The 144,179-nt window shown below is 38.9% G+C and overlaps 1 protein-coding gene, 4 non-coding genes and 1 pseudogene across 10 annotated transcripts; 3 read left to right on the top strand and 3 right to left on the bottom strand.

Moving 5' to 3' along the window:
- Positions 1-34,181: 34,181 nt before the first annotated feature.
- LOC110293384 (large ribosomal subunit protein uL6 pseudogene) lies at positions 34,182-34,750 on the bottom strand (annotated as a pseudogene).
- Positions 34,751-43,806: 9,056 nt separating this feature from the next.
- Tut4 (terminal uridylyl transferase 4) lies at positions 43,807-143,560 on the top strand. 6 transcript variants are annotated; one of them, XM_085839109.1, is made up of 30 exons: positions 43,807-43,899; positions 61,934-62,805; positions 67,147-67,310; positions 72,054-72,170; positions 77,373-77,550; positions 79,562-79,650; positions 81,951-82,002; positions 85,697-85,766; positions 88,572-88,698; positions 91,036-91,155; positions 91,357-91,569; positions 95,200-95,374; positions 96,032-96,726; positions 100,521-100,671; positions 103,545-103,631; positions 106,471-106,574; positions 110,808-110,865; positions 110,956-111,059; positions 113,366-113,455; positions 114,911-115,024; positions 125,935-126,012; positions 126,189-126,366; positions 126,585-126,632; positions 126,717-126,799; positions 131,719-131,834; positions 133,082-133,254; positions 134,524-134,624; positions 138,604-139,051; positions 140,762-140,914; positions 142,113-143,560. In XM_085839109.1, the coding sequence occupies exons 2-30, from the start codon at positions 62,025-62,027 to the stop codon at positions 142,178-142,180; spliced, it is 4,935 nt and encodes a 1,644-aa protein (XP_085695235.1). In that variant the 5' UTR covers positions 43,807-43,899; positions 61,934-62,024; the 3' UTR covers positions 142,181-143,560. The 6 variants fall into 6 exon arrangements, with proteins under 6 accessions (XP_085695235.1, XP_021015379.1, XP_029332661.1 ...); XM_021159720.3 differs by having other exon boundaries at positions 142,110-143,560; XM_029476801.2 differs by having other exon boundaries at positions 133,070-133,254.
- On the top strand, positions 58,428-58,555 carry LOC115031040 (small nucleolar RNA SNORA40). Its single transcript, XR_003836618.1, has one exon. It is a non-coding gene; the product is annotated as a small nucleolar RNA SNORA40 (small nucleolar RNA).
- On the top strand, positions 80,854-80,956 carry LOC115031071 (U6 spliceosomal RNA). The gene has a single exon (XR_003836636.1). It is a non-coding gene; the product is annotated as a U6 spliceosomal RNA (small nuclear RNA).
- Positions 105,160-105,266, bottom strand: LOC115030934 (U6 spliceosomal RNA). The gene has a single exon (XR_003836533.1). It is a non-coding gene; the product is annotated as a U6 spliceosomal RNA (small nuclear RNA).
- LOC115030913 (U6 spliceosomal RNA) lies at positions 121,411-121,517 on the bottom strand. The gene has a single exon (XR_003836514.1). It is a non-coding gene; the product is annotated as a U6 spliceosomal RNA (small nuclear RNA).
- Positions 143,561-144,179: the final 619 nt, after the last annotated feature.

Here is a 144,179-nt window from a genome sequence, read left to right as displayed (position 1 = left end):
TTAGATTTAGACCAATCAGAGAACATTAATGTTTCTAGATACAATCATAGAATAAAAAGCACTTTATCATTTGCCAAACACATTAATCACGATTGTAGAGAACCCTCCAGGAAAAAAACCATTTATCAGCTTTTTTACCCTGAAACTAAGAGGCTGTAGACTTTCTTTTTTTCCTATAATGAACAGTTTTTCCAGCAGGGGCCCTCCTGCTGTGTATCTGTTTCCTGGTTGAAGCATGTGGCTGCTCTCGGCTTTGCAGATAAAGTTTTTTAGCCATCTTTATTATCCAACATAAAACATAGAACATTCATTCATACAGACTGGACACAAACATACATGAATTGAACATGTGAACAGATTGGTGCACCTGATATTAGACAAAGACACAAAAGGGGCAGAGTACTTCTGCTGTAAAGCCCAGAGAGAACAAAGCATGGCACCCCTGAAATTTCTCTCTGCTTTTTGGGACATTTTCCTCCCACATGATGTAGTTTTTAACTGCGGCCATCCGCCTGATTATTAATTTCCTTTTAATAAACCCTTTCTTTTCTCACGCCTAAAAATGTAGCTTCTGGGAGCTACGGCTAACTGCCTGTTAAGTTACTAGTCCCTGATAAACCTCACTGCCGAACCTAAGTGAATTAGCACTCAGGTTTAACGCTGTTTCAACTTAGCCCATACCGAACTTCTCTAGTATGAATTTCCTTTAATTATTTTCTTCTTCTATGGAGCCCCAAACCAGTAGTGCTTCTTCCAAATGTCCTCTGCCGTTTCTCAGTCCCTGTTTGGGCGACGGATCTGTTGTGTCCAGCCAGCGGCTCACATGCCTGGGTTCTAGTCTGGAAAGGCATCTTGGAAACCTGGAAGAGAAGAGTGGGGGCTAGGCTGATCAAGGTTCGATTTTAATGCCAGCAAACACACTTTATAAAGAAGAGGGGAGGCCCATTCCTAGCCATGCTAAGTTCTTTTGAAGTAGATAGGTCAGCCTTCTAGTGGGAACTCAGGAAGATAACAGTTCGGTGCTAACTCCAGAAAATCTCCAGAGAACCGGTTTGGCCTCAGGCAGGTAGTAGTACATCAAAGGAGAGGGATGAGAAGCAGCACAGCAGGTGGCTCCGCTTAAGCAGGGATGGTCACAGTCAGCCTTGCTAGGCTGGAAGGAGGTAACAATCAGGTATTTATAATCTTCCTCTACTATCCATTCTGTATTCCCTTCACACTCAGCTAGCTCCTCATCAGGTCTTGGTTCTTTCCTGGATAAGTGACCCTCACTTTCACTCCTGAAAAGTCTGTGTCCTTTGTCATCTTGCTTAGATTAAGTAGTTGTAGTTTCCCACTGACTTTAATCACAGGAATAGCAGCACCAAAAGATGCTCTGAAAGATCTCTTCCACTCCAGACATAATTGTTCTTATGCCTATTGTGGAAAAGCAGTCCGATTTCCCCTTGGATCTGGATCAATCACCCCTCCTAACAGTTATTCCTTTTCTTAGCCTATTGATTTAAGGGCACTAGAAGCCCAAAGAGGCCAGGGTGATGTCTGAACTTCCAGTTCAATGGAATGTTGTGGCTCCTAACAGGAGGACTTCCCAGTCTGGAACCAAACCTTCTAGGCCAGCAGAACTTAAGTCATTGAAACAGAAAGCAAAAAATATTCCTAGTGAGTTACTAAGTGTGGAAGCATTTCCTTTTCCACCCCTTGATTACTGGACAGGTGGATCCTAGCTATGAGAGAAAACATACCATATAAGATGATGATTCAAAGTATACACTGTGTTTTGGAGACCCTTGCTCTAGCCCTCTAGGCTTCAGCCATTTAATTGGCACTGTAACTTTGTCTTCCAAGGGCTATTCCAACTTTCTAACAGGCCAGCTGCTTCAGAATGATGGAGAACATGTAATATCAGTAAATTTCATGATTATGGGCACTTCTCTTGCTATGAAGTGAGTTCCTTGGTCAGAAGCAATACTGTGTGAAATACTATGATGATGGATAACTCATTCTGTAAGTCCATGGGTGGTAGTTTTGGTGAAAACATGATGTGCAGGAAAAGCAAATTCATAACCAGAATACGTATCTACTTCCATAAGGACAAAGCATTGTCCTTTCAATGAAGTCAATCTACTCCCAGGTGCCATATCTGGGGCCCAGGGTTTGTTTCTTTCTTTTTTTTTTTGATCAGGGGAGGGGAAGGAAAGAAGGGGTTTCTCCCCCACTTCTCTGTGCCTCTGGGAAAGACAGGGTTTGTTTCTTTCGTTTGCAGATCTTGCACTCAGGTCAGCCTTGGTGAGTGCAAGTCCATGTTGACTCCACGCATAACACCCATCTCTGCCACCATGGCCACTTTGTATATGGGCCCACTGGGCAATGACAGGGATGGCTGAGGAGTGGGCCAGCCTATCTACTTGATTATTGAACTCTTCCTCAGGTAAAGTCACCTTTTAATGAGCATTTACATGAGACACAAGCATCTTCACATTCTTGCCTGTTTGGAAAGACCTGTTCTTATATTTCTTCTCCAGATGTCTTTCTCACCAATTTTTCAACCATGTTCTTTCCAAGTCCCTGACCATCCAGCAGATCTATTGGCTACAGCCTATGAGTCAGTGAACAATCACACATCTGTCCATTTTTCCTTCCAAACAAAATGAATGACCATATGAACTGTCTGAGGTTTGCCCACTGTTAAGATTTCCTGTCTCTAATGTCTTTCAGGGTTCTTCCAGAAAGAGCTTTTGGATGGTGCCTGTATAACGTGCAAAGCCATCAGTAAACCAGGCTCTGGCCTTCTCTTCCTCAGTCAACCGATCATAGGGAACAGTCCATGAGGCTCTAAGTGTGTGCTTGTTAGCAGATGGCAGTGTAACAGGAGTAGAAGCCATAGGCATTTAGGCAACTTCTTCATGTAATTTGCTTGTACCTTCAGCACCTGCTCTGACCTGATCACATAAATGATATACCATTTATATTTGCTAATAGATGTGCACATCCTACTTTATAGCTTGGTGGGTCAGGTAACACCCAGATCATAACCAGTTCAGGTTGCATAGTAACTTGATGGTCCATTGTCAAATGTTCAGTTTGTTTCCACTAAGGCCCAATAGCAGCCCAAAAGCTGTCTCTCAAAGGGAAAATAGTTTTCTGCAAATGGTAGAGGATGGCTCCAAATACCCACAGATCTCTTCTGTAATTCAGGTCCCACTCAAGCTAGCAGCTTTCCAAGTCATTTGGAATATAGGCTGAAGAAACACACCCAAGTGAGGAATGTGCCCTCTCTAGAATCCAAATAGGCCTACTACTTGTGCTTCTTCCTTGGTGGTGTGAGGGGCCTGTTACAATAACTTACCTTTCACCTTAGAAGGAATATCTCTGCATGCCCCACCACATTGGACTTACAAGAATATTAATGATGTAGAGGGCCTTAGAAGGCTCTAGAAATCTGGTTGGGTTTATTTCCCACTCTCTGATGTGTATGTGCATTACCAGTAAGCCCAAAGTGGTTGCCACCTCCTGCTCACTTAATCTAATTAGCATAATGTCATCAATATAGGAACCAACATGATATTTTTGTGGAAGAAACAATCAAGATCTCTCTCTCTCTCTCTCTCTTTCTCTCTCTTTGGTTTTTCGAGACAGGATTTCTCTGTATAGCCCTGGCTGTCCTGGAACTCACTCTGTAAACCAGGCTGGCCTTGAACTCAGAAATCCACCTGCCTCTGCCTCCCAAGTGCTGGGATTGAAGGCATGTGCCACCATTGCCCGGCTCAAGACCTCTTTGAATTAAGTTATAACAGAGCAGGAGAGTTAATATATCCTTAAGTTAAAACTGTAAAGGTATATTTCTGGCCTTGCCAACTGAAGGCATGTTACTTCTGGTGGTCTTTATTACAGGTATTGAGAAAAAGACATTTGATAGATGTGTGTTAATCTTCTCAAGTAAGGATACCACATCTGGTACAGCAGCTGCTCAGAGTCACTACTTGATTGGATTCTTGATAGTCAACTGTCATTCTCCACAATCCATCTGTCTTCTGCACTGGCCAGACAGGAGAGTTAAAGGGAGATGTGGTGGGGACCACCATCCCTGCATCTTTCAAATCCTTCATGTTGGCACTAGTTTCTGCAATTCCTGCAGGGATATGATACTGTTTTTGATTTATAATTTTCTTTGGCAGAGACAACTCTAAAGGCTTTCATCTAGTCTTTCCAACCATAATACCCCTCACTCCACAGGTCAGGGAACCATTGTGAGAATTCTGCCAACTTCTAAGTATATCTATCTCAATTATACATTCTAGAACTGGTGAAACAGCCACAAGATGAGTTAGGGGACCTAAAAATTCCATTAATCACCTGATCTCCGTAAGCCCCTACTTTAGGACCACCATGTTTCTTCCAGTCTCCTGGAATTTGTATCAATTCAGAACCAGCATTCAATAGACCCCAGAACAATGATTTTTTTCCCCCCTGTTCCCCAGTGTATCAACCACTGTGGAGACTTTGCCTTTGACTCTATGTGGGATGGGAATCCATTAAAGTGTTTGTAAACAGGGAATTGACATTTTTTCTTTATTTTTCATTTTTTATTATATTCAAAACAATATAGATTTTATACCAATCATAAAAATGATGGACATGTTACTAAATGAACATAAATAGATAAAGTCTTTTTGTTTGTTTGTTTTGTTTTGTTTTTAGTTGCGCTTAAAATCTTGGCTTTTACTGTGGTACAAAGCCAAAATAAGGACAATTTTTAGACATTGAAATTAATTGTAATAAGGCTGTACTTCAATGTCCCTCACATCACAAAAGGATTTTACCTTCATAATAGCTAAGCTAAGCGTTGTCAGTTCTTCTGCACCAAGAAATGAATTGTAGACTCGATTATTTGGATACAAATTTCCTGCTATGGTCAAAGTTATTTGACTTTAGTGATTATCATCATTCTCGGACCACAGGGAAAAGGTTACATTCATTTAAGAAATGATGTGTGTATTAAGGTTGTCTATCCATGAAGTCATTCACCAACTATTTCAATGAACAATGGTTCTGCTTGGAGGGTGGCACAGACTTTAGATGAGGGTAAGATTTTGGTTCATGGGCCATGATGATTTTGAAAAGCATTCATCTTAAGGTCCTCTTTTTCAAAACCGATATAATAATTATAAATTTCTTTTTTTTTTTTTTTTTTTTTTTTTGGTTTTTCGAGACAGGGTTTCTCTGTGTAGCCCTGGCTGTCCTGGAACTCACTCTGTAGACCAGGCTGGCCTCGAACTCAGAAATCCGCCTGCCTTAATTATAAATTTCAAGCAAACATTCAGTCTCACTCTTTGTTGTTATCATACAAGGTACCTCCCAAATTAATTGTTTGTTTCTTTTGGCTGTATAAATAATTTTGAAATATGTAAGCTGTTCTGAAAACCATAGTATAATATAAAAGCATTAAATAAACAGTCCTACTAATAGAGAGGCTGAGATAGGAGAAGCATGATTTCAAGACCATTATGTGGTACACAGCAAGACACTGTCACGTACAAATAAGCAGAAAGTGTATATGGATTGTACAATATTGGACTTATTTCTCTAATTACCAAATTAAAAAGTCTACTGGATGAGAGCCAACACATTTCTAATTCCTCATATTTTTGAACTTCGATCGATTAGGATATGTTGGTAATATCAACTTTCACATTGTTATATTAAGGAAAAGTGATTGTTATTTCCTGTTATTTTTGTTGTTACAGGTGGAATTATGTTTGTGTGGGTTTGTTGGAAGTTTACTTTCTTGCTTTTTCTAGGGTGTAGTTTCACTCCTTGTCTTGGTGTTTTCCATCTATTATCCTTTGTAGAGCTGAATTTGTGGAAAGATATTGTGTAAATTTGGTTTTGTCATGGAGTATCTTGTTTTCTCCATCTATGGTAATTGAGAGTTTTGCTGGGTATAGTAGCCTGGGCTGGCATTTGTGTTCTTTTAGGGTCTGTATAACATCTGTCCAGGATCTTCTGGCTTTCATAGTCTCTGGTGTAATTCTGATAGGCCTGCCTTTATATGTTACTTGACCTTTTTCCCTTACTACTTTTAATATTCTTTCTTTGTTTGGTGTTTTGACTATTATGTGATGAGAGGAATTTCTTTTCTGGTACAGTCTATTTGGAGTTCTGTAGGCTTCTTATATGTTCATGGGCATCTCTTTCTTTAGGTTAGGGAAGTTTTCTTCTATAATTTTGTTGAAGATATTTACTGGCCCTTTAAATTGGGAATCTTTACCTTCTTCTATACCTATTATCCTTAGGTTTGATCCTGAATTTCCTGGATGTATTGGGTTAGGAGCTTTTTGCTTTTTGTGTTTTCTTTGACTATTGTGTCAATGTTTTTCTTTCTTTCTTTCTTTCTTTCTTTCTTTCTTTCTTTCTTTTTTTTTTTGTTTTTGTTTTTGTTTTTGTTTTTTGAGAGAGGGTTTCTCTGTATAGCCCTGGCTGTCCTGGAACTCACTCTGTAGACCGGGCTGGCCTCAAACTCAGAAATCCATCTGCCTCTGCCTCCCGAGTGCTGGGATTAAAGGCATGTGCCACCATGCTCGGCTGTGTCAATATTTTCTAAGGTATCTTCTGCACCTGATATTCTCTCTTCTATCTCTTGTATTCTGTTGGTGATGTTTGCATCTATGACTCCTGATCTCTTTCCTAGGTTTTCTAACTCCAGGGTTGTCTCCCTTTGTGATTTCTTTTTTTTTTTTTTTTCTTTTTTTTTTTTTGGCTTTTTCGAGACAGGGTTTCTCTGTGTAGCCCTGGCTTGTCCTGGAACTCACTTTGTAGACCAGGATGGCCTCGAACTCAGAAATCCGCCTGCCTCTGCCTCCCAAGGGCTGGGATTAAAGGCGTGCGCCACCACGCCCGGCCGCCTTTGTGATTTCTTTATTGTTTCTAGTTGCATTCTTAGATCCTGGATAGTTTGTTTCATTTCCTTTGCCTGTTTGTTTGTGTTTTCCTGTAATTCTATAAGGGATTTTTGTGTTTCCTCTTTAAGGGCTTCTAGCTGTGTTCTCCTGTATTTCTTTAAGGGAGTTATTTATGTCCTTCTTAAAGTCCTCTATCATCACCATGAGAAGTGATTTTAGATCCAAATCTTGCCTTTCCAGTGTGATGGTGTATCTAGGACTTGCTATAGTGGGAGAATTGGGTTCTGATGATGCCAAGTATCCTTGGTTTCTGTTGCTTATGTTCTTATGCTTGCCTCCCGCCATATGGTTATCTCTAGTGCTACCTGCCCTGGCTATATCTGACTGGAGCCTGTCTTTCCTGTGATCCTGATTGTGTCCGAACTCCTCAGAGTCAAGCTGTCTCTGTGATCCTGTGATTCTAGGATCCTGTGATCCTGAGATCTTGGGTGTGTTTGAGCTCCTAGGAGTCAAGCTGCCTCTAGGGACCCTGAGATCCTGGTGTGACCAAGCTCCTGGGATCCTGGGATCCTGGATCCTGGGAGTGTTAGAGTGCTCGGAAGTGGAGCTTCCTCTGTGTATTGTGGGGACTGTCTGCGGAGTTTGCACCTAAGGTCTGCTCAGGGCACCAACTCAGACAGACTGGATGGAACCCGTGCCACTGGTCTGGCGGAGTTCCTGCACGCCTGGGTCCCACTGGTCCCAGTAATTCCTGATGTTTGGGACATTTCTTCTTTTTGTGCATGCTAGTCATCACCCAGCTTGGGAAAGCATTTTTATAGGTTGAATATAAAGGCTGAAAGAAAAGAGGCAAAAACAACACTAAAAGTTTTTGAGTGAAGCAACAGGAAGTATAAAGACCCTTTAACTGAGATGAAAAACGGTGACAGAGGCAACTGATTAGGACTAGACAGTCAAGAGGTCAGTTTTGGACAAACTTAAGTTCAAGTTACATATTAGCAATGGCATGCTAGTAAATGTTTAACAGCTAGATTCTGAGAAAGAGGGATGGAGTGTATGTATGTGGATGTGGGTGTGGGTGCCTGTATGTAAGTTTACTGATAGTGAGATATGTCACACAAATAATAAAATGTACAATACTCCTTACTGAAAACTCATGTATGCCAACTCAGGTTTTGAATATTATCTTTGTTCCATTAATATAATTTAATATTTAGTAATATCTATGCTTAACAGGAGGCTTTCAAAAGTCCTTAAAAAATATAATATCTAATGTCTGAAGCTGGCTCAAGAAACCATTCTTATGTGTCATGAGGCTGGATACAGGAGTGAGGAGTTGGAAGAGACCTGAGTCAGAGCTATAAATTTGGGTGTGGACAGAATGTAGAACATTTAAAACCAGAAGACTGGAGGAAGATGAAGAGTTGATATAGACGGATAAAAGAACCAAGGGACAGACAGCTTTGGGGACTCTGGCATTGAGCCTCAGGAAGATGAAGACCAGGGAAGTGAGGAAGGACCAGAAGAGGCTGAGATTAGCCTGGGGGAGAGCAGAGCAACTCAGTAGTTAGCTCCGGGGCCAAGGAACTGACTAATCTGCTCCAGGGCGGAGAGCAATGAGCTAGTCAAATGGTGCTGATAAATCCAGGAAGATTAAGGCTGAAATCTGAACATTGGGTTTAGTAACTGGTTGGTCCTCAGCAAAGGGAATCTGGGATTAAAGGCATGTGCCACCACAGCCTAGCCTGTTTGCTTTTTGTTGTTGTTTTTTTTTGGTTTTGATTCATGACAGGGTCTCACCGTGTAGCTCTGTCTGTCTTAGAACTCACTCTGTAGACCAGGTTGATTCTGAACTCACAGAGATCAATTGTCTCTGCTCCCAAGTGCTGGGATCAAAGGTGTGTGCCACCACTCCTGGCTTCCACCACTTATACTCAAGTCAAGCTTCTCCCCTGCTTACAGGTTGTTTTTTGTTTGTTTGTTTGTTTGTTTGTTTTGTTTTGTTTTAGTCAGAGCCTAGATAGAAGCTCGCGTGATAGAGGTTTATTTACAAAGAACCTGATTTCAAACATGTAGGTAGTAGGCAGCAGGGATAATTCGGGAAACTTTCTGAGCTTAACAGGCCTTGACCTAAAATTGGTGCAGCTAGTCACTGTAAAGGAGATTCACAGCCAGCCGTGGGCCTCTTTGCAGAGACATAACCAGGGAATTAATTTCTGAGCATGCCCTCTCACCTCTCTAATCACTTTTCAAGGCTGCTCTGGCTTGAGTCTAAGTGAAAGGCAGGAAGAAGAAAAATCAATTATGTCATTAATCAGTACACTGGATAGTGTCAGGTTCCAAAGAAACCCAGGACAAACAGCTAACTGTGCTACTGGAAGCTGATTGGCTTCACTCAGTACCCATGTCTCCCCTGGGCACTTCTCACCCTGCCCCCTACCTTAAACCTCTTCATCCAGGAGGTATCTTCCCTTTTCCTTCCCCCAGCTTCTGATTCCTATAAACTTGCCATTCAACACCCATTCTCTTTGTTCCCTTGGCTCTCTATCGGTCCTCTTGGTCCTCTCTCCTCTCTCTTCTCTTACTCTCATGTTCTCTCCATTTCTCTCCCCTCTCATGGCTCTCATGCTTTGGGTTGTCCATGTTCTCATTTTCATTCAGATAGGTAGTGAGGTAGACAAATAGAAGGTACCCAGCACAAGAACCCACTCAGAAAAACAACCTTCAGCCATAGCGAGGTCAGTAGACCAGAGTAGACCAGTGCTAAAATCCTTGTCCAGGGCACATGAAACTTTGGTTCTATCCCAGCGCTACAAGTAAATGCAAGGCCAGTGTGGTATCATACACGTGTAACCCCAGCACCTGGGAGGTAGATGTGGGAGGATCAGGCGTTTTAGCTAAATATTGAGTTCAAGGACAGGCTAAGTTACAGGAGACCCTTTCTCTACCACCACTGCTGCCAAAAGAAACCACATAATGAATCTAAGTCATCTTATGCTACATATTGAGTTTGAAGCCAACTTGGGGGCCAACGAGACCTTGAATTTAAAAACCAAAATATGTATATCAGTGCATATTTGTTTGTTTATTTATTTAATTTTTAAAAATAAAAAAAAATTGTTTTTGAGACAGGGTTTCCATGTGTAACCTTTGATGTCCTGGACTCATTCTGCAGATCAGGCTGGTCTGGAACTCAAAGAGATCTGCCTGCCTCTGCCTTCCAAGTACTGGGATCAAAGGCATGCGTCACCACCATCCAGCTAGGGCGTTAATTTTTCAAATGGTGGATAGCAACCCATTAGTAGGTCATGGAATTAATTTAGTGGTTCACATTGTCCTAGAGAAAAATAAGTAGAAAATTTGGGGCTGGCAAAATGGTGCAGTAAGTAAAAGGGCTTGTAGCCAAGCCTGGCCACCAGAGTGTGAGCCCAGGTATCTACATGATAGGAAGGAAGGAAGAAAGAAAGAGAGAGAGAAAAAGAAAGAGAGAAAGAAGAGAGAGCTGACTCTCATACGTTGTCCTCTTACTTCCAAATATGCTTGCATATTCACACATATGTGTGCAAGTATGTGTACAAGTGTACAAGTGCCCTTGCGTGCGTGTGCATACACACACACACACACACACACACACACGCACACATGAAAGATGAAAGAAAAAGAAAAAATTAGTACTTTAAAGTATCATGAACGTCCCTTGTTTTTGTTTTGTGGTTTCATTTAAAAATGCTTGGAGGGCTGGTGAGATGGCTCAGTGGGTAAGAGCACCCGACTGCTCTTCTGAAGGTCCAGAGTTCAAATCCCAGCAACCACATGGTGGCTCACAACCATCCGCAACGAGATCTGGCGCCCTCTTCTGGAGTGTCTGAAGACAGCTACAGTGTACTTATATATAATAAATAAAATAAATCTTAAAAAAAAATAAATAAATAAAATAAAAATGCTTGGAACCCACTGACCTAAGACAAGAACTCTAACTGCACTTCCATCTTTTTTTTTTGGTTTTTGGTTTTTTTCGAGACAGGGTTTCTCTGTGTAGCCCTGGCTGTCCTGGAACTCACTTTGTAGACCAGGCTGGCCTCGAACTCTGAAATCCACCTGCCTCTGCCTCCCAAGTGCTGGGATTAAAGGCGTGCGCCACCACTGCCCGGCCCGTCTACTTATTTTTAAAATGTGGATAAAAACACTAGCTCCTGCCTCCTTGGATTGTAATAAAGAATAAATGAGCTGGCAGGTATGGAATGCTTGGTGTCTATAACAGCGTAAATATTCAGCAGGAGCTGCTGATATTGTATAACAACTAAAACCTCTTCACAGAGGAGAATATAAAATTTTATTTATGGTGCGGTTACTAGTACATGACATCATGCACGAACACAGATAAGGGTGGTTACTCTATCAGATCTACCAGATGGGGTAAATATTATAGCAACAGACAATCTTTGGCAAATAAAAAGGAGTGGGGCCAGTCTGGCCTTTCTTATCTTGAGGCCACGCTTAGGAGGTGGAAGCCTTACCTTCCAGCTAAAACCCCTCCCATTCCATCTTTACTGTGTGTGACCAGTGCCTGCCATCTCTCCATGCACCTGCCCCTGGAAAATTAACACAGCTCTGCCCAGAGCCCTGTGGGGAAGGACTCAGCAGGCTCAGGTTTTTTTTAATACCTAAAGCACTTAGCACCATGCCTGACACTCAGCAAATGTGGGCCAACCTGAACTGAACTGCGGAGAACTGTTGTATGCCCTTGATCAAGTCTCAGGACCAAAATTTCCTGTGAAGAAATGAGAGAAGTCACACAGAAGGCTAAAGCAAGAAGCACTTCTGGTTTTTGAAACGGGGAAGCTGAACCCCAAATAGAGGAAGGTATCTGCCCAAGTTCAAACCACAAACTAATAGACAAACTGAGGTTGTGGCTGGTCTCCGAGGCACCACAGAATACTTTCTGCAAATGGTGTGTTGCCAATCTGTTGCCAACAAACTAAAGCTATACCTAGCCACAGGGATCTAGATCTTGGAAAATAGAGTGTGGAGCTAAAAGTGGAGATTAACAACCCGCTATCATTTATATGAAACACAAAATACCTATGTGCACATGTCGTGGTTTAAATCTGAGTTGTTCCCAGCAGGTGAACGCTTCGAAATCTTGGTTCCTGGCTTGTGATGCTATTTGGAGGGCCATGGATGGTCTGTGTAAGATGGTCATTAGAGGCAGGCTTTTGTACCAGATTGTGGTTCTGACTTGATTTCTCTGTGTCCTATGTCACCTACCATGTCTTTCCTGCCATTGTGGACTGAAATCCTTCTAAAATGGTGAGCCAAAAACTTTTCCCCCCTTAGTTGCTTCTTGGGTCAGGTATTGTTGCAGTGACGAGAAGAGCAAGTAACAGCGCACAAAAGGAATATGAAAAAGGAGTAGAAAAGAGCTCACAACTAAACACATTAGGTGTCACCTGAGGTAGAGGACAGGAGAGTGGATGGGAGGGGAAGAACACGTAGATGAGGCAAGAGACTTTTAAGAGCAAAGCTCATGAACTGTGTAAGTAGATGCACACACACATGCACACGCACACGCACACGCACATGCACACACTCACATATTTTGGGGTTGGAATCATCTAATCCAGGGGCAGTGAGTCTGCTGCAAGTATAAGGCTAGCCCCAGCTTCATAGTGATTTCCAGTCTAGCCTAGACTACAAAGTAAGACCCCCCCCAAAAAAAGAAACAAAATCAATAAAATATTCAGTCATGTTACTCCTTTGTTTAAAGACTCATTAGAGATATAGTCTGTGACCAAATGGCTTGGGTAGGGTAGGACAGTGATCAATCACACTGGGATTGTAGGCTTGTGTTATATAGCACGGTTCTGTTAATTTCTGTGAGTTTTTTTTTGTTTGTTCTGTTTTTGTTTTTGTTTTTTTGGCATGTTAATTGATTCCACTTTGCCTTTATTTCTTAATCTGTAAAGTGGGGATAATAATAGCATCATATGGTTGGCAGGCCAAATAAGTGGATACTTACTAAATTAAATATTTTGTACTGCTGGTCAGAACACAGTTATTATTCATGCATCCTGGGCTCTTCACAGTTTAGATTCTAAGTAGTCTACCAGCCTCATTTCCTGACTGCTCCGTGTTTCTCATGTCCAGTAAGCCCTGCTTTCTCTTTCCCAATAGACTCCCACTTGATTGAAACAATCTTATCTTGGGTGAAGCCTTGCTTGGGCCCCTTGCCACAGACAGTACATACTTCTTTGTCCTCCCACGTCCCCTGTGTACCTATCACACTGCCTTGTACATTGCTCTTTAAATGTTTGTTTAGCACACAGTGCTTGGCATGTGGTAGGTATTCATAAATATTTTACTTAAAACTTTGTATTGACATACAGCACAGTTAAGATATCCAAAGTGTACATCCTAGGTAAACTTTTGAAAGCTAAATGTGCCATATAACCTGTTTCCAGGTCTGTGTAGGGGATCGTCCCCACACCCAGAAGTCTTCCTCATTTCACCTTCCAGCTCCTGCCACTCTGATTCTGACAATGTGGACCAGTTTACCTTTGTTCTTCATCCACTGGAGTCCTGTAGATGCACTAGATATACCCCTCCCCTCTCCCCCACCCCGCTTCTCTTACCCATTCAACATCCATTCACAGTATTGCTTATTTTTGTGTATAGTTGTAGATTACTCATTTTCACTGGATGCATACTTTTTTTTTTTTTTCCAAAGACAGGGTATCTCTGTGTAGCCCTGGCTGTCCTGGAACTCACTCTGTAGACCAGGCTGGCCTCGAACTCAGAAATCCTCCTGCCTCTACCTCCGGAGTGCTGGCATTAAAGGCGTGGGCCACCATGCCCTGCTGGATGCATACTATTAAACTGCATGAATATTCTACAGTCTGTCCACTTTGTTTATAAGCACTCTGCGTGTGTGTGTGTGTGTGTGTGTGTGTGTGTGTATGTGTGTGCGCTCGCGAGTGCATGTGTATGTATAAGGTGGATGTGTGTAGAGGTCAGACATGTCAACCTTGGATATTGTTCCTTTCGAAGCCATTCACCTTGGTTTTTTGAGACAGGGTCTTTTATGGCCTGATGCAAGCTTGCTAAGCAGTTAGTCTGGCTAGCTGGCCCATGAGCTGCAGGGGTCTGTTTGTCTGTTTCTTCAGGGATGGGAATAGAAGTATATAGCACCATGTTTAGCTTTTTACGTGGATTCTGGGGATGAGACTGAGATTCCTAGGCCCAGAAGGTGAGCACTCTACTGCATGACGTACTTCCTCAGCCCCCAGCAAAATATTTTCTTTCTTTCTGCCCCACTCCAAAGCTAGGACCTAATACATGCTAGACAAAATGCTGTACCACTGAGCTATAGCCCCAGCCCTCAAATATGTCTTAAGTCAATGAAAAATTCTGTCCATCCCACTACACTGGGAATCTCTTGAGGAAAGAGGGAAGGTTTTATTCATCTCTAAATCACCAGTACCTACAGTTGGGCCTGGTTCTTGTTGGGAGCCCAGGATTTGAGGAATGAGCTGATGTAGGATCCCCCTGAGCCTTTGTAATTAAACTGGTCATTTCCCCATCCTTGGAGGGGCCCCAGCTTCAGATCCCTGGGTGATGCAGGTGAGTTGCTAGGCAACAGCATGAGGTTGGCTCTGGGGTCACAGTGGAGAGTGTGCTGTGAGGCCAGCTTGCCAGTAATTGGAAACACTTCTCTATTCAGCAGTCTCTTAAACTGCCTCTGCTTTCTCCCCTCCAGCCCATCCCCCCTTTCAGCTGCAGGAGGGATTGTTTTAAAGCAAGCAAGCAAGCCCAGCACTCCCCCACTCCCAAACCTCCTGTTTCTGAGGGAGGAATCCAAGGTTCAAGAGCTAGAGGAACCTGTTCGAAGTCCATGTTAACAGGTACAAAGATAAACTTAGGTTTTTGTGGTTGTGACACCCAAACTCTGCCCAGAACTCTGGCTGTGGACAAGTTGAATTTGGGGTGCCCAAGAGATGCAAGTCAGATTCAGCAATGTTCACATTGCTGGTCAAATGTTCACACTCCTTGTCAAAGCTTGTGGAGAGGGTGCTCCAGCAGCACACAGATGCTCATGGGCTAGGACACCTGAAACTCCCTGGGATAAGAAATGACCTGAGAGCTCCTTCAAAGCCTGAGTTCAAAACCTGGGGCTTGGGGTTCCAACCCATGTGCTTTGATTTGGAAAGCAGCAGCACCAGGCCCCCAGAACCTGTCTGCCTGGTCTCAGGGAGCCCAGAAAGGTAGGACAGAATGGGGAGTCCTGGACCTAGACTGTAAGGACAGAGGTCTGAGATTTCAGAATAGAAGGACATGCTGAATGAGTTAGGAGATAGCCAGGGAGATAAAGGGAGCATGATCAAGTTCAAATGGATGCTGCTGTGGGTTTGAGAGTGTTTGTTAGTTTTCAAGATGGCCCTTTAGATCTTTCTACCTTTATTTAGCTGGTATTTCTTTTGAGGGCCTTTGGGCTTGTTTTGTTTCATTTTGCACATGCGTGTGTGTGTGTTCGTGCATGTTGTGTGTAGGGGACAGGACAGGATCTCATTATGTAGCCCAGGCTGGCTGGCCTCAGATATAATTTTCATGCAATTCATCCCCATGTGCTGGGATTACAGGCATGTGCAACCACACCCACGTAGAAGGTCTTATTGAACCCTGTTTACTAGGTGAAATACAACTCTTTCCAACATCCGTTCCATATTTTTGTGTGTGTGAATCGATGTACCCTGTGCTTCAACCACACTGCATTTTCTCATTCAATAGACGAAAACCTTATTTCCTTATATCCAAAGAGATGGCAGTGTATACGTGTTTCGTTGTGTACTAGTACAACAGCTAAGATACAGAACCAATCTAGATGTCTTCGGTCAGTGAATCAATAGATAAATAAAATGTGGTAGATACATACATCAGGATACTATTCGGTCATAAAAAAATGACATGCTATCTTTTGCAGAACATGGGTGCAACTGGAGGACACTATAGCAAGTGAAATAAATCAGAAACAGAAGGACTGATCCCACATGCTCTCTCTTGTATGTGGATGCTTAAAAACTCTGCGTGAGTTTAGGAAAGAGGGAGGTTGGATGTGCAATGGGCAATTCTCCTCTGTCCTTTTGTAGGAAGGTTGCTTCCCTTATCAAAAGACTAAGAAGCTCCCTGGAGCCCACTGACCGGTGCTGTGTGCTCGGTCCCTGTAGGGACCTGCCGGTTTTTTTATATCCTCTATGGTCTCTGTAAGTGCTGTCTTCTTTAGCTTAAAAGTTCTAGGAGAGCAAGGATCAGGATGGATAGCCCTGGACACTCAGTGCTTGGGACATGAAGAACTGTTCTCTCCAGCTACAAGTAAGAAATAGAATAATTAATCTGAATAATACATTCAGGGTGAATACGGGCTAATTTCTACCCAGAGACATTCAGTTTTAAAACAAAAAAGTCTTCTTTCCTGGTAGCAATTTTCTACTTTCCGCCAGTGACTTGATTTATTGAGAGACCTTTAAGTGCTGTTGAGCCGAGCAAAAGAAAAGTTGGGGAAGGCTTTTCTTGTCAGGGACACAACCCTTTCTTTCTATTATGTCAGTTTCTTTAAACAAAAAAGGATTTAAACAATCTTTTTCAATTGATTCTCTTGTAAACACTCAAAGAAAGAATGTCTATCCCACTCTGCGAATAAAGTGGAGGTCCCTTAATTGTAAAGACGTGAAATGCCTGGACTCCCCGCCTACAGAGTTTGAGTAATTGGCAATAATTTCTCCCTTCCCCTCCCCCTATTGAAAGGCAGCTCACATCTTATTAGAAGAAAACCAGATCACTAACCTGGGAACCCGAGTCCTGGAAGGAGTTTATTTTACCAGCCAGCACAAGCTTCCAGAGGGAGCAGAAGGCAGGAAGCCTGCGTTTTCTCTCTGCTCCAGTCCACCTGGTACCTGGACTGATCGCCATGCTTGTGATTGGCCTTTGCTTCCCCAGCTCCCTCGTGGGACACTTTTCAGCCTTCGAAATATCCAGGCAGATGTTTCCTGTGGAAAATATTCCCTAGGACAGCTCTCTGTTATATGGGTTTCTGGTAGAAGTATCAAAGGGTTGAGGCTGGACCCAGATGAAAAGCCTAGAAGGTATATAGTGTGCCTTTGAGGGACCTGTGATTAGAGATTTCTTTTTCTTCCTTCCTTCTTTTCTTTCCTTTTCTTTTCTTTCCTTTTCTCTTCTTTTCTTTTTGCAATTTCTTTTCATTATCAACAGCTAAACTCTTTCAGTAAACAGATTTTGGAATTTGGTTTTACCTTTTACTATCATGGTTTTTGCTTGTCTGTGTGTATGTGTGTGTGTCTGTGTGTGTATGCACATGCATGTTCATATGTGTGTAGCACATCCATGTGTGGTTGCATCTGTGTGTGTGGATCTGGAGGCTGGAGGTTAATGTCAGATGTCTGTCTTCATTGCTTTCCACCTTACATACTGCTGAACCGAGAGCTGGCCGTTCGGCGAGTCTGACTAACCAGCTTGCTCCAGGATTTCCTGTTTCTGGCTTCTGCTCATTAGGACTACAGGGAGGCTGCCATGCCCACTTACTTGAATTTTTTATGGGTTCTTGGGGTCTGAATTCTGGCCCTAAAGCTTACAGGGAAAGTGCCTCACAACTAAGCTATCGACTTGGCCTATGGTTTTGAAAAAGTACTGTAACGTCTGTGGATATCAATTTCCTGTTGTTTTGAGACTGGGTTTCATGTACCTCGGCCTGGCCTAGAATTCCTTATGTAACTGAGGTTGATCTTGAACTCTTAATCCTCCGGCCTCCAACCCTTGGGTGCTGGGATTATGGACCTGTACCACCACAACATGCTCTCAATTTCCTTTTTTTTTTTTTTTTTAAAAAACAAAATTTTTACTTTTAGTTTGCTCCTCTGAGTGCTGTGATGAGGTTGAATGGAAGTCCTAGTACAGATACTTAAGGATAAATTATAGTAATAATAATTATTATTACTGTTATGCACTTTCATCAAAGGCTCAGCTCTGTCTAGTGTCTGAGCCAATCCAGGCCATTGTAGGAGCAGACGTCCTCACCTCTAATAGCAGCTGGGTCCAAGAATTAGAATTGATTTTAGGTGTGTTAGATGTGAACTCTGACTCAATTAGTTCCACTGGCTTTCAGCTGAAACAGTCCACTGACTACACTTGTGTCATGGCCGTCAGCCTGCCTACGTCCTACTAATCCCAACTTAGGACTGGAGTGGAGAGGATCCTGCTTCTTCTGCCACTAGCCTACAGACAGCTGAGCACAGAATAATAACCCAGATCCATAACGCCTCTTCCATCAGACTCTTGTCAGAACCACTTGATGTAGGCCTAGACCCTGGTTTGTTGCCACCACAACCAGTTATCCAGAGTCATCCATCCACATCATACTCTTTGAACATTGTGCACTGGCCAGAGAAGTTCTTTATCCTTGTCCCTAGGTTGTCACTTCCCCCCTCTATTTGTAGTCTAAGAAAAAAGAAATTGACATTCGCTCCTAGGCAGTTCTATACATGGGCTCTTACTTAATGAAACCCTATGAAGTTAGTATTAGTTTTTATCTTTGTTTTACAGATAGGAAACTTTCTGAGGGGGCTGGAGATATGGCTCAGTAGATAAAAACATGGATTATGCGAGCATGAAAACCTGAGTTTGTATCCCCAGCACCCAACTCAAATAACTGAGGGCATGGCTACATGTGCCTGTAACCCCAGTGGTGGGGGTGGGAGAGCTTGTTAGGCAGCCAGCCCAGATGAAAAAGACAACAGGGCAGTAAAGAAGGATGGCTTTCAGGTGTGTGCACATGGGTACGTGCTCAACTGCATTCAAAACACACACACACAGGCACACACACAGGCACAGGCACAGGCACACACACAGGCACACGCACAGGCACACACACACACACACACCCCGTATGTCTTAGTCAGAGTTACTATTGCTATAATGAAACCAAAAGTAATCAAAAAGTAAGTTGGGGGAAGAAAGGATTTGTCTTACATTTCCACATCATAGTTCATCATTGAAGGAAGCCAGGGCAGGAACTCAAAAGGGCAGGAACCTGAAGACAGGAGCTAATGCAGAAGCTGAGGAAGATGCAGCTTGCTCCTCAGGGCTTGCTCAACCTGCTTTCTTATAGAATCCAGGACCATAGCCCAGGGGTGTACCACACACAATGGGCTGGGCCCTCTCCAGTTCTCATCAATCACTAATAAGGAAATGCCCTACAGGCTTGTCTACAGACTAACATTATGAAGGGTATTTTCTCAATCCAGGTTTCCTCCTCTCAGATGACTTTTAGCTCTTGTCAACCTGACATAAAACCAGCCAACACACCATAACCGCCTACCCACCCCAACAGGCAAAACTTCATGAAACAAAACAAAAACAAGAGAGAGAGAGAGAGAGAGAGAGACAGAGACAGAGAGAGAGAGAGAGAGAGAGAGAGAGAGACAGAGACAGAGAGAGACAGAGACAGAAAGAGAGAGAGTTAAGTAATTTTCTAGAATCACATATTGAACAAATGACAGGGTAAGATTTTTGAACCCAGATCTCTGCTGTTAAAATCCATGATATCCTTCCATGATAACCCCTGTTAAGGGCTAAGACTCTTAATTCTGGGACCTCTGTAAACACTTCCACCAGGGCTTTAGGAAGGCCCCAGGGTTCTCTTCCCTCCCAGGACCCTGAGCAGCCGCACACCTGGCTCTTTTCTCTTGCCCTCCTCTCATTTGCTGCTCTTGTTTCCATGCCTACTCTGTGAGAGGGAACTACTTTATTTACCCACTGATTCAATCATTAAGCGCAGTCAGTCACCTTGGACCTCCATAGCAACAGGCTTGGCAGGTCTGAACCTCAGGGATTCATTTTCTTCTAGTTCTTGAGACTCAAGGTGGTCAGCAGGTTTGGTTTCTTTTCTTTCTTCCTTTCTTTCTCTCTCTCTCTCTTTCTTTCTCTCTTCCTTCCTTCCTTTCCTTTCTTTCCTTCCTTTTCTTTCTTTCTCTGTCTCTGTCTGTCTGTCTCTCTCTTTCTTTTTTTTTTTTTTTAAGTTTTAGATTTTTAAATTTTATTTTGCATGTGTGAGAATCACTTGCATGCTTGGTGCCCAGAGAGGCCAGAGAGGGTGTTGGATTTCCTGGGACTGTAGTTATAGACAATTGTGAGCTGCCATGTGGGTGCTGGGAATTGAACTTCGGTCCTCTGGAAGAGCAGCCAGTGCTCTTAACCGCTGAGCCATCTCTCCAGCTTCAGGTTTGGCTTTTCCTAGGGCCTTTTTCCTGCACTGAAAATGATCTTACGGATGTATCTTTCTGTGGAACTCCGTCTGAGAGTGAGTGCTGCTGACCAATGTCTATGTCATAGATTTTCTCTATGTGTAAGGATACCATGCGACTGTATTAAAGCCTGTCCTTGATCAGCTCAAAGGCCCAGACTTCAGATGAGGTTACATTTTGAGATACTAGAGGTTAGGGTTTCAACATATGAACTTTGTTGGGGTTGGGGGTGGAGGTTTAATTCATCCTATAACGAGGTTTATAAGTAGTAAGCAACAGAAAATGACTAGCTTATTTCAGGAGAAGAATTGTAAAAGAGCCCTAAGGATCCACAGAATCACAGGGGAACTTGAAAACAGACTGGACTGAGGCAGTCAAGTCAGGAAGAACCCCAAGCCCCGCTGATACAGCCGCTGACACCGTGACCTTTCTGGATTCTCTGTGATACTCATTTTCAGAAATGTGTGCCTGCTGCTATGCCCACTGGGTTGTAAGAATGGACTCTACATGCTCCTTGCTTCTCTGGGCTATAAGTTCCTGACTTCCAGTTTGGATGGACACATCTGCTTGGAGCATTCATGCTTTCCCTGCAAGGGAAGCATCTTGTGTTTTCTGCTTTTACATTAGGTGTTCTTTTGCTTCATGAGGAATCTCTCAAAATAGTGAGGAGGCAGGAGGCAAGACGGCTCAGTGGTTAAGAACGCTGGCTGCTCTTGCAGAGTACCTGGGTTTGTTTCATTCCCTGCACCCATAAGGCATTTACAACTGTCTGTAACTTCAGAGCCAGGGGGTCTCTTTTGTTCTTCTTGGTGCATAGACGCTCAGGCAGGCAAAATATCTGTATACCTAATCTTTTTAAAATTTTATTTTAAAAATAAAAAAATAGGAGGTTCAGACATGGGCCACTGAGAATTATAAGTTATACCAAATAGATAGTTATTGCACTATAGTATCCATTACAAATATGAAGACAAACAAGATTCAGTGTTGGCCTCCACTGGTTCCAAGTCTGGTATGATGAGTTAGTGGACAACTTGAGCAGACTGTGATAATGGCCGTGACAGGGGAAAGCAGGAATTGCTGTACAATTACAGAGAAGAAGAACTTCCCAGCCTTGGTGGTGATGTGGAGGGGGTATTAGGAGAAATCAGGGGAGATATTCTATAAAGTTAATAGCTAAGACCTGAAGGAGAAAGGAGTATTCGCTATCCAGAAATTATACTCCCAACTTTTCCATCCCAACGACCTGCTTTCAAAACTGCCAAGAACAAGAGAGGGGAGAGGGAGAATGAGATCAAGAATGAGGGGGGTGGGGCAAGGACATGCTTTTAAGGAACTTACAGTTAGGCTGTTAAGATAAAAGGGCCTATAGTAGGGCTAAGAAAGTGTTCCTAGGCATAGTCAGCTAACCACCTGGACTCATTCCAAGGCACAAGATTGCCCTGGTCCAATGTCTGCAGACAGAGAACCTTGATTTTGTGCACTGCATCTCTCAGAGAAGACCTCTCTTATATTAGTAAGCTCACTAGGACTGGTACATAAACCGGAAGCCTGTTTATTAATTTGCAAAACGAAAGTATCATTGGCAAAGCCACTCTAATTTGCAAAGCAGGCTGGAACATTCACCTCAGAATACCTGTACATTTTCTTCCTTCCTTGGAGCACATGACATATGGGAAGCCCAAAATCAGAAGGTGGCATGGCAGAAGGTCTGGCATGAGAACAATAAAGAAAAGGGGGGCAGCCAGTGAGTTTGGACTCTGTGCATTCTGTCTGTTTCTCAGCCTGATGGCCCCATAGAGTCCCCTGGGAGGATGTTTGGAGTACTCATTCCTGTGACTCACTCTTTGACATTCCAGATAAGTGGGCTTATAGATAGTAAAGCCCCCAAAAGGAATCTCATTTTCAGAGCCACTGAGGCAGTTCTAGTGTGCAGTAACTGGTTGCTCTCTGGACCTTGCCAAATAGGATGTCTGCATTCACTAAGGGGTCTCGCTTGAGGACACTGTTTGGAAAGATGCCTTCGTGGCTTTTTTTTTTTCAGGACTGGATGGTTGGAAGCCCCCTCTCTTCTATTCCATCCGTGATCCACAGTGTGGCATGCTCACTTGTGATGTTGTGGTTAGATTCTCCGGCTAGCTTTGAGATGAGTCCCAGACCATCGTGACTAGAGTGTGAGTGTCGCAGACTTTCATCATTTCATAGATGGACTTTCACTTTCCTACAGATGATTAATTTCATTTAGGGGAAGATTTTTATTTCAGGGACATTTTCAGTTCTTTGAAGGTTACTCCCCCCCTACACACCCCATTTTCTATAGAATTATCCGGAGAATAATCCAAAGTTGATGGTCTTCAGATAGTGTTTAGTGGTTCAGTGGGAAGAATTACAGAAGTCTAAGCTCATTTTTTTTTTAAAGACAAGGTCTCGTGTAGCCCAGTCCAGTACTAAGCTTACCATGTAGCCTAGGCTGGACTTGATCTCTTGATCCTCTTGCCTCAGCCTCCTGAATGCCCAGGCCTGTCTCTATAACCCCAGTATTAGGAAGGTAGAGGCAGGACCCTCACGGTGTGACCCAGTCTCAAAATATCAAAAGTGAATCGAATACAAGGCAAGCTACTGGAAACCATTGGAGTTGTCACTTTTTAAACCACACAGATCCATGTTAGACAATAGTGACTGGCTGTTGTCTGTCCTGCTGAGGTGACTCACCCACCTACTGTCCTTCTCCTACCTCCTAACTCCTGTTATTTGCTTTTTAAAAACTCTGCCAACTATCCACGGTATTTATGTTTTGTTTTGCAATTAAAGTACTGTTAGTCATTAAGGCTTAGTTTTACACCTAAATAGATTCAGCACTGTCATAATATGATGAGGGAGGGAGTAGGGACAGAGTGGGGAGAGGGGGATCCCTTAGAACTTTGACGAATGAACAATCTCTCTCTCTCTCTCTCTCTCTCTCTCTCTCTCTCTCTTTCTCTCTCTCTGAGACAGGGTTTCTCTGTGTAGCCCAGGCTGTCCTGGAGCTCACTTTGTAGACCAGGCTGGCCTCGAACTCAGAAATCTGCCTGCCTCTGCCTCCCGAGTGCTGAGATTAAAGGCTTGTGCCACCAAACAATCTCTTACAATAGCTTCTTTTCTTTTCTGTTTTGTCTTTTCTTTTCTTCATCTTTCATTCTTTTATGTCTCTCTCTTTCCCTCTCACCCACTGCCCTGTGGGTGTAGAATCGTATGTGTGTAGATCAGAGGATAACTTGCAGAAATCGATTCTCTCTCCCAGCAGTGGGTTCCAGAGATTGAACTCAGGGTGTTTGCTTTGGCAGCAAAGCATCTTTACCCACTGAGGGAGATCAGCAGACCCAGCAGTTTGGTTGGTATGAATGTCTTTCTGTATATATATATATATATATATATATATATATATATATATATGGGTACTGGGGGAGGGGCATGCATGCCTGCGGAGGCCAGGAGTTGCCATTTTCTACCTTATTATTTTTTGAGATAGGGTCTCTCATAGAAACTGGAAGCCACTGATTGGTTAGACTGACTGGCAAGCAAGCTCCCAACATCCCCCTGTCCCTGTCTCCCCAATGGTGCTGGTGTTACAGGAACACAATACCGCAACCAGGTTGGTGCTGCAAATTGAACTTTCCATATAAAGGTGAAAAGAGAGAACCAACTCCACAAAGTTGTCCTCTGACCCCACACACGGGCCATAGCATACGCATGTCCCCCTCAATTAAAAAATTTTAAAGCTTATAGAGACTGAAGTATAGCTCAAGGATAGAACCCTTGCCTAATATATGAGAGACTCTGTCCCCAGCAGCACTCCCACTGTCAACAAGAACAAAAGGTAAAAATTATAAAATGGTGTATGGAGTCTGTAGCTATGCTTCAAGTTATTGAGAGAGTGAAATAACCACCCTAAATTCTAGGGCGTTTTTTCCTTCCCTGTGTATGGTATGATTGTGTGGTTGAGGACTGTGTCGGTTAGTTTTTGGTCAACTTGATACACTTAGAGTCATCTAAGAAGAGGTAATCACAATTGAGAAAATGCCCTCATCAGATTAGTTGGTAGGCAAGCCTTTGGGGCATTTTCAGGATTATTAATTGGTGTGAAAGGCTGCAGTCCACTGTGGGCAGTGTCATCCCTGGTAGGTAGTCCTGAAGTTCATAAGAAAGCAAACTGAAGGAGTCAAGAGGAGCAAGCCAGTGAGAAGCACTGTAAAATAAAATAAACCCTTTCATCCCCAAGTTGCTTTGGACATAGTGTTTATCACAGCCACAGGAAGCAAACCAACACAAAGACACTGCTGTTATTCCATAGACATTTACAGAGCAAAACCTTCCAAGCTGGAGCTGCTGTCGTTAGTGATGGATGCTCAGACATGACATGTGACATGTTCAAGGTCACACAGGGAGTTAGAGGCACAGCAAGGAAGGGAATGCAGATGTTGTAATTTCCATTCTACAGCCAGGCTAAGGAGACTGGGAACACAGTAGTAAGATGAGGCTATGTCCACTGGCACTGCCTGCTGCTGTGCCATCTACTCTTTCACTGAGAGCCTCGAAGCATTTCAGGTAGGAGCAGAGGGAAGGGATAAAGTGCATGGATGGTCTTCTCTCTCATTGAGTCCTGCCCATCCCTAAACTGGTAATTCAGTTTCTGTGTTCCCTATGAACACTTCCCCCCACAAATATATTTTATTTCATTCATTGTTACTGTGTATGTGTGTAGCTGTATTTGGATGAGTGTGGACATGCATGCATGTTCTTAGAGGACAGCTTTGTGGAGTCCCTTCTTGCCTTCCACCTTAATGTGGCTTTCAGGGAGTTTGTTTAGGCTATCAGGTTTCACAACTGTCTTTACCTGCTGAGCCATCTCACCAGCTCTTATGAAGCCTTGATATCAGAATTTTAGGTGATGCTACACTCCTTTCCATCCATCCATCCATCCATCCATCCATCCATCCATCCATGTACCCACCCACCTACCCTATCCATCCATCCACCCATCTACCCATACATACATACATCGATCCACCACATAATATCTAAAGGGCATCTTCTTTGTGAAAGATTATTAATATATATCATGTGTTCATTTTCATGGAGCTCCAGTATGGAAATAAAGGCAATTATAGTGCAGTATGACAAACAACCAATAAGATCTTCAAAAATAAATCTGGCTTTCTCTTTCTGTCCTTCTCTCCCCTCCACTCCCACTTCTCAAGACAGAGTCTCACTGTGTAGCCCTGGCAGGTCTAGAACTCACAATAGTTGGCCCGCTTCTGTCTCCAGCATGTCACATTTAAAGGTGTGTGCCACCATGCCCAGACGATCTTTCTATTTTGAAGCTTTTCTCATTTGCATTCCTTCACTGTAATGTCGATTAATTTTTAGTTAGAACGAGGTGTTAAATTCTTGCATATATGACAAAATGGCAGAGTATAAGAGAGTTAGAGTGGAACAATACAATTTGTTGCAATTAAAATTCTATAGTATACCTTAGAATTGTTTTAATCAAACTATTTCTTGAATAATATCTAAACTCAGACAAATCAGGGCAGGCAAGTTGGTTCAACAGGTAAGGGCACTTGCTACCAAGCCTGATGACCTGAAGTCAATCCCAGGGACCTACATGGGTGGAAGAAAAAACTGACTCCAGAAAACTGTCCCTGATTTCCATACAGACAATATATCATGCATTCACAACACACACACAACACAAATAAATGAATAAATGTAATAATTATTATAGTCAGACAATTCAGACTTAATCTTAAAAGCAGCTCTTTTTTTTCAAATGGCGAAAGAAGCTGGAGATTACAGAATACAATAAGAGAGAGAGAGATTAAAAATCATCCCAAATAGTCCCACAGATTAGAGATAGCATAAAACTGGTGTAAGGAAATGAGACAATAGCTCACCTCGTTCATTCATTGACACGACATGAAGTTTCATCCCCAAAATTGCATAGGGTGGTTGGCCAGGCAACAAAACCCTCTTACTGTGGTCTTCAAAAGACAGAGTACTCATGTGCCTGCTACAGTTATAATGTCCCTAGGGTGAGAAGTGGGCCATCAACTGTCCCTTTTCTTTAAGATACTGCCTACTTCATATAATTACTACAAATGACTAACAGGAACACTTGGCAGTGTTTAGAAATAATACAGAGGATGAATCACCAAAAAAAAAAGGGCTACTATTAAGACAATTTTCAAAATGAACAGACCAGAATTCTCTATCAACATGGTTAAATCTCCAAAGCAAACACTAGGCACTGGTGAGATGGCTCAGTGGGTAAAAGCACTTGCCACACAAGCCTGAAGACCCAAGTGAGATCCCTGAAACCCACATCAAGACACTGGATGTATTAGCACAAATTTGTATCCTAGCATTCCTGCTGTGAAACAGAAGGACCCAGAAGTGGGTCAGCAGGCTTGGGGTGTGCAGCATAAACAACAGAAAGATGGCCTCAGTAAGGTCAAGGAAGAGAACTGACTTTCCAAAATTTATCCTGTGATTACACACTCACTAAGGTGCAAGTGCAACACAGGCATGCATACATCATGCATGCATGTACACACTGTGCTTTCACACACATACACTATCCACACACACACACATACACACACAAATATACCATGCACAGACACGTACCATGCACACACACACGTAGTGAATATACCCACATATCCCATGTACGCATACACCATGTACACAATCTGTGCATACACATACTGTCCATACACACACACATATACCATGCACACAAACACACATACCATGGATGAGGATGCATATACATCACCCACATAAACACACTACTCACACACTCACACAGGTGGATGTCAGAGGATTACTTTCAGGAATCAGTTCTCTCCCTCTATCATGTGGGAGCCAGGATTGTGCTCAAGTTTTCTGACTGGCAGCAAGTGCCTTTGGCAGCTGAGCCATCTTGTTGACCCCAACTTCCATTCATAATGGTTCATGAGAAATGCCTCCAAGACTAAGTCACTAAGTGGTGATTCTTGAGTTCCAAGTAACTAGTGCCAATAGGGAGTCTGCCAGAATCTGGGCCACTAAATCATACCTGAAATAAAGCCTTGATTCATTCATTCAGAACTTACTAATGTAATGTTAACAGAGTCTCTGTAATACACTTTAGTTCAAATGCTGGATTATGAACCCTACGATTCAATGAAGAAAGGAAAATCAAATATTTACAGGTGTGATGAGTGACACAGTGAAGAAATGTGGGCAAGCCTGGGGTACAGCAGAGAAAAACACTAGCTGCTCTTCCAGGGGACCCATGTCGGCCTCAGAGCACCCACATCACAAGATTCAACTCTGAGTATAACTACAGTCCCAGGGTATCCAAAATTGATCTCTGGCCTCCAGTGGCATCTGCACACATGTGGCACTCACTCACACAGACACGGGCAGGCACATAGACACACAGATGCAAATAAAAATAAATATTACAGCACTCGGGAGGCAGAGGCAGGCGGATTTCTGAGTTCGAGGCCAACCTGGTCTACAAAGTGAGTTCCAGGACAGCCAAGGTTATACAGAGAAACCCTGTCTCGAAAAACCAAAAAAAAAAAAAAAAAAAAAAATTAAAGAATACTATATCTTAAAAAAAAAAAAGAAGTGTGGGTTGGTATAGAACCATGTAATTGGAAGCTATAAACTGGCTTCAGGTCAAATGAAGTTTCCTTCAGAACTAATATTTAAGCTGGGCAGTGGTGGCGCACGCCTTTAATCCCAGCACTTGGGAGGCAGAGGCAGGCGGATTTCTGAGTTTGAGGCCAGCCTGGTCTACAGAGTGAGTTCCAGGACAGCCAAGGCTATATAGAGAACACCCACGACCCCCCCCCCCCAAAAAAAAAGAAAAGAAAGAAAAGAAAAAGAAGTAATACTTAGTTGAATTGTGGAGACAAAGCAGGAGCAGGAAAAAGAGTGGGAAGGAAAAGGTGGGGGTGGGGACATTGGTGCATGTGGTGACCCAAAGGGTCTAGGGAGCCAAATTTTGTGTAGGGAACTGAAATGTGCTTACTATTGGTTGGAGCATAGACTGTGGGCTATTCGAGAGCTGAAAGCCTGCTGGAAGTCAGCTCATTTAAGACTTTATGGAGCCGGGCGTGGCGGCGCACGCCTTTAATCCCAGCACTCGGGAGGCAGAGGCAGGTGGATTTCTGAGTTCGAGGCCAGCCTGGTCTACAGAGTGAGTTCCAGGACAGCCAGGGCTATACAGAGAAACCCTGTCTCGAAAAACCAAACAAAACAAAAAACAAAAACAAAGACAAAGACTTCATGGTATACAGACCGCAGGATTCTAAGATCTTTTCTGGGCTTGACTGTGCTTAGGGAACAAGGCTAACATAGGGTCAAAACAAACCATGAAGTTCTGTAAAGCAAAGCCTCGATTAGCTCACAATTAATTGGCATAAAGACATTTTGAAAATGTCAGTGGAGCATAATCAATAGGATATCCAGAAGGAGGGGAGAGAAAGAGAAGGGAAGTGAGGAGGGGCAGGGAGAAGAGACAAGGCCACAGTGCCTCTGGAGAGGTCAGAGAACAACTTTGGGGAGTTAGTTTTTTTCCTTCTAGGGACTGAACCCAGGTCAGTTGATTTTCCCAGAAAGCGTTTTTATCTATTTATTTTGGCTGTTTTGTTGTTGTTTATTTTTCAAGACAGGGTTTCTCTGTGTGGCACTGGCTGTCCTGGAACTCTCTGTGGACCAGGAGGGCTCAAACTCAGAGATCTGCCCGCCTCTGACTTCCTAGTGCTGGGATTAAAGGTGTGGACCACCACCACCCTGACTATTCTTGGCTTTTTGAGAGAGGGTCTCTTATAGGCCCCCACTGGCCTTGCATTTTTTCATCCTTCTGTCTTCACCTCCTGAGAGATGGAATTACAGGTGTGCACCACTATGTCCAGTGCAGTATTTCTCTTCTTGTATCCCCACTGGACTTTCTCCTCACTAGAATCCTTTTTCTTTCTCTTTTTTTTTTTTTGGTCTCTCTCTCTTTCTTTCTTCCTTCCTTTCTTCCTTTCTTTCTTTCTTTCCTTCCTTCCTTCTTTCCTTCCTTCCTCACTAGAATCCTTTCTTTCTTTCTTTCTTTCTTTCTTTCTTTCTTTCTTTCTTTCTTCCTTCCTTCCTTCCTTCCTTCCTTCCTTCCTTCCTTCCTTCCTTTCTTCCTTCCTTCCTTCCTTCCTTCCTTCCTTCCTTCCTTCCTTCCTTCGTTTTTTTCATTCTTTCGTTCTTCTTTTTGTTTTTTGGTTTGGTTTTTTTTTTTTTTTTGAGACAGGCTTTTTCTCTGTATAACCTTGGCTATCCTGGAACTCACTGTATAGAGCAGGCTGGCCTTAAACTCACAGAGATCCACCTTCCTCTGCCACCTGAGTGCCAGGATTAAAGGTGTGTGCTACCAGGCCCCTCATTAGATTACTTAAGTGTAGTGACTGTGTCTTGCTCATTCTTCAACATGTATCTACCAATCACCTATTATGTGTTAGGTACCAGACTAGGTGATGCAGGTCTAAAGTTAACTGGAAGATATATATTCTTTTTGTGAGTGTTGGGGGAGATTGGCTCTCTCTCTCTCTTGGTTAGATTGAAGTTCATTCTGTAGACCAGGTTGGCCTCAAACTCAGAGATCCACCTGCCTCTGCCAGCTGAATGCTGGGATTTAAGGCCTGCACTGCCATACTGTGTTTGAGACATAATTCTTGCTCATAGAGTTTATAGTCTAGTGCAAAAGACAGAAGAGTAAATAGGAAAGAGGACCAAGTATGACCAGGAAGGTATGAAGTGACACAGGGACCCTGGGAAAGGGACAGCTATCTACATTTACCTTGGGAGCACGATGAAAGGATTCCATAAGGATGGGGTTTAGCTGAGAATTGAAGGAAAATCACAACTTGGCAAGCAATGTGGCTATGGATCTTATGGGGTAGGGGAGGAAGAGGGGGGAGGGGAGGGGAAGGGAGGGGGAGGGAGTCAGAGAGCACAAAAAAACCAAAAAAAACAAAAACGGGATGGGATGGCTGGGATGGAGAGAAATGGGGACAACAGTTAGAAAGAGGTGTTTACTGTGTTGACTACACATAGAAACCCTTATATAGGAGTCATGAAAGGAAGCAAGAAAGGAAAGAAGGAAGGAAGAGAAAGAATAAGAATGTGAAGAAGGAGGGAGGGAGGGAGGGAGGGAGGGAGGAAAGGAAGAAAGAATAGAAGCAAGTTCATTTCCTGCCTTTACAGTAGACCTCTGCCCACTGTTGGCTCAGTGGGTAAAAGTACCCATGACCACACCTAATGGCCTGACTTCAATCCCTGGGACCCATGGGGTGAAAGGAGAAAATCAGCTCAGGAAATTTGTCCTCTGAACTCTATATGCACCAGGGCCCATAGCCTACACATGCATACAAGTAAATAAAATATAACAAAAATAAAATTTAAAAAGAATGGAAGGAAGAAAAGGGATAAGAACGGAAGCAAGAGCTGGGCCTGTTGGCTTACGCCTTTAATCCTTCAAAGCCAGCCTGGTCTACATAGTGAGTTCCAGGACAGCCAGGGCTACACGGTGAGACTCTGTCTTTAAAAAAGAGAATGCAAATGGAAGGAAGGGAGGCACCATGCACACAATTTGCCATTTTAACACTTTTGGGAAAGGGACTGCAGAGATGGCTCAGTGGTCAAGAGATTGTATTCCTCTTTCAGAGGATCCAGTTTTGTTTTAAGCATCCGCATGAGTTGGTTCACAACCACTTGGAACACTGGCTCCAATGAATCCAGTGACATTTTACAGCCTTCTTGGGCACTTACACATGCATGGCCTACTTCACATAGACACAGACACATAAACAATAGTAAACATTAAAGATATTTTAGAAAGGCCAAATTTGTTTGGGCTTGCTCCCTTGTTCACTGGAGGTATTGTCATAGTAAGCAGCTACAGAGCCCACACTCTGACTTTGGTTGAGTTCTGACTTTAGCCAGTTAGCAGCTGAGTGACATTATTTCTTTGTATAAATGACAGGAACTCACAGGATGACTATGAGGCTAAAACAAAGCTAATATTTGTAAAGCTCTTGAAACAATGCATAGATCCAGGCAGTTTTGAGTGTTTGCTTTGTCATCCTTCGATTTATGAGAATATTTGTTGAGGGCCAAGTGTTGTAATAGTCACTGTGAAAATAAGACCTGAGCCGGGGGTGGTGGCACAGGTCTTAATCCAGTATTTAAGAGGCAGAAGCAGGCAGAACTCTCGGAGTCAGGGGACAGCCTGGTCTACTGAGCGAGTTCCAGAACAGCCAGGGCCACACAGAGAAACCCTGTCTCAATAAAACCAAAGGGTAGGGGGGGGGGGAGGAGATCTGGTTTTAGTCATGGAGGAGGATCATCAAAGTGACAGATTTGTAAATAAGTGATAACACTACAATCAAGTGAGGTGATAGCTGCTAAGCTCTCCAGACTCCAACAACTCAGTGACTCATTCTCTCTGAAGAAGCAAAGGGAGGCTTCAGAGGGGTGGGTGCCTTTCACCAGGTATTGACGCACATTGAATAGTTTCCGCAGAAGGAAAAAAACCAACACAAAACACAGACGGGAGGGCTTATCGGGCCAGGGAAGCACTCTGTTGCTGAGGCTCAAGGACAAAGACTAAAGTGTGTTTATAATGGGAAGATATGGCATAATGGAGTAAGGGGCCCTCTCTCTGGCTGGAGAACAGCATGTGGAACATAAACTCCCAAGCAACTCAGTGTTCAGGTTTCTTCCTGTGAATCTGCTTAAGAGTTGTGTTCTGGATAGGTGGAATTTATGGCAACATTATGTCCTAGATTTTTGTGGACATTCCCAGATTTCAAGTATTTTATCCTGTTGTAACAGTAGTAGGCTTAAAGTTGTGTTCTCCTATCCTTTTTCTTGGCATGTATGGCAATAAATACTTAGAGGAAGTCTTGGATGAGTTTAGAGAGACAACAATACTCTACGGAGAGTGTTCATTGCTGACAGGATGCAAAATAGCTGTCTGAGGTGAGAGACAGGCAAGGAGAACCCCCTGTAAAATTGTAGTTGATGTGTGTGTCTTTTGTTTAGACCAGAACAGACTAATAAGAGAAGTTTAGGGATAAATGAGAGAAAGAATGAGCCTGAAGACAAGGAAAGAACTGAGTGAGGGAGGGTGAGGGTCAGGGAGGAAGGACAGAGAATCCTGGAATGAAGAGAAGCCAAAACACACAACAGAGGCAAGGAGACACACTCAGGGAGAGGAGAAGGGAGGAGGAAAAGAGGGCAGGGAGAATCTGAGCAGAAGAGAGCACATATGGACTGGGGCAGTTAGGGCAGACAAGTAGGCAATCATGCATGGATGAGACACAAAAAGAAGCTCAAGGTTTAACTGTGGGCATCTGGAGCACCCTGGGTTGGGGTTGGGCTTGGGGTTGGGGTGGGGGTGGGGGTGGGGGTGGGGTGAAGACTGTGGAAAGGATTATGAAACCACACCAAACACAGAGCTGCAAGCCCCATCTGCTATAGTTGTCACCCTTTCAGGAACCCCCAAGAAAGCTGCCTGTATATCTGTCATGTGGTGAACGGACAAACTCTGCTTCAAGGGACCTTTTGCTGACTCTTCATATGAAGGAAGGGTCAGGAGAATGCCCTTTAATTTCTCTTTATAAGGACACAATATCAGGCCAGGCTGTGGTGGTACAAACCTATAATCCCAGCACTCCGTAGGCAGAGGCAGGTGGATCTCAGAGGTCAGCCTGATGATCTACAGAGAGAGTTCCAGGATGTCTGGGGTTACACAGAGAAAGCCTGTCTTGAAAACAAGCAAACAAACAAGCTTCAAAAGTCATAACTCATGATTCAATCATTTATCAAAAGTCCTTACCTGCTAATGCCATCTCACTGCACATTAAGCTCCGACATGGGACTTTTGCTGGGACATGAACATTTAGGCTGTGGCACATTTTTTAACACAGCCATTCTTTATTTGCTTACACTTATTTGGTTTGGTTCTATTGAGACAAGGTCTTGCTGTGTAGCCCTTGATGGTCTGGAACTCATGATTCAGCGCAGACCAGCCTGGAACTTGTGGGTATTTGCCCTCCGCCTTCCATCTGCTTCCTTGTTTTCGACACATTTGTGACTTGGCTCTATATAGATCCTGTCTTGTTTTTTTCCCAAAACATACTTGCTGGTTCTTTTTGTTCTGACTCTAAATATCATGACTTAGCTCATGTTACCCTCCTAAACATCATAGCCTGCCTGCCTCATCTTGAAGAAAATATAAGACTGGTTCAAAAATCTAACATACTCAAATAGTAATAGGACTGTGGCTGGAGTGTGGTTACTTTAAAGCCATTTTTTTTTTCAAAATACTTTTGAAAAAAAGTATGATATGGTTATATTACGTATATAAATAAAAACTAAGTTTGAAGCAAAATCACTCATCAAGTCTTCATAGGCAGCGACTGAATTACCTTTCCCTTCATTCTTTTGAAGGAAGGATATGAAATTAGTATCCCTTTAACTAAGCAGCTGCTGCTGAGATCCTGTCTGGATCAGAGAAACCTAGTCTCCATTTTCTCCCTCCAAACTGACTTTGCAGTGTCCCCTGGAATTTACTTTCCAAAGCAGAAATGTGAGCGCATGCTTCTCCGATGTAAACGTTGAATGTTTCTCAACAGTACCTGCAGGATGGCGTCCAGTCTTCCTCCTCCTTCTTCTTCCTCCTCCACCCCTCCCGCTCCCCTCCCCTCCCCTCCTCCTCCGCCTTCTTCTTCTTCTTCTTCTTCTTCTTCTTCTTCTTCTTCTTCTTCTTCTTCTTCTTCTTCTTCTTCTTCTTCTTCTTCTTCTTCTTCTCTCTCTATATAAGTCTTTTATTGTCCCCAGAGGGCCCACTTTGTACTGGTAGCCAGGATCTTGTTTCTGGAGCTGGGTATCTTAGGTCTTACCTGCCAACCTGCTGCACCATTCCCTTCCCAGGCACATAGATGCCATCCAAAAACTTTCTGATATCCTTGTTTTTAACTGTTGTGGCTTGCTGAATCAGAGCCGCTGAATTTGAAACAAGTTCAATATCATTTCCTTCAAGGATTAATTCATCCTTCTGGGCTTGGGAGAGAGAACAATCGGCACCCATCCTCATCTGCACCCTGCCATTGTATTTTTCACCCTAGAAATTTCAGATTTCATCCAAGGACCCATTCTTCTGAATAACATCGTTGTTGGGGAAGGGACTTTATCTCATAACAGAAGCCCAGTGTAACCTCCTTGATCTTGTTCTGAACATGACTGCAGATGGTTCTGACAGTGGCCAGCTCCTTTCTGTTACCCTACCATTTCCGGAGCCTCTTTTTCTTTCCAAGGAGACTCAGCTCTACATTGATGTGACTGAAGTCCCTCCACGGAGTTCCCCCTGGGGCCCTTCACGATGACTGTGCACCCCTTCTGAGTGATGTTGACATTTTCTGGAATGTTGGCAGTCTGACTGCTGAGAATTGTCTTCATTCTCGAAGTAGATGGGCAAAGAGAGCAAAGTCTAGTTTTTTTTTTTTGTTTGTTTGTTTTAAAGATTTATTTATTTTATATATATGAGTACACTGCAGCTGTCTTCAGACACACCAGAAGAGGGCATCGGATCCCATTACAGATGGTTGTGAGCTACCATGTGGTTGCTGGGAATTGAACTCAGGACCTCTGGAAGAGCAGTCAATGCTCTTAACCAGCCCGAAGTCTGTTTTTTTTTTTTTTTTAATAAGGCTCTTTGCAACTTCACCTTCCCAACTTCACTTAGCATTTCACTGTTAGCCACCATTTTCATCACTGGGACAAAATACCTGACAAAAGCAACTTAAGAAAGGATTTACTTCAGCTCACAGTTTGATGGTATTCTATCTTATAGCAGGGAGGCGTGTTGGTAGGAGTGTGCGGTGGTTAGTCCGGAAGCAAAGATACAGCAATACCTGCTCATATTTTCTCTTTGTGTTCAGTCTGGACCTTTTACCCTAGAGTTCTGCTTCCCCATAGTCAAGTGGGTCTTTCCACTCCCATTACATATTTGTGGAAAACCCTCAATATCATAGAGGTTGTTCTCATAAGATTCTAAATCCCATCAAATTGATGATCAAGATTTGATCCTTACTTCTGCTAACCTTTTTCGTTCGCCTTTACCTCAGGTTAAGTCAGACTACTTGTCATTTTAAAATTACAGCCTAGGAGTACAAGACTTAAAAGTGTATAACTCAGTGAATGCTTACATCTACATTTGTGTACAACTGTGGACCATGACTACTGATCTTCTTTTTATTTTTTCTTTAATACTAGCCAGAATAGTGAAATACTCTCTCACTGTACTTTTGACTGGCATTTCTCTGACGATTTGCTTTTCGGTGTCTTTTCCTGTGTGTACTGGCATTTGGATATCTTCTTTGGAGAAACTGTTTTAATCCTGTGTGTGAATTGACTCGTGTTGTTTCCCTGTTCTTGGGTTTAGGAGTCTTCTGTATATTGCAGTTATCTGTTCCTCTCCAGATACACAATTTGTAAATATTTTCTTTCTTTCTCTGTGTTACCTTTGTACTCTGTTGATAGTGTCTTTGCAAAAATAAGGTCTATAGGTCAGGGAGATGGCTCAGGAGGTAAAGGTGTTTACTGCTAAGCCTGACAACCTAAGTTCCATTCCCAGAATCCACATGGCAGGAGAGAAGGATTCCTGAAAGTTGTCCTTTGACCTTCATCCCTATACCGCAGCCCAAGTATGTGTATGCAAACACAGAGTTTTTTAAAATGCAAAAATAAATAAATAAATAAATAGACCTTGATCAAGGAAAAAAAAGGAACAAAAGTTAAAAGTTTATTTGTAGTTCAATCTATCTTAGTTGTTGCTCCCTGTCCCTTCCGTGTCTTAGAACTCTTCCCCTATGTTTTTGTCTAAGAGTTCTACAGTGTTAGGTCCTTTATCTAGGTCATGGATATATTTTGAGTTGGCTTTAGTATATGATCTAAGGTTGAGATCTAATTTCACTCTTTGCTTGTGGGGATCCAGTTTCTCAAGCGCTATTTTCTGGAGGAAAAAAAAAAAAAAAAAAAAGAAACCATAACCGATTCTTGGTGCATCCTTGTTGAAATCATCTGACCATATATGTGAGGGGTTATTTCTGGATAGAGGGCACGGCATTTTATAGGACATAAAGATGAATCAGAATACAGATTGTCCTAACACATTAGAGTTGGTCGCAAGGAGACGGATAGAATGGCATTGAATCTCATTTTTGTTTTAAAGGGGAAAGGAGAATAAAATCAATTTAGAGGGAAGTAAAACAGCTTGCTTAAAGGAGAGTTCATGCCAGAAGTTTACAATTTTGGACTCTCTTCCTGCCGTAGATTATCTAATTCATCATTTTTACATATGAAGAAAAAGAAGGGTGACTCTATTCTTGAAGCCAGAGTTATCAGCAGATGAACTGAAAGGAAGATATCTGGGTTGAAGAAGTAGCTTAGAGTTTGCCCAGCATACATGAAGCCCTAAGTCTGATTCCCCAGTCCTGAATGAAACTGGAGATAACTACAGATTTCTGGATGTCGAGGCAGGAGAATTAGAAGTTCAAGGTTTTCCTCAACTAGTAAGTAAGTGGGAGATCAGCTTGGGCTACACAATTCTCAATCTCATTAGAAGGAAGGAAGGAAGGAAAGAAGGAAGGAAAGAAAGAAAAGACCTCAATAGATTAAGAAGAACTTCTGTCATTGAGAACAGGTAGATTTAGGAAGGAATACATCCTCTGTTAAATGTACAAATATTCAAATAGAAGTGTAATAGCCACCTGTAAGTTGTTATTGTGTTGTTTTGCTTTTGAGACAGGGTCTCACTGTGTATCATTGGCTGGCTTGAACTCTCTATGTAGATCTGATTGATATCAAATCCATTGACACCCATCTGCCTCTGCCTGCTGAGTGCTGCGAGTAAAGATCTGCACTTTGACTACCGGGCACCATAAAATGTAAAATTATAAAATAAAAGTTTTGTTGTACAAAAATTAGTTTTGATTTGATTCTCTCCCAGGTTTATAGATTTTTTTTCCCCAAACTGACCTATAAATTTAGGATAAAGAAAGGCTCTTAAAAAAAATCAATCAATCTCTCTCTCTCTCTCCCTCTCTCTCCTTCCTTCCTTCCTTCCTCCCTCCCTCCCTTCCTTCCTTCCTTTCTTTCTTTGATTTTTATTGAGACAGGGTCTCTCTGTGTAGCCCTGGCTGTCCTGGAATTCACTCTATAGACCAGGCTGGCCTCAAACTTAGAGATTCACCTGCCTCTGTCTCCCAAGTCCTGGGATTAAAGGCATGTATCATCATCACCCAGCTAAATTTTTTAAAATTATTTTTAATTGTGTATATATTTGTGTATAAGTGTGTGGATATATGCACAAAAGTGCAGGAGTTCATGGAGTTCAATTCCCTGGTGCTGCGGTTATAGGTCACTGTAAATCACCACATGTGGGTGTTGGAAACTGAACTCAGGACTTTTCAAAAGCAATATGCATGCACTCTTAACTACTGAGCCATCTTCTCAGTTCCTAATAATCCTTTTTAAAAGGAAAATGTTTTATGGGCTGTGTGTGGTGGTGTACACCTTTAATCCCAACACTTGGGAGGCACAGGCAGGTGGATCTCTGTGAGTTTCAGGTTAGTCTGGTCTATGGAGTGAGTCCCAGGATAGCCAGAGCTTCTATAATGAAACCCTGTCTTAAAAAGCCAAAAATAAAAAACAAACCAAAATATATTTTACAAAGATTTATTTGTTTTATTTTATCAGTGAGTGTTTTGCCTGCATGTATTTATGTTCAGGGCATACGTGCTTGCTGCCCTCAGAGGTCAGGAGAAGGAGTCGGATCTCTTGGAGCTGGAGTTACAGACGATTGGGAGCCACCATATGAACGTAGGGAATCAAACTTGGGTCCTCTGGGAGAACAACCATGTTCTTAACTGTTGAGTTGTCTCTCAAGCCCCTAAAGAAAATTATTTTTATTTTAGTCCCTAAGATGTGGTCCTATATTAGCTCCATAGAACCATAATAATACTGTCTTTTAAAGATCATCTTTTTTTCCTTATGGGTTTCTGTGTGTGTGTGTGTGGTATGTAGCACGGGTGGGTGTGCCACAGTGAGGGTAGAGGTCAAAGAGTAACTTGTAGAAGTCTGTTTTCTCCTTCTATTGTGTGTTCGAGAATCAAACGCAGGTAGTCAGATGCTGGCAGCAGGCACCTGTACTGATTAAGCCATCTAGAAGGCCACTTATTTGTTTTTGAGAAAAAAATTGCCATTTTGAAAAAAAAAAAAGACTTTCTAATACTTTAAGTAAGTGAAAGGGCATAGTGTTATTTTCTGTTTCCTGTTTTTTAAGTTCCAAATCTGAGAGTTCTCTGGACAGACTCTGATGAATCAATGTAAGTGTACACATGTGCCCTGTCAAGGGCGTGTAAAATCCAAACTGAGGCAGGTGAGACCCTCAAGTTTGAGAAGAGGATTAAGAAAAAAGTTTAGTTGTTTTATATACTCTATCTTGTTTAATTTTAGGAATGCAAAGAGCCAAAGACAAATAGTCCTTTACACTGTCTTCTGGGTGAGCAGACAGACCTCAGGACCCCACCCCCACCCTTGATAAGGAAGGTCTAACCCAGGGCCTTGAGCATGTTAGGCAAAGTCATCTATCACTGAGTTATGTACACACACCCCTGCCCTGAACTTTGGTTTCATTATGGTCTTAGTAAAACTAAACAAATTTTAAACTTTGAAGATATTTTCTTGATTATAGATAACGAACAGGTCAACAAGTTTTGGGAACTTCTTGCATTTCAGAATTGTGTGCTGGGATTACAAAATAGAAGAAAACATGGTTAGGACCACTGTATTGGTGTGATGCATTCTTAAAAGATTTTTTTTTAAATGTGTGTGTGTGTGTGTGTGTGTGGCACATGAGTGTCACAGTGCATGTGTGAGGGTCAGAGGCTCTCTCCTCTCACCACATAACATGGGTCTTTAGGATCAACCAGCAGGTCTTTGTTTGGACAGACTTATCTTTTGGGTTTATCTTTCTTGCTCTGATTCTCACCAAATTGACCTTATATTCACTGATAGGGTTTATTTTATTTTAATAAGTTTTTGCTCTGGGTAGGATTTGGTTGTCCTTCAGTGGTCCACAAATTTAGAAGCTTTGCTCCCGGTAAGGCAATGTGAGACCAGATGGAACCTTTGGGGAGGAGAGGGTGGGTTTGAAAGATGCCTCACAGGTAAGAGTGCTTCCTGTGAAAGTAAGGGGACGGAGTTCAAATCTCCAAGAGCCATTTGCAAGCCAGGCAAGGTCTTAAGTGACTCTACCATTAAGGAGTAGCGAGAGCGGAAAGAGAGATCCTGGGAGCTCGCTGGACAGCCAGGTTCAGTGAGAGACCCCATCTCAAAAAATAGGGTAGGAGATTGAGGAAGACTCCCAGTGCCCTTGTCTGGCCTCTGTATGTAAGCAGGCACACAGGCAGACTGAGCAGTCCCTGCCTTTGCCCCCCAAGAATTTAATTTGAAAAAGGAGGTTGGGCCTCGTGAAAGATTAGTAGCATTAAAGGAAGTGGTTTTCTGGTAGGGCTGTTAGAAATGCCTGAGCCTAGTCCTATTCCTGGACGGAGCTAGGAAAGCCTGCTCTCTTATGTAATTTTCGGCCACCATGTGACACCATGTCTCCCCTCAGCAGAGGCCTAAACCATCATCAGATCTTGAACTTTGAACCTCAAAATTGTGAGCCAAGTAACCCCCTCCCCCAGAGATAGAGAGTAAACATGGGGACTTTGAGCATACCGGGCAAGCAGTCTGATATTGAACTACACTCCAAACCCTAAACCTCCTTTCTACATAAGTAAGCTACTTCTGGTATGTCATTTTATTAATAGAAGCTGAATAACATAGCCCCATTATCTAAGAAGATAACAGATAAAAGTATCGGTTCGCTAGGTAATTCTATTTCTCATTTTGTAGGACAGAATCAAACTTTAGCTGAAAGGAAATTCCACCTTTTAGGATGAAGCAGAGTTCCTTGCGACATCTAGACGGGAAGTCTAAATTTAAGGCCTTAACTACAACCATGGGACTGTTCCTGAAAGTATTACAGAGAGGTTCTCTGAGTATTTTCACAGAGCAGCCGGGGATTTGTAATTTTTTCAGTACTGTGTAGTTCAAAGCAAAGAACATAGAGCTGGCATTCAGGTTCTGTCTTTGATATATTTAATGAATGCTGGCATTGGTTAAACCCTGTATTTCCTCATTCTTCCTGTCAGAATGCCAGAATTATCTAGTTGTAATGATAAATAGGAGTATGCAGCCCAAGCATTCAACTCAACAAATTGTAGGCAGTGCAATACAAATACAAGTATTTGTGTTTAAGATTAGAATCTATTGGTGACAGACAGGTAAAATAATTGGGATTCAGAGATTGGAGAGAGTGTGATGTTTGTGTGATCAGATTTAGTAAAGGACACAAGAATAAAGGGGTATGGTAGTACATGCCTGTGATCCTAAGACTTGGGAGTTCAAGGTCATCCTCAGGTACATGGCTAGCTGGAGGCCAGCTTGGGCTACAAGAGATCCTGTCTTAAGCAATAACAACAACTAAATAAGAGTTGGATCTTGAAAAATAGGAAAAGGGAGTTATCTGGAGACACAGGAAGCTTTCTTGTAGACTCAATATTTTCATATTCTAGACTAAATGTTGTCTACTGAATCATAAACATGTGTTTGTCACAAAACAGGTAATCCTTGAAGGTCTAGGGACTATCTCTTCTGCTGGAGGCTCGCCCACATGGAATTTATCACATCCTCTAGTGTATTTGTATTTGTTCATATGCTCTATTTTTTTTTTTTGAGACAGGGTTTCTCTGTATAGTCACATGCTCTATTGACTACAGGTTAATAGAACTCCCTTCCTTGCTCAACAGTGAGATTTCTGAACAGCAGTCTGTGTAGTTTGTCTAGGCACTGAACTTTGCTTATACTAAGTCATCAGGAGTTCAGTTGAATTTGGTCCAAGGACTTAATATCAGTGAGGAGCATGTTGGTAATCCTTTTAAGTGTGTCTATCAGCTTTACGTTTTCATTATTCTCTTTCCAGCACTGAGGATCAGACTCAGAGCCCTTTACATGCTAGGCAAGTACTGTTACATTGAGCTGCTATACGCCCAAATCCTGGTTTTTGAGACAAGGTCTTACTTGGTAGCCCTGGCTGCTTTGTGACTCCTTTTCATATTGGCCAAAAATTCAAAAGATCCACCTACTCCCGCCTTCCTATCCCCTGCTGGGATTAATGGTGTACTCCACCACTCCACCATACAAGTCGTTTATTTATTTAAACATTTTATCAATTCTTTGTGAATTTCACATCATATGCCCTCACCCCACTCTTCTCCCCATTCCTTCATATCTGTCCTCTGCTCTTGCAACCTCCCCCAAACGCCACAAAGAAAGAAAGAAAGAAGGAAAAGAAACAAAAAAGCCAAAACAAACAAAAAAAAAATGAACATGTTACTGTGGAAGCTATAAGTCTTATTTTTAAAGAGATCAAGGCAAAGGCAGGCGGCTTTCTGAGTTGGAGGCCAGCCTGGGCTACAGAGTCTGCCTTGGACCTGGTGACCATCCCGCCCCAGCTTCCAGAACGCTGTTATTACAGCGGTCATCTACCACACCTAACTTTCGGTTTTCACTTTCATTTCCTCTTCTGTTCCTTACCTTATCTCTCTGAAGTTTGGACACATTTAAAAATGTTTCAGATGACATAACTCTGGATTTTTATTGGTTTGATAACTGCCCCAAGCTGGAAGGGTTGACTGGCAACCCTCTATCCACAGCTCCTGGGTCTGCTAGAGTCAGAGACAGGGGGAAGCGAATTGTCAGAGCATATTTTCTCCTCTGCAAATGGAAGCCATAGTATCTATTGTTACAAGATCAGTATGAAGATTAGGTTGTTAAGTGTATGAAGCCTCCTCAGCTCAATGCCTAGTAGTAAGTTGGCAATGCTTGGTCCCTTCTCACTAAGCTTGTCAGCTTTGGGGATTCTGATGGACATATCATGTGAGAGGTGTTCAGTTCTGGGATGTAGTGGGAAGTCGATGAACTCTGCAGAGACAATTGCCTCTCTGTAGCCTCTTAGCAGCTCTGGTCTGTGAGTCACGAGAAAATTTGTCATTACCTTGTAAATATTTAAGATTCAGCTGCTTCCCTTTATAAAACCCCCACGTTTGGTGCCATACACTTTTTCTGCCTAGTAAATAACCACCTCAAGGATTGCAGTTGTGTGATTTGTCCAGCTCTGAGTGAAGTAGGAGACTGGTCAAATAATAATCTCGAGGCTTGGGGGCGAGGGCGGGGGGGGGGTCATTAAAATAAACTAACAAAGCCTTCTAGTCTTCCATGAGTGTAAATTTAAATGAGAGGAAGCTAACACATTAAAAAAAAAAAAAGGAGGAAGGAGGGAAATCATTCTTGGTAGTTGTTTCTACGCCCACCTGAAACTAAAGAAATGGTTTTCGAACTGTTTCTCAAGATTTCCCTGCTTTGTTAGTCCTGAGGTGATGCAAAACTGGATTGGATGCAAGGGTGAAGGGGTGGGGGGCTCCCTCCTGCTAGCTGCTCCACAGTGCTCAGAAGCCAGGGATGGTCGCGGATGGTTCAAGAAACGCGTGGGATGTCGGACAGTGACAAGCCCGAGCCTGCATATCTATGGCCTCCCCTTGGGGAACAGCTAGGCAACCTGCCCCCTTTCCCGCCCCGGGGCCTCAGGCAAAGCGCCCGCAGCCAGGGAGCCTGACGTGAGAAGCGCGACGGTGCACGCGACCCTAAGCTCGCCGGCGTCCTCGCGCCGCTCCCCGGCGTCGGCGTGCTGGACCGCAGGACCCTCTCTCTCTCTCTTTCTCTCTCCCTGCAGGCCGGCTCCAGCCAGCGAGCCGCGGGTAGCTCCGACCCTTTCCCTCCCTCCCTCCCTCCCTCCCTCCCACCCTCGGGGGCCCGCCCGCCCCCAGCTCCGGCCTCGACCGGAGCCGGCGCGCGCTCGTCCGCTCTCCCTCCTCTGCGCGGGTGTGTGCGCGCCGTCCTCCCACCTCCATCCCCTCCCCATTGTTTCCGGGCATCCGCCACGAGCCCCGGAGCGAAGCCCCTCCTCCCCCCCCCCCCCGGTCTACCCCCTCCTCCGCCGAGGTTTGACGGGTGCTTGGGGGGGGATCCCCAGAATTAAAGGAGAGGGAGCCCCTGAACCCAGCCCTGGGAGGCTCTGCTCCCCGCCTCCGAGGCTATCTCCTCCCATCCCAGCCGGGATCCCAGGCTGGGGAGAGCCTCCGACTCCCCTCCCCCCTCGGCCAGGCGCCACTCTCCCTCAGCCCCCTCCCCTCAGCGGGTCCTCCTCTTTCTCTCGCTCCCTCCTCCTCCCCCTCCCCGTCCCTTCCCCCCCACAATGCAGTTCGCGGCGCGGCGGACATGGCGGTGGAGTCCTGAGCTCGTCGTGTCCTGGCCTCCATCGGCGGCGGCGACGGCGGCGGCGGCGGCGGCGGCGACGGGGGCGGCGGCGGCGGCGGGAGGCGGAGGGGGAGCCGGAGCCTCTGCGATGAGGAGGCGTCGCGCGCGCCTGTAGCTCGCGGGCTTCTCAGGTACGGGGCTGCGGGCCGCCGCGCTGCGCGGGCTGCCGAGGGGGTGTGCTCGGCCGCTGAGCCCGGGGGGCCCCCGCTTGTCCCCTTCAGGTGCGGCGCCTCGCAGGTGTCCGGGCCGCCGGAGCGCGTCTCCGCCGCCCCCTCGGGGCCTGGCACTTCCTCCTGGGCTGGAACTGGCTTCTGGTGTCCCAGGGGAAAGCCGAGAGAAGGAGGGAAGTCGAGAAGGCGGCCTGGGCGGCCTGAGGAGGGCTTTGGGGGGGCCGACCTTAGGGAAAGCCGGGGCGCCTGTCCGGCCACCGAAACCTGTTGTAGACGGGGTAGGAGTATCTGAGTTAACGGGATTGGTCTAACCTTCGCTTAGATCCAGTGCGTGTGTGTCTGTATTGTGTGTCTTTCTTTCACCCTGTGTATGTGTATGTATATATACACTTGTAAACACACACAGAGACAGCGTGTCCTCCCCGCCACCCCCCGGGCTTGTCCTTGTCGGGAGGGAGCAGAGGTAGGTTTGTGTGGATTTCGTTTCCTGCTCGCCCGCCGTCTCTGTCCCCCGCCCCCCCCAGTCGAGAGGTGGTGGTACTGCGCGCTTTTGACGTGGGTAACTGTGAGATTCGTATTTGTAAACAGACAGCACTTCCCCAGTGTGTCGCACGCCTCCGCAAGTGGTTTCTGATCCTTTTGATATCAGGATTACAAAAGAATGAGGTGGTTAGACCTCAAAGAAGCAGCGGGATTTCTAGTCAGTACCTGAATGGGATTAATTACTGTTATCTTAACGTTGGTTAAACATTTTTAAAAAGAAGATTATCAAACTTTAAAGCAGATGAATCTTGTACCTTGCGTGAGATTTTAGTTTTAGTATACCATGTTTCTTCATTTCGATACAAAAGTAATTCCTTAAACATTTGACGTTCTGCGATCTTTTGTAATCTTAGTGTCCAGAAATGCAATTTGAATTGTGATTTGTTGGAATGAATTTAATAATTAGCTCGCGGAGGTCATATAACCTTTTATATCTATAGATGTATCCCCTCCCCCTCCAGAGCGTGTCTTGGAGCAGGAATGTGTTTGAAGCACTTGGTGAAACAACATACTGTGTTTTAAAAGGAATAAAATAGGAAAATCCCAATGGATCTGATAATTTAGGGAAAATGCCATTCCCAAATGTTGAATTGTGGCAAGTTTTAAATGTCGACTGCGTGTGTATGCACTTAACATTTTCTTTACTCAGAGCCCATGTGTATCCCCTTAGAAATATGGTGTACTCTGACATCCTACTACAGATTAGCCACAACTTGTAAAACTATGAAATATTGTTTGACTTGGCTTTTCTTAAGATAGGTCACGAGCATACAGTGTGCTTTATGGTGCCTTTATAAACAAATTATATGGAGGGCTTAAACACCATCTATGTTGGGAAGAGAAGTTTAAGCTGTTTCTCATTTTAAAAATATTATAAACAAAAGGAAGTTACCTTAACCTCTTAGATACTGTGCTCTTTTTGCATAGTTTTAGTTGGCTAGTGTAGAAAATGGTTTAAAAAAAAAAGTAAAGCTTCCTTAAAAGAGGCTAAAAGTGGAAGTGAAACTGAATGACATGATCATGTTTTAAGTATGGTGAACATCTAACCATAGAAAGAAAGTCTTCGTTAGCTTTGACCAAGCTGTTAGTACAGTCAATAAGGTATTGACACATATATAATAAACTTACTTCAAATTTGTAAACTCTTACTTACCTAGAATTACATCTGATTTTGTTTAGTTTAAGAATAGTGCTTTGCATGTTAAATTTAAGCTTTAAAATGAAATTTTATGACTGTAATTTTAAATACTTTTATAAGGCAGCACTTGGAGGTGATTTGTTTTTGTTTTTGTTTTTCCCAGACAGGGTTTCTCTGTGTAGCCCTGGCTGTCCTGGAACTCACTTTGTAGACCAGGCTGTCCTGGAACTCAGAGATCCGCCTGCCTCTGCCTCCGGAGTGCTGGGATTAAAGGCATGCGCCACCACTGCCTGGTTTAAAGGTGATTTTTATTTGTTCCTATAGCGTGTACATTTTTATAAAAGTAGAGAACGTTTTTTAAGCTCAAAATTAACCTTGACATACATAAATGCTTATTATCTTGTGTTCTTTTGGGGAGGGGGAGCATTTTGAGACATGGTTTCTCTGTGTAGCTTTGGCTATCTTGGAACTGGATCTGCCTCCTGAGTGCTGAGATTAAAGTGGTGAGTCACCACCACTCAGCTAGATTGTGTTCTTTTTTTTTTTTTTTTTTAAGATTTATTTATTATTATATGTAAGTTCATTGTAGCTGTCTTCAGACACACCACAAAAGAGAGAAGAGGGCATCCGATTTCATTACAGATGGTTGTGAGCCACCATGTGGTTGCTGGGATTTGAACTCAGGACCTTCGGAAGAGCAGTCAGTCCTCTTAACCACTGAGTCATCTCTCCAGCCCCTAGATTGTGTTCTTTATAATCAGGATCCATGGATAGAAAACAACTGAATTTACTATGAGAAGATTTGGCTTCAGAGAAACAAGACATTCAAGACTAAACCTGCAAATACTGATGCTCTTAAGTGTTGTTTAGCACAAGTTTTAGCTATTTATGATGGTACACGATTTAATCCCAGTGCCTGGAGGCAGAGGCAGGTTCCGTGGGTTTGAGGACAGACTGGTTTTCATGGTGAGCTCCAGGCCAGCCATGGAGGCATAGTGAAATTTAATTTCAGAAACAGACAAACGAACAAAAAACCACTAAAGCTCACAAACAAAAAGTGAATATTTGGATGTAAAAACTGAGATGTGTTTCTTTCCAGATTAAACTGCATGTATTTTAATTACTGCAATAATGTTAAGAAATTGGTGTCATTTGTAGTTAGAAGTATGTTCTTTTTTTTTTTTTTAAGATTTATTTATTTTTTTTATCTATATGAGTACACTGTTGCTCTCTTCAGACACACCAGAAGAGGGCATCAGATCCTATTCCAGATGGTTGTGAGCCACCACATCGTTGTTGTGAATTGAACTCAGGACCTCTGGAAGAGTAGTCAGCGCTTTTAACCGCTAAGCCATCTCTCCAGCCCCCTGGAAGTATGTTGTTGTTTAAAAAAAAGGTGGGGGGGCTGGAGAGATGGCTCAGCCATCTGACTGCTTTTCCAGAGGTCCTGAGTTCAGTTCCCAGCAACCACACGGTGACTCAACAACCATCTGGAATAGGATCTGATGCCCTCTTCTGGTGTGTCTGAAGAGAGTGACAGTGTACTCACATACGTAAACTAACTAACTAACTAACTAACTAACTGACTAACTAACTAAATCTTTAAAAAAAAATAGTATTCAGGGATTGGTGAGATGGCTCAGCCGGTCAGAGCACTGACTGCTCTTCTGAAGGTCCTGAGTTCAGGTCCTAGGGGCCATATGGTGGCTCACAACCATTCCTGATGACATCTGATGCCCTCTTCTGGTGTGTCTGAAGACAGCTACAATGTACTTATTTACAATAACATCTTAAAAAAAAATAGTATTCAGGGTGTAGCTTAGTAGTAGCTAGCGCGCTTGTCTAGTGTTAGTGAAGTCCTCAGTATAATCTCCAGTATAACCCCCCAAACAGGCAAAGGAAGAGACACTGGTTTGTCAAAAGCAGGAGATGTAGATTTAAAAAAAACGTTAGAGAATTTAGGATAGTTCACATGTTTTTAAATCAATTGTTGTAGGTTTGGAATCATAGGTGATCATATAATTCAAGGAAGTTTAAAAACCAGCATGTCTCCAAGTGCTTCACTTTTCAAATATCCAAATAGGAAAAAGTACCTAAATGCAAATATTCACAATTCAGATATCTCCATTGAATTAATAGTGTTATTCAGTGTTATCTTCATATAATTTTTTTCATTGTATGTTCATAATTCTGTGTATTGAAGGAGAAGAAAATTTATTAGACTACTTATTCTTTTACCAGGTACTGTGCTTTTTTTATGCATTTCTTCACTTGTTTTACCTAAGGCCCCATGAAAAAACTGTTTATAATGAGGAGTTTGTGATTCATAGGTTGAGATATTTGCTGAAGAACATGGAGTGACAGATTTCAAAGCAGGTCTTTATGCCTAGTATATACATGTCACTTGCTTATCAGATCTAGTGAATATTTTCTCAATTTTATAGAAGAGGAAACTGCCTAAGGTTGATCATTTATTCATTCATTCATACTTTAACCAACATTTCTATTTGTACTCTATACTAAGACATGTTTTGAAAAAAGTTTAAATATTGTAATTGGGATCACCATGTGAGGTAATTAACATTTTGAGTTGTGATTAGAAATGTTTTTTGACTTGTAGTCCAATATTTTTGTTTTTCTAACTTAGCTTCCTTGCTAATAGCTTCTATAACCTGTAAGGAAGTTTTTCATTCTTTTGATTTGAAAACAGTAGGTTAGGATGGATATTAAGAAGACTATGTAAGCTGTCCTCAAATCCCAAATTCAGAGTTTTGGGATTAAATGTATGCACTAGCATACCCAGTAGTTTTACTTTTTTAATTGTTTATGTAGTTGGAAAAAGAAAAAGTATACAAGCTTACTGTAAACCAATAAAATTGAGCAAAGACTAACTTTACAAAACATCTTATGGCTTACAAAACTTAGGGAAGGCTGGCAGGCTGGCTCATTGGGTAGAGGTATTTACTGCTGTTTTACAGTTTTACTTGATTTGTAATTTTGGATGTATTTGTATGGGTTTGTGCACATAAGTGTGATTGTCTGAGGGCTTCAGATTCCCAGGAACTCAAGTTACGGGCAGTTATAAGCCATGTGGCATAGATGCTGGGAATAGAGCTATCACTTCAGTTCCACAGGTTGGTTGGTTGGTTTGTTTTGTTCTCTGTATAGCCCTGGCTGTCCTGGAACTCACTCTGTAGACCAGGCTGGCCTCAAACTCAGAAATCCACCTGCCTCTGCCTCCCGAGTGCTGGGATTAAAGGCATGTGCCACCACTGCCTGGCTTGGTGTTTTTTTTTGTTTTGTTTTTTGTTTTGTTGTTGTTGTTGTTGTTTTGATAGGGTTTCTCTGTGTACCTCTGGCTGTCCTGGAACTCACTCAGTAGACCACGCTGGCTTCAAACTAAGATCCATCAGCCTCTGCATCTGAGTGCTAGGATTAAAGCCACCACCACTGGCTTCCCCTCCCCCCCCTCAATAACTTGCATTTTTAAAATTTATGTGTTTCTTAATTTTTGAGACAGGATCTTTTTATATAGTCCTGGCTATCCCGGAATTTACTGTGTAGACATGGCTGGCATATACCTCCAGGTTCTTGGATCAAAGGTGTGTGCTACTATGATGCCTGGCTAGCGTCTATTTTTTTACAGAATTATTGAGGGGGGGGATGGGAAAAGGGAGAGGGAGGGAGAGAGAATAAATGAATATATATGTATGTATACATGTATACATACTTGTATGTATAGTATAGGTTAGAGGACAACTTGTGGGAATCAGTGTCCTCTTCTGGCCTGCTCCAGTAACTGCACTCATGTGGCATGTATACACACACACACACACACACACACACACACACACACACATCTTTTAAAGTACCACAGGTTATTGGTATATACAATTTAGTGTAGTTGTAAGGTTGTGTAATGGTTGCAAGCATTTAATTCCCTAATATTTTATTATCCCAGAAAGGTTTATTAACAGTTACTCCCCATTTCAGCCTCTTAAACCTTTGGTGAGCACTAGCTTCCTCTGGAGATTATGCTTGTTCTGGACATTATATATAACTGCAGTCATGCAGTGTGTGTCTGTCCTATTCCACTAAGCCTAATTTATTTTTTAAAGATTTATTTATTTTATGTATGTGAGTACGTTGTTGTTCTCTTCAGACACACCAGAAGAGAGGGCATCAGGTCCTATTATGGGTGAGCCTCCATATGGTTGCTGGGGATTGAACTCAGGACCTCTGGAAGAACAGTCAGTGCTCTTAACCACTGAGCTGTCTCTCCAGCCCAAGTTTAATGTTTTTTTTTTTTTTTTAAAGATTTATTTATTATATATAAGTACACTGCAGCTGTCTTCAGACACTCCAGAAGAGGGCGCCAGATCTCGTTACAGATGGTTGTGAGCCACCATGTGGTTGCTGGGATTTGAACTCTGGACCTTCGGAAGAGCAGTCGGGTGCTCTTACCCACTGAGCCATCTCACCAGCCCCAAGTTTAATGTTCTTAAAATTTGCTCATACTGTAACCATCACCTTCATCCTTTTTTATGGAGAAGTAGTATTGCAGTCTCTGAAATATATCACATTGTATTTATTCATCATTTGATGGGCCTTTGGGAGCTTCCAGGGCTCGCTCTTTCTTTCTTTCTTTCTTTCTTTTTCCTTTCTTTCTTTCTTTCTTTCTTTCTTTCTTTCTTTCTTTCTTTCTTTCTTTCTTTCTTTCTTTCTCTCTTTCTCTCTCTCTTTCTCTCTTTCTCTCTTTCTCTCTTTCTCTCTTTCTCTCTTTCTCTCTTTCTCTCTTTCTCTCTCTCTCTCTCTCTCTTAAAAAAATCAATGTAGGTATGTTTTTTTTTTTTAAAGATTTATTTATTTATTATGTGTAAGTACACTGTAGCTGCCTTCAGACACCCAGAAGAGGGCATCAGATCTCATTATGGATGGTTGTGAGCCATCATGTGGCTGCTGGGATTTGAACTCAGGACCTTCGGAAGAGCAGTCAGTGCTGTTAACCACTGAGCCATCTCTCCAGCCCTGGGTGTGGTTTTTCTTGCCTGTACATTTAAGAGTGAAGTTTCTGAATGTTTTGCTATATTTATGTTCAGTTTTCTTAGGAATTGCTGGTTTTCCAAATTGGCTAGACTGATATATTAAGTTGTGTGGAATAATGTGTGTTGAGGTTACAGATTCTCTACATCCTTATTGTTATTTGATACTGGGGCTTGTTCCCTCCTTCCCTCATTTCCTTCCTTCCTTCTTTCCTTCCTTCCTTCCTTCCTTCCTTCCTTCCTTCCTTCCTTCCTTTCTTCCCTTTTTCTCTCTTTGTCTTTTTTTTTTTTTTTTTTTTTTTTGAGGTGGTTTTACTGTGCAGCCTTTGTTAGCCTGGAGCTTACTGTAGACCATGCTGATTTCACAGCTATCTTCTTGCCTCTTTCTTGAGTGCTGGGACTAAAGGGATACACCATTGTGTCCTGCTTTAAATCCTTTTAACTCAGACTCACCTTTAAAAAAGACATACTTTATTATTTGTGTGTTTTTATATGTGTGCACGTGTGTGTATATCTGTCTTTTGTGTACCTGTCTATCCAGAAAAGGGTGTTGGATCTCTTGGAGTTGGAGTTGGCATTCTCTAACATGGGTGATGGGAACTGAACCTAGATTCTCTAGAAGAAATACAAGTTCTCTCAACAGCTAAGCTATCTTTCTAGTCCAAAGCTATAGACTTTATAGTGGCATGCAGGAGCCTTTGGAGGGCAGGGACACATTAGATCCCCTGAAGCTGGAGTTAGAATGAGTTATCAGCCATTCTGTGGGTTCTAGGAACTGAACCTGGGTCTTTTGTAGGAACAAGGATTTCATTAACAACTATTAATTAACTTTCTACTAAACTTTTGCTTTTAGATATCCGATTTTTAAATCTTTTCTGTTTTTGGTCCTTTTTTTTAAAAGATTTATTTATTTATTATTATTCATTAGTACACAGTAGCTGTCTTCAGATGCACCAGAAGAGGGCATCAGATCTCATTATGGGTAGTTGTGAGCCACCATGTGGTTGCTGGGATTTGAACTCAGGACCTTTGGAAGAGCAGTCGGTACTCTTAACCACTGAGCCATCTCTCCAGCCCCCCTAATTTTTAATAAATGTTCAACCTCTCCTCTTGCCCACCACCCAGTAGAGGTAGTGAAGAGAAAAGTTATTAGGATAGGAGGGAAGTAGACCTGTTCAGCAATAGTTCTTTAGGGGCTAGCTCCATCTTCTCTGCCTAGTATGTAGAGGTCAGAGGATAACTTGGAGGAGTTTGTTCTCTCCCTCCATTAAGTGGGTCCTAGGGATTGAATTCTAGATCACAGTGCTTGGTGGCAAGCACTTTCACCTGCTGACCTAAATAAAATAAGCCAGTCACAAACCACAAATACTTTACGATTCTTCTCATATGAAGTAGTCAAAAAAGAATATAAAATGGCCTTTTGTTTTCTATTCTTTTTTTTGTTATATATCCAGAAGTGAAATTGCTACATTTGTATAGTGTTAGTCATTTCTCTGTATTGGAACAAATACCTGGTAGTTAATTTAGAAGGAGTAATAGTTTCAGTTATTGATCTGTTGCTTTGAGCCTATGGAGAGACAGTACGTCGTATCAGTAGTATGCTGCAATCTGTATAGTAAGAGAAGAAAGGTGCTGGTGTCTTAACCTTTTCTTTAAGAACCATATCATTAGTGATTAGAAGGCCTCTCATTAGGTTCTGCCTCTTAGAATTGTTTCTACTACCTCCCAATATCACTAAGGTAAGGAATAACAAGTCTTTAACATACAGGCCTTTAGGGAAGTTTAAGATCCAAACTGTAGCATTGTGGTCCCAGTTTAGGAAAATTTATATCCTTCAGGCATTTAATCCCAGCACTTGGGAGGCAGAGGCAGATGGATCTCTAAAGTTTGAGGCCAGCCTGATCTGCAGAGCTATTTCCATGACAGCTAGGGCTACACAGGAAGATTCTGTCTCAGAAAACCAAAACAATCAAGAAAGGCTTATATTTATCTTAAAATTCAAAATGTCCATTTATTTAAATCCTCAAAGTCTTAAGTATTCCATTACTAAAAAGCCAAGTGTGAGAAGCTGAAAAGATGGCTCCATAGTTAAAATCATTTGCTTTTCTTGCACAGGACCTGGGTTTAAAATGGTGCCAGCACCAAAATGGTGATTAAGTGTGGTCTGTAATTTTAGTTCCAGGGGATCTGATGCCCTCTTCTGTCATCCTGTGACATCAAGCACAAAGGTGGTGCACATACAGAATACTTATACACATAAATACAAGAGTTAATAAATCTAAGAAAAAATGCTATTAAAAACATCCAATTTCAAGTCTGGAGATGAAGCTCAGTGGTAGGATACTTGCTTAACTTGTTTAAGACTTGAGATTTGGCCAGCATTACAGGAAAGGAAAAGTCCATAGTCTCTGAGATTCTAGGCAAACTCATGTGTGAGCACTTGTGAAAAAAATAAATTAGAACCTTCCAAGATATGATAGTATGATAGTGCAGGGCATATACCCCCATTTCAAAAGGGTTAAAAAGGATAAAAAAAAAAAAAAAAACGTGGAGAGTTTAGGATCAAAGCATGGCCAAAAACCTAGTAGAGCAAACATTAATCCTGATGTTCCATGTGTGGTAGCACCCTAGGGATATTGTGAAGGGTCAGGGTTTCAAATAGTATGGGCCATCCATTCTTTCATACAGCTTTGCTGGTTGCAGTCTATATGGCAGATTTCTTGGGTTGGCTCCGAGTACTGTCTGTAGCTTCCCTTTACACTTTGTGTGTCCTGGCATCTCTTAACTTTTTCGGGTTTTCCTTGGAGCTTTAGCTTTCACTAAAAGCTCCATGATTGTCTTGTCAGGTGCTCCTTACAGTACATCAACTAGCATTTTTGACTTTTCTTTAAAATCTCAGTGGCATCTTTTATAATTCTAAAAACTTGTTATTGAAGGCCTGTTTCCTAGCCGGTGGTGAGAGGTGGTTGGATCATGGGGGACCTAATTTCATTAATGAGTTTATTCATTGATGAGTTACTATTGAATGGGTAGTTGGGAGATGGGACTTGATTAGAGGAAGTATGTCATTTGGAACATGTCTATGAAAGGTGTGTCTTAACTGTCTTCTGCCCCTTTCTGCTTGGCCACCATAAGTTGTACAACATCCTTTTCTGTAAGATGCTATGCTTCATCTCAGGCCTACCATAATAGAACCAGATGATTGTAGACTAAAATCTTTGAAACTGTCAAAATAAATCTTTTCCTTTAAAAACATTTTTATGGAAGTTTGACAGGTTCTACTCTTTTTATGAAGCAATTGTATCTTTCTTGGCTTCACCCTTAACATCCCCGTTTTTCCAAACTGCAAGTTCCCCAAATCTTTCTGCTCTGTTTCTCTTTGCTTTCAGTTTTCTGTAAAATTGGGCTAATTTGCTGTAAAAGCAGCCAATTAATAATTTACAGGCCACTGTCTGAGTGCTTTGCTACCTAGGAAACTTCTCTCCATATAAACTTACCTTTTATTTTTAAGAGAACTAGAATAAAAGCCAGCTATCCCACTTGCCACTGTTTAAGGGTAGCCTGTAATTCAGTTGTCATCACAGTCCCTTCCATCTGAAACATCGTCAGCATAGCTTTTACTGGCTGTCTTAGTCAGGGTCTCTATTCCTGCACAAACATCATGACCAAGAAGCAAGTTGGGGAGGAAAGGGTTTATTCGGCTTACACTTCCATGTTGCTGTTCATCACCAAAGGAAGTCAGGACTGGAACTCAGACAGGTCAGGGAGCAGGAGCTGATACAGAGGCTGTGGAGGGATGTTCTTTACTGGCTTGCCTCCCCTGGCTTGCTCAGTCTACTCTCTTATAGAACCCAAGACTACCAGTCCAGGGATGACACCATCCACAAGGGGCCTTTCCCCCTTGATCACTAATTGAGAAAATGCCTTACAGTTGGATCTCATGGAGGCATTTCCTCAACTGAAGCTCCTTTCTCTGTGATAACTCCAGCTGTGTCAAGTTGACACAAAAATAGCCAGTACACTGGCCCACATTCCTGTCACCATTCTGAAGTCTTTTGAACCCTTATTACAATGGCCCACGAATTATTGGGTGGTTTTAGCATTCTTTGCTTTATCTAGTTTTCCTTCAAACTTTTCCAAACTCCTTCTGCAAACTAGTTCCAAAGACTGGCATTATCTCAGGTTCAGAAACATTCTAGATCTTAGGTAGCCTAGGCTGCCCTCAGGTTCGCTTTGTGGTTGAGGCTAGCCTTGAATGCTTCATCCTCCTCTTTACACCTCTCAAGCATTTGGGAGGTGTCTAACTCACCATTGCATTTTTTGGAGTAATTTTTCTGGGTTGTTTTCCATTTTTGTAAAAATAAATACCCAAACCAAAACCAAAGAAAATTATCTTACAAAGAGAAAAGGTTTATTTTGGTACACAGTTCTGGAGGTTTCATTCTAATTGACTGACCTTGTTGGTTTGGATATTTGGTGAGGTTGCACATCATTGAGGCAGTGAGTTGCAAAACCTTATCTTACATCCAGGAAATTAACAGTTAGTCCCCCTTTAAGGGCATGTTTCTAATGATTAATATTTTAAATTTCATTTTAGAGTTGTAGGTTTGAATTTGTAAATTGTAAAATTGTATATATCCCCCCCACCCCCGTGTGTGTGTGTGTGTGTGTGTGTAGGTCAGGAGACAGCCTTCAAAGAAGTCCTTTTTTTTATTCTATGATATGGAACCTAGTTCTCAAAATAAGGTCCTTAGGCTTGGTGGCAAATGTCTGAGCCACTGAGCCATCCCACTAGTCCTAGCCTATGATTAGACTTTCTACTAGGCCCTATGTTTAAAAGTTTCCACCACCTTTGTTATTGATGAGTAAGAGTGGGCCTTTTGCAAAAAATGAGATCCAACTTGTGTAGGATAGGTTATTCTGGTTTTAATATATTTGAGGAGCCTTTATAAAACCACAATGCATTTGGGCATTCTCTTCATCAGTGCACACATGTTATACTGCAAAACATTTTTTGTTTTGTTTTGTTTTGTTTTTTGATCATAGTTCTTAGTTCAAAACTTTATCCTGAAGGCAGGCTTGACTAGCCAGTAAGTAAGCTCCTGGGATCTGCCTTTTCACCTCCGGCTGCCCACTGCTAGGATTACAGATGTGCACCATTGCGCTGGGCTTTTATGTGGTGATTGGGATTTGAAGTCAAGTCTTCATGTTTTTGCAGCAGATACTTTGTCCATTTAGCTATCTCTTTAGGCCACTTTATCTGTATCTCTTAAATTGTCCTTTATGAATGTTTATAAATAATGTTTGTTTCATTTCACTCCAGATTTATTTATATCTGTTTGCCAGAAAATAAATGCTGTGTAATTTTCAGGACCCAATACAAAATGAAAATATAGAGTCTCTTGTTTAAAAAGTAGGAACAAATCCCTATGAAGCTGCTAGAATATAAAGTTTATTCTTTATTAAGGATATTTTTTTTGTTTTGTAACTCACTAAATTTAACTGTTTTGTGAGTATGGATTTGTAGCTAGGCATTGGAGCTTGGCTGGTTCAGTAGTGGGCACACAACTGGAGAATATTATATCCATCTCCCATTTTCCAGTGTGGCAATAGGTGAATAAGGTCTTTGCATTTAATTTAGCATGTATGTGTGCACATGCACATGCCATAGCACATGCATATGTGGAGGTCAGAGAGCAACTTGTGGGAGACAGTTTTCTCTTTTCTACTATGTGGGTTTTGGAGATTGATCTTAGACTATCAGGCTTGTTGATAAATACCTTTACCCACTGAACCATCTCATTTGCCCTAATGAGGTTTTTATAAAACAACAAAGAAAGCTAGGAACCAATGTTTGTTGGAAACATCAGGTTAGGTGATTACAGTAAAGCAGGGGAACCTCTGCTATAGGCTTCAGATACTGTCTGATGATATTTTAGGCTGTGGGTAGTAGAAGCTTGGGATCTTTTGAACATTCCTGGTAGTCATAAGACTGTTAGGGCCAACACAGAGCTGGGCACCGATTAGTTAATTACGGGAACTATAGATAGTCAGATTATTTGGCTCTCTGTAGTCTTGGTTGTTCTAATTCAGTTTGCCTTGTAGAATCTTTAACACAGGTATGACTTTATTCCTGGAAGTTTCAGTTCACATCAGTAGGATACTGTCTACAAAATATTAAAAACCAATAGAAAATTAAAAAAAAAATTAGTTACTAGGTGATGTAAAATAAAACTTCTAAAAATATAAACCATTTTCTTCAAAAATGTTTTGCATTTATTTTGTATGTGTGTCTGTTTTAGTGTATGTATATGGTCATGCATGTGCATGTAGAGATCAGAGGATAACTTGGGGAGTTAGTTATATCTTCCACTGTCCGAGTACTAGGGATTGAATTCAGGTTGTCAGACTTTGAGACAAACTCTCTTATAAGCTGAGCCATTTTGTTGACTTTTTTTTTTTTTAAATAAGATGTGTCTGTTTCTGTAGGAATTTAGGAAGAGCCATTTATCTAAGGAACTTCAAAAACATTTTTTTTTTAAAGAAGCTGATTTTTTTTTAAGATTTATTTATTTATTATATGTAAGTACACTGTAGCTGTCTTCAGACACACCAGAAGAGGGTGTCAGATCTCATTTTGGGTGGTTGTGAGCCGCCATGTGGTTGCTGGGATTTGAACTCTGGACCTTCGGAAGAGCAGTCGGGTGCTCTTACCCACTGAGCCATCTCACCAGCCCTTCAAAAACATTTTTTTGTGTATTGGGTGAATATGTGCATGTGAGTGCTGGGGCCCATGGAGGCCAGAGCTGTTGGATCCACTGGCATGGGGATTTACTGTGAACCACATGACTTAGTTTCTGGCAATTATAGTTTGGTCCTCTGCAAGGGCAGTACATTCTCTTAACCTCTGAGTCATCTCTCTAGCTCTTGGCAACCCTTTTTTATTTATTTAATTATTTTTTTTCCGAGACAGGGTTTCTCTGTGTAGCCCTGGCTGTCCTGGAACTCACTCTGTAGACCAGGCTGGCCTCGAACTCAGAAATCCGCCTGCCTCTGCCTCCCGAGTGCTGGGATTAAAGGCGTGCACCACCATGCCCGGCTTTGGCAACCCTTTTAACAGTTGTATAGAACATCAAGAATAGGAAAAGCAAAATGTGTTTATTATTAAATACAAAACCACAAAATCCCTGGGTGGAAACTTTTTGTTTTGTTTTGTTTTTGTTTTTCGATCCGTTTTCTTTGTAGACCTAACTGGCCTTGAATATAGAGGTCCAGCTGCCTCTTCCTCGAGTGCTAGAATTTCTGCACCATGGCCATCACCACCACATGGCGCAAAAACATTTTTTATAGTTGTAAATTGTTATAGATTTTACCAGAAAATATTAAAATAGAGTTAATATACACCTGTGAGATGGCTTAGAGGGACTTGCTGATCTGAGTTTGATCCCTGGAATCCACCTGAAGAGAAAGAGGAAGAGAAAGACTTGACTTCATAGAGTTGTCCCTGACTTCTACCAGTATACTATGTCATGCCTCCCCAAACACAAATAATAAATATATTTAAGATGTATTTATTTTTATTTTCTGTATATGAGTGTTTTGCTCTGACTGTCCTGGAACTCACTGGCCTCGAACTCACAGAGCTTCACCTGCCTCTACCTCCAGTGCTGGGATTAGAGGTGTATGCTACCATGCCCATGTAGCCAGTGCTCTTAACAGTAAGACATCTCTTTGGTCTCAAAACCTAATACTTGTAAAAAAACAAAGGTAGGTGGGTTTTTTGTTCAACTGGTAGACATAAAAGGCATGAAAGACAGGTGCAAAAATGAATCATCTTTTGCAACCAGTAACTCATTCTATAGTATGAGTTTTGATATGTTTAAGAAGGAGTATAACAGCTGTAAATGATAATGGTGGTGATAACGAGGCTTGTCTTGAACATGAGTTAAGGAGTTGAAGATACTTGTCTTATTGTGAATGGATGTTCATTTATTTCAGTGTTGTATTGGCAGATTCTACAGAGCCATAGTGTTCCTGAATGTGATATTATAGAAAGGAGCATAATCTTAACTTTTCTTTTTTCCTTTTTTTTTAATTATTATTTTTTAATTGATTATTTTTTTTTACATTTCAAATGTTATCCCCCTTTCTGGTTTCCCCTCTGCAAACCCCCTATCCCATTTGCCCTCCCCACTGCTTCTATGAGGGAGCTCCCCCCAACCCCCATCCCCGCCTAGCATTCCCCTATATTGGGGCATCGAGTTTCCACAGTACCAAGGCCTCCCCTCCCATTGATCCCAGATAAGGCAATCCTCTGCTACATAAGCAGCTGGAGCCATGGTTCCCTCTGTGTGCTCTTTGGTTTGTGATTTAGTCCCTGGGAGCTTTGGAAGGTCTAATTGATTGATTGTGTTCTTCCTATGGGGTTACCAACCCCTTCAACTCCTTCAGTCCTTCCTTCCCCTAACTTCTCCATTGCCGTCTCCATGCTCAGTTTGATGGTTGGCTTCAAGCATCCACATCTGTATTGGTCAAGCTCTGACAGAGCCTCTCGGGACAGCCATACCAGACTCCTGTCAGCAAGTGTTTCTTGGCATCAGCAGTAGTGTCTAGGTTTGGTGTCTGCAGATAGCATGGATCCCTAGGTGGGGCAATCTCTGGATGACCTTTCCTTCAGTCTCTGCTCCACTCTTTGTCCCTGCATTTCCTTTAGGCAGGAACAATTTTGTGTTAGTATTTTTGAGGTGGGTAGGTGGCCCCATCCCTCAACCAGGGGCCATGCCTAACCTCTGGATTATGGTCTCTACACGTTGTCTCTCCCCTTTGTTGGGTATTTCAGCTTATGCCATCCCTGTTGAGTCCTGGGAACCTCTTGCTTTCTTGGCATCTGGGACTTTTCTAGTAGCTACCCTTAGTTCCCCATCCTCCCCTGCTACATTCCTCCTTTCAATTTCCTTACCCTCCTTGCTTCTCCCCATCTCCTCCCACACCTTATCCTGCTCCCCTTTTCCCTCCCCCTCCCCTGTCCCTTTCAGGTTCCTTCCTCCCTCTACCTTCCATGATTATTTTGTTCCCCCTTCTAAGTAGGACTGAAGCATTCACATTTTGGTCTTCCTTCTTCTTGAGCCTCATATGGTCTGTGAGTTGTATTGTGGGTATTCGAAGCTTTTTTTCCCCAAATATCCACTTACTAAGTACATACCACGTGTGTTCTTTTGTGATTGGGTTACCTCACTCAGGATGATATTTTCTAGTTCCATCCATTTGCCTGCAAATTTTATGAAGTCATTGTTTTTAATAGCTGAGTAGTACTCTATTGTGTAAATGTACCACATTTTCTGTATCCATTCCTCTGTTGAGGGACATCTGGGTTGTTTCTGGCTTCTGGCTATTATAAGTAATGCTGCTATGAACATAGAGGAGCATGTGTCCTTGTTATGTGTTGTAGCATCTTTTGAGTATATGCCCAGGAGTGGTAAGAGAAGTATGAGGTGCCAATAACTGAGAAGCAATCCATTCTAAAGTGGTTTCTAAAATAAATTGTTAGAAGAAATTAGATGCCAAAGATCTTGATTATGTTTATCCTTGATTCCTACAGTGATAAAAGAGTAAGTGAATTATGGGTATTGATAGTACAACTGGATCAAGCATCACTTGTTTGAGAATGGGCTTTATTGAGAATTCTTGAACTTAAGCCTCCCCAGTAGACAGTGAATTAATTAATTACAGGTGAAGTTTCTTAAAGAAAAACTTGACTTTAAAATAAAAAACTAAATGAAGATAATAGTAATCTAGGCTGAAATTAAAACAGTATGTATAGAGAACTTTCCTGCAAATTAGAATTACAAATTATGATTCCACCTGAATGAGATGCAGACATACATAGACATAAGATTTCTTTTTGTGTGTATAGTTTTGCATATATTACAGTTGCAAGTAAATTGACTTATGTTCTGAGCTTTTTGTTTCAGGTAATACTTTTGTGTTTATGTAATGAGTGTTTATATGATTAGACTTGATTGCTTTGATTTACAATTGAGTAATATTATCTAATAAAAATCAAAGAAAGTAATATACTTTAATTCCAGAGAATTTGTTTTTGTTGGTAGAAGATTCTAGTTTTTTTGGCATAAGGTTAAAAAACCCAGTTTCTATAATATGTAATATATGTTATTTCTGGTATATAAATACCTCAACAGAATGCAGCATTTTTTTTACCACGTGTATAGTCCATAAATTTGATGTTTCTTCATCAGTATAATTGTTTCTATTAATTTTATTTTAGAGAAAAGTAGACTGATTAATTTTAATGTCTCTTTTACTGTCACTTTCTTGGATTCACAGCAAAATTGGGCAGAATATAGAGTTCCCACTTTAATTCTTGTCCTTCCATGTATGTAGCCTACCATCTAAACTTGGCACTACAGTGGTAAATTTATTACAACTGATGACTCTACACCAACAATGTCATCCTGCAAAACCCTTAGTTTCAAGCAACATTTGTACTTGAGAGTGTTCATTCTGTGGGTTTAAGTAAATATATAATAACGGAATTTAAAAGTTTATTTACTTGAATTTGTTTATATTTCTCATGTTTAGAGACTCCAGTTTGAAGTAGGTTATGGTATAAATAGGCCTTTTTGGTAGGAAATCATGCAGGTGCAAGACTTTATTTAACCAGAAGATACTATAACTTTTTTTAAAAATTAATTTACTTATTCACTTTATATCAATATCAGATCCCTCTCTCCTCCCGGTTCCCCCTCTTAGAGTTTCTCCCCCATTTCCTCCTCCTATTCTCCTCTGAAAAGGGTGGCCCCCCTGGGGATCCCCCCTTGCACATTAGTCACTGTAGGACTTTACTTATGGTGCATAAAGATTGAAATTCTGCAGCTCTTCAGTTTTTTATTTCCTTGCAATGATAGAGGCATATTATTTCAGGTTTTATCTTTCTGTTAGAAATTCTTATGAGGTAATATACAACAACTTTGTTTTTATAAAAAGCTTATTTTTGTTGTTGTTGTGGATGTTTTGTTGTCTTTTATAGTTTTAGGTGGCCTTGAACTAGTTATGTAGACCAGGCAGGCCTGGAACTCAGAGAGATCTGCCTGCCTCTGCCTTTTGATAAATGAATATTTAAACCCTTTTCATATACTTTCTGAAGAATGTTTATTTAGTTTCAAGAACACATTTTAAAGTTTAAAAAAAAATGCCTAATAAGTAAACATGTTTTTGCATTTAAATAACAGATTTTTATTTTTAAATCCTATAGTTTGCTTGCCTAAAGTAGATTTGGAGCAGTTCATACACCTGAGCCCTGCTATTTTACAACGTCAGATTGGAAAGAGTCAGATTTTCAAATAATGGAAGAGCCTAAGACTTCTAAAAACGAAAATCATGAACCAAAGAAGAATATTATTTGTGAAGAAAGCAAAGCAGTTAAAATTATATCTAATCAAACCTTGAAGCCTAGAAATGATAAGTCAGAAATTGGGACCAGCTCTCTGAATAGAAACAGTAGTAAAAAAACCAAGCAAAATGATATTTGTATAGAAAAAACAGAAGCTAAATCATGTAAAGTAAATGCTGCCAGTGTTCCAGGCCCTAAAGATTTGGGGTTAGTACTTCGAGATCAAAGTCATTGCAAAGTGAAAAAATTACCAAATTCACCCATGAAAGCCCAGAAGGGATCTTCACAGACAAAATTAGAAAAGGCACCTAGTTTACAGGCAAAAGCAGAAAAAGTACCAAAGTCTCCAAATTTACCAGTAAAAGCTGAAAAAGCGCCCTGTACAACAGCAGCAGCAACAACAACAGAAAAAGCACTTAATTCACAGAGAAAAGAAGAAAACACACCCACTTCTCAGATGAAATTACAAAAGACACCCAGATCACCTTTAGAGCCAGAAAATGTGCCCAGTTTACTATTGAAAGAAAATGTGAAACAGACAGAATCACAACAGACTGGGAAGAAACTTACAAGCTCCTTTGTTTCTATGGATAAAAGGAAGAGTGAAGCTCTCCAGGGAGAAAAGTCAGCTCTGGAAAACTCCTCACTATCTCAGAAGCAGCAGACTCAGACAGATAATGTTGCTGATTCTGATGACAGTGCTTCAGGGATTGAAGATACAGCAGATGAATTGAGTAAGTATAAATACACATAGTAATTTCCACAAGCTCCATTTTGGGCAGGATTTTTTCTGAATTAATGTTCTGTTTGTTTTTTTTTTTTTTTTTTTCCTGGTTTAGCGCTTTAATTACAAAAAATTGAAAACAAGCAAAACCTTTATTATTATCTGTGTGTATGCATGGGTCTTAGTTATAGGATATGTACATAATGAGTTTAGTGGGTGTTTCTGAGTACTCTACTTACTGATATTAGGGGTCTCTTATCCTTGTCTGGACAAGGATGTGTGTTACATCTTAGGCCTTCTACACTATTTAGATTTTTTAAAAGATGGTCTCATTGTATATTACAGACTGGCCTTGAACTATGTAATTCAAACTGGCCTAGAACTCTTTTTAAACTTTTAAATTTATTATTAATTATGTACATATATGTGTATAGGCGTGTATGTGTGTGTGTGTTTTACATGTGCATTCAGAGGCCAATAGTATTGAATCTCCTGGATCTAAAGTTACAGATGGTTTTGGATCACTTGGTATGGGTGCTAGGACTTGTACCTGACTCCTGTAAGAACAGCATATGCTTTTAACTGCTGAGCCATCCCTCTAGCCCTAGCCTTGAATTCTTAAGAATCCTACTATTTCAGACATGTCTGATTGTGAGCCACCATGTGGTTGCTGGGATTTGAACTCAGGACCTTTGGAAGAGCAGTCAGTGCTCTGACTCGCTGAGCCATCTTGCCAGCCCTTCAGACATCTCTGAAATGCTGGGGTTACATGACCTCACTGCTGTACCCTGTTCTCCAGTCTTTAAAAACATAATCTTAGTAATATATTCTTATTCATATGTATGTGTGTGTGTGTAAGTATATGGTTCCTATTTGTAGTCCAGTTTTGTGTTCACAGTGGAAAATGGAAAGAAACCCAACTCTAGGTCTCAAGGTCGTTTCCTGTTTGATGGTATAATATAAAACTAATTTTCAGTGGTTAAAAACTTGAGAAAGTACATGATTTAATTTTGTTAAGTGTGAGACTGATTATAAATGTGATTCAATATTGATTAGAGCAGGAATTTGAGGGTGTGATACAATATCAGCTTTCAGGGCCTCTTTTGGAAAATGAGTCTTTTAGGTTATAAAGAACATTGTGTGTGATTTTGAGAGACTTTTAAGAGGTCAAAGATAGTTCTATATAAAGTTTTCTATTTTATTTGTCTTTTAAAATCTTTTTGGCTCAGTACACCAGAATTTTTGTTCAGGAGTTAAAGTAGAAGCAGAGATTAAGATTTAAACTGTTAGCCGGGCAGTGGTGACACACACCTTTAATCCCAGCACTTGAGAGGCAGAGGCAGGTGAATTTCTGAGTTCGAGGCCAGCCTGGTCTACAGAATAAGTTCCAGGACAGCCAGGGCTATACAGATAAACCCTGCCTGGGGGGGAGATTTAAACTGTTAAAATTTACTTGAACTATTACTGTAATTTTTTTTTTTAATACATTGGGATCCTCTGTTTGTGTGTGTGTGTGTGTGTGTGTGTGTGTGTGTGAAAGAGAGAGAGAGAGAGAGAGAGAGAGAGAGAGAGAGAGAGAGAGAGAGAGAAAGAGAGAAAGAGAGAGGGAGATTGAGATTTTTTTTTAAAGAGTGTCCTTCTGTGATGTACTGTACCAGGCTGCCCTTGATCACCTTGGTGCTGAGATTATAGTCATGGTCGCCACATCCGAGTTTTACTTCTGTTTCAAGATGTTTTGGCTGGCTTTGGTGGCCATTCTTTTTATAATATCAGTACTAACACTAAGGAGAAAGAGGAAGGTGGATCTCTGTGAGTTTGAGGCCATCCTGATTTACATAAAAGGTTCCAGGCCAGCCAGGCTTACCTGTAAGCATGAACCACCACTTTTAAGCTTTGTTTTTACTTTCAATTAATTATCTAAGTATATGCATACTTTCTTCCTACTCTCCTCTGCTCCCCTCTGGTTTATCAGAGTTATGTAGCTTAGGCTAGCCAGAAATTGCTGGGTAGCCAAAGATGACCTCATCGTATCTCTACATTCCAAATGGTAGGATGCTCAGCGCTCGCTCTCTCTCTCTCTCTCTCTCTCTCTCTCTCTCTTTCTCTTTCTCTGTGGGAGGTACTCTTATTTTGTTTTGATTAAATCAGTAATTTGCGAGAGGCAGTTGTTTTTATCACTGGAGAATAAAATTGATGTAAAAATAAAAATAAACTGGGTCTGGACTTTAACTCACCGAGTAGAACAGTTGCCTAGGATGCATAAAGCCCTGGAGTTGATTGCTAGCACCCTTCTCAATTTTTTTTTCTTTTACAAATGTCTTAATATAGTTTGTAAAATGTTGGTAAAGAGTTCAGAAATAAGACTGGTGAGTTGTCTCAGCAGTTGAAGGCACTTGCCATTAAGTCTGATGACCCGAGTTTGGTTTCTGGAACCCACATGATAGAAGGGAAAGAACTGACTCCCTGAAAATTGTCCTCTGACTTGCACATATTTCCCCCACCCTCAATATATATATATATATTCACACATGCACACACACACACACACAAACACACACACTCAGAAATAGCTACCTTTTCATTTCTAGTAGGTTACAGATAATGGTCTGTATTTAATTGGGTTTGCTTACAGTGTCAGAGGTTTAGTCCATTGTCATGGTGGGGGCAAGGTGGCACACAGACAGGTTTTGGTGCTGGAGAAGTAGCTGAGAGTTGGACATCTGGATCTGCAGGAAGCAGGAGAAGAGAGAGAAGACTGTGCTTGGAATAAGATTTTTAAAACCTCAAAAAAGCTCACCTAGTGGCATACATCCTCCAACAAGGTCACACCACTCAGTCCTTTCAAATAGTGCCACTCCCTGGTTACCAAATACTCAACTCTGTACTCATTCAAGCCACCACAGTGATCTGTGGTGCATAGTTTGGGTCAGTTTACTAGTTGCTATTTTAATGTTGATTCTAAAAAAAGGAAATAATTTCATACTTTTAAAAAAGATAACTTTATGGGGGCTGAGTTCAATTCCCAGCAACCACATGGTGGCTCTCAACCATCTCTAATGGGATCTCATGTCTTCTGGTGTGTCTGAAGACAGAAAAATAAAATAAATCTTTTTTTAAAAAGATACTTTATTTTTCACAGATTTATTTATTCAGTATATTTATATGTGCTGCCTGAGTTTTTGTGCACTCTGTGCAGATAGGTATCTGTGGAGCATCAGATTCTTTGGAAATTGAGTTACCTGGTATGGGTGCTAGTAATCAAACCTGGGTTTTCTATAAGAGCTTTAAGTGCTCTTAAGCACTGAACTATTTTTCCACCCCTATTTTATTTGTAATTGTGTATATGTCTATATGTTGGTATGTGCATCTGAGTGTGGGTGTCTAAGGAAGCCAGAGACCTTTGATCTCTTAGAGCTGGTATTATAGGTGGTGTGGGTATTGGGAGTCAAAATCTGCTTCTCTGGAAGACTAGTATATACCCTATATTTGATGTAGGGTCTCGCTTTGTAGCCTTGGATCCCTTAGAATTTGCTGTAGACCTGGTTGGCTTGGTGTTAATGGAGGCCAGAAGAAGGCATTAGATCCCTAGGACTGGAGTTACAGACAGTTTTAAGCTGTCATGTAGGTGCTAGAAATAGAACCTTGAAAAGCAGCCAGTGCTGCTTTTATTTTATGTTATTTTTCTTTTATTTTTTTTCCTTGACAGGGTCTCTCTATGTAGCTCTGGCTGTTGTGTGATTCACTGTGTAGACCAAATTGGCTTTGAAGTTAGAGAGATCTGTCTGTCTCTGCCTACCCAGTGCTGAGAGTGGGGGGGTGGGGGGGGAGGATATTATCATGCTTGCCTACCACCAATGTACTTAATTGCTCAGCCATCCATCTCTTTAGTCCCTTAGTATTCCTTTTTTTTGTTTTTGTTTTTGTTTCTTTTTAAGACAGGATTTCTCTGTGTAGAGCTAGATGTCCTGGAACTTGCTCTGAAGACCAGGCTGGCCTCGAGCTCCTGAGGATCTCTTTCTGCCTCTTGAGTATTTGGGATTAAAGGTGTTTACCACCACCACTTGGCTAGCACTGCTTTTTAAAAGGATTACATTTATTCATTTATTTTATGTATGGGTGTGCACATGGTGTACATATGTGGATATGAATTCTGGGGATTGAATTTAGGTCATCAGGCTTAGTGGCCTGGCCAAGTCTTCTCAGCCATCTCATGAGCTTACCATGCATATATCTTATTTAACATAAACTAACAGCTTGTACAACAAAGTAATGTATACAGAGTTTACCCCCATAGTTAAATGTTTATTGTTTTATCATTTTTAATGATGATAACTGATTGCTTCTTTTGTAGGTAAAATGAAGAGTGAGGAATCTAACAAAGAAAATTCTTCTGAGATGGACTATTTAGAAAATGCCACTGTGATAGATGAATCTGCTTTGACACCTGAGCAGAGGCTAGGCTTGAAACAAGCAGAAGAACGTCTAGAAAGAGATCACATCTTTCGACTTGAAAAAGTATGCTATGCTATGTTAGTTACTGAGGGGAAATATATGCTTTATGACTTTTTCTAGAGTGTGACACTTAACACTTTGTATCACTTTTATTGATGAGACTCATAGTATTCTGGTCTCTTAGGCAACACTCCACCCCCAGTCAGCCAATGTACTTGTAAAATCACCTCTTTTTTGCTTGTTGGTTTTTTGCTTTTTTTGAGAAACAGTCTTATTGTGTAGTCTTGGCTGGTCTGGAACTCACTATGTAGACCAGGTGGGCTGTGAGCTCAGAGATCTACTTACTTCTGCCTCCTGATTGCTGAGATTAAAGGTGGGCCATCAAGCCTGGCATAAGTTGACTTTTATTTATTGTAGGCATTAACAAACTATGATCTATCTCTTGGTTTTGTTTGAATATGGAGATATATTTTACTTCCTTTTTTTGTAAATAGTTAGTGGGACACAGCCATACTCATTTTTTTAATATATTATCTATGGCTGCTTCTGTGCTGTGATGGCAAAGTTGACTGGAGACCATTTGGCTTGCTTAAAATATTTACTGTTATCTTTCTTTTCCCCTTTCCTTTTCTTTTATTTTCCTTATTTCTGCTTCTCCTTTTCCTATGCATTTTCCTTCCCTTCCATTCCCTATTGTTTGCCTTTTATGACTGTAGCCTAGGCTGTACCTCATAAAGGTTCCTAAATGTTGTGATTGTATGAACGAATGGTCATGCCTTTCTAGTATTTACTGTTTTTCTTATTTTTAAAAAATATTTATTTAAATTTCTAATTATATGTATGTGTATATTATTTGTATGGGATATGTGCATGTGAGTGTAGGTTCCCTTGGAAGCCAGAAGAGGGCATCAGATGGAGCCAGAGTTACACATGGCTGTGGGATGCCTTATGGAGTCTGGGAACTAACTTGGGTCCTCTGGAAGAGCAGTATACACTCAACTATTGACTCATCTCTTCATTCCCTATGTTTACTATTTTTCAAAGCTTAAAATATTTACTAAAATGCTACTTGGGTTGATTTAAAATAAGCTGCTGACTGATTATTTATTCCTTCACTTAGTAAATATGGAGTGCTTGTTATACGGCACAGCTGTGCCAGACATCAGGTGTATATCGAGTAAAAATGGCTGTTACTTTCCATTAGAAGTTAAAAGTCTAGCTTTAAATATAGTTCATTAGCAAAGCATTTGCCTAGCAAGCAAAAGACATTAGATTTAGTCGTCCCCCCCCACAATTTATTCAGTTATTCAGATGGATGAAAATAAATTATTAAATACTAGTTTATATTATTATACATATTGTTAAATTCTTTTTCTCCTTTTACTGAATACTAGAAATAAGAAACTTTTTTTTAAACATGTGTAGTGCTAATTAATTTTTTAACCTGGAAACACATTCATAGGTTAAGCAATAAAAACACCACTAGATATTGAAAAATCAAAAATCAAATTGCAGAGAAATATGTACTTAAGTTTATAAATATGTATACAAAAGGTAGGACATTATTCTCAAAGGAATGCAAGTAATAGTATGATTTTATATAGTTTAGAAAAACAAAATACCTAGATTGATGAAAGAAATCCTTGTGAGAACACTTGTCCCATTTTGTATTTTATTTATTACTGTATAACAGTTGGTCCATAATTAGAGTTAGCATGCATATTAATAAAGCAGGTGGATTTTGGAGTCATCTGGTTTACCACTGTCACTTACTGGTAGGAAACAATATGCTATTTAACCCTTTTTAAAGGATTTTTTTTCCCCCTTTCTTTTTACTTAAAGTGTATCATAGGTGTTTTGTCTGCATCTGTGTGTGTGTGCATCATGTAGATGCCTGGTGCCTGCAGAGTCTGGGAGAGGGTATCAGACCCCCTGGAACTGGAGTAAAGAAAGATAGTTGTGAGCTGCCATGTGCATGTTGGGAATCAAACCTGGGTCTTCTGAAGAGCAGACAGTGCTCTTAATCTGTGAGTCATCTCTCTAGCCCCTATTTAACTTAATAGTTTCTTCATCACCTTCTTAGGACCAGGATCATGGCTCAGTGGATAAAGTGACTACCACACTAGCATAAGGATAGAGTTTAGATCTGCTAAATTCATATTAAACTAGATGTGGTAGTATATGTATTCTCAGCTGACGAGAACAGTAGAATATCTAGAAGCTCACGAATCAGCTAGCTTAGTAGACATGATAGTGAATAACAGACCCTGCCTCAAACAAGATAGAAGGAGAGGAGTAATAGCTGAGGTTCCCCAAGTACACATGTGTGTGAACATATATACATACCACCTAGCTCATAGAACTGTTGTGTTAGATAGGATAATGTAAGTGAAGTTTTTGACATAAAATATAGTATAAAGATTAGCTAGTCTATATTCACTTAAAATTGTTTTTTGTTACATAAACATAGACATAGAAGTAGGCCTCTGTGATATTTATTCCAAAATGAAATACCATCCTAGTATTCTTCCTTTTTACTCAGTGTTCTTGTCTGAAGTTGGGTTTCTCCCGCCCCACTAAAAGAATCTAGACATGGTCTGTCCACTAGCATTTTAATCACAGATTTCACGACTCCCTCAGTGATCTCATCAGTACTTTATGGCTTTGTTAGGTATTAGGTGTATATGTTTTCACTTCCCAAATTAAGCTCTTTATTACTCTGCCACTTTTGTTACCTCTTTTCTGGGTTATTTGCAGTATGCTAATGACTCGGAATCAGTCTTTCATTCCTGTTCTTAGAAAACAAATGGTTCTTTTAAAATAAAGATTAGAGCTGTATATTTATTCGCTATTGCCTCAGGGAAATAGTTTAATACTTGAGGTTTAAATCCTTGTCAGTAAAATAGAGAAACTTAACAGTCTTAAAAATTAATAATGCTTTATAAATGTTGAGTTTGTTTCTAGTAGTCTATGGTAGGACTGTTTCTAAATTTGATGCAGGTTTCTTATTAAAGGATATCATTTATTGAGGCTGTAGAGATGGCTTAGTGTTTTAAGAGCATTTGCTATTCTGACAGAGGACCTGAGTTCAATTCTTAGTACCACGTTGTGGTTCACAGTGTCTCTGTAATTTCAGTTAAGAGGATCGATCTTGACACTATCTTCTGGGGCCATCATATACATGCAGTGCACTTAAATACTTTTAAGCCAAATTCTTACATACATGGAATATGAATAAATAAAATCTTTTTAAAAAGAATATATAGGGCTAGAGAGATGACTCAGTGCTGTTCCAGACTGCTCTTCCAGAGGTTCTGAGTTCAATTCCCTGCAACCACATGGTGGCTCATAACCATCTGTAATGGGATCTGATGCCCTCTTCTGGTGTGTCTGAAGACAGCTACAGTGTAACTTGTGCATAAAATAAATAAATAAATCTTTATTTCCGTCCCCTCCAAAAATAATATATATTTCCAGATGAGAAAACCCTTTTGTCAGGCATTCCATTGAATATTGAAGATTAATCTGAAATAAAATGCTAAATATTGCTGAAATTTTAATGTAAGACAATAGAAACAGTGATACAAAATTAGCATTTTAAAGCTTTCTTTTTATTTAATGCATATAGGTGTTATTTTTACTGTAAAGGAGTGTTGACTTTGGACTTAAGATACATATGAACTGAAATTCATTATGTCTTCAGTACTATTGAATTGGTGTGAAGTTCCAAGCTTCATAGTTTTTATATCTATAAAATAAAAATATTAATCTTACTGGATTATTAAGAATTAAAATGACAATTATATATGAAGGATTTGGCATAGTGTCTGATACCTTCTACCACTTATTTTATTATTTTGAGAAAACAAAATTATGAGTGAAGTTCCGTGACTTGTAGTTTTTTTGGGGGGGGCTGGGTGAGGAAAGGGTTTATTTGACTTACACTTCCATACTGCTGTTCATCACCAGGGAAGTCAGGACTGGAACTCAAGCAGGGCAGGGAACAGGAGGTGATGCAGAGGCCATGGAGGGATGTTCTTTACTGGCTTGCTTCCCCTGGCTTGCTCAGCCTGCTCTCTTAAAGAACCATGACTACCAGCCCAGAGATGGTCTCACCCACAAGGGGCCTTTCCCCCTTGATCACTAATTGAGAAAATGCCTTACAGCTGGATCTCATGGAGGCATTGTGACTTGTATTTTAACGTGCCCAAATTGTTGTTCTTTCAGAGCATTTACCTAAAGAGAATATCAGTTTATTCTCATGATACTGTGATTGATTGGAACATTTTTAGAACTCAGTCTTGGAAATTGTCTTCAATAATGTGATCCATTCATTTCATATCTCAACATAAGGGTATATTTTATTTTTCAGAGTACTCATAAAGACCAAAAATTAAGTTTGAAATTGATTTTGAGGACAACATTGGAATAAGATTTAAGGAGCAAGATGATATTAGATAAGTAGTAGTAAGCCTATTTAGCATTTTTGTGCTACAGTTTGAAGTTAGTATTTGATATTCTATAATGACTATCTTGAAAACGTTAATTATCTTGAGTATATTAGTTCTGACTGCTTATTAAACATCAGTGTTCTTGCAGTGCTTACTTGGTTTCTTTCTTGTGGTGCTAGTGGGTGTCTAACCTGAAGTCCTAGCACATGCTAGGCATGTGTTCTACCACTGAGCTTCATAGCAGCTCCTCAGTGCCTTTCCAGTCTCTTACAGTTATATAATCACATTGTTCACTTATCTAATCTATCACTTCTTGGATTACTGAAAAGGTGTGTTTTTAAACTTGTTTCTTCAGCGGTCACCAGAATATACCAATTGCCGTTATCTATGCAAACTTTGCTTAATTCACATTGAAAACATCCAAGGAGCACATAAACATATAAAAGAAAAACGACATAAGAAAAATATTTTGGTAAGTTACTTTTAAAAATGTTCTTTATTTAGTATTTGAATTGTAAAAGCATACTAGGCAATTTTCCACCTATGAACCTAATAAAGAAGCATGCTTTGAGTCTTATATCAATAACTAAAGCGATAGCCTTGAAAGCTGTGATTAATTTATCTCCTGTGGTTAGAACGAACCTTCTAGGTTCCAGTTTAATCATGCTAAAGATAGCTGAACTGGGGCCGGAGAGATGACTCGGAGGTTAAGAGCACTGACTGCTCTTCCAGAGGTCCTGAGTTCAATTCTCAGCAGCAACATGGTGGCTCACAACCATCTGTAATGAGATCTGATGCCCTCTTCTGTTGTGTCTGAAGACAGCTACAGTGTACTCATATGCATAAAATAAGTAAATAAGTAAATCTTTTTTAAAAGGACATGGTAGCTTTATTTTTATTTTTTTAATTAGGTATTTTCTTCATTTACATGTCCAGTGCTATCCCAAAAGTCCCCCATACCCTCCCCCACCCACTCCCCTACCAACCCACTCCCACTTCTTGGCCCTGGCGTTCCCCTATACTGAGGCATATAAAGTTTGCACGACCAATGGGCCTCTCTTTCCACTGATAGCCGATTAGGACATCTTCTGATACATATGCAGCTAGAAACAGGAGCCTCGGGGGGTACTGGTTAATTCATATTGTTGTTCACCTATAGGGTTGCAGACCCCTTTAGCTCCTTGGGTGCTTTCTCTAGCTCCTCCACTGGGGGCCCTGTGATCCATCCAATAGCTGACTGTGAGTATCCACTTCTGTGTTTGCTAGGCCCCGGCATAGTCTCACAAGAGACCGCTATATCAGGGTCCTTTCAGCAAAATCTTGCTAGTGTATGCAATGGTGTCAGCGTTTGGAGGCTGATTATGGGATGGATCCTCGGATATGGCAGTCTCTAGATGGTCCGTCCTTTCGTCTCAGCTCCAAACTTTGTCTCTGTAACTCCTTCCATGGGTGTTTTGTTCCCAATTCTAAGAAGGGGCACAGTGTCCACACTTTGGTCTTCGTTCTTCTTGAGTTTCATGAGTTTCACAAATTGTATCTTATATCTTGGGTATTCTAAGTATCTGGGCTAATATCCACTTATCAGTGAGTATATATATCATGTGAGTTCTTTTGTGATTGGGTTACCTCACTCAGGATGATGCCCTCCAGGTCCATCCATTTGCCTAGGAATTTCATAAATTCATTCTTTTTAAGAGCTGAGTAGTACTCCATTGTGTAAATGTACCACATTTTCTATATCCATTCCTCTGTTGAGGGGCATCTGGGTTCTTTCCATCTTCTGGCTATTATAATTAAGGCTGCTATGAACATAGTGGAGCATGTGTCCTTCTTACCAGTTGGAACATCTTCTGGATATATGCCCAGGAGAGGTATTGCTGGATCCTCCCGTAGTACTATGTCCAATTTTCTGAGGAACTGCCAGACTGATTTCCAGAGTGGTTGTACAAGCTTGCAATCCCACCAACAATGTAGGAGTGTTCCTCTTTCTCCACATCCTCGCCAGCATCTGCTGTCACCTGAGTTTTTGATCTTAGCCATTCTGACTGGTGTGAGGTGGAATCTCAGGGTTGTTTTGATTTGCATTTCCCTGATGATTAATGATGTTGAACATTTTTTCAGGTGCTTCTCAGCCATTCAGTATTCCTCAGGTGAGAATTCTTTGTTAAGCTCTGCACCCCATTTTTTAATGGGGTTATTTGATTTTCTGGAGTCCACCTTCTTGAGTTCTTTATATATATTGGATATTAGTCCCCTATCTGATTTAGGATAGATAAAGATCCTTTCCCAATCTGTTGGTGGCCTTTTGGTCTTATTGATGGTGTCTTTTGCCTTACAGAAGCTTTGGAATTTTATGAGGTCCCATCTGTGTAAATCTTTTTTTAAAAAAGGAGAGACTCATAAAATTAAATCTCTCAGGTATAGTTAGTTTGTCCATCTTCTGAACAGCAGCAGCAGAGAGAAGGCACAGCTCCATTCTGCCACCTGCAGTAGCATGAGGAGTTCCCTTAATTTTTTAAGGAAACTGGATCTTTGGCTTTAATTCAAAATGGAATTCCAGGACAATCAGTGTGAAGTAGAATTGGGATTTATTAAAAGACTGTTGTATGTATTTATGGGGGTGTTGATGAACTGACTTGTACTGAGGTCACGGGAAGACTTTGGGAGTCCTGCTCTGTCAGTCTCTGTCTGCCTTATTCCTTTGAGATATGGTCTGAACCTGGAGCTAGGCTTCCGGCCAGGAAGTCTTGTTCTTCCTCTCTCATCATTGACTCCACAGCTGACTTTTTAGATGGTTGTTGGAAGCTGAACTCAGGTCCTCCTACTTTTTCACCAATCTTTATTTCCAGCCCTCGAAGACATCTTTATTTTGAGAATTCCTTAACTTTTATTATAATTTATTTTGTGCACATGGGCACACATGCCATAGTATACATTCGGAGGACAGAGGACAACTTTCAGGAATATGTTTTGTCCTACATTGGATTCTGGGATTAAACTCAGATAGTTAGGATTTGGTGGGAGGGTCCTTTACCCACTAAGCCATATCCCTTTCCCCCTAAAAGTCTTTGAGACAGGGTTTATGTGGTTATGTTGAAGAGGCTGGCCTAACTCCCTTCCTGAGAACTAGGATTAGAGAGTGTACCACCATGTTCAGAAACACTTTTCTTTTTTTTAGACAGGAGTTCTTTGTGTAACTCTGGCTGTCCTGAAACTTCCTCTGTAGACTAGGCTGGCTTTGAACTCAAAGAGATACCTCTGCCTCCTAAGGGCTGGGATTAAAGATGCACTCTATTCCTGGCCGGCTTCTGCATTGTGTCTTAATGTAGATTTTAATCACCTAGGTTAAGAAAAAGGAGGCCTTAGGAAGTAAGGCATACCCAAGTTTATTGGTGTGGAGTTTTCAAAGAGCAGCATTTCATTATCCTTATAACAGTCACATGTAGTATTTGAATGGGTTTTGAGTCTTCGGAACCTTTTGTGTCTTCAAAAGGTTGCTAGTGGAAACTAAATGTGATTATAGGGTGATTCCTGTGGGGTACCTGACAGGATTAAAATTGATAAGGTATAAAAGCCTATTAGGAATCTTAAAGTTAATTTCTCTTTATTTCTTTCTTGAGATTTTCAGAAAATGTCTAGCCAGGAATGAAGTCCTTCCCAAGATCAGGTCTTCATGTCTGTAGCCTTCATGGCAAACATTTATTGTGTGGACTCTGGGACGAGGAGCTCTTTTCATCTCCTGCGTCCATGTAATTTTTCTTGTCTTTCTACCTTGTCTCACATACCCGCTTGATATTTATTGTCCACTTACTAGATGTAAATAGTGGTGAATATGATAATCATGGTTTGTGTTCTTGGAGTTCCTAGTACTTGGTAAATAAGGGTTTAGGTATAGTGCATCTTATTAGAGGGAGAAATGTGCTAAGGAAATGTACAAGGAATTTTTCTTGATCTAGAACAGGGAAGTGTACCTGGAAAATGATCTTTGAGCTGAACTTTAAAATAGCAGTTTAAAAAGCAAAACAGTAATGTGGGACATTAAAACATCATAATGAAAGATCTCTATAGAAGAGTTGACATGTGTAAGGATATGAAAGAATCCAGTAAGATTGAAGGAAAGAACTAGAAGGAAATGGCATGATATGAAGCTTAGAAGTATAGACCATAGACATCCTTACCAATTTTCTACTTCAGAACTTGTAATTTCAAAATTATTTTTTTAATATCTCAAAAAACATTTGAATAGAGTACTTTTCTAAGTATATTGGTATATTATTTAATTTTCTCTTAAAAAAATATAATATGCCAGGTGTGGTGGCTCAAGCCCTTAATCCTAGCACTTGGGAGGCAGAGGCAGGCAGATTTCTGAGTTCGAGGCCAGCCTGGTCTACAGAGTGAGCTCCAGGACAGCCAGAGCTACACAGAGAAACCCTGTCTCCAAAAAACCAAAAACCCGCCTAATGTATTGCCTAAGACTCAGCTCAGATAACTTTGCTGGGAGAGTCCTCTTGCCTGATCTGTCTGGGTTATAGTCCTCTGCATTCTCATAGAAACTTTTTCATAGTTTGGTGGTAAAACCTAATATTCTGTGTGTGTGTGTGTGTGTGTGTGTATGTGTGTGTGTGTGTGTGTGTGTTAGGGAGTACTCTTACAATCATTTGACTTGATACAGTCTGCATTGAGTAGATACGATTGATAACTTTCTGTTATACCTAAGAGCTGCTACAGAATCATCAGCCTTTGTGTTAGTTTTGATATAGATTTTCCAGAATTTATTATACTTCATAGTACAGTAGAACAATTTTTAAAACATTTTTCTTTTAAAATTGTTATTTTTGATATTTTATTCATTTATTTATTTACTTTTGTGTGAGTGCTGCCTATGGGAGCCAGCAGAGTCCAGGAGAGGGTGTCAGGAGATTGAGTTATAAAAGCAGTTGTGAGCCCCTTGATATGGGTACTTGGGAACTGAAGTGGGGTCCTTCACAAAATTTGTTATTGATTTTTGTTTTTTTTCTTTGTTTTTTTTAAAGACAAGATTTCTCTGTGTAGAGCTGATTATCTTGGAGTTCACTCTGTAGACAAGGCTGGCTTCAAACATAGAAATCTATCTGCCTCTGTCTCCCAAGTGCTAGGATTAAAGGTGTGTGCCACCACTCCTGGCTGCAGACCACACTTTTTTTTTTTTTTTTAAGATTTATTCATTTATTATATATAAGTACACTGTAGCTGTCTTCAGCCACCCCAGAAGAGGGCATCAGATCTCATTACGGATGGTTGTGAGCCATAATGTGGTTGCTGGGATTTGAACTCACGACCTTTGGAAGACCAGTCGGTGCTCTTAACCTCTGAGCCATCTCTCCAGCCCCAGACCACACTCCTAAACACTGAACTCTTTCTACATTTGCTGTAAAGCAGATTTTAAAATTTAATAAAATGATGTAATTATAATCTAAAAAAAATTAAAACGTTAAAAAAAAACCTTACTAGTAAACTCCCTTGCTGTACCTTTGATTCCTGTGTCCTAAAAGCAACAGTTTTTCTTTGGTTCACTTACTTACTGCATGTTTTATTTCTCGTGTGCAGAAGGTAAATATTTGTTATTTCTAACCTTTCTTAAGTATAAGGATATTAAAGTGGAAACTGTTATTATTGTGAAACATTATACTAACAGGAAAAACAAGAAGAGAGTGAACTTCGGTCTCTTCCATCTCCTTCCTCTGCTCACTTGGCTGCTTTAAGTGTTGCAGTTGTTGAGTTAGCAAAAGAACAAGGAATAACAGATGATGACCTCAGAATCCGCCAGGACATTGTGGAGGAAATGTCAAAGGTTATAATGACATTTTTACCAGGTACCAGATTCATTTTATATATTTAATTCATAGAATCAAAAATATTCTTTTACTTCTTGAATTAGGGTAAAGTCAATGTATTCCTCCTTTTTTTTTTTTTTTTGCTTCTTAAGAGTAGATGAATCTAAGTGAGTTAGGAATGACCTTTTTGTACACTAATTTTTTTTATTTGTTTGTTTATGTGAATGCTTATGTGCTTATTCGTGGGCATGTTAGTGTCAAATCAGTGGACAAGTTCTTGGGTTGCTGGGATTTGAACTCACGACCTTTGGAAGAGCAGTCGGTGCTCTTAACCGCTGAGCCATCTCTCCAGCACCAGACCACACTCTTAACCACTGAACTCTTTCTACATTTGCCATAAAGCAGATTTTAAAATTTAATAAAATAATGTAATTATTTCCTTGTGCTGTTTGTGGTCTGGGATGGATTCTGATTCTTAGGCATCAAGCACCTTTGCCATCTCACTCTCTTGGAATTGCTTCTATTAAAGTATCACTTTTTAATAAAAAAAGAAAATTTCATAATTTTGTAGTTTGAGAAAAAGGTTTTAAAATGCAAAACATAGGTAATTTCTTACTGGTCAGGTATATTCTACTTTGGTCTATTGATTATAAAAATGTGTATGTGTATATGTTTGCTACACATGTGCCAGGTGCCTTCAGCAGCCAGAAGAAGGTGTCAGATCCTTCAGAGCTTAAGTTACAGATGGTTGGGCACCTCTTGGTGGAGTTCTGGGAACAGAACTTGGATCCACTGTAAGATCAGCAAGTGTTCTTAACTGATGAACCATCTTCAGCCCCTGAGTACAATTGATTTTTGAGTGAATTTTAGTGTTTTGTTCAATTATTTTCAATATAGACATTCTAATATCATTAAATAAATTTTTTTTTCTGGGGGGTGGGGAGCAGCAGGATTTCTCTTTGTAGCTCTGGCTGTCCTGGAACTCACTCTGTAGACCAGGCTGGCCTCGAACTCAGAAATCCGCCTGCCTCTGCCTCCCGAGTGCTGGGATTAAAGGCATGCGCCACTACCGCCTGGCCTGTTATTTTTTTTAATGTTTTTCTACTTAAATAATGCATTGAATACTGATTAGAATTGTTAAAAAGTAATTCAATATTATTTTAAAAACAGAACTTACATTTTTATGATTTTAATAATATAGTGATGCTTGAACAGTTTTAAGTTTGAAAAGTATACAACTGAATATGAATGTTAATTTTCTAAGAGACTGACTCTGCCTGGTCAGTACCCTCTTCACATGCTATTTTCACTTGTTCTGTGATGTGATTCTTTGAAATTATGCCTTTTTTCGTAATAACACACTAGGTAATCTGAGAAAGACATGTGTAGCTTCTGTTGATCTTGATAGCCACAAAGTTTTTCTGTGTTTTAAGTTTGCAGCATCAGTTGAATTGGAGTTACTTTGTATTTGAAAAAGTGTTTATATTGACTGTCTGATCCTTTCCTTAAAGTTGGTTCTTATGTAAGTATCTAATAGAATACATTATGTGACAATAGCATTGCTAGATGAGTACACTTGTTTGCTGAATATTTTTAGACTGTTTCTAAATGACCTATTTTAATTTAAAGGTTAAACTTTTATGGTAGTTTTTTCTCTTGTTCTTTGTTCTGGTACCCATAATTGTTATTATGATACCATTTATGCCAGAATTAAAAGACATGGGATTGAAGTAATATATAGTTTCCATGTGTTTTTATTTATCCATTTTGACGTCTATGTATGGGGGCTAGCATGAGTTTATGAGTAGTCTGTGTGTGAGAATGCCTTCTAGGTTAGAAGAGGTGTTGCATGCTCTGGAACTGGAGTGACAGATGGTTGTGAATTGCCATTGGGTGCTAGAATTGAACTCTGGTTGTCTACAAGAGTAGCAAGTGTTCCTCACTGCTGAGCCATCTTTATGGTTTCCAGTGCTTTGTTTGTTTTGGTTTGCTTTGTTTTAATACTCCTATTTGCAGCTTCATGCTTTTGTGTTTTTTTCCTTTATTTCAGAATGTTCACTGAGGTTGTATGGTTCATCTCTGACAAAGTTTGCTCTGAAAAGCAGTGATGTTAATATAGATATAAAATTTCCTCCCAAGGTAAGTAATTGAAAAAGAGCCTTCTCTTTATAGTACTTGATAATTTTAATGGTTTATCTTTTCACAGAAGGAAAGGAGGAAAGAAAAACCATTGGCCATGGAATATTACCATGAAGACTAAATAGTTTTTAAAAGTTACTATTACATTTCAAATAAGGGAGGAAAAAAGCCAACAGAGAAAAGTAGTAAAAGGGAGAGTGTATTTGAGCTTGTTTCCCAGTTAGTACTTCTGGTAAGCAGTGCTGAAAAGTAGAAAGATTGAAACAAGAAAACTGGGTTTAGGGGGCTGGTGAGATGGCTCAGTGGGTAAGAGCACCCGACTGCTCTTCCGAAGGTCCAGAGTTCAAATCCCAGCAACCACATGGTGGCTCACAACCATCCACAACGAGATCTGACGCCCTCTTCTGGAGTGTCTGAAGACAGCTACAGTGTACTTACATATAATAAATAAATAAATCTTTAAAAAAAAAAAAAAAAAAAAAAGAAAACTGGGTTTAAAACCTGACTAAATAAAACTGGAAATGGAGGCACATACCTTTAATCCCAGCACTCAGGAGGTAGAGGCAGGCAGATCTCTGTGGGTTCGAGGCCAGCCTAGTCTACAAAGTGAGTACAGGACAGCCAGGGCTTTGTTACAAAGAGAAACCCTGTCTCAGGGTTGGGGGTTGGAAGCAAACAAAAAAACTTGGCTGAGTAAAAACAGATTACTTGATCTTTTTGTTTTCCTGAATTTAAAAACAGGGCTAAAAGCAGTTTTTAGTTGTTTTTGGTTATTTGAGACAGGGTTCCCCAGTCTACTCAATCCTTGAATTTATAGTGATCTTCATGCTTCTGCCTCTTGAATGTTGCTATTATAGGAATGCAGCATCATATTAGGCCATAAAGTGGTATTTCTAAGAACCTGGGTCACATTCTGGTGTATATAATCCCTTGGTTCCAAATGAGGTGCAGTGTATCTGTTTTTTGAGACAAAGAACCTTTCATTCTGTCTGCCCTGTGCTTGCATTTAAAGTGTGCTCTGTCACATCTGGCCCACTTTTTAGGTTATATGAGATGAACTCAAGCACGTGGCCTGATAAATGATAAATATTTATATAAGAAGTAATAGGCTACTAGCAGTTATTAGTTATTAGTAGCAGTTAGGTTATTATTAGTAGTGGTGTTATTAGCAACAATATCAATAATACTCGATGTGCTTTGAATGTGCTTCGGCAGCACATATACTAAAATTGGAACAATACAGGGAAGATTAGCATGGCCCCTGTGCAAGGATGACACGCAAATTTGTGAAGAGTTCCATATTTTTTTGAAGAGGAAACTAGGAAAGGGGACAACATTTGAAATGTAAATAAAGAAAATATCTAATAAAAAATGATACTTAGCAATAGCTTTGCTTATTTTTGTTAAACTCTTAAATCAGTCAAGGGTTGGCAAGATGTCTCAGTGAGTAAAGCACTTATTTACCAAACAAGTCTGGTGAATCCACATCATTGGAACCCATCATAGCAAGTTGAAAAAAAGAGAATCAACTTATATATGTTTTCTTCTGGCCTCCACACATGTGGCATGCACCCCACCCCTTTACATACAGTAATACAAGTCAGAATTTTATATTTGTTTTAGGGTTCTGTTTCTGTGATAAAACATCATGACCAAAGCAACTTGGGGAGGGAAGTATTTATTTCATTTAATAGTTTGTAGTCCATTCTCCAGGGAAATTAGTGTAGGAACTCAAGGCAGACAGGAACTGAAACAGAGGCCATAGATGGATACTGCTTAATAGTTTATATCTCATGGCTTACTTGATCTGCCTTCTTATAGCACCAAGGACCACAGCCCAGGGGTGGCACCACCCTGCAGTAGTAAGCTGGGCCCTCCCACATTAATCAAGGGAGAAAAATTCCTTCAGGCATGCCTACAGGCCTGTCTAGTGCTCATTTTCTTAATTAAGGTTTCCTCCTCCCAAGTGTGTTGAGCTTATGCCAAGTTGGCATAAAACTAGCCAGAACAATGCTTAAAGTTTTCCTTTTTAAATACTTTGTACTCAAAGATGTTTGATTTGAATGAAAATTTGGCATTTAAATTTCTAGTCTTTTAGCAAATTTTTCTATTTTCCCTTGAATAATAGTTCTGCATTTGTTGTATTCTACTTTTCTAAATAAGATTTGTTGATATAAAAGTAAAAATATTATTCTGATGGTAATATTTTCAAACCCAGAGCATGAGTTTTTAATGTTACTTTTTAATCAAATTGAATTCTCACTGTCCTTCTGCTTGCCCATTTTAATGAAACTTTTTAGATGAATCATCCAGATCTTCTGATACAAGTACTTGGAATTCTGAAAAAAAGTGGTAAGTTCCTTGTTTTTCTTCTTTTATAAAAGTCTATTTTTTTTAAAACCATATGCACTGTGTCGTTTACATATAGCAAAGTTAAAATTGCTATCATGCATAAGAATATAATTTGTATATTTATTTAGTAGGATACCTGGTAATGTAATTTACATGTTGGTTAAGTTAGATAAACTATATCAAAGTTGAAAATTTAAAAAATGTAAGTGCTTCATCTAATGTAAAAGTAGCTTTTAATACTCTTTTTTTTTAAAAAAAAGATTTATTTATTTATTTATTTAATGTAAGTACACTGTAGCTGTCTTCAGACACTCCAGAAGAGGGCATCAGATCTCATTATGGGTGGTTGTGAGCCACCATGTGGTTGCGAGCCACCATGTGGTTGCTGGGATTTGAACTCTGGACCTTCAGAAGAGCAGTCGGTGCTCTTAACCATTGAGCCATCTTGCCAGCCCTTAATACTCTTTAAAGTAGTTTTTAATGTTTCTCTGCAGGATTTACTTATTTAAATATTTATTTCAATGTTTGGGATGTGTCTTAGTGTTTTACTGCTGTGAGCAGATACCATGACCAAGGCAAATCTTATAAAGGACAATATTTAATTGGGGCTGGCTTACAGGTTCAGAGATTCAATCCTTTATCATCAAGGCAGGAGCATGGCAGCATCCAGGTAGGCATGGAGCAGGAAGATAGGCATGGAGCAGGAAGAGCTGAGAGTTCTACTCTTTATCTGAAGGCTGCTAGGAGAAGACTGGCTTCCAAGTAGGATGAGATCTAACTAGGATGAGATCTCAAAACCCATACCCACAGTGACATACTTTCATATTTATTCTAACAAGGCCACACCTCCTAATGATGCCACTCCCTGGGCCAAGCATATTCAAATCACCACAGGATGGAACCCAGGGCCTTGCACTAGGCATGTGTTCTGTCAGTGAGCAGTCACTTTCTTTCTTTGTTTTTTTTTTTTTTTTTAAGATTTATTTATTTATTTAATGTAAGTACACTGTAGCTGTCTTCAGACATCCCAGAAGAGGACATCAGATCGCATTATGGGTGGTTGTGAGCCACCATGTGGTTGCTGGGATTTGAACTCTGGACCTTTGGGAGAGCAGTCAGGTGCTCTTACCCACTGAGCCATCTCACCAGCCCTACAGTCACTTTCTCAGTTTTGCTGTTATCCAACCACCATCTGAAAATTAAATGGAACATTTTAAAAACAAGTAATTCTTTGTTAAAAAATTACTTATTTTATGTGTATGAGTGTTTATCCTGTGTGTGTGTGTGCGCACGCGCGTGCCTGCAGAGGTCAGAAGAGGGTGTCCAATCCTAAAGAACTAGAATTATGGATGGATGTGAGCTTTCATGTGGGTATTGTGAACTGAACCCAGGGCCTTATTAAGAACAAGTTCTCTAAACCACTCAGCCATCTCTTCAGCCCTTTCTCATTTTTAAATTGCATTCTATTCTTATTAGCTCCACCCACTAGTCTTTTTGTAGCTGTCTAGTTACCAGCTTATTAGATACTCCGCAATATCATGCACAGAAAAGCATCCACATTCATGTATGTAATTGTTCTATGTTGTAACTGTTCTGTTCTATTTGGTTACTCCTGGTAATCCTTTACAGTGTCTAATTTACATATTAAAATTTATCATATGCATGTATAATTAAGAAAAGGCTAGCATTTACAGGGTTTGATATTACCTTGGATTGCAGATATTTACTGGCATTTTAGAAAGTATCTCCTCATCGCTTCTCGGCCTTTTGACTAAGGTCAAGTGTAGAAAGTATCTCCTTAGGTAAAAGGGGGAACTACTATGTTATGGGCATTTCATGTGTAAGTGAAGACAAATAGGCCTGTTTCATGTTATTGAAAAGGCACTGATGAAGAAAATTAGAGGGAGATGCAGAATAAAGATGTGTGTACATGCCTTATTTCAACTTTTCTTGTTTGTTCATTTGTTTGTCGTTGTTTGTTTGTTTGAGACAGGATTTCTACATAGTCCTGGCTGTCCTGGAACTCCCTATGTAGTCCAGGCTGGCTTAAAAGTGACAGAGATCCACAGGCCTCTACCTCCTGAGTGCTGGGTGCTAGGATTAAAAGTGTTCTCCCATCATGCCTGGCCATTTTCTTTCTACTGAAAACAATGATAGTAGCCTAAAGCAATCATTGTGTTATATCAACTGAATCATGCCTAGTAGTTTTTTTCATATATTACTTGTCTGGAATGCTTTTTATAAGAAAAAAAGATATTTACATAGGTAAAATACTTTCAAGCAAAATAGAAATAAAAGAGTATAGTATTCAAAACACACCCTAGTTTATATATTACACCCTAGTAAATTAGTCGGCTCATCCTTCTCCTCTTTTTTTTTTTTTTTTTAATTACTTAGGTTTGTTTGTATGTGTGTGTGTGTGTGTCGTGGTGGTGATGGTGGTGGTGGTGTGGTATATGTATGATAATTGTTCTTTTATACCTTCTGGGTCCCTGGAATCAAACTCAGGCTGTCAGGCTTGGAGACACAGACCTTTATCTGCTGAGTCATCTTATTAGCCCATTTATGAGCTTGTTACCATTGGGTTAGGAAATTAATTTATATAAGAAATAACATTGAGGTATTTTAACTGAGTTGCATCTGCTAATAATACTTGTTTTAAATACACAAAAATTTAAAAGCATATTATAAATATGAGTTAAACATAATGGGTTTTGCTTCTTGAGGATTATAGAGAAGTGTTCATCCTATTATAACTTGAAAACATTAATCTCTTTTACATCAGAGATCATCCTAAGTTATATGTAGGTTTAAAAGCATTTAAAAGTATGTTCTATTTAATATAAACCTGCTATCTACAAGATTTGTTTTCATATTTTGTGTTTCAAACCTCATAAAATTTTTTGTGTTTTAAGTTACTGCCATAGTCACTGTGTATAAAGATATTTCTGACATAACAGGTTTCCAGTACATATTTTTAATCATAAATCATCCCATCAGGTACTACTGAGATTTTTCTTTGAGTTTTTTTTCCAAATGAAATGTCAATCCATCTGTTTTTACATAAAGTAGATATTTATATTTAATTTTTAAGTTCAATTTATTTTATATACCTGTGCATGCTTGTTTTCTCCTTCCAACACATGGGTGCTGGGGATTGACCCTTTCCTGCTGGGCTATCCCCAGGCCCCGAAGTAGGGATTTATGACATGAAGTCTACTTTGGTGGTAGATTTCACGGCAGACATATGCTCTTCCCATGTTAGTGTCTCCTTAGAAGCTTCTATTAGGCAGATTTTGAAAATATTAATTAGGTGGGGTCAAGAGTTGTACTTGAAAGCAAAACATACTTCTATGGATATAGCCCTCAAAAGTAAGTGATATACCCTCTTTGCTGTATATTTGTGAGTGACATTTCCATATCTACTTGGAAATGTTCACATTTTAGAGATGTTAGAAGCCCTTTCCTCTTATGGTGCTTATGATTTTTCAGACATTTTTTTGATACTATAGTTGTGGCTTGTGGCATATAACAAATGACTCCAGGAGAGGTAATAGATTCTTTTGGGTTCATTTTCTTAATGAGAAGAGTGAATTATTCCACAGAAGTAATGAGAGTGAATTTTAGAATGAAATTATTACTTACTCTTTACTAGAAATATTGACATTAACTTACTTTCACCCCCTCTTATTAGCATTATATATAGATGTGGAATCTGATTTTCATGCTAAAGTTCCTGTTGTGGTGTGCAAAGATCGGAAAAGGTTGGTAATGAAGAAAATAAGGTATTTATAAAAACTAACAAAGCCTGTATGGCTCAGGAGATGACTGAGTGGGTAAAGGACTTGCTGCACAAACATGAGACATGAGGACTTGAGTTTGGATCCCCAGCACCGAGATAACAAGCTGGGTCATCTTCCTGGAAAAAACGGGAAGTTTCTAGGGGCATGCTGGGCAGCCAGCCTATCTAAAATGTTGAGCTTCAGGTTTAGTGAGAGACCCTGTTTCAAATAGGAACATAAAGAACAGTAGTCAGAGATACCCAAAATGTATGTACCTCTGCTTATTATACACATGTGTGACTGTATCTGTCCATGTTTGTGAATATATACATACACATGTACATATACTCACAAGTACATATTCACATGCATATGCACACCCACCCCAAGGTCAGCAAGATGGCTCATTTGCCACATAAATCTGACAAATTGAGTTCTATCCCTTGGATTCCGTATAAGCCATTATTTGTACACACTTACATGGTAGTTACACAGGGTGCCCCCACCCAAAAAGAAAAAAACATACAAAGAATCATATTTGTGGCAAACAACTTCAAGAGAAGAAATTGTGTGCCTTGGGTTTCTTATTAGGTTTATATGACTATACTGGTTGTCGTTTATTAAAGCACGTCACATGTGTGTGATTAAGGAATTGAGCTAGCAGAGAATTAAAAATAAAACACTCTAGGTAAAACTTTTTTCTTTCTTTGTCTAAATTCATTTACTCACCCAACAGTGCTAAGAGCGATTACTTTTGTGTAAGTATTATATTGCTCTGGACATATAAACGTAAATTAAGAAATAGCCACTCTCAGTAAGGTTTTACTGCCTATTATAATCCATGGGCTAGTGAGGTGGCTTAGTGGGTAAGAGCACCTCCTGCTAAGATTGAAAAACTGAGCTTATCCTGAGACCTCCATCCACAGTAAAGAGAGACTAGAAAAAACTGAGCTTACCCTGAGACCTCCATCCACAGTAAAGAGAGACTAGAAAAAACTGAGCTTACCCTGAGACCTCCATCCACAGTACAGAGAGGCTAGAAGTTGCCTTCTGACAGCCACTTAAGGATGTGCGTGCACATGTGCGCGCACACACACACACACACACACACACACAAAATAGTGGAAGAAATACTTTTTTACAATGTAGTTTTGTTTAATTACCGTGACTCATTGTCTTTCTAGTCAGATGTCTCTAGGCCTGAGAGGGTAAAAGTACCATTGAAAAAGGAAAGTTAGCCAGTTCTGGTGGTGCATGGTTTTATACACCGTACTGGAGAGGCAGAGGCCCCAGATCTCTATAATTTTGAGGCCAGTCTTGTGTACATGGTGAGTCCCAGACCAGGCAAGACTAAGTAGTGAGGCCTTGTCTTAAAAAAATAAGTAGGATGCTGAAGTAGGATGCTGAATATTACTTGAGATCAACATGGGGGAAAAGTACAAAAATAGATATTCTTCTGTTGATTTATTCAGTTGTTTTTCATGTAACCTAGCATTGCATTTTCTTATTTAAAGTCAGAAGGTTTTATGGTGATCTAGTTTAAGTAGATTGAATGTGTATGTGTGAACATTTGCTTTCCCTGACACATGTGTGAAGGTCAGAAGACAACTTTATAGTCTTAGTGCTCTCCTTCAAAGCTTTTCATGGGCTCCAGGATGGGTTCTAAGGGATGGGACTGAAGTCTTCAAGCTGGCTAACCCATCTTTTCAACCTAACTTCCTTATTTTCTAAATTAGAAAATTGAGACTGGGAGGTATAAGGATTTGTACAAATTTATATCCTTTAAGGCAAAATCAATACTGGAAAATAGGCATTTGACTTCTGGTAGGTCATAGTAAAACAGAAAACAGTGATTTTTTTTTTTTTTAAAACACATTGTATTATACTGCCTGTATGGGACATACAGCTTTAGATTCATTCTCCTCTCCTCTCCCCTCCCCTCCTCTCCTCTCCCCTCCACCTCTTTCTCTTTCTTTCTTTCTTTCTTTCTTTCTTTCTTTCTTTCTTTCTTTCTTTCTTTCTTTCTTTCTTTTTCTTTCTATTCCCTTTCCCTCTTCTAGATATTCTCTACTATATTTCTCTCATTCTACTTAAGGTAGCTCCTGTTTTACTTCTACAAAAGCATGAGTCATGGATTAATAAGTAAATTCTAATCTTTAAATTGAAAGCACCAACATTATGAAAGCTTGAATATGAAATTAAGGTTGAGAAGTATAGTTAGTAAATTTGTTGTTTTATTTTTTTAATCATGGACAAAGCAAAAGAGAATGAACTAAGAGAGAAGTATGCTAGTGTTAATGGTGGCTCAGGTTTGTAATTTTCGCTTGAGCTAAAATTATATTTTTATATCTCTATATCTATCTCTATATCTATAGATATCCAAAATGTAGGCTGATACGGTGGCTCCATGGATAAAGTCACTAGACCCCATACCTGACCATCTGAGCCTGATCTGTGGGCCCCAGCTTGCACAAGTTCCTCTGCTTTCCACATGCACATCATGGCTCACATGTGATCATACACAATAAATAAACAGAAGAAATGGTTTACTATGACTTAAAACAATTATTTTTTTATTTATATGTATATCTGTTGTGAGTGCTAAGAATGAAACTAGTGTCTTCTACAAGAGTAGTATATAGGATCTTAACTACTGAGCCACTTCTCCAGTCCTTGTAGTAACTGTTTCAGTTATTAAAATATCATGATGGAAAAGAGTAGCGTCTGGGATTTTGAAGCATTCTTCTTTTAAAGGCGTTAATACAATGAATTGTTTCTCATTCACAGTGCTTTACTGTGTAGAGTAAGTGCAGGAAATGATATGGCGTGTCTCACAACTGACTTACTTGCTGCTCTTGGCAAAGTGGAACCCGTATTCACTCCCTTAGTTCTAGCTTTTCGCTACTGGGCTAAGGTAAGTGGAACAGAAGAAAACAAGTCAAGCTTTTTCTTATTTTGACATATAATTTATAATGTGTAGAAGAAAGTAGTTGTCTGCCCCACATGGAAAATTGTGTGACTGATTTCATCAAAGACATTAAAATAAGGTTTCATATGCATGTAATAAGTTCTTTTATCCATCCTTCAAGGTGATGTTTGGAACTGTAGATAAGCACTGAACCATTATAATACTTATTTTTTTCTTTATTCACATTTGTTGTTAAGTTTAATTTATAAGTAAGAGAATAATAAAATAGAACATTTATGACAGTGCTATGCATTAGACTTGCAAATTGTTTAGTTTTTGAATTTTCCACTTAATTTATGTACATTGCTCTTTCAAATTTATTTATGTGTACAGGTGCTTTTCTCAAATGTATGTGTTGGGTGGGTGTCTGGGACCTGGGGAGGAGGAGGTGAGAAGAGGGTGTTGGAGCCTCTGGTACTGGAGTTACAGACAATTGTGAGCTGCTGTGTGGGTGCTGGGAATTGATTTGAGGTCCTCTACAAGGACAAGTGCTGTTAATCTCCCTTTAAAGAGTTAATCATTCCTTTTTTCCTTCCTCCCCTCCCCCCATCTTCCTCCTCCTTGTTTATTTTGCCTTTTAAGACAGGGTTTCTCTGTATAGCTCTGGCTGCCCCAGAACTCATCTGTAGATCAGGCTGTGCTATGATTCACAGAGATCCTCCTGCCTGTCTTTTGAGTGCTGGGATTAAAGGTGTGTGCCACCACTGCCCTGCTAGCCATTACTTTTTTTTGTTTGTTTTTTGTTTTTTCGAGACAGGGTTTCTCTGTATAGCCCTGGCTGTCCTGGAACTTACTTTGTAGACCAGGCTGGCCTCAAACTCAGAAATCTGCCTGCCTCTGCCTCCCAAGTGCTGGGATTAAAGGCGTGTACCACCATGCCCGGCTTCCATTACTCATTTTTTAAAACACTTTATTTTTGATTCATGTAAGCTCTGAGGAATGAACCCAGAGTCTAATTCATCCTAGGCAAGGGTCCTGCACTGATCTACAACTTGAGCCCTCTTTTCAATATTTTTGAACTATAGTTGACTAAGGGTAAATAACAGTTTAGAATGTAGAGCTATATATAATGAGCACTATGATAATGGGGTTGGTTTTTTTTGTTGTTTTTGTTTCAAGACAGTTTCTCTGTGTAGCCCTGGGTGTCCTAGAAGTCTCTCTCTTTTTTTTTTAAGACTGCTTTCTTTTTCTTTTTTAAAGATTTATTTACTTATTATATGTAAGTACACTGTAGCTATCCTCAGACACTCCAGAAGAGGGCATCAGATTTTGTTAGGGATGGTTGTTGAGCCACCACATGGTTGCTGGGATTTGAACTCTGGACCTTCGGAAGAGCAGTCGGCGCTCTTAACCACTGAGCCATCTCGCCAGCCCCTTAGAACTCTTTAGACTAGACTGGCTTGAACTTTCCACCTCTCTGCCTCCCCAGTGCTGAGATCAAAGACATACATCCCCACACTGGGTTACATTGTATTTTTAATTGTTATACTATAGTCATGTTCTCATGCCAGAAGGGAAGCAAATGGCTCCTTACACACAAATAATTTAAAATAGTTCTATAATAAATAAAATTATCATAAATAAAAGACTTAATAGTTGGGGAGGGATTTGGTAGTGGCCGTTGCTGCTCATTTGGAGAGGGGAATTTGAACAAGATTCTTCACTGGGAGAAACTTCTGTCATCAGACACTGAACCTTACAGTTTTGAAAAAATTGTCCATAGGAACCCCAGTTCTTTATTATTATTAAAAGATTTATTTATTTATTTTAGGTATATGAGTACACTATTGCTCTCTTCAGACACACCAAAAGAGGGCTTCAGATCCCATTACAGATGGTTGTAAGCCACCATGTGGTTGCTGGGAATTGAACTCAGGACCTCTGGAAGAGCAGTCAGTACTCTTAACCACTGAGCCATCTCTCCAGCCCCAGGAACCAATTCTTTATGTAATATGATATTCTCAGAGATAAGAATTGAGTCGGGCCAATACCCTATTTATTTTAACACTTGAGCATGTAAGGCAAGTGTGGCAAGATGCTTGCAAGTTCAAGGCTAGACTACACAGTAAAATCCTGTATCAAAACATGGGGGATGTGTTCAGGGAATTTGTAACGTGGGTATTATAGTCTGAATGGTAAGATTTCAGATTATTTCTTAGTTTTCATCTTTATTTGGACTTTTTGTAAAACAAAACAAAACAAAAACAGTGAAGAAGGAGCTACTGTGTTTCACATGAGTGAAGAAAGCTCAATGCTAGAACTTTTTTCTATTTTATTTTGCAGCTGTGCTATATTGACTCCCAAACTGATGGTGGAATCCCTTCTTACTGCTTTGCTTTGATGGTGATGTTTTTTCTTCAACAAAGAAAACCCCCTCTTCTTCCTTGCTTACTTGGAAGTTGGGTAAGCATGCGTTTGCATTGCAGTGTGTGTGTGTGTGTGTGTGTGTGTGTGTGTGTGTGTGTGTGTGTATAGTTCTTATGGAGTGTTGTGCTCAAACATTTTAAGGTGGAATTCTAGTTTCTCTATTTTTTCTCTTTCTCTCTCTCTCTCTCTTTTTTTAATAATTTTTTTATTACTTATTTGGAATGCCCATTTATATAGATTGAAGGCTTTGACCCGAAAAGAATGGATGACTTTCAGCTGAAGGGCATAGTAGAAGAGAAGTTTGTGAAGTGGGAATATAATTCAAGTAGTGCAACTGAGAAAAACGTAATTGCTGATGAAAACAAAGCTAAGGCAGACGAACCAAAAGATGATACCAAGAAGACAGAAACAGACAACCAAAGCAATGCTGTGAAGGCAAAACATGGCAAAGTAAGCTTTTGTGTTTGTTTTTTGTTTTGGCTTTTCTATATGTAGGATTTATGGCACCTTTAGTGAACTTCTTGAATAGCAGTAGATTGACCTCTTGGCCTCATTTCTTCAATTATACAGTGAGGGGTTGAACTGTTTTATTTTTTGGTACCGAGATTATCTAATAAATTTATTTCATGTATTGTTTGAATCCTGTCAAGGCAATTAATTCTGTTTCCTCATTCCTCTCCTTTCCTTTTTTTTTCTCTTTCTTTTCTTTCTTTCTTGATTTTTTTCGAGACAGGGTTTCTCTGTGTAGCCCTGGCAGCGCTGGAATTCACTCTGTAGACCAGGCTGGCCTCAAACTCAGAAATCCACCTGCCTCTGCCTCCCAAGTGCTGGGATTAAAGTCGTGTACCACCACTACTTGGCCTGTTCCCTTTTTCATTTCAACCCGTAAAATTCCCTTTATGAATTAGGTTTTCATTAAAGCTTAAGTACATTATGGATCTTTGTAGCCAGATTGTGTGGAGAAATAAAAGTCTTTTATTCTATAAGGGGCTGGCTTACTTATTTAATTAGTTCAGCACACACTTATTAATGCCATGCATTAGTAAGTGCATAACTTATTAATTCCAAGCATTTTCTTGAGTGCTAGACAACTGTAGGCAATTATACATGGATTTTGCCCCTTAGAAACCTATACTGTTTTAAGATTATAGATATCCCGTGTTTGAAATGATTGCTCTCTTCAACACTGAATTCTTGTACTTCCCTGATTTTCTTCAGTAATCCCAGTTAATGATCTTGATTTTTAGTTTACTGAAAATACTGAAGCAATCGACAGAGGGCTGTAAACACCATCATCTGCTGTCATATACTCACATTCTGCCTTGTTACTTCTTTTTGTAAAGGAACGTCCATTTTGAAATCTACAGGCATCTTCTCCATTGCCTTCTGAATTAATCCAGGACAGTTAATACTCTAGCAGTTTTCTTTCCTTCCTAAGTTCCAAGTTTTTCATTTATTATTGAGTCAAACATTTTGCCTTTTCTCCCATTTTAAAGAAAAATGTTAGGTGCTCTTTTTCCCAGCTGTTTGCTTAGTTTCCCTTTGTAGTAAAACCAACAAAATTGGTTATAGTATCCATTTTTTTTATTTTTCTCTGTTTTTTTATACATTATCAATTTGCCAAAAACACATTATCAGCTTCTATTTTGTTAAATTTCATGGGTACTTAAAATTATCTCTTTTGGTGCAGTAACATTTCCAGTTGATTATTTCCTTGGTATAATTTCAGTGCACCACAGTTGTTGCTGCTTAGTCTTTCTCAGTTTCTTTTGCTGATTTGTTCTTTTCCTCCAGTCAGTTAATGCTGAAGTGCTACAAGCTTTGTTTATGATCTTTTTTGATTTGTCTTTTCTTCTGATAGGTTAAGTGCCTTCTGTAGGATGACAGGTACTCTGCTTTGAACAACGTAATTGTATATAACTCCCTATTAGTGTTGGCTCAGATATCTTTATGTATCTAAACTCAACTTTGGGTCTTATTCTCAAATCTGAAGTTTTTCATGTTTCATCAGTTGATAGTATTCTGTCCTTTCAAGCATCCAGTTTAAAATTAGCATCCTTTATTCCTGTCTTTCATGAAAACCCTTTATCAAGTAATTCAGAAATCTTGAATTTTGTTATCTTTACTTCAAAGCATATCCAAAATTCCATCACTTTTCACCCAATACAGTTAACTATCCTGGTCCTAGCCAATTTCATTCTGGCCTGGATTTTTACTATAGTCTTCTAACAGATAATCCCTGCATGTACTCCCAGCCTTTATCTGTATTTAGCAACATTATAATCTGTCTTTTTTTATTTTCCCTTGTTTTTTTGAGACAGGATTTCTCTGTTTAGCCCTGGCTGTCCTGGAACTCACTTTGTAGACCAGGCTGGCATCGAACTCCGAAATGCGCCTGCCTTTACCTCCCGAGTGCTGGGATCAAAGGCGTGCGCCACCACGCCTGGCGCAACATAATAATCTGAGTCATTGTTAAAAAGTTAAGTCAGATATTGCCCTTATTTGTCCTCACACAAACATGGTTTAGTTGTTTTTCATCTCGTTAGTATAGAAAAAAGCCAGTAGTTATTGGATCACTCTGCTTCTTCTGTTATACCAGCTTTCAGTATTCTCTCTCCTCCCCTTCCTCCTGTGATGCTGAGAGTCATCTGGTTTTCTTTTTAAAGCTAGCCACTCTTTTGCATTAGATATGTTTATCTGTTCCCTGTTCTTATAATGCTTTCTTTTCCAGTCAGGCTAGGATTCTTCAACGAAACTGATTTCTGAGACTGAGTTTACACACTGTAAATTTTTTCTGTTCCTAAATTCCCATCTTGTTTGTTATGTTAACCCCACCCACCACCCCCCTGCATGGCACTTAGCTGCTTCTAACTTACTATTTAATTTACTTACCAATGTGTTGTTTTCTTTTTTTGGGCAGTAAGCTTCATGAAGGCATGCACCTTGGCTTCTTTCCAGAGTATTCCAAATCCCACCTTAGTGTTTAGCTAAAAATCATCTGTGTCTGCAAAATAAGACTCTACCTTATTTGGGTGGAAGTATAACGTGGTGATTCAAAATATAGACACATAGCTGGGCAGCGGTGGCGCAAGCCTTTAATCCCAGCACTTGGGAGGCAGAGGCAGGTGGATTTCTGAGTTTGACGCCAGCCTGGTCTACAGAATGTCTAGGACAGCCAGGGCTACACAGAGAAACATTGTCTGGAAAAACCGAACTAAACCAACCCAACCCAACCCAACCCCACAGATAAAGTAGCCAGGAAGCCAGGTGATGGTCAGACAGCGCCTTGCTTGGTGGTATGTGTTTTAGAGAATTGTTAATGTAGGCTTAGGCTTTAGAAGCAAGCATGAATAAGGACGGTAGCCATTATATGTTGCAAATATGAGGGTTTTTTTTATTATAATATCCCTAGCACAAATCTAGGAACATAGTAGGTTTTAAAGAAAGGTTTGCTGAATAACAATCTTTTTTAGTTTTTGAAAATAAATTTTGCAACAAGAAATTGTCATAGCTGTCCAGTAATTTATAACCTTGACTGTGCATGAGGTTCACTGTAAAGAGCTTTACAAAATTTAAAAGACTAGTATAGTGCGTGTAATTTTAATATTTGGAAGGTTGTATCTAGCCTTTGTTACAGCATGAAACACACCCACTCAAAGAAACAAAGAAACACAAAAACCTACAAGGACCAGTGACAAACCTCAGAGATAGAGCATTTGCTTAACATTGACAAGCCCCTGGGTTCTGTCACAGCTTTCTCATCCCACACACTCACACATACAAAACCCCTGTCCTCAGTCCAAATATGCCATATCAGTTAAATCAGATTCTTGGAGGTGATACGGAAATTCATGCTCACCTGGTGATAGTAATATGCACTCAAACTTGATAATCACTGGCCTAATGAAAAGAACACAGAATTCCTTGGAGTTCTGTAATTCAAATGGATTGATTGCTTTTTTAAAAAGTGCTTTCTTTATGCCTGTTTTTGAAAATATATGCACTTAATTTTTTTCTAATTATTAATTTTTGTATTTTATAGTTTTGAGAAACTTGAATTAAAAGTATTTTCTTTTCCAGTCTCCTTTAACATTGGAAGCACCAAATCAGGTACCCCTGGGACAGTTGTGGTTGGAGCTGCTAAAATTTTACACACTGGATTTTGCTTTGGAGGAATATGTCATATGTGTACGGATACAAGATATTCTAACTAGAGAGAACAAAAACTGGCCTAAAAGGCGGATAGCTATTGAAGGTGAGATAATACGTTGTACATGTGTGAACTATTTATGTATGTTCCCCATCATTTAACACTGAATCCTAAGCTTTCTTCCTGTGTAAGCTAATGAAAATGATGATTGATGTTGACTAGGTTTTACATCAACTTACAAGCATGTAATTATGCTATGACAAAAAACCAAATGTAGTCGTTCATGCCTGCAGTTACAGCACTTGGGGTGCTTAGGCAGGAGAATTGCCTTAATGAGTTTCAGTTTGGCTTAGACTACAAGAGTGAGACTCTGGCTCAGAAAGGCACTATGACAAGAAATGAAATTGTTAATGTGTTTACTGGAATTTGAAATATTTCATTTGGTGACTATATATCAGGGAAGCATAGTGATACAGGTTTTCTTAATTTCTTGCTTGAAATTATAATTGAGTTGACTGTAGCTAATTTCTTAAAATTAATATTTCCCTTTCCCCTTTTAATTTTATGGAAGAAAAGATGCCACATTTGTTTTATTTCTGCTCTGTTTTCAAGAACTCATTAGGATCCTAGGTAGAAAACTTTGGGAAAGTGTATTCTGTTGATAGCCTAGCAGTTATAAGATCTGTTTGTATAAGCATGGAAATATAATTGCTAATGGAAACTAACTATTGATATTTTTTTTTCCAAAACAAACAAATCTAGATCCATTTTCAGTCAAGAGGAATGTTGCCCGGAGCTTAAACAGCCAGCTTGTATACGAATATGTTGTGGAAAGATTCAGGGCAGCTTATCGATATTTTGCCTGTCCTCAAAAGAAGGGTGGAAATAAATCTACAGTGGATCCTAAGAAGAAAGAGAAGGGGAAGCTAAGCAGTAAGAAACCAGTGAAGTCTGATTGTTCGGCAACCAATTGTTGCATTCTTGGGGAAAGTGCAGAAAAAATAAATATGGAAAGAGGCCAACCTGCTAAACATGATGAAATGGAGTTTACATCACAGAGATGTATTGTTGATAATGACAGTTTATTGGTAAATGAACTAGGTTTGGCTAACCATGGACAAGATTCTTCATCTCTTTCTACTGTCAGTGGAGGCAGTGACTTGAAGCAAAAATCAGCTGAGAAACAAGGTGATTTAACACCTTCAGAAACTTCTTTAAAGAAGGAACTCAGCCCGTGTATTTGCATTGGGACCCCTGATGGAGCTGAATCTGCTGGAACAGACTGCAGATCAAACTTAGAAATGGAGAGTTCACATCAGATTGTGTGCAACAATGTATCTGCTACCTCTTGCAACTGCAAAGCTACAGAAGTTTCTTCTGACCTTGTTGATGAGGATAACCTCCCCTCCCAGGAATTATATTATGTGTTTGATAAGTTCATTTTAACCTCTGGCAAGGTAGGATACAGTAAACAATTTGGAAAACTTTATGGTTACCTATGACTACTGATAGTTTTTAGATTTATAAATAGTAACATAAAATAGCTCCTGTGCTTGTTTTGGGATGATATTTTGGTATATATCTACCTTTTATTTACATTTTCTCCTATAATTGCAGTTAATTTATTTTATTTTTCTTTTATGTACATTGGTGTTTTGCCTACATGTATGTTTGTGTGAGAGTACCAGATCTCCTAGAACAAGGGTTACAGACAGTTGTCACCTGCCATGTGGGTGCTGAGAATTGAAGAATTGAATTTCTTGAAAGAGCAGCCAATGCTCTTAACTGCTGAGCCATCTCTCTAGCCCCGTAGTTACAGTAAAATAGAGCATATAAAAATATAAGAATGCATCAGTGCTCTATTTGTAGTTGGCACTATTTCTTTATGCATAAAATGATTTATCTGCTATTACGAAATTCAGATTAGCAAAACAGTATGTGTGTGTATGTAAATGGTTTGGGTTTTTTTGTTTTATTTGTTTTGTTTGTTTTTCTTGCTTCTGCCTCCTGAGTGCTGGGATTAAAGGTATGCACAATAACAAAGCGATATATGTTTTATAGTTCTGGGCATACCCAGACACAGACACACACATACTATACATATATGTGGAGTTATTTTTCTTTTTAAAAAGAAGGCAAAGTTAAATTTTAATAATTTTTTTTCTCTTTTTTTGTAGTGGGAATGTGTAACTAACTATATTGGCAAGTTGTAGGTAAAACTATGAACAAGAGTCAAAAAGTGGAGACTCTAGATTATGTTCTAATACTGAAATTTTCTGAACTTTTTAATATTAATATTCTTTATGAATTATAGGACTACCATTTTTGTTTATTTGTTAAAGGTTTATTTATTTTATATATGTGAGTACACTGTTGCTGTCTTCAGACACACCAGAAGAGAGCAGTATTTCTTTTTTTGAAAAAATCTGTTTAGTTGGGACTCGAGATAACTAGGTGCTTGTCTTAGTCAGGGTTTCTATTCCTGCACAAACATCATGACCAAGAAGCAAGTTGGGGAGGAAAGGGTTTATTCAGCTTACACTTCACATTGCTGTTCATCACCAAAGGAAGTCAGGACTGGAACTCAAACAGGTCAGGAAGCAGGAGCTGATGCAGAGGCCATGGAGGGATGTTACTTACTGGCTTGCTTCTCCTGGCTTGCTCAGCTTGCTCTCTTAAAGAACCCAAGACTACCAGCCCAGGGATTGTACCACCCACAATGGACCCTCCTCCCCCAATCACCAATTAAGAAAATGCCCCACAGCTGGATCATGTAGGCACCTCTTCACCTGAAGCTCCTTTCTCTGTGATAGCTCCAGCTTGTGTCAAGTTGACACACAAAACCAGCCAGTACAGTGGTGAAGAGCACTGGCAGTTTTATGGAGGACCTGCTTGTTAGTTCACCTCATATCTCTAGTTTCAGGGGACAGCATTCCCTTTTGCCTTCTGTGGGCATTGCATACAGGTGTGTATACATATACCCAGGAGCATAATATACATATGTTAAAGTTTTAAAAACTATTAAGATTGCATTTTTAAAACCTTTTTATGTGTATGGTTATTCTGTCTACATGTGTATCTTGCATGCCAGATACCCTGAGATATCCTGAGAGGCCAGAAGAGGATATTGGGTCCCCTGGAAATGCTGTTAACAAAGATGGTTGTGAACTGCCATGTGTGTGCTAAGAATCGAATCCAGGACACACTGCGACAGCAGCTAGTGCTCTGAACTGCTGAACTATTACTCTAGCCCAGATTGATATTTTAAAAGGCTATATATATACTACACACACACACCCCTACTTTGATGTGTTAGAGATAAGTCAACACCTGCGAAATCATGACCACTGATAATGTTGTAAATGTATCTATCATCTCAAAAAGTATTTTTTCCCTTTTGTGGGAAATAGAATCTTCTAACAAAAATTTAATACTATAAAACAGTATTAATTGTAGACCTAGACAACAGTGGATTTCCGGAACTTGTTTATTTTACATAAAGGAAATTTCATACCTTTTGCCTCATGCTTCCTCCTTTTTTTTCCTATATCCAAGCAATATTTCTTTATTCTGTATACATATATATGTATTTTGCATATTATTCAGGTCACAGTATTTAGTTATATAGACTGTTGGAAATAAAATGGCAGATTTTTAGAAGAACTTCTTAGAGAATTAGTTTACATTTCTTATAATTTATCCCCCTTCCCTAAATTTATGCTAAGGTATGTCCTACATCTTCTAATTGTGCTTTACTAATATCAGTAACTTAAGTCTATTGTGGCTAGGTGTGCCAGCACTTGGAAAGGTGAAATGGGGGAGATTGTACGTTTGAGATCTGCTTGGACCATATAACTAATTTTGAATCCAGCCTGTCCTACAAAATAATACTGTTTTTCAATAGGAAAGAATTTCTTTTTAAAAACAACAGAATGCTTTGAAATATTGATAGCTGGACATAGTTGTGCATGCCTTTAATCCCATTACTTGGGAGACAGCTCCAGGTGGATCTCTGTGAGTTGGAGTTCATCTACATAGGGAGTCCTAGAACATCCAGAGCTATATAGTGGGGCTTTGTCTCAAAAAAACAGAAAAGAAAAGCTAATAGAAATTTCTATGATACTCTTAATTACATATCCACATAATTTTAATTGTTTATGGTGTTGTGGTTTCTCTAGAAGTTTCTGTTGTTTAGGTTTTTTGTTTTGTTTTGTTTTTGTTTTTCGAGACAGGGTTTCTCTGTGTAGCCCTGGCTGTCCTGGAACTCACTTTGTAGACCAGGCTGGCCTCAAACTCAGAAATCCACCTGCCTCTGCCTCCTGAGTGCTGGGATTAAAGGTGTGTGCCACCACACCCGGCTGGTTTAGTTTTTAAAAATTTTATGTGTATGAGTATTTGATTGCATGTTTGTATATGCACTACATGTGTGCTTGGTGCCTAAGAGGCCAGTAGACGTTTGTTTGTTCCCCTGGGGCTGGAGTTACAAATAGTTTTGAGCTGTTTTGTGGGTTCTAGGAATCAAGTCCAGGTTCTCTGCAAGACCACCACTCTTTAATCCTGAGCCACCTCTCCAGTCCCCTTTGTATAATTTGAGCCAGAGTTTATGGCTATGTAAATGTCTAAGCTAATATTTGAGGGAAACTTTTTAGGTATACATAGTAACAATGAGGGTACATGTATATTCCTTAAACGTGTGCTTTTTGTAACTTGTTGGCTTAAGTGTTTACTATTTAACTCATTTGGTGTTCTGCTTTTTCATTTCAAAGGCCTTGGGTTCTATTCCCAGCGCCTATACACTACTTCACAGTCATCTCTACCTCTGATTTCTGTGGATACAATTCCTTCTAACTTCAGGGAACCAGCGTGCAAATGGTGCCTACCTACACCTGTAGGCCAAACACTCATACACATAAAATAAAGATAATGATTGTGTTGGGGGAAAAACCCAGACAAATAAATAAATATATTAAATATGCTTTCTTTTGGGAGTTGATCAAGTTGTTTGAATAATACAAACCTTTTGTATTGCCTACTAATTTATGAGTAAACTGTTTATTATGTAATTTTAATGGGAGAGGAAAGCAGTTAAATTTTTATATTAATTGCATTTCATAACTTTACAAAAATCTGAATTGAGTAGTTTATGTGAATTGAGTTAACTACATAGTGTTTGTTGCTGCTATATTTTTGGATCTGCTCTCTAAGTGATGAAATAACTTAAAAGTTCGTAATTTTTTTAACCATTATTTAGCCGCCAACAATAGTATGCAGCATCTGCAAAAAGGATGGCCATTCAAAAAATGATTGTCCAGAGGATTTCAGGAAAATTGATCTAAAACCTCTACCACCAATGACAAACCGATTTCGAGAAATACTTGATTTAGTATGTAAAAGATGTTTTGGTAAGTGTTTGGTATTATAACTACTTGAAGTAATTATTAGATAATGAGTATTTATTTTTTAATTTAAAACAATTTTTCAGTTTTGTTTGGTCAGTGATAGGATTAAAGTCATATGCCTCCACCCCCAGTTGATAACACATGTTCTTAAATCGGCTTTATTAAGGTATAGGGCGCTGCCTCTGTAATCAGTCATTTCTTTATTTTATTGTTTACTGGTGTAAGCCTTATACTTGTGAGTGTAACCCAATATAACTTGTTGGAGCTTGTGTCTCTGACATGAGCTCGTCAGTGTGTGGGGTTTATTTGTTTTTTAGGTTTCTTTCTTTGGGGACTACAAGATTCTCTAAGCTTATTGTGCATACTTTCTAACTTGGTATAAGAGTTGCTCTTGGGGGCTGGTGAGATGGCTCAGTGGGTAAGAGCACCCGACTGCTCTTCCAAAGGTCCAGGGTTCAAATCTCAGCAACCACATGGTGGCTAACAACCATCCGTAACGAGATCTGGCGCCCTCTTCTGGAGTGTCTGAAGACAGCTACAGTGTACTTACATATAATAAATAAATAAAATCTTAAAAAAAAAAAAAAAAAAGAGTTGCTCTTTTCTCCAAGGTATCCTAATTTCTTCATTGGAGAATAGTATTAGAATTCAAGGTGTGAATACAAGGTGTTTGTTGTTGTTGTTTTTTTGTTTTTGAGACAGAGTCTTCCTATGTAGTCTCTGCCTCCTGAGTGCTGGGATTAGTGGTTTGTGCTACCACACCCATCATGTGTTCTCATTACTGGAAAGTTGTTGATTGTAAACACTCTCAGAGCAAGAAAATCAATGTGTTAGAATTTCACCTACAAATTTTTTTGTATGCAGTCATCTTATTTATGTTAGCCTAAGCATGATTTCACAGAATCTCCTATTCTGAACCATTACATTTTTAATTTTTTTTCTTCTCCAGTAAGGGGAATCCCACTTCTCACAATCTGCTACTAAAAATTACTTGTTTCATTTTAATATCATCTGTATTATCAGTCTGAGAACTGTGAAACTAAAGTCTTTAGAAGTAGCGTCATCAGAATTGAGTGCCTGCATATAGTTTCTTTTGGCTTTAAACTTACAGATTGAACTCATTGTCCTTTTTTTCTCTTATATTGCTGTTTGTGTTTTTGTCTGTTTACCCCTTAGTGTTCTGGAACTCACTATGTAGACTACGCTTGCATTCATTTTCATGAGCGAAGGCTTTTCATACATTTATAAAATAGATTCTTTCATCACAATCTGCATTCCATCCTGAGATCCTGTGATCTCATACTATTTTGTAAAATTTGTAGACCTTAAAACAGTTATATTTTTATTGTTTTTTTTTTTTTTTTAGCTTGCTATGGGTTTCCATGGAATCATTACAAATATAGTTAGTCCTTATTCACTTCTGTTCAAGCTTTGTGCTGCCGTGCTCTGTGATTTTTGTGTTAGCACTTAATCATGTTAAGGCAAACCTCAGAGGAATCAACTTAAAAGAAAAATAGGTTTATTTTGGTTTAGAGTTTAGGGAGTTAGTCTAGGACCTATTTGGTTTTGTCAACTTTGCCTATGATGAAGCAGTAACAAAAATGTATGGTGTAGCAAAACTATTTCTCTTTGCTGTGCAGAAGAGAAGAGGAAGTGGATAGGATTCCAGTATTTCCCCTCTTCAAGGACATGTCTCCTATGACTGCAGACATCCTACTATTATTGTACCTCTTAAAGACTCCATCTTAGTAGCATGCTTGTCTAGGACAAAGTCTCTTTTTTAACACAAGTAGTTAACTAAATCATAACATATATATCTGTTATATAGAATACTTTCACAGCCCCACACCAACAAAACAAAACAAAAACCTGGAAGTTTATTTTTCATTTTTCCTCTCTCTATAAATACTCATATATTTACTTTTTATTATTTCTATTTTTATTTTAAAAATTATTTTATGCATATGGGTGTTTTGCCTTCGAGTGTATCTATATTCCAATTTGTGCAGAAACCTCAGAGGCTAGAGTAGGGAGGGTTTTATGTGCTGTGATGTTCCCATTTCTTTCATATAATTAAGTAAACAAACATTACACCAACAAAAGAAAGAAAGGATACCCTGGAACTGGAGTTACAAATAGTTGTGAGCCACTATCGGAGTCCAGGGGATTGAACATGGGTCCCCTAGAATAGTAGCTAATGCTCTTAACTACAGGGTCATCACCCCAGCCTGATACATTTCCATTCATAAAAGTAAATGCTGATTTAATGAATTATAACAGACTTTTAAGTAAATTCTTACATTATTTTCATTGCTATGTAGAGATCTGAGGATGTGTCTTTGGAGAAGGAGTGAGGCACACATATTCTTAAGACATTTGTATGATCCGGTTGGGAAGGAAAAAGTAATATAAATGAAGACTGGAAAACTGCAAGAACATTAGAAAATCATTTGCTAGTGTCAGGCAATTTGAAATAGTAGAGAAAGTCAATCAAGGTGAAGTGTCAAGGTTGCAGGGAGGTAGATTGATTTGTAGGGAACTTGGAAATCTGGACAAGATTTAAGTGGGTGCTTTGGTAACTGAACCCATTGAGATGGATGAAAATAAGGAAAGATCTAAATATCTGAAGAAAGCACTATTAATTAGTTTTCAAAAGGTAAATGCATGTGTAGAATATAGGGGAGATTATCATGTAAAATATACATATATGCTTTAAGGTTTTCTTCTTTGTCTCTCTGCCCATTCTCTAGTTTCATTTGGGCTTAAAGTCATAAAAGTAAATAAGCAGTAAAAATATTGAGAGTCAAAATTTTTAGGTTAAAAACCTGAAAATTTTTTATATTTTGTTCTCATGTTTCTTTTTCTCTTTAATATAGATGAATTATCACCGCCTTGCTCTGAACAACACAACAGGGAACAAATTTTAATTGGCTTGGAAAAGTTTATTCAAAAAGAATATGATGGTATGTCATAGGCTAAAAGTTGGTTGTTATTGCTGTTGTGATCACATAGTTTTGAGTTTGATTGACTTAACTGTTATATGTTATATACTATTCTAGTCTCTGCGGCTGTGTTACTAATAACAGAGATAAGAACTGCTCACATGAGGAGTATATTTAAGACAGGATAGTAGTCAATTTAAGAGATAAATATAAATATTTCAGTAAATATTAAATGATATTATGATAAAAGAAGTGATAGGTTGGGTAGTAAATCCCTTATGAGGTAGCATTTGAGTTGAGTCTGAATAATATGAAGGAACAAATTATATGAATTCCCGGAGAGAACATTATGTAAAGGAAGGGTAGATTCCAAGACTTAGATTCTATCTGATGTGCTTAGAGACCAACTGGGAGGTCCAGTATGTTTGGAGTGGAATACGCAAGATAGGTTGTAAATAGAAAGACAAGGTCATAGAGATATTTTAAGGACTAGATCATTAGAACCTTTTGGACATTGATAGAAGGACTTTTCATTTAATGAAAGCCATGTAGAATTTGTAGCATTAAATGATACGATCTCAGTGAACAGATTGTAGCACTATGAGAGTACAAGCAAGAGCATTGCAGAGAACAGCGACGTAAGTACAGATGAAGCACAGTAGTGCCGGAGGTAAGTGGTCAGCAACGGGTTATGTCTGAAGATAGAACTAACAGGAGTTGCTGAAGCATGTCTAATGTAAAAGAAAGAAAGGGACCATGCATGTATGAAGTGAAGGCTTTTGCTCCAAAATACCAGAATAGAAAAGCTTTGTTTGTTTTGTTTTGTTTTGTCTTTTAGCATGAGAATGAAGAATCAGGAATTTTGTGATTAAATATTTTAGAAAAGGATATTTATAGTAATTTATATAAGGCTGGAGAGGTGCCTTACTAGGTAGTGTTTGTAAGCATGAGGACCTGAGTTTGTTTCTTAGCACTAGTACTCAGTAGACGATCTGTAAGTCTGGCTCTAGGACATTCAACACTCTTTTGGTCTCTACAGGGACTTGCATGCGTGTGTACATACATGGACTCATGTGTGAACACATTTGTAACTGGAGTACTGGAGAGGCAATGTGAGGTCCTGTTCCTGGTGCTCACAAATCAGCTATCCTAGCCTAATTGATGAGGGGCAGCCTAATCTTAAGTCTCTCCACTCCCTTTTAAATAAAACTCAACATTCAATTTTATTTGATCGTCATAGCCCCTTTTTTATGAATATATTATATATTTGAAAATTAAGGTCTCATGCTTTGCAGTATTTTATATTGAAAATGCTTTTAAAAATATCTTGTTTTAGTAAATTTCAAATGAAAACTCCTAAAAGTCTGGACCTCTTAGGCTGGTGAGATGACTCATTGTGTAAAAGTGCTCAGCCTACTGACCTGAATTTGATCCCTTAGACGCAGGAGGCAGATGGAGACAACCAACTTATGTGAATTGTTTTTTGCCTTCCATACATATGTGTTGTGGCACACACATGCACATGTACAAATAAAGTTTTAAAAATTAAAAATACATGGACTAGATCACAAATTTATATGCCATCTTTGCATAGAGGCCTTGCTAATCTCTATATTGTTTTATTGTTGTTATATGTGCTGCTGAACTGCTGAGCCCTTTAGCTTCTTTTATCCTTTTTCATTATCATTGAAATTTAACCAGTATTACATGGAAGGATTTTTTTCAGAGCATGAGATTTGTTGTCTAACTATATAACTAAGGGCCAGTGAGATGGCCCAGCAGGTGAAGGAAGGCACTTGCCACTAAGTCTGACGATCTGAGTTCAGTCTCTGGGACCTCCATAGTAAACAAAGACATCCAACCCAGACAAGTTGTCGTCTATCTAGATGTGCATATTGCATGCCTCCACTAATAAATACATAAATTTAAATGTGTACTTAAACTTGTAAGTTATTTATTTGAGAGAGTGTTACTGGAGAACTCTTAAATGAGAAGGAACAATTGTAACAGGGTTTATATCTAGTGAATTGAACTGAATATGGGAGGAAAATTAACCGTATGTATTGGGGTTGATAATTTAAAAGTACTTGAATTCTACACTGGAAGCACAGGTTTAAAGAGATGGGTTATCAAATAGTGAGCTTAACCTTTGGTACTCGTGTTGAAGACCAACATTAGATGGTAGATGGTCCAGTTGGAAGAAGCTGAAGGTCTTATGATTGACTTGTGCAGGTTGAACAAAATATTAAATGATGTCATACCTTCCTGGTGAGTGTCTAAATAGTAATACTCTTTGCTGAGAGTTGGTGTATTAATTACTGGTCTCCTTGCTTTGACAAAATACCTGAAAGGAGCACTTTTAAGGAAGGATGGAGGGCTTTATTTTGGCTTACAGTTTCAGAGATTAGAGTCTTTCATGGCAGCAGGAGCAGGGCACAGTTGTCCAGGTAGGAAGCAGGAAATGATGAAGATTTGTATTCAGCACAATTTCTCCTTTTTAGTCAGTCCATGTAATCATACCAACCACATTAAGGATATGTACTCTACCTCAGATACCATAATCTAGATAATTTCTTATAAACATGTTTAGAGATTTCCCCATAAAACTATTATATCAGCTTTGTCAATCACGGTTGGGATTATAGGGACAGTCGTCGGTCTGGATGAAGTAGATACTTCACCTAGACAGTTTATGGTACGATGGAAACAAAGAACAGCTGCTTGGGCGTAAGACCCTAAGGAAAAGATCCTAGCTGGGGCTGGATGTTTTGGAATTGCTCAGTATTTCATTTATGTTAAGCCATTAGTAGATGTTAGATGACTCCTCTAACCTACTCATTGACTTATTTTCCTGAGCTAGAAAAAGCAAGATTGTGCTTATTTGGTTCTTCTAAGAATGGATTTGGATTCCGAGATAGTGATCTGGATATTTGTATGACTCTGGAAGGCCATGAAAATGCAGAGGTAAGTAGTATTTGGAAAGGACTTGAGAGTTTGTTTTTGTCTTATAGTAAATTTGTTTTAGTTCCATGTGTGATATTTATTATACATAGTATGGTTCTTTTTATCAGTGTGTGAGTAGTAGTGCTTGATGCAGAAGCATTAGCATTATCAGTTTAGAAAATACTCAAGCTCAGCTCCTATGGAAATCTATTTTTAAAAAAATGTTAGCCGGGTGTGGTGGCGCACGCCTATAATCCCAGCACTCGGGAGGCAGGGGCAGGCGGATTTCTGAGCTTGGTCTACAAAGTGAGTTCCAGAACAGCCAGAGCTAAGCAGAGAAACCCTGTCTCGAAAAACCAAAAAAAAAAAAAAAAAATTCAGAATTAAAATAAATAAATTTAATGTTATGTTTTTTTTTTAAATTAATTAATTAATTTATTTATTGTATGTAAGTACACTGTAGCTGTCTTCAGACACTCCAGAAGAGGGCGCCAGATCTCGTTACGGATGGTTGTGAGCCACCATGTGGTTGCTGGGATTTGAACTCTGGACCTTCAGAAGAGCAGTCGGGTGCTCTTACCCACTGAGTCATCTCGCCAGCCCCTAATGTTATGTTTTAATGTAACAGGTTTTTGAGATTTACAAGTGTCTAGAAATGAATTGGGTGAATAACTTAGTTTACCATTTAAGTTGGAATTCTTTTAATTAAAACCAATGAGAAACTGGTAGTAAACTGGTTTGGTAGTAAGCAAATAATAGTCGTTCCTCACCCCACTCCACTCCCCCACTCCCATGTTATATACTCTGTTTTTCTCTTTCTGTGTTATGTACTTTGTAAGTAGAAAATACAGGTAGTCATCTAATTTATAAATGGATTATACTGTCCTCCCTCGCTGTTATGTATGCTGTAAGTAGAAAATATAGTTAATCATCAAACATAAATAGATTCTATCCTGAAAATTAATTATACTTTTGAAGCAGTGATATCTTTTCCATAGACGGAAATATTCTAATGATTGAGGGTTAGAAACTTTCTTGTGGGTGAGATGGGAAAGTAACATCTATTGAGTTGGTATATACACTTATACATGCTTTACCTTTTTTCATTTTTCATCCACTTTGAGGTAGATATAATTATCCCATTTTCTCAGTGTATCACTTTGTGTTAAGGAGACTGAAGCTTTGAAAGACAAACTGGGGGCTCTAGAGATGGTACAACAGGTAAAGATGCTTGTTTCTAAGCCTGACCATACATATTTGATCCTGAGATCCACGTGTTTGAAGAACGGAAGTAGCTTTAGTGTAGGTTGTTCTCTGACCTCCATATGTGCTGTGATGGTCCCACTTCTTCCATACAAGTAAATAAATAAACATTAATAACAACAAAAGAAAGAAAGGAAGGGAGAAATGAAGGAAGGATGGAAGGAAGGAAGGAAGGAAAGAAAGAAAGAAAGAAAGAGAAAGAGAGAAAGAGAGAAAAGACAAACTTGTTTATTTAACTTCACGTCACTCACCTCTAAATGTTGGGCCAGCATTTGTATCTAGGGCTGTGTAGTCATGGATTCACGCTCTTTCATTATATCTCACTGCCTCTCTGTAATTTTTTTAGCCATAATATAACTGAGTACAGTATTAATCGTGGTATGAACCTAGCCACTACTTTCCGATGTGGAAATCTTTCATATACACATGATTAAAAAATAAATCTTAAAGGAAAGAGTCCAGCAGAATAGTGCAGCTGTGTGTTCCTGAGGCAGACAGATCTTCCAGAAAATGATTTTAAAATTAGTAAATTAGTAGGCGTAAAGACAGCAGTGATGTCTTATATATCTTTTTTTCTGACTCTAATCTTTGATAGTCATTAAAAAAATAATAATATGTACACGAGTCTGAGAACAAAAACTTTTGGAATAGGAAAGAGAGATTTAGATATCTTTGTTAACTTTAATGTTTAGGCTTTAACTGAAATATGTATTGGGAAGTTGAAAGCAATCATAAAGAATAAAATATTTTGCCGGGCGTGGTGGCGCACGCCTTTAATCCCAGCACTTGGGAGGCAGAGGCAGGCGGATTTCTGAGTTCGAGGCCAGCCTGCTCTACAGAGTGAGTTCCAGGACAGCCAGGGCTATACAAAGAAAGCCTGTCTCGAAAACCAAAAAAAAAATAAAAGAATAAAATATTTTATTCTGTATAAGCTATTATTAAATCTTTAGAACTTTATTAGAATTGTATATTTTACACAGTAAAGAGCAGTTACCTCTCATTTTCGTGTATGTGAGTTAGTAACTAATGACTCCTTTGAATCCCCCAGATTTAGCTGCATATACTCTTTTGTAATGAAGGAATATATGTATGTTGAATATCTACAAAAGTGGTTTGATGTTGCGGCCCGCCCGCGGTCCACAACACGAACGGTTCAACTGAAAATGGCAGTTCAGGCTGAAAAGAGAGGAAACTAGACGGGGCGGAAGAAAAGAATGAAGCCAGGACAACAAGTTCTGATCGAGGCTCAATTTAATATTTCCAGACACTCAGTTTATAAAGGAAGGGGGAGGGAACCCAATTACCCGCCAAGTAACTCAGGGTCCAGTAGCAGGACAACACCTGTGTGACTCCAGGCAGCAAAGGCAGGTTCCAGCAGTGGGCGTGGCAGGACGAATGAGCTGGTAGCTCCACCCTTGAGCAGGCAGGTTCCAGGCTGGGGGGAAGGGAGGCCACAGTTTGATAATGATGGCTGGGATTGATTTATTTTAATAGTCTTTAGCTTAATACAGCTAATTTATAAAGGCATTATTTTCTATGTCCTTTTTTTTTTTTTATTGCCAAACCAATTTTGCTCTCTCTGCTTTAAAACAAAAAAAAACACACACACATTTAAATTTGCAGAGGGATGCATTTCCTATAGTAAATTGGTGCTGTAGTAGCAGGATTATTGTTTATATTATTCATCAACAAAATAATACTAGGAACTTGAGGCAGGGTACATGCATCACTTGCAGGGATGGGGAAGGCCGAGATTAGCCTGGTTTACAAGAGGTTTCCAGGATAGCCAGGGCTACATAGACACTGTCTCAAAAACACAAAATTTAACAAAACTCACAGAGGATATATGATGATAAAGACGAAAAATGATAATGATGATGATGGTAAGACAGCTAAAAAAAAACTTGAAGTGCTTATCTAACATCAAACGTTGTTGAGTGCTGTTTTGTTTGTTTGTTTGTTTGTTTTTCAAGACAGGGTTTCCTGTCTGTTTTGGAGCTATGTAGACCAGTCTCAATCAAACTCTGAGATCTGTCTGCCTCTGCTTCTCTGGGATTAAAGTTTAAAGGGTGCGATGCGCCACCACCACCTGCACTAGTAAATGCTGTATACTAGGTTTTAGGTACTTGTCCAGCAACTCTGCAGAGCAGAGCCTTACAATGGAGTAGCAGTGTGATGCTGGGGTTTGCTGAGGATTAGTCATGCAGACAGTTAGTAGGTCTGCATAATGCAGTGCCTGTGTTCTTTATCATTACAGTCTTTGGTCCTCACTAAACCTATCTTTAATTTTGTTCTGTAACTTTCAGCAGAATAGCATCTTATAACTCTCACAAGTACACCACTTATGTTTCATATAGAGAGTAACCTACAGTAGCTGTCCTTTTTGTTGCGTTGTTTTGTTTTGAATGAGAGAGTTTATTAAGTATATAGGAACAGGACTAAAGCAGTAAAACAGTAAGTAAGCTGACAAAATGTCCTGCCTGGGATTCTCTTCCAAAGGGTCCTGCTGTTTCCTTTACCCTAGCTTCTCTGGTAGTTTCTGTTGGATTATATGTCTGATACAACACTCTTCCTATTATTAATATTATTTATTGATTGATTTTTGATGCTATTCTTATTCCCACTTGCTATATTCTTAATAAATCCACTCATTTAAAACCAAAAGGATGGATATCAGATAACTTTAAGAACATATTCACATATTGAAAATCCTATTATTTTCATGTTCTTTAGAATTCAGTCTCTGTTGAATAACCTCGGGATCTTTCTAGAATACAGTTATCATTCCTTAGAGAGGAACAGGGCTTGAGCTTCTGCATTTCTACCAGGCTCCAAGTCTATGCTAATGATGTGGGTCTTTGAAATCGTGCTTAGTTCACAAGTATATAGCTCATTATAATTAGAAATTTTAAGTGCTAGTATTAAATGCTTTGGTTAAAGTAGAATTTACAGTAGGATAAATTCAATTCTACCTTATTTATTTATTTACAGAAGTTAAACTGTAAAGAAATAATTGAGAATTTGGCGAAAATTCTTAAGAGGCATCCAGGTAAAATTTCATATCTTTATTACAAAAGAAGACTTTCTGGCATTATAAAAATTATTTAGCTTTCTTAAGTTCTTGTTCCCCAACCCTCAGGTTTAAGAAACATTCTGCCTATAACTACTGCCAAAGTGCCTATTGTAAAATTTGAACACAGGAGAAGTGGACTAGAAGGTGATATCAGTTTATATAACACATTGGTAAGTTTTTCTTTTAGGCCCAGCCATCTATAATTATACTTTAAAATTTTTACTTGAAAATTATTTTTATATTTTAAGTATATATTTATATTAAAATATAACTACATTCTTTGTGGGTTTTTTTTTTTTTTTTTGGTTTGGTTTATTTTTGTTTTTTTGTTTTTTCTTTCTTTTCTTGAAGAACTCCCTGAGCCTGATGGTAGTGGTGCACACCTTAGACCTAGCACTTGGGAGGCAGAGGCAGGTTGGATCTCTTGAGTTTGAGGTCAATTTGGCCTACAAAGCAAGTTTGAGGACAGCCATGACTACACAGAGAAACCCTGTCTTGAGAAACAAAACAAAACAAAAAATTTCAGATCCCAGGCCCATTTCTGAATGGATTGTTTTTTGCTTTGTTCTTACTGTATTTTGAATTCTTTATATATTCTGAATATTAATCCTTTGTAATCTTTACAGATGACAAATGTCCCCCGTTCTGTGGAATCTCTCCTCAGTTGGTTGTTTCTTAGTTGCTCAGAAGCTTTCTAGTTTCATGAGGTCCTCAATGTTGGATTAACTCCTGGGCAAGTGGGGTCCTAATTAAGAAAGTCCTCTCCTGGAGCTGGTGAGATGGCTCAGTGGTTAAGAGCACTAAGTGCTCTTCCAAAGGTCCTCCATTCAATTCCCAGCACCCACATGGTGGCTCACAACCATCTGCAGTGGGATCTGATGCCCTCTTTTTGTGTGTCTGAAGACAGCTGCAGTGTACTCATATACATAAAATAAATAAATCAATCTTTAAAAAAGAAAGAAAGAAAGAAAGTCCTCTCCTACCCCTGCATCCTGTAAGGTACTGCTTACAGTTTCTTGTTGCAGATGCAGTCCACAGCTAGGCCTTTGATCCATGTGGAGTTTTTTTAGAAAGTGCTAGGTACTGGTTTAATTCATTCTTCTGCATGTGGACATCCAGATCTCCCGGCCCCATTTGCTGAAGATGCTGTCTTTTCTCCAGTTTATATCTTTGGCATTTTTTGTCAACTATTAGATAACTGTATTTAAGAATACTTATGTTTGGATCTTCAGTTTTTGTTCCATGGTCTATGTGTCTTTTTTTATTTCAGTACCATATTGTTTTTATTATGACTCTATAATGTATCTAAGATATGGAATTGTAATCCCTCCAGTATCACTCTTTTTCTTGAGGATTTTTTGGCTGTCTGTGCTCTTTTTTGTTTCTATATGCTGCATTTTAGGATAGTTTATTTTTATAAAGAATGTCTTATTGGGTTTCATTGAATCTGTAAATGATTTTTTGGTAGAAAATCATTTCCACAATATTGAGTCTACCAAGCTGTGACCATAGTATGTCTAGTATATTATCTTGCTCTTCAGAAATCTAAAGTTTACAATTTAGAAATTAAAAAAAAAAAAAAAGGAAAAGAAATCTTTCACCTCCTTGGTTTATTCTTAGATAATTTTTTTTTTGATGCTATTGTAAATGGGAGAATGTCTGTTATTTCTTTCTCAGTGTTTGTTGTTGGTTTATATTTTTCATTTTAAAAGTTGACAGATACACTCCCCTGGTAGGAAGATACCATGATCATGTAGGTGGCTTGCACTGAATATGCTGACTGTACCCTTGCAATTTCCACAAAGGTGGGAAACCTCACAGTATAATTAACTTGTGATAGTTGGGGCACTACATTCCAATTCTTCCTTGTTAACTAAAAAAAAAAAAGTTGACAGATTATTGATGTGTTTAAGTTTTTCTACTGTGAGCAATGTAAGGAAAAGTTTTTTATTTAAAGATTTATTTACACATACACACACACATATATATGTATGTGTGTATACACACACACACACACACACACACACACACACACACACACACAGTATCTGTAGATGGTTATGAGCCATCATGTGATTGCTGGGAATTGAATTCAGGCTCCACTTGCTCTGGTTGGCCCTGCTCTCTCCTCCCAAAGATTTTATTTTATTTTTATATCTAAGTATACTGTAGCTGTCTTCAGATCACACCAGAAGAGGGCGTCAGATCTCATTATGGATGGTTGAGAGCCACCATGTGGATGCTGGAGTTTGAACTCAGGACCTTCGGAAGAGCAGTTAGTGCTCTTAACCACTGAGCCATCTCTGCAGCCCCAGGAAAAGTGTTTGATACTGGTTTCAGAGTGAAGTTGGTTTGACTAATTGCTAGGAATTTTTAAATCTTGATATACTATTTAAAGTATACTGTATCTTTTTACCTGATTTATAAATTTAATTAATGCATATTAAATGATTTCAAATATGTAATTATTTTTCAGGCTCAACACAACACAAGAATGCTAGCTACTTACGCAGCTATTGATCCTAGAGTACAGTACTTGGGATATACTATGAAAGTGTTTGCAAAGGTACTGATGAGGAAGTTAAATTATTTGATTTGTTATAATACTTGTGATAACTAAAGTGAAACTTACTGTTATCAGACTTGTGAAAAATATTGTTTTAATTCTATTATTTAGTTTTTTTCTTTTTTCTCTTCTAAAATAGGATCTTTCTGTGTTTTTTTGATTTTGGTGATTTCCTGTTTTAATATCTTGAGTTGTACCTGAGCTTTTACTGTGTAATCATTTAATTTGTGTTTTAAAATTTATTTTTGTTATAGGGTATTTACTATGTAGCTCCAGCTGTCCTGGAACTTGCTGTGTAGACTACTAGGCTGGCCTTAAACTCAGAGAGATCCTTCTGCCTCTGCCTCTCGAGTGCTAGGATTAAAGGAGTATACTACCAAGTCTGACTGCTATTTGTACTATCCACAGACTCCTAGGATCTTCTTGTCTTTGCTCCTCTGTGCTGGGTTTACAGGCACATGCAGGCCTTCTGAGTTTTTATGTGGAAGTTGGAGGGGTTGATCTCAGGTCCTCTTGCTTTTTCACAGCAATTGCTCTAATCCATGGATCCATTTCCCAGTATTTTTTTTAAGTTTTAGTGGATATGTATCACTTTGGGTAGCTCTAGTACTTTTCTCCTAAACTTTACTAATGAGCTTATCTTTTCTTGATGTCTTATTATTGTAATTATTCCAATTTTAAAATCCAATTTCCTAGATATTTTACACATTTTTAAAGATAACTTTGGAATGGAAATATTAGGGCATTTGTTATTTTGACATTGCGTTACTATTCTTCATATTTTGAATAGTTCATAGTTTGTATTAAACTTAATTTTAAAGAGTTGCTAGGCATGGTAATGTGCCTTTAATCTCAGGGAAGCAGAGGCAGGTGAATCTCTGTTAAGAGATCAGTGTGGTCTACATAGTGAGTTCCAGGTCAGCCATGGCTCCTAGAGAGAGAGAGTCCTTGTCTTTAAAAAATATTTTAAATAAATTAATATTCATGAATGTTTTGCTTGCATGTATGTATGTGCAGCATTTGCCTGCTTGGTATCTTTAGAGGTTAGAAGACAAGTTATGAATTTATTGTAACTAGAATTAAGGATGATTGTGAGCCATCAGGTGGGTAGTAGGAACTGAACCTGCAGCCTTCTGAAAGAGCAATAGTTGCTTTTTTTTAAAAAAAGAATTATTTATTTTATTGTATATGAGTACACTGTACAGATGGTTGTGAACCACCACATGATTTGTGGGAACTGAACTCAAGACCTCTGGAAGAGCAGTCAGTGCTCTTAACCCCTGAGCCATCTCTCCATCTCCTTGTTACACTAATTTCTACATGTAGTTATAATATATAAAAATGCCTGTTTTCTCACAATTTTGTAATTTATTGTTACAGAATTTCTGGAGTAACAGAGTAGTCAATGGTTTGTGGATGAGTTTACTTTTTATTTGTAATCATTGTATGTTTTAGCGCTGTGACATTGGAGATGCATCTCGGGGAAGTTTGTCTTCATATGCTTACATCCTTATGGTGCTGTACTTTCTGCAGCAGAGAAAGCCACCAGTTATCCCAGTTCTACAAGAGGTGAGTGCTTACGAATATTACAAGTCCAAAGCATCCAAAGCTGATGCCTGTAATCCCAACACTCGGGACTACAAAGAAAGAAGTGTAATCATTAGGTGTTTAACGCCAGCCTGCTTTATGTAGTGTGTTTCAGAACACACTAGGCAACTGAGCAAGAACTTGTCTCAAAAAGAACTGTTACAAGTGCTTTTAAACAAATCATGGATTTAAACAGGAGATCTTGCTGAGGTCATGATGGATTTTTCTGTCATGAATTTTTTTTTTTTTTAAATTAATGCTATAATTAAAATAGTGAACCTTTTGGGAATATTTACTATTGGAGTGTATTGACTACCATAGTAATTGTTGAGTATCTTCGGTAATATTTTAAAATTTTGAAGTCTTAGAATACTGAAGATAAGCTGGGCAGTGGTAGCACATGACTTTAATCTTACCACCCATGAGGCAGAGGCACACAGATTTGAGTTTGAGGTCAACCTGGTTTACAGAGTGAGTCTAGGACAGCCAGGGCTATACAGAGAGACCCTGTCTCCAAAAACCAAAATAGTGCAGATATGTATAATCAGATTCCTGTAGCTTAGCACAAACTCATACATATAATAATAGGCTCTCACATGGAAGCATATATGTTTCTTCTCTCTAGAATATATTTCCTCCTCCTGCTTGATAATGACGTCTTATATATTCCTGCATCTCCTTGACAGTCTTGAAAAGTCTGGTCAAGAATATGCAGGAAGATTTTTCTATAGTCATATTAATTAAGCATATACACTGAAAGGAGATTATTATGGTCATAAATTAGTGACTCAGAGTCAGTTTCAGTAGATAGTTTATGCCCTCTTTGAAAGAGGTATAAAACTATTCTTATTCTTCTATTTGTGTCTCCCATTTCTGGGAGAGTGGATTGGTTGGCATTAGAGAAGATCCAGTTCTGTATTTGTAGAAACTTAATTGTTTAAAATGGGAGAGATACATCTGGAAAAATACATATTCTTTTTTATCTTTTATTTTTATTTATTTATTTAAGCAGGGTTTGTTTTCATAATCCTAGTTGTCCTCGAACTCACAGAGATCTGCCTGCCACCCTCTGCCTCCCTTGAGATTCAAATTGTGTGCTTCTATGCCTGGTTCGAAAACCACATGTTCTGTTCTCAACTAAACTATAATTTGATAACAAAAATACTAAACCATGTGGTATAAGCATCTGATAGCCATCTTAACTTTTCAAATAGTCTCATGATTGACATGGTTTTAGCAATACCTTCTTCCCATTTTAGACAATCAGTAGTTGGAAAATAAAAATTAAATATTTTTCCTAGGCAAAAATTCTTAACTAAATACTATTTTTGTGCTATTATGCATTTATATTTAAAGTCTTTGTGGTACTGTGAATCAAATGTAGTGCCTCATATATACCTAGTAGATGAGCATTATATGGCTGAGACATAGTCCTGAAAAAATTCTTTAGTTTGAATAATTTAAGATCACTGCAAAATTGAGGAATAGGTAGTGATTTTTCGAATTTATATCCCTCATCTTGGCAGGCACATCTTCATAGTCCTCCCCCTTATCAGCTTCACTTGAGTAATACATTTTTATTAAAGATTTATTTAATTGTTTTATGTATATGAGTACACTGTCACTATCTTCAGACACACCAAAAGAGGGCTTCAGATCCCAATACAGATGGTTGTGAGCCACCATGTGGTTGCTGGAAATTGAACTCTGGACCCCTGGAAGAGCAGTCAGTGCTCTGAACACCTGTGCCATCTCTCCGGCCTGAGTAACACATTGTTAAAATTGGTTAATTTACAATGTTATATTGTAGTCATACCAAATCCATAATTTATATTGGGGTTGTATATCATGTAGATTTGAATAATACATAATTGTATACTCATTGTTATTACACAATACAGTTTTCTTCTGAACTTGTAAGTTTTTGGTTTGTCTTGAGCATCCTTCCTGCCAATTCTTGGTAATCAATGATCTTTTTTATTTTTAGTCTTTTTAGTCCATAATTTTGTCTTTGTGTAGAGTATCAAGTAGTTGAAACCAGTCATAACCACTATCTTTTTTTATTTGGCTTCTTTATTTTTCCTCATTGTATGATTTAGCTTCATATTAATGCACTGAACTAAAACAGCCTATAATAAATGCTATATTTAAGCTTATGATTCTAGGGAGCATATTTTAAGGTCATTTGGCCCTCTTCTTTGTAAGTATATCATGTTTCATATATGTGGTGGAGGAGGCTACTTGTACTGTGAACCAGGAAACAGAAACACTGGGAAACTGAGGTACCTTAGTCCACTTGTAGGACCTGTCCTCCAAAACCTAATAATTTCCCATCATCTTGATGACCAAGTCTTTAACAGATTGTTCCAGTTTCATTTCTGTACTATGATAAAATGTTCTAACCTAAAAGTAGCTTTGGGAGGAAAAGGTTTAGTTGGTTTAAACAATTTTAGCTTCGGAACATATTTTCAGGGAAGTCACAGCATCAGGAGCTTAAGATGGTCATGCCATATCTACAACATCAAAGGAGCGGGGAGAAATGAATACTTTGATGCTTTCTGGTAACTGTCTGCTAATATAAATTGTCTCTACCCTTCCATCATCTAGGGAACAGACTGTCCATAATGGGGTAGGTACTTCTGCATCAATTAACAATTAAGACAGTCCTCCACAGAAATGTGTACTGGCCAATACTTGATTTAGGCAATCCTTTATTCATGCTCTCTTTAAGAGATGATTCTATGTTCTGACAGATTGACAGTTAATTATTGAAGGGTTGGAGAGAAGGCTCAGCAGTTAAGAACACTAGCTGTCTTTGTTGAGCACCCAGATTCATTTCCCAGATTCATATGTCAGCTCACAATTGTTTCAATTCCTGTCTGTGGCTGGGCATCTTATAGCCTCTTCTGGCCTTCCTGGACACCAGGCACACAAATGGGACACAGAAATTTGTGCAGGCAGTACACCCATACACATAAAATAAATGTTTAAAGTTACTTTCACACACATGCACTTTGAGGGAAGAGCAGACTTACACATATTCAAATTAAGTAATATGCATTTACATTTTCTTCATGTCTTTTCATTGGTTTATTTCTTTACTCTATGTCAGTTTCTTTATCCACTTTTGCACTGAAGGACATCTTAATTGCTTTTAAGTTTTGACAATTATAGTTAACAAATGATAAAAAGATCCCCATGAATGAGTTTGGCTTGATGTACTCATATAATCCCAGCAGTTGAGGGGTTAAGGCAGAAAGATTGCAAGTTCAAGGCCAGCTTGGGCTATGGAGCAAGACCTTGTCTCAAAATCAAACAATTCAAAACAAAACAAAACACAAGTCTGGGGGGAAGTAGTTGTGTTTGTCAAGTGTTTGCATAGCATGCATGAGACCCTGGATTTGATTCCCATCCCCAAATAAAGGAAGCATAGAGGTGCCTGTTATCTTAGCTTTTGGAGATGGAAGTGGAGGATCAGGAAGAGATCAAGGTTATTTTCATCTACATACTAAGTTTGGGGTCAAAGTGAGACCCTATCTGAAACTAACAAAAAGACCCAGTTGCAGGTTTTTGTATTGGATGTGTTTTTCCAGTCTTCCAAGCAAATATTGTTAAGCAGGATTAGTGAAGCATGTAATTGAATATTTACTTTTTTAAAGTAAAATGTCTGAACTCTTCCAGTGTGGCTGTATCATTTTGTTTTCCAATCAGAAAAGAGGGAACATACCTCGTGTTCCACATCCTTACCAGAATTGGGTGTTATCTGTGTTCTTCACTTTGGCCGGTCTATTAGATGTGTATGTGTGTATGTCTCTACATGAATGTATACCATGTGGGTATTTGAAACAAAACTTTGGTTCTCTGTGAGAGCAGCTCATGATTTTAAACACTTAACCATCTCCGTAGCCCTGGTCTTTAGCAAATTTTTTAAAGTGACATGTATCACGAGGGGATGCATAAGAAGACTAGATTCAGTTAGTTGGGCAAGCATGAGGTTCAGACAAGGATTGGAAGAAAAATAAAAATTAATTCCAAGAAGAAGCAGAGAAAGACTTCATGCAGAAGTACCATTCATAGTGCCACTGCTTCGCTCTGCTCTGCCAAAGGGAGAAGCCTGCATATTTTATTATTCTTATCCATTTTTTTAAAGCCACTATCCCTTAGTTTATGGAGGATTTTTTTTGTTTGTTTGTTTTTGTCATTGTGGTTTTTGCTCTGTTTTTTAATTTTATAAAGTTTTCTTTGTAGCCCTTGGCTGGCTTAGTACTTAATATATACAACAGACTGCTCTTGAAGTTCTGGTGATCCTTCTACTTTTGCTTCCTGAGTGCTAGGATTTTATAGTCTTTGTACTACCATGCCTAACTGTGTTTATATTTGGGGGTTATAGTTTGTGTGTGTGTATGTGGGGGGGGTTGTGTGTGTGTCTGTCTGTCTGTCTGTGTGTCTGTGTGTTGCATTGCTCAGGCTTTTCTTGAACCTCTAAGTTTATTTGATTCTTCTTCAACTTGGAAGTAGTTGTGAGTCACTATGCCTGGTTTTACCTTCATTTTCATGAATGGGTATTGAGTTTTACTAGATGCTTTTTTGTGAATATGTTGATAATAGCAGTCTCACTTTTTTCCTTTTTATTAATGTGATTGATGAGTTTTACTTTAATATGTTGAAAAGTTGGGATATGACTCCCTTGGTCTTGATGTATAATTATTTTGATACATTGATTCATTGCTTTAAAAATGTTACTAGCTATTGATTTAATTTCTTTGACTTATACAGGCTTTTTTTTTTCCTTGTTCATTTTGGTAGAATGTACCTTTTAAAAATGGTTTTAACTGGGTATATATCTCATGCTTGCATTGAAGCACTTTGGGAGGCTGAGGCAGGATCTTCCTGCCTTTGCGTCCCAAGTGCTGGGATTAAAGGCATACAACCACTAAACTTGGGTTGGCTTTTATTTCTTAGTGCCCAGAAGTAACCTTTCCTTATTTCTTGCCAACAGAAACATAGTCTAGGCTCCAGGTTATAGACTCTGTGTCTGAGACAATTAAGACACACACTAACAGGAAAGACGATGGTCTTGGGCTGTTTTATAGCCATCATTGTATCCATGACCTCAAGACAATGTTGAGCAAATCTCTCTATAAGGAGAAAACCCATATCATATCCTGATGGTAACTTTTTAAAAGTTGGATGATTATTATAGAATTGTGTTTGCTTTTTTTAAAGACAGGGTTGCCCTATATAATTCTGGAACTCATTATGTAGATCAGGCTGTCCTTGAATTCACAGAGGTATGCCTGCCTCTACCTCTTAAGTACTGGGATTAAAGGTATGTACCATTATGCCTAGCTTTCACTAAAGAATATTTAGAAATTTCCATAATTTAAATTAGGCTTGCCAAAGCCCATTTTTATCACTTTTATAAAAAAAAAGTATACTTTTTTCGTTTGATGGTGTACATGAGTGGGCCACAGATTTTTTTTTTCAGAGTATTTTCTGTGATCCCTCATGGATTAGTAATCATTGAGGCAGCATTGGCTAATATATGAGAGTATTTTATTTGGGCTTAGAATTTATTCAAACCCATAATTATGATAGTATGGGCTTTAACAACCTGCCTAACCTTTAGGATTCTGAGTTTCATTATCAGTAAAACTATAATACCACGGGCAGATGTGATATGGGAGAAGGATTTCAAGTTTAAGCTACATAGCAAGATTCTGTCTTAACAGACACAACCAAATAATATAGGAATAGTATTTTTTATTGTTATGTAGATCAGAGACAATGAAGTGGTTCTTATTTGGGTTCATGTCTATAATTAGCAAGTGGCTCACAAGACTGGGATATACCAAGCAGCTGTGAACTAACCTAGCTACATACTAACACCTTTCTTCAAAAGTTAAAAAAAAAAAAGCAAGTTGATCATATATTCATCTTTAATCTTAGTCTTCAAAAAGGCAGAGGTAAGGGACCTCTGGCAGTTCCAGGCCAGCCTGGTCTACATGGGGACTCCAGGCCAATCAAGGGTACATAGTGAGACCCTGTCTTAAGCAACCTAATAAATGAAACCCAGAAATTGAATGCCTTTTAAACAATAGATATTAAAATAGGTGTTCATAGTGATGTTTGCTTTAAATATTCTTCCACCATATTTTTGTGATTATTATTACCAAAATTATTATTACTGTTAAGAGAAATATTATAGGATTCTTTTATTCAACTGAAAATTTCCCATGATCTGTTTTTAAGATATTACTTTCATTTTTTTTAGATTATACTATAATTACATTATTTCCCCCTTCCCTTTCTCCTTCCAAATTCTCCGCTATACCTTCTTTGCTCCCTTTCAGATTTCATGGCCTCTTAAAAATATAGAAGGCTTCATGAATTTGCTACCCTTCTTGTGCAGAGGCCATGCTAATCTTCCCTGTGTCAATTCAGTTTAAGTATATGTGCTGTTGAAAGAGAACACCCCATTATCTTTTTAACAGACCATAGTTGTTAAAATGATAGGCAATCAATCCGGGTGGTGGTCTCGCACACCTTTAATCCCAGCACTCTGGAGGCATAGGCAGGCAGATTTCTGAGTTCGAGGCCCGCCTGGTCTACAAAAGTGAGTTCCAGGACAGCCAGGGCTATACAGAGAAGCCCTGTCTTGAGAAACCAAACTAGGCAATCAGTGCACCCAGTAGAATGAGTTGGGACTGTGTGGAGACTGATACTGTTAGACTGACGATGTGCGCGTGTTTGCTTCTAGACCGTTTTGTTTGCCATATGGGTTTGTGTTTTCTGATATTATTTAAGTATTGGATACAGATCAATTTTTTTACTGTTAATGATTTATTTAATAACATTATCTCTGGCTTCCTTTGCAATTAAATTTAACTTTAAATAGGTAGTTATTCAGGTTTAGTTAAGGTTTTGTTTCATGGTACTGTGGATTGATCCCTGGGCCCTTTTCATGCTAAGCAAATGCTATACCAATGATCTGTATTTTCATGTTCCCTTATAATGTTAAATATTTTATAAGTTTAGAATTTTTATGTTATATTACAGATTATATTTTATGTCAACCTTGCTAAATTTCTCAGGCTGGCCTGTCATTATATGCCGCTGTCTCCAGGGTAGTTGGGGTTTCAGGTGTAACCCACACCATGATTTGGCTTTTGGAGTGTTGTTTTGCTTTTGTAGTACTGGGGATTGAACCTTTAGGCTAGGGCTCTCCCACCAAACTGAGTTCCTAACCCATGGAGGGTTTTTTGTTGTTGATCATTAATACATTCAGGTCAAAAGGAACTTTGTTAAGCAGAGTTTTTTTTTCTGTTCCAGCAAATCGTAAGTCCAAGAACATTCTTTACATAAAAGTTAACAGTAAAAGAGATTTAGGACTGTTGTTCTTAGTTGATTACATGAAAATTTATCCTTTCTTAAACTATATCAACTGGAAAATTAAATTTAATCAAAGAACCTTGAGGACATTATACCAAATGAGGTAAGCCAGTTAATAAAGAGACCATAGTATTTGATTCTAATTAGGTTCTTAGAATAATCAAACTCATAGATATGTGAAGTAGAATGGTGGATGGTGGTTGCCACCACTGGGGAAGGGATGCATGGAAAAATAACAGTTTAACACACATGGTTGTAGTTTTACAAGAAAAAAAAAATACTAAATGACTGGTGATGGTAGCTCAGCACTTAATACCAATGAACCAAATATTTATGATAGTAAATTTTGCTTTAACACAACTAAAAAAAGTATAATTTTGGTATAAGGGTAGATCATAACTATTATAACAAAGTAGACATGGGAATTTTCAAGTTTCTTATACAAATATGATTTTGTGGGTTTTTGTTTGATTTTTGTTTTTTGTTTTTGGTACTAGGGATTGAAATTGGGTCTCCTACATGTTACGCAAGCAGCACCAACCACAGTACTCCATCCCTCTCCTTAATATCTAAGTCTTATATGATAAAATTTTTACTTTAGCCTCTTCCAACTTTCACTTTTTTGAGAGCATAAACTCAGGTCTTGTGCATGTTAGGCAAATACTCTACCACTGCTTTTCAATTCCAGTTCTAGAATCACTGTCTTATCTGCATCCTGTTTCACAGTCAATAGGATTACAGGAGCATATATCATCATGCCCAGCTTTTTATGTGGCTTCTGTGAGGCCAGTGCTTCACCAACTGAGCCATCTCTTCAAGTCTTTGCTGTTTTTGTCTTAGAAAAAAAACAGAATGTGCACTGAACAATTTTAGGTGATTGTATTTGTTTATATATAAGTGTTCCCAAGATACTTAATTAGTTTAATCTTTGCAAATTTGATCTTTAACATACAGAATGGGGGCTGTGGAAATATTACCTAAGAGGTAAAAGGTTTCTCTTTAAGTTGTAAAAAAATTATAAAACCGATTATGGTAAAAGTCACACATTTTTACATATGCCAAAACCCACTGAACCATAAAAATTTAAGTGTGAAATTTACGGCCGGTGACTAAAATATCAAGGAAGTTATCTTATGTGGTTGAAGTAGTAAAAACCATGAAAGCTATGATGTCCCAGCACTTGACAGCTCTTTATTTCATTTTAATAAAGTTTTATTCCTCAATTGTGAAAAAAACCCCAACCCATAAAGAATGTATTCAGTCAACAATCTGTTTATGGTAAGCTTTGGTTTAGTGGGGTTTTGTGTTTCATGTTTAGGCTGTAGCTCTCTTAACCACAAGAAAGTTAAACCTGAGAACGAAATTTGAGATGCCAGAAATACAGGAGTGTAAACCATTTGCCCTTTGGTAAGGGCTCCATGGATTAACTTATCAAGTGATTTGAAACACTGTTGGGTTTTATTTTATGTATGTTTGGAGAGGTAAAGACAGGAAAAGAAAAGCTGTCTTATGTTTAAAACAATTTTGTACCTGGGCTGGAGGCAGGGGTGGTAGCATATGCCTTTAATTCTAGCACTATAAGGCAGAGGCAGGTAGATCAGTTCAAGTTCAGCCTGGTCTACATAATGAGTTCTAGGTCATTGAGAGCTATATGGGCAGATTCTGTCTTTAAAAACCATAATATATATGAAAATAAATAAAAACTAATAAATATTAAAATTAATAAGATACTTCTGTTTTTTATTTGCTTTACATTTGAGTTTTCAAGAAGGCTACATTTTAGGGAACCCATCATGATGGCTCAGCAGGTGAAGGCCCTTGTCCCTAAACCTGATGACTTGAAAAGACAAGTTATCTTTGGGACTTAAAAAAAGGTAGAAGAAGAGAACTGACTCCTAGGAGCAAGCTGTCTTCTGACCACATGTATGATGTGTCATGGCATATGCACTTGAGTGGTGTGCACATATATGCAGAATAAGTAATGTAATTTTTTTTAAGTAAATTTTTAGGGTGTGGAGATATGGCTCAGTGGTTAAGAGCTCTGGTTGCTTTTTCAGCAGACCTGGGTTCAATTTCTAGCAACCACACGAAACCTAACAACCATCTCTAACTTGAGTTCCAGGGGATCAGACACCCTTTTGGACCCACAGACATTGAGTACACATGTGGTGCAGATATATGCAAGCAACACATATGCAGACACATAAAATAAAAATGAATACATCTCTTTTTAAAAATAAATTTGGTGACTCTAGAGATGACTTAAGCAGTTAAGACTGCTTACTGCTCTTGCAGAGAACCCAAATTCAATTCCCAGCATCCTTCTTGCTCACTTGCACATACGCATGTCCACATTAATATATTTTATATATAATTTATATATAATTTAAATATAAAATAAGCACTTTTTCAGAAAGTCAGTTGATAAACTACTTGTGTAAACTTTTATTTTTACTGCGTTAACTTTATGGGGGCTTATGGGGATAATTATCTTGACCAGAATCTATGTATAGGCCCGAGACTAAAACTTAGTTTTGCTGACTGTGAAGCAATACTGTATACCTTTCTACTTTGGTTCATTTTTATTAATCCTCTTTAAGAAAAGCAAGTCACAAGGGCTGGGTGTACAGCTTCGTTGGTAGCATGCTTGTCTAGCTTGCATAGGGCTTGATCCCTAATAACATAAACTAGCCATTGTGTTATATGCCTATAATCTTATTACTCAGAAGCTAGAAGTAAGATCAGAAATTCAGTGTTACACTTGGCTACATAACAAACTTGAGGCCAGCTTAGGCTACTTAATGAGACCATAAAAAGGAAAGCAGATCATAAAATTACAATTGTAATTTTGTCAATTGTATCTAAAATAATAGCTTTATGTTGGATTCTTTTTTCTCATAAAATAGTATTTCTTAGTCAGACATAGTGACATATGTTTATTATCCAATGCTCTGGAGTCTGAGGCAGGAGGATTTCAAGTTTGAGGTCACAATATGCCACTTAATGAGAAGGATTCGTAATTTGTTATAAACCTTTCAGGGAGAGGTACTTAATTTTCCATTAAACATACCTGATATTTAAGCACTTACATTTTAGCCTTATATTAGTAAGTGATTAAAGGTACTAAGGAACAGTGATACGGTTTTCTTTGGGTATAGAATCAATATTACTTTTGTATGCCTACATTTATAATCCCTTAATGAAACTTTTTAAAAAATTTTTTTTTACTTAATCTTGGGCTGTAGATATCCATACATATGGATACAAATACATTTTGATAGGCTAACAAGCCATAAATAATATTAAATGTGTATGGAGAATCTCAGCTTGATTTAGGTATATTTCATTAATCACTTACTTGGCATCAAGCTATAACATTCTAATGTTTTTCCTTGGGAAGTAATTCATTAATGTTTTTTGTAGATAAATCCTAAAGTGATCCGGTCTTGTAGGTATTAGGTTGGATAACTTAAAATCTAATAATAATACTTTTTATGCAGATCTTTGATGGGAAGCAGATTCCGCAGAGAATGGTTGATGGATGGAATGCCTTTTTCTTTGATAAAACAGAAGAGCTGGTAATTTTTGTTTAATTACTACATTATAGAATACTGGATGGCATTAGAATATGCATACTTTAATAATTTTACTTGTTTTTATTCTTTATATTTTTAATAATATGTAACCTTTCTCTTCTTTTTCCTTATCCTCCTCTTCCCATATTTCTCTTTTCTTTCCATTTTGTTAACTGAAGAAAAAGCGTTTACCTTCACTTGGAAAGAACACGGAATCACTGGGAGAGCTTTGGTTAGGACTACTTCGCTTCTATACGGAAGAGTTTGATTTTAAGGAGTATGTAATCAGTATTCGGCAGAAGAAGCTGCTGACCACTTTTGAAAAGCAGTGGACCTCTAAATGCATTGCAATTGAAGGTGACTGTTTACATTACTTTCAATTCAAGAACACAAAAATTTAGCAGGGAAAGCTTATCTAAAAGAGTCAACCTCTTGTTTTCAATCACTTAATTGTAAGAGGATAATTCACTCACTTGGATAGTTTGCGAGTATCTAGCATTAGACTCCTGTTTGGCACAGTCTACTTTATGGCATAATAATTTATAAATATTAATTTATGAATATTTCTTTTCTAGATCCTTTTGACTTGAATCATAACCTTGGTGCTGGTGTTTCTAGAAAAAGTAAGTTTTAAATGTAGAGAATATGTGCATTCAAATTTCTGATAAGTAGTGTCTAAATCTTTTATTATATTCTTTCTTCAACAGTGACCAATTTTATTATGAAGGCGTTTATCAATGGAAGGAAACTTTTTGGTACCCCCTTTTATCCACTCATTGGCAGAGAAGCTGTAAGTTTATATTTGAGAATTTTATTTTCTTTTTCTTGTAGAACTTCATTGATATTTCGGGTTTTTACAGATGGCAGAGTGCAAGGGAGCAAAACCTCTGATGCAGATGTTCCCATTCTTCAATCCATAGAAAGGAGAAATTTGAAGTATCAACTTACCACCACTCCTGCTTAAAATCTGCTGTAGTAGTGTACTGGATTAGACAGGAGAGACTGAGTTCTCCTTTTTCTGACTCCAGTTGCTGTTTTCACACATTGCCGTTTGGTCTCACTCAGCTTTTGCTTGCTTTCCATTGCTTAGGAGACCAGAGGAGTTTTCAGTTTTAGAGGAAGAGACTTTGAACAGGAAAAAAAAAAAACAAAACAAACAAACCAACTTGAGAATACCCATTTATTTGTCTTTAACATATGAATGTCCCTAGAAACTTGGTCAATCCAGTCTTAGAACTCTTCTTTTTGATAATAGGGTAAGAAAAGCAAAACACTTTTCCTCTTGGACATCCCCTTAATAGTAAATAATAATTATATTGGCAATAATTAAATAGGAGATTTCAAAACTCAAAAGTTTTGAAACACAAAATGATGTAGAAAAAAACATAGTAGTTTCATTAATCCATTAACTGACATAGCAGTACAATATTTAGTGACATCTTACCTGGAATTACGATAATTTTGACTATGTGCATGTTCAATAGGAAATTTATAATCGAAGGGCACAGTACAGAATACTATATAAGAGTCCTTATAATAATTTCACCGTATTAATAAAAGTTTTCTAATTTTTTTATAGTTCAGTGCATTGCAACTAGTTATATAGATAGAAAAATCTCTAGTTTTGTCTTTTATTTAGCATGTAAACTAAATGTTATTTTGATACTCATAAAGAAGAGTCTAATGTAGGCAAAACACCCATAAGCATGAAAGAAAAGTAAATCTTAGAAAGAGGGGTCTATGAGCTTATTAATCCTTTTAAAATCTTTTTATTCTATTTTAATTTTTAGTATATGGTATTTCTTAACTTACTGTCATTTATTTTCTTTTGGGTGTTTGTCTTTATTATGTCAGTATTATAACTTACAGGAACTATTCACTTTCATGCTTACACTTAACATCTTTTTTACCAACAGATATGTTGTATACTTGTAAGATTGCCCAGAAAGATAAATATGCTGCATTTGGTGGCTCACTGGTTTAATTTCAGCCCTTGGAAAGTGGAGGCAGGGGGATCAAGGTCAGCTGGTGAACATGAGGCCAGCATAGGCTTTATCATGAGACCCTATCTCAGAAACCCACCCCCTTATATTTTCTACTCTTATCTTCTCATTCCCACTTTATTTTTCTACCATTTGGTTCTCTAATATATAGTAATCTAGTTCTCCTTATCCATCTTATGTCTCCATTTTCTTTTTCCTTTTGAACTTGTCCTTTTTGTTTCATACTTTTCCTTACGATATAGTGCCGACTATCCTGTGGTATTCATATATGTTCAACCTTGTGCATTAGACAATTTCTAATGTTTAGTATAATTATAGATTAATACTTGCCACCCTCAGCTGGACTTTCAGTAAAATTTGATAGTCTTATTATATCTTTAGTTACTTGTAATCTCTCATCCTATAAAATTTGTTTTAAAGGGTTGGAGAGAAGATGCAATAGTTATTAATAACTCCTGTAGATGAACTGACTTCAGTTTCCAGTACCCACATCAGCTCACAACTGTCTGTAACTACAGCTCTAGGGCTCTGGCCTCCATGGGCACCAGGCAGCATACATATGGTGTGCACACATCACACATACATGCAGATACTCACATAAAGAAATAGTTAAGTTTTTTGAAAATGTTTTATGTCTTGTTTTAATCAAATTTCACTAAGTTAGAGGAGAAGGGGAGGGAGCCCCCACCCCACTCTGCCTCTTATCAACCTACTCTGGCACATGAAGCCTCGTCAGGACTAAGTGCATCCTCCTTCCCCACTGAGGCCAAACAAGGTCGCGCACCTAGGAGAAAGGGATCCATATGCAGGCAACAGGGTCCAGGCCAGAGGCACACCACCCAAATTGTTGGTGACCCACTTTATTTTGTTTTCCTTTTTTTTTCCTTCTTGTTAGAGATGGATTACAGATGAATATTTGCCATGGATCTTGATATAAAACACTATCTTTTTAACCTCAAGTAAATTACTTTCTCTACACACACACTCATAAAATTACATTCTTCTTAATCAGTAAATTGCATATTTTGACTTTCTTAAATATATAAATTTTTGCAAATATTTGCTTTTTCATTACACAGATTCTTGAATTACATTTCATGTTTGCCTATCACCTAAATGTCTTAAAGTAATTATATTCATAATATTTCAAATCTCAAAACTAGGTCACTAGTGGTGAGGTAATACAACATGAATTGGAGATCATTTAGGAGTAGAATGGCCACTGCCAGATGATTAATTAGCCATGATAGATAAAGAATAACAGTCTGGATGATGCCTGTTTCTGCCTTAAGCAACTGGAAAAATGATAAAGGAATTTTTTTTTTGCTGTTTTTGTTTGTTTATTTGTTGTTCAGTGTTTTGTAGAAAATAGAATTATAATTATACATAGTGATACATACCTGTAGTCCATGGATGTCAGTCTTACAGGGCCTCTGTCGTTCGGTTTCTTAAGTCTGCCTGAGTTTATTTCTGTGTCCATTCTAAGCATGTTTGCTGTAATACTTTAATGCTTGGGCTTCTTTATTCATTTTCTAGACTCTCTGCCATTTGGCTGCCTGCTTGCATGTTACCATGCTAGCTTAAACATTCTTGTTGAGGTATAATTCTGATAAAGTATAATTCAGAGCTTTTCACTATGCTGAATATTTGGCAATTATATCAACAAAATGTATATTACTTTTATTTCTGAGTTCTTTTTTTAAAGATATATTTTGCACTTTAATTATTTGGATGCATGCTGATTGAGTATCTGTGTCCTTGGAGAACAGCTACATTAATCCACTTGTAGCTGGAGATACAGACAGTTGTGAGCTGCTTCATGTAGGTACTTGAGATTGAAATTTGGTCTTCTGTAAGAGCAGTAATTGCTCCTAATTACAGGGTCATCTCTCTAGTTGTTCCTCCCCTACCTCATTCACATACACATTCCTCCTCTTCCTCCTCTTCTTTAAGAAGAGGAAGCAAAGGTTCATTATGGAAAGGAAGAAAGAACTCCCGAGCATAGGACAGGCTTCAAGAGAGTTCCTCTTTCTTATTCTTAATCCATTAGTCTTCTTTTTTTAGTTTTCTCTTTTTGTTCAGTTAGAATCATGCAATATGTGATCTTTTTGGTCCTGGTTTCTTTTACTAAACATAATTTTATGTTTCCTACATGTTGTAGCCTGTGTCAATACTTTATTTCTTCTTAAGGCTGAATAATGTTCCACTATATAAATATACTATATTAATCATCCATTTGTTAGTTGTTTAATTGGGTTGCTTCTGTGCTGTAGCTGTTATGAGCAGTGTTTTTATGAATATATGGGTAATTTTTTTCATGACTATGTTTTCATTAAACTACTCCAAGAAGTAGAATTACTGGCTTCGTTGATTATTCATATGCTTGTGTATGTTTAACTTAGCTTTGCTATTTTACAGTCATACCAGAAATATGTATGGTTTTCAGTTTTTCTACACTGACCATTGTTTTATATTCAATTATTTTTATTACCAACTTATTTTGGTATCTCTTACTTTTATTCTATGTTTCCCAAGGTTTTATCATCAACAAATTTGCTTTCCTGGCTTCCAGGAGTATAGCTATTCTTAGGATAGACTAGTGTTTCTGAAAAACCAAGCATTGACAAGGTTCAGCAAGGGCTAGGCAAAAAGAGAAATGAACTTAGTATGGAGGCTTGAAAAATGTTTTCTAGCCTTCTCAGGTACATTCCACGATATATATATGTATATGTATATATACACACACACACATATTATCACATATTCTTTAAAGGCTATTTGCAGAGGTAAAGAGATGGCCCTGTCATTAAGAGCACTTTATAAATCAGTTCCTAGCACCACATGTCACTCCAGCTTCAGCAGACTTGATGCCCTCCTCTTGCCTCCTGGGCTCCTGCATGTACATGGTCCATGTAACCTCATGGTCAGATAACCATACACATTTTTTTTTAATTGCAAATCTAATTAAGCGAGATGATTTCTTTATATAAAGTCACTTGGAAAGGAGAGCAATTCCTTTTGTTTTTATGGGTTGGGGTGGTGGCCGGGGATTTTTGTTTTTGTTTTTTTGAACCAGGGTTTTTCTGTGTAATAGAGCTTTGAATTGGCTGGACTAGAAATTCTTTGTAGGAGTAGCGTGGTTTAACAAAAAGCATGAGCTTTGTAATCATTAAAGAGAAAACTTTAAATATTTCATATGAAACCTAGCCAATTTCATTACCATGTGCAAATGATTTAAATCTCTGAGGTGCAGTTTCTTTTTCCATAAATTGTAGTTGAAAATAACATTTACTTTATTGAGGTTCCACTTATCTGTAGCCTCTTTGCATTGTACTGTATACTGTGGTGGATACAAAGTATTAGTTCTGTTACCACCTATGACTTTATAATAATTCTAATTTTTTAAATCAATTAATTATTTTTGTTTTAAGCCAAGGTTTCTCTTTGTATGTCAGGCTTTCCTAGAACTTTCTCTGTTGACCAGGCTGGCCTCAAACTTAAGAGATCTACCTGCCTTTGTCTTCCAAGTGATAGGTAAAGATGTGTGCCACCACCACCTGACATAATTCTAAATTTTATTTATTTTTTTGCCCAAAATTTCAATTACAGTGAAGTATTTGTTAATGTTGGGACTTTTTTTTCATATTGATCTTTGTATTTTGAACATTTTACATTTTTTAATAATAAAATTGTATTATTTCTATAGGAGTACTTCTTTGATTCAAGAGTATTAACTGATGGAGAGTTGGCTCCTAATGATCGTTGTTGCCGTGTGTGTGGAAAAATAGGTCACTACATGAAAGACTGTCCCAAAAGGAAAAGGTTGGCAAATCATTTTCTATTAACATTATAGGGAAAGTATATGTGAGACTAACTTGTATTTATAATTTTATTCAACAATGTCTTAAGTACAAAAGTTTATTTTTTTTTTAAGTTCAAGGTTTTTAATTGGCTCGTAAGTAAATAAATGTTCATCTGAGAGGATTTTTTTTTTTTTTTGAGACAGGGTTTCTCTGTATAGCCCTGGCTGTCCTGGAACTCACTTTGTAGACCAGGCTGGCCTCGAACTCAGAAATCGGCCTGCCTTTGCCTCCCGAGTGCTGGGAATTTTTGTTAATGATACTCTTATATCATTTGCTTATTCACTCAGTTTTTTTTAAATAGAAATGTTTATTGAAACATGCTATGTGTTTGGAACTGCTATGAGCAAGAAAAAAAGGACTTCCTAGTTACGCAAGTTCATAAGTACAGTAAACTGAATCCTAGAGCTACATGTTGGGCTGTATCTGTATATGATGTGAACTGAGAAACACATGTCCTCTATACCACCTCGAGATATATCTGCTGGTCTGGACATGGTGGCACACACCTTTAATCCCAGCACTTGGGAGGCAGAGGCAGAGGCGCAGAGAGGCAGAGAGGCAGAGGCAGGGAAATCTGTGTGAATTACAGACTTATGTAATAGGAAGATCCTGTCTCAGAACAGCAGCAGCAACAACAAATCTAAAACAAAAAAACAAGAATAATAACAAAAGAAAAGATATGTATGTGATTCATGCATTTGGAAGTTATTAAACAAAATAAGCTTTATCTTCTACCACTTTAGTTATTAAATTTAGGCAAGGTGCTTATTTTCTCTAAACCGCTGGTCTTTAAAGTAGCAATAAGTATCAATCTCTAAAGATCTTAGAAGTTTAAAACTTGAGATTAAACTTTTTTCAAGTGGCTGAGGATGGTGGAAACCCCTTTAATCCCAGTACTTGAAAGGTAGAGTCAGGAAGAAGATCTTTGACTTGGAGGCTGGTGGATTCTACATAGCAAGCTGTATAGTGAGAGCGTTTCTCAAAATTTAAATAAATAAACAAATAATGTCATAAAACGACTATGATACTTAATTTTTGTTATATGACTTAGGTATGCTATAAATAGAAGTAGCTTTCTTTAAAAAAATAACAGCATAGAGTTGTGTATGTTAGTCCGTTTTTCATTATATATGGTTTAGTTTTTGTGAATCATCCGTTTGTAAGTTCCTGGCTCCACATTATTGGTATCAGCAGTTTACTGTTTAGACTAAAGAAGAAAGACAGTGAAGAAGAGAAGGAAGGGAATGAAGAAGAAAAAGACTCCCGAGACCTCCTTGACTCCCGAGACCTTAGGTGTTTCATATGTGGAGATGCTGGACATGTTCGCCGCGAATGCCCAGAGGTCAAGATGGCCCGCCAGAGGAATAGTAGTGTGGCAGGTAAGAAAAGATAAAAACAATAGTTGCAAATGTTAATTTGCTTGTTGTTAAAGATCAAACCAAGGACGTTGTACACACTAAACACATGGTTTACTACTGAGCTACAGCCATAGTACTAGTATGCTTCATTTTGGGGACACTTTTGCTATATAATGCAAACTGACCTCAAATTTGTGGTCTTCCTGCATCAGCTTCCCTGGAATTACAGATATATAATATCTGGCTTTAGGTATTAATTTTAAAATGATCTGGGCTAGGGATTTAGTTCAATAAGAATACAAATCTTCATGTACAAGGCTCTACAACGATGCTCTACAGTTTCAAATTAAAAAAAATTTCAGAAAAAAGAAAAAAACAATTTATATGAAAGATTGGACAGTATCTTTTAAGCCCACTATCCCTGAGAAATACTCAGCTGGCATAGGACATATAACAAAACTGTGTTTCGAAAACCAGGTGGTTCAGAGCCTGGAGAGATGGCTCAGCTGCTGCTCATTGCTATTCTGTGAGACGACCTAGATAGGGAATGGACAGCTGCCTACAACTTCAGCTGCAGGAGATACTAGTGTTGCCTTCTTGCCTTCATGCATTTGGTGTATAAGCATGTGGGCAAAACATTAATACATATGAAATAGATTATAATAAAAATAAAAATTTAAAAACAAAAACCAAGGGGAAGAGGATACAGGTCAATGGTAGAGTCCATATGCAATGCCTGGCTTTAATCTCAGCATGTGGTTGGGCTAGGGAGCAGTGGTACATATCTTTCTCTAAAATAATCACCGTGCAAAAGTTTGCTTTAGTCTGCTCTTCTGAGAAATCTATATCTATTGCTTATGTGTGTACTACTGTACTTTCTGTAATCAATGCCAGCCTTATTTTAAAAAGTATAGCTAGATAAAATTTATAGACAATTAATTGCTAAGACACTGGAATTTAGGCTTTGTAGCTCAGTGTAGGGGACTTGCCTTACTTAGGAAATCCTGTGTTCAACCCACAGTACCACAGAAATTAATGCCATTAAAATCAATATTCTTTAATTTTGATTTCTGTTTATTTATTGCTGTTACTATCCTGCGAAGTTTGTTTGTTTGAGACAGTCTCATACTCTACCCAGTGCTGGCATGGAACTCATTGGACAAGGCAGGTCTTGAATTCACAGAAATCTCTCCCTTAGTGCTTCACACATTGAGATAGTAGATGTGAAACAACGTGCCTGCCTGCTTTTTCTGTATCTTGATTTTTTTTTCCTGTGATGTCTTCTCTCAGCAGCCCAGCTGGTCCGTAACCTTGTAAATGCTCAGCAGGTGGCTGGTTCAGCGCAGCAACAGAGTGACCAGTCCATAAGGACTAGACAGTCTTCAGAATGTGTAAGTGCTCTGCCGAGGAATGAGTTCGACAGGAAGAGAACACAGTTTTCTTTTCCTGTTGCTATAATAAAATATGCCATCAAAATCAACCTAAGGGAGAAAGAATTTATATTAGTTCCCTGTTTGTCAAGGCAGTAGGAGCTTGAAGCAGCTGTCACATCACATCCAAAGAAAGGAACTAGAAAGGGATGAATGCACACTCATCATCCTCTTCACATTTTCTACAGTCCAGAGTCCTGGCCAAGAAAAGGATACCAATTCAGTAGGCTTGCCGAGAAAGAGACCCGTCTCTCCCAGAGTCTTAGACTCTGCCAAGTTGACAGTTGTCTTAGGGTTTTATTGCTGTCAGAAGACACCATGATCATGGCATGTGGGCAGACATTGTGCTGGAGAAGGCATTGAGAGTTCTACATCTTGATCTGCAGGCAGCAGAAGGAAACTGCCATGTTAGGCTTAGCTTGAACATATGAGACCTCAGAGACCACCCCACAGAGACATTCTTTCTCCAGCAAGGCCTTATCTCCTAATAATGCCACTCCCTATGGGCCAAGCATTCACACACATGAGGTTATGGGGCCATTTCTATTTAACCTCCCACAACAGTTAACACCAGCCATCCACCATGCGTAAAATTGAAGATCACATGATAATTTGCAGAGTTGTCCTTGCTAGGCCCATAAAGTAACATGTGTGTTCCTATTAATATTAATGTTATAGCTGCTTACTTTACATGGGCCTGCTTTCTCATTTTCATAATAACATAACTAATATATAGGGTTAGGTATTAACTTTGCATAGTAGTAAAGTATTACTGTTACTAAAATAGACAATGTTGAAATGTTCTTTTTCACTTTTCATACTCTTTCATTTGTTGCTGAACCTAGTTTGCTAGCATAAATTCCGTTTTATTTTCCTCTTTTAGAGACTACTAATGACTAAATGTAGGAAAGGAAACTAGTTTTTTATGTATAGTGCTAAAAAAGATAAAATTACACCACTGTTATATGTTTTGTTGATTTTTTTTTACTAAAAGAGGGGTTGGGAGCTGGGGATAGTGATAGAAATGCCTGGAAGATTAACATCTTGAGTTATAAGCCAACCTGATCCAGGTACCAAGACCCTGTCTCAGAAAGGGGGATTAATATATCTACTAAAGTGTAAGACTATTCATTTATTGCAATACTCAGTGTATGCTCTTTAGTAGCTTTATTTTTTCAGAACATTTCTTTGAATTTGAATTTTTCTACTGTTTTCAGATTTCTTTGTACCTATAGGGTGTTATTCAAGATTGTCTTTGGAACAGAATTGATAGAATAAATACGAGTGTGTGTGTGTGTGTGTGTGTGTGTGTGTTAAGAGTGGCTTACAGCCTGTGGTCTGCTTAATCCAGTAATGGCTTAATGGCTTTCTCCTGACAGAAAGGCCAAGGATCTGGTAGTTGTTGAGTCCTTGGGACTAGATGTCTCCGCAGCCTCGCTCTGGTGCTAGAGCTCCAAGAAGGTCCTATAGAGCAGCCAGTTTTCAATTCATGTTTGAATTTCAAAGATGTAGATTCTAGCTAGCACTATAAAAGAAATGGTTCAGTATCTATAGTTACTGAGGGCAGTAGGGCAAGCAGAAAAAAAATCTCTCGAGCGTGTGCCTGTCTGCTTGGGTTTTAGTTACTTTCTAATGTAGTCAAGTTGACAACCAACGTTGGCTATAACATAGTCATTGTTGTGGTTTGTAATCATGTTGTGAAGCCAGGGTCTTTAGGGTAGTAGCTTCATAGTCCTTTACTTGTCTGTACTTAACTTCTTTCTCCCTTTCTCTCTTTTTTTCTTTCTCCCTCCAATCTCATGCCCTGGCTGTCCTAGAGCTTACAGTGTAGACTAGGTTGGCCTAGAGCTCCACCTCTTCCTCCTGAGTGCTGAGATGGAAAGTGTATGGCACCATGTCCAGACTAGCAAATAACTTGTGTGTATATTCTTTTTTTTTGTTTTTGTTTTTGTTTTTCAAGACAGGGTTTCTCTGTAGCCCTGGCTGTCCTGGAACTCACTTTGTAGATCAGGCTGGCCTTGAACTCAGAACCTGCCTCTGCCTCCTGAGTGCTGGGATTAAAGGTGTGTGCCACCTTGCCCAGCTTTGTGTATATTCTTATTCCCCTCACATGTGGATATCTATTGAATGAGAATAAAACTTGCAAAAGAGCAGAGTACCAAATGAGAAATCAGACTTTATCACACCCTTTTCATTAGTTCCATCAATGTTTTCTTTAAAAAGATTTTCATTATTATTAAATCAGAAAAATTATCAATTGCAAGTTGATTATATTTCTGGTGTGGTTTAAATTTTCAGTGGTTTTGTACTGCTTTTGTGTAGGTTGCATAAATGATATGATATATAAAACACAGGAGCCCTCATTTCCTTCTGTTTTTGTTTGCTTTTTCTATAATGGAGAGAAGAACTGGGTGGCCTTGAATCCTGAAGCTGGCAGGCATACCTACTGATCATTGTATAATTTTTGTTTTCATGACTTACTTTCTATTTTATGTGTATTGGTGTTTTGCCTGCATGTATATCTGTGTAAGGATATCAGAATCCCTGGAACCAGAGTTACTGACAATTGTGAGCCGTCATGTGGTTGCTGAGAATTAAACGTAAGTCCTCTGGAAGAGCAACCGTGCCATCTCTCCAGCTCTTTGTTTCTTATTTGAGACAGAGTTTCTCTGGGTAGCCCTGATCTGTAGATCAGATTGGCATCCAACTAACCAAGATCCACCTGCCTGCCTCCTGGCTTTATTTCTGTTTAGTTTTTTAAGCTTCAGATAGGTTATTCCCTTAGCTGTGTACTTCACTATTTAACTTCTCTTAATTCTCTTAATTTCAGTTACCTTAAACAGTTAAGTGTTTTCATGCCCATTTTCTTAGTTAGGGTTTTACAGCTGTGAAGAGACACTTTGACTATAGCCACTCTTACAAAGGAAACATTTAATTAGAGCTGGCTTATATTTTCACAAGGTCAGGCCATTATCAGCCTGGCAGGAAGCATGGCAGCATCCAGGCAGGCAGACATAGTCTGCAGAGCACAAGCATAGAAACCCTCAAAGCCTACCTCCACAGTGGTAAACTTTGTTTAACAAGGCCACATGCATGCCAATAAGGTTGCACCTAATAGTGCCACTCTCTTTGGGCAGGCATCAAAACAAATGAATCTATGGGGGCCAAACCTCTTCAAAACCACACTCATAGACCTTCAGACATGACACTTCTGCTGTTAAATATTCTTTCCTTTTCTATATCTTCTTATTTTTACCAGATTTGCTTCTGTTTGCTCTTTAATCTCAGTTTAAAAGTTATTAGTCCTTGATCTCTACATTTCTTCAAAAGTGGAAGTTAGGTGTTTCTGTTTATCATTGTATACTATAAACGCCACTTTTTGTGTAGAGAGGATTAGTCCCAATAAGTAGCCCAGTTGTACAGCTTTATTTTCCTGCCTGCTCAGACCACAGACATAATACACTACTGTGCCTGCCTGTCTAATTATACAGTCTTTATCATAGTAAGAATTGTTATACTTAATTATAATTACTTGTGTAATTTTTTTCTGCTCCCTGATTTCTGTGTTCATGAAGGCATAGATTCTCAGTACCTAGTGATAATGCCTAGTATACACAGTTGTTAGTATACACAGTTGTTGAGTGGCTGAATGAAAGTGGCTGGGAGTAATTTATGTGTTAGTTTCTAGTTTACAAAGGAGATATATGTTGTTTATGATGCTGGGTTCTCTTTTTTTCTTGAACAACAAAAAGGCTTATGAATCATTACTCATATGAGAGAATTTAAGCACCTTAGGGAAATTTTTACCTTCACGTAAAAGTAGATTTTATTATTTGTTGCCATATACACAATGTAGTTCTGTTTCTGATGCTCTAATGAAATAACTATTATATTTTTAAAATCTTAGTTTTTAAAATTATCTTTCTTTTTTTTCCTGCAGTCTGATTCACCATCTTATTCTCCTCAGCCTCAGCCTTTTCCACAGAATTCTCCCCAACCCTCTGCTCTTCCCCCACCTCCATCCCAGCCAGGATCCCAGCCTAAGCTTGGCCCACCGCAGCAGGGAGGCCAGCCCCCTCATCAGGTTCAGATGCCCTTGTATAACTTCCCTCAGTCACCTCCAGCTCACTATTCACCCATGCACAGTATGGGGTTACTGCCAATGCACCCCCTCCAGATCCCTGCCCCATCGTGGCCCATCCATGGCCCGATGCTACACTCTGCACCTGGCAGTACCCCCAGCAATATTGGCTTGAATGATCCCAGCATCATCTTTGCACAGCCTGCTGCCAGGCCGATGGCAATTCCTAGCCCTTCTCATGATGGACACTGGCCTCGTACCGTGGCTCCCAATTCCCTGGTGAACAATGGTGCAGTGGGTAATTCGGGTAATTTCTCTTTTATTCTTTCATATTTGGTTGTGGAAAGGTTGGGTGGTTAGTATTTGTTGTTGATCATGGAGTAACAATGAGAAGGAAGGAAGATAATCTGTATTTATGAAGATAGAATATAATCATCAACAAACAATAATCATTTCAAGATATATTTTGTTGTTATGTCTCCCTTTTCATTTCTGATTTTATTAATTTGGGTACTATGAGCCCTCTGGTTAGTCTGTCTAAAGATTTATCTATCTTGTTGATTTTTCTCAAAGAACCAGCTCCTGGTTTTGTTGATTCCTTTTTTTTTTTTTTTTATTAATTTTTTTTTTTAATTTGGTTTGTTGATTCTTTGTATAGTTCTTTTTGTTTCTATTTGGTTGCTTTCAGCCCTGAGTTTGATTATTTCCTGCCATCTACTCCTCCTGGGTGTTTTTGCTTCTTTTTGTTCTAGAGCTTTCAGGTGTGCTGTCAAGCTGCTAGTGTTAAGCTCTCTTAAGTTTCTTCTTGAAGGCCCTTAGAGCCATGAGTTTCCCTCTTACCACTGATTCCATTGTGTCCCAGAAGTTTTGGTATGATTTGTCCTCATTTTCATTAAATTCTAAAAAGCCTTTAATTTCTTTATTTCTTCTTTGATCAAGTTTTCATTGAGTTATCATTGACTAAGGTTTGTCTTAAATACCAACAAAAACAACGGAAAGCACATATATGCATGGAAGCTGCTAAACTTTTTAAATCATCATTTACAGCTGAGGTTCCAAAAAGAGATATAGTAATTTTCAGAACAGATTTGAAGCTATATATGTTTGGTTACAGATCGCAAGTTTTCAACCATAGTACCTCAACCTTTTTTTGTACAAGCTTATTTTGTAATAGGATTCTGGCTTATGTTAACATAAGGGTAAAAATCTGAAGTCTTTTTTTTTTTTAAAGACTTATTTATTTATTATATGTAAGTACACTGTAGCTGTCTTCAGACACTCCAGGAGAGGGCACCAGATCTCGTTACAGATGGTTGTGAGCCACCATGTGGTTGCTGGGATTTGAACTCTGGACCTTCGGAAGAGCAGTCGGGTGCTCTTACCCACTGAGCCATCTCACCAGCCCCCAAAATCAGAAGTCTTATAGGATGATATATTAAAATTCTCTGAAATGTATATCATCACCTACCTGACCATGTCTTCATCCTCCTGCTGATTCATCATTGTTTGTGCCTGTTGGTATGTTTTTGTTTTTTGAGTCAGAGTCTCTGTGTAGCCCTGACTGTCCTGGATTCATTGTGTAGCCCAGGATGGCCTTAATCCACCTGCCTCTGGCTCAAGTGCTAGAATTAAGTGTGTTTGCTACAATGCTCAGCTTTGACATTTCTTCTTTGGTCTTTTTCTGTGAAGCTGATTCTTTTGTGGTCCCAGACTTTGAGTGCTTTCTTGTTGTCAAGACTTTTATCATTCTCATCCTTCTCTAAAATGCTCATCTTATCACTTCTGTCTGTCCTTTACAATCTGGCTAGCCACTATAAGGAAACTGGTATAGCAGATATATCATTGTATATAACATATATATAAATACTTTGAATAAATAAATGCTTGATTCTTTAAGAGAAATTTGGTATCTGGACTTAGCATAATACACAGTTACTTAGTATATCTCTACTATAAAGTAATATTTGAGTTACTATTTTAAAATGCGTTTGTTTGTTTGTTTTCTGTTGAAATGCAGAGCCACGCTTTCGAGGACTAAATCCTCCAATTCCATGGGAACATGCACCACGCCATTTCCCCCTTGTCCCAGCTTCGTGGCCTTATGGTTTGCATCAAAACTTCATGCATCAGGGAAATCCAAGATTTCAGCCAAAACCCTTCTATGCTCAAGGTACTAACTAGTGCTTTTGACACAGTCAGACTGGGTGGGTTTTCTTCTGAGCTGGGAATCTCAGTGGAGGCCATGATTTAGGAATAACATCCATGCATTCAATAAACATCTATTGAGACAGCATACTGGATGCCAGACTATATTCACTACTCGTTACTTAAATACTAGGTAAAGCACGGTGTCCATACTTAATGCATATTTTAATAAGAGAGCAAAGCCTGTAAAAACAGCCAAAAACCGTTTTGAAGCGTAAGGTAACAGAATTCTAGTTTTCTACCTCGGTAGGTCTTAAGTATCATGGATTGCATCTGAATTTCATCTTGTAAGAGTTATTTATGACCCTAGAATTTAGAAAGAAGGAAGGTGTCCTTAGTTAAGGGAATACATGTAAAATGTCAATGAGTTTTTTTCTGACATAAAAAAAGAAAAACTAACACTAGAGAAAGGAGGTGGATATGAAAGATTTGTAAATGGTAATGCTAGATAGGGAAGGTGGGCTGAAAATCCTGTAAGGAGCCTGAATTTAATTTAGGAAAGTGATAGTAAAAATAGTGCAAGAATGACACTAGGACCAATTAGATTCATTTACTGCTAATAGCTGTGACTGAGTAATAAAGATTATAGACCATACATTTTAAGGGCTAAGACCATTTTATCTAAGTTCTTACTTCAAAATTATCAGTCTTAAGAGGGAGTAGCCTCCCTCCTGATCTGTGAGGTGCTGGACACTTGGAGAGTATGAAGCATTAGAAAATATATATTTACATTCTCACGCATAACAAAAATAAAACTACAGTTATGAAGTAGCAATGAAAACAACATGGTTGGGGTCACCACAACATGAGGAACTGTATTAAATGGTCCCAGCAGTTGGAAGGCTGAGAACTGCTGGTATGGAATGGATGGCAGGACCCTGACCTCGGTGGGTTTATCTCTTGAGCAGAGATCTAAAGCTGAAGAAGTCCTGTCAGCTATAAAAGAATTTGCAGTTTTCCTACATGTGAGATTCTTTCCCTTGTTTCTTGCCCTTTTTTGTTTCCTGTCTTCATACACCTATATTTGTTTCTCCTCCAAATGTTTTGTTATTATGTGGATTTTTTAAAACACCGTATAACTAGCTAACAAATTTATTTTAAGGGGGGAGTTGAGGTAAGTAGACACAAATCCTTCACTCTGCTATCTGTATTGTCTCCAGCAGACAGATGTGCCACGCGTCGCTGTAGAGAGCGTTGTCCCCACCCACCACGAGGAAACGTGTCGGAGTAATGCCAGCCCACAGCAACCAGCCAATCCTGCTGTCTCAAGGGTATCCGTACCTCAGTGTCAGTTACACTCAGCAGAAAAAGTGACATTAAGGAAAGCAAAACAAATCAGGTTCTGATTTAAAATTTTAACACATGTTTAGATAGCTTATTTAAATTCTAAGACTGTTTTTAAACACTGTATTATTTGTATATAAATATGAACTATAGTTTTTACTGGTATCACTAAATTGAGTGATACAAATTTCATCTATTTTATTACCCTATTTTTAAGGGAATTTTATGTTTTGTTTAACCTTGATGAATTGTATAAAGAGAGAATTTAAAAAATTACATTCTTTATTTTCTATTAGCTGTATTCATACTTTGGTTGCTTCAGACTTTATATATATTGTTCTTAAGGATTAGGAAAGGATTTCATGTGTTTTAAATTTGTCACTTCTATTCTTTACTGAACCTTGTAGTGCCAAAAACTTTTTAAAAGGTCAAAAAAAAAATAAAATTACAACATAAAGATTCTGAAATTTTTTTCCTTTACAAAATACTTGTATATTGAATATATTCAAATTTGAATGGAAAGTTGCTTTTGTCTGTATTTGAAGTTCTATTTTAAGTTAATAAATCTTTTTGACAAGAGTCAAATTTGGTTAATTCATCTGGTGTAGATGTTAGAAATACATTTGTAGTAATTGAAAGAATTTGCTCTCAGTGACTGTTCCAAATCAGACTTAGTTTTAGAGATTCAAAGATCTTTTCCCCATTTTTCTGGATTTTCACAACCACTGTATAAAGGTGATAGAAGCAAATGCTGTGTCCATTGAAAATGAAGACTGAAGAGCAGAGCAGTGGAGTGAATTCCAAAGGTAGCAGTTTAACTCAAAATAGATCCTTCAAGGGTTGTAGTTGATTTAGAGAGAGCTTTCCCAATGTGCAAGACACTGGGTTCAATCTGTAGCAGTGCCTTTCCTCCAGCCTACATCTCCAAAAAAAAATTTTTTTAAAGGAAAGTTTACCAAATAAAAGTAGAGGAAAAATAATTCTTTAGTTAAGAGCAGCTAGTATGTGCTATTCATAGTTCTGTACTGCTACCTGGAAAGATGCTTGCCAGTGATGGTGATTGTCTATCAATGCTTGTGATCAGTCATGAGCCCCTTAGTTGCTGGGATGTATTTCAAGAAATACATCATAGGGCAATGTCAACATTGTTTAAACATCAGAGTTTGCTTAAATTTAAATGATACTGTTATTAAGTTTATTTGGCTTCACATTACAATTGACAGATAAATAAACATGAGATGTGTGCGTATGAATGCTGGTGGAACATAGACTTTTTTTTTAACTTCCTTTGACCATGTTATTTTTGTCTCTAGTCCTTTAATTAGATTTGCCCACTGAAATTATAAATGATTGCAAAAACTAATAGTAGATAAACATTATTTAAAGATAGTGTATATTATTTTTGTTGTGCTTACATAGGAGACTGTTTGTGCTCTTGCCATATTTTCCACCTGGGAGATATTTGAAATATTACTGAAATACAGGTGGTTGAGAGTATCCCTGTCATATCTACAGCCCCAAGTCAAGGACAGGTAGTATACTGACCATTGGTTTTTCACATTATAGATTCAGTATCCTACAGATTTTTAAAAAATAGTGAAGTCAGCCCTTTTGTTAATATGATCCCTCTGTACTTTTTGTTAAATAAACAAGTTGGAGCATCATTCATTCCCAGCATTGGAGGTAGAGGCAGAAGGATCGAGAAATTAAAGGTCTGTTTGGCATGTATGCACAGAACTTTAATCCTACCAAGTGCTTGGGAGGCAGAGGCAGGCAGATCTTGAGTTTGAGGCCAGCCTGATATACAGAACAAACTCCAAGTTAGGTAGGGCTATATAGTTATGGTCTTGTGTCAAAAACCACCAAGAAATTGAAGGTTATCCTCAACTACATAAGAGTTTGAGGCTATCCTGAGCTATAGGAGACTCTCAAAAACATTTTATTTC

Source organism: Mus caroli, unplaced genomic scaffold, assembly GCF_978045245.1.
Source record: "Mus caroli unplaced genomic scaffold, Mus_caroli_1 scaffold_6, whole genome shotgun sequence".
NCBI classification, from domain to species: Eukaryota; Metazoa; Chordata; class Mammalia; order Rodentia; family Muridae; genus Mus; species Mus caroli.
Note: the sequence above shows the minus strand (reverse complement) of the source record. Positions and strands in the feature narration are given on the sequence as shown.

Excerpts from the sequence above, each read along its gene's own strand:
- Tut4 (XM_021159716.3), top strand. The coding sequence starts at position 62,025 with ATGGAAGAGCCTAAGACTTCTAAAAACGAAAATCATGAACCAAAGAAG. Across the intron at positions 67,311-72,053 it reads ACATCTTTCGACTTGAAAAA|CGGTCACCAGAATATACCAA; the intron begins GTATGCTATGCT and ends TTGTTTCTTCAG. Across the intron at positions 85,767-88,571 it reads GTGTGCAAAGATCGGAAAAG|TGCTTTACTGTGTAGAGTAA; the intron begins GTTGGTAATGAA and ends TCTCATTCACAG.